At 46.5% G+C, this 144,179-nt stretch overlaps 1 protein-coding gene across 1 annotated transcript; it reads left to right on the forward strand.

Annotated features, from left to right (window-relative positions):
• Positions 1-1,543: 1,543 nt before the first annotated feature.
• On the forward strand, positions 1,544-86,918 carry ZNF346 (zinc finger protein 346). The gene is made up of 7 exons (XM_086931772.1): positions 1,544-1,955; positions 2,514-2,617; positions 6,085-6,183; positions 22,831-22,978; positions 52,416-52,652; positions 53,877-53,970; positions 83,686-86,918. The coding sequence occupies exons 1-7, from the start codon at positions 1,904-1,906 to the stop codon at positions 83,831-83,833; spliced, it is 882 nt and encodes a 293-aa protein (XP_086787898.1). The 5' UTR covers positions 1,544-1,903; the 3' UTR covers positions 83,834-86,918.
• The last annotated feature ends 57,261 nt before the right edge of the window (positions 86,919-144,179 follow it).

A 144,179-nucleotide genomic window follows, 5' to 3' on the forward strand; every position in this document is an offset into this window, starting at 1 on the left:
TCACCCAAAAGCCTCTTCCTACTGCTAAGACCTAAAAAAACAACAATCCTTCACTCTTTTATCCCTCCACTATCCTTTTCAATCAAAATTAACAGACTAACATGTTCACTACTCAAATTCCATATTCAACTATACTAATATACTGCCCAAATAACTGAATAACATATCTACTACTTAAATTATTTCATATTTATACTATACTAATTTTCAACTCTAATCCTTAATGGGTTCTGGAGTGGCGTGCTATTCGCCAGAAAAGTGCTTCAACACCCATCAGGGGTAACAAGTGCTATAAGAATGCAAATCTTTCTTCCTCTTTTATCCCTCCGCTAGCCTTCTCACTCCAAGTAACAGACTAATATCCACCACTGAAATTACCTCATATTTCACCACATTAATTCACCACTAATCCTTTATGGGCTTCCTGAATAGCGTGCTTCAACAAGCGATAAATAAATACAAACCTTTGTCCTCCTCTATCCTTCTGCTATCTTTCCAAATCCAAATAACTGACTAACCTATCCACCACTTAAAATGTACTTGCATGTTTCACTATACTAATTCAACACTAATCCTCTATGGGTCCCGGAGTAGCGTGCTACCCGCCGAAAAAGCGCTTGGATGCCTCGTCAGGGGTAGTAAGCGCTATATAAATGCAATTACAATACAATACAAAACAATCTACAGATGGATCCCAACAGATACAAGAAAGTCATCCAGGCCCTCGTCAGCAGCAGACTCGACTACGGAAACGCCCTCTACGCGGGAGCCCCGACCAAGCTCATCAAACGACTACAACGCATCCAAAACGCCTTGGCACGACTGATCCTCACCCACGCACACAAGGCACTCCACAAGACCGGCCCAGCCTACCTCAACAGAAGGCTCCCGCCAGCTACGTTCTGCCGACCTCTCACTCGCCACCGTCCCGCGCATTCGAAGAACAACCACCGGTGGGAGATCCTTCTCCCACCTCGCCGCCAAGACATGGAACACCCTCCCACTGAGCCTACGACAGACCCAAGACCTGCTGACCTTCAGGAGGATACTCAAGACCCCCCCCCCCCCAGAGCGCCATGAGACCCTCACGGGTATGTAGTGCGCTTTACAAATGATTGACTGATTGATTGATCTCAGTACACAGCCCAAGGGCCAGGCGCAGCCCTAGGGCATAAATACAGGCAAAGTGATCGCTCATGGTCACTCTGCGATACCCCAGTTGAACTGCCGAGTCTTTATCCATTCAGCACAAATATTTGCGTTGCGGCTTTACCTTGCACCTGGCCGAACACCACAGTAATATTAAAAATAGTTTTACATGAATGTTCTAGTTTGTGGTTGCTCCGTTTGCACAGTATTGGCTTACCTACCTTGCCATAAAATCCTTCCACTTTTTCGTCACAGAATGTTGCTACGGAAGTACAAGCACCACAATGCAAACAAAGCTACTGGCGTAAATGTTGAAAAAAAACTCTATCTACACGTCTTTTAATTTTCAAAAGTGGTGTGACTGTCATTAGGATCACCTAGGCAACGCATCTCCGGCTTTTTGTCCTTTGGCAGCCATGTTAGAAACAGGCAGTTAGCAGTCTCTTGTAATTGCCCTGGATAAAACTAGTACACGAGAGATGGGAAACGAACGACCGCTCTTGTAAAATCTGAATAACATCACGGCGGTCGCATTGAGTGCCTGAAAATATTCGCAAGAGGGATACGGCCGCGCATCCTACCTACGAGTAAACTCCGACCAACGCCAAAATGTGAAGGAAGTCTACAGTGCATGCGTTGCGTGCTTTACTTCCTTTTCACGTCAGGCAGTTCAGTCTCGCGAGAATTCGATTTGCGTCTCCTCTCCGTTCTCTGCTGCAGAGTGTAACGCAGACTCAAAGCACAGAGGGAGAAAATGGCGGAACAAGAGGAGCTTGACCCTTATATGGCGGTTGGCGAGGAAGAAGGTGAGACTAGGAAGGGAAAGGCCAACGACCTAGAGTCAAGGAAAGATGACATGGGTGTGTGCGAGCTTTAGAGGTGGTGACGTGAAGGAGTAGTAGAGGAATTATTGCATAGGTGGTGAGTCTTGGACTATGGTCCAATGGGATCGACTCAGGTAGGCGACCACTCGAGATGGTCATTTCCCAACAAAAACGGAGTTTTGATTAGAGATTGTGGCCTTCTTTAACCTACCAGAAGGTGAAAAGCTGCTTGATTCAGGGAATATGGGGGCTAGGGTGAGTGTGTGGGGGGTGTAATGTCCGTTTTTCGTGTCCTCGAGCATTTCTCAGTTAATAAGCCACACTTGCTGGCGAGCATCCATTTACCTTTGTGTTTCTCTTTCGTGTCTGAACCATTCTCTTTTAAGGACTACTGTTTTAATCCAAGTGACATGCTTTGGTATTTACCCTGCCTGCACTCTCAGATTTTTCTGTGCAGAAGCAAGGCTATTGCGTCTTTCATCAATGACTTTTGGTGGTCAAAGCCCTGTAATGTTCTATTGTTATCTCTTGTCTTTTTAGTGCATCGCCTCATCCGGGAGAACAGTCATATTTTCACCGATACCCAGTGTAAAGTTTGCAGTGCCGTTCTCATCTCTGAGTCGCAGAAACTTGCGCACTATCAGGTGCTGAAGATCAAATGTAAATTCTATAATCGTTATTTAATTCGTGTTTCTACATAAAGCTTGTTCGCCATGTGCCAATGGACAAGGCTTTAGTAGCACAAATACTTGCGAATTGACCTATTTTGCGAGCTCTTGTTTATCAGCACTACTCTAGTGGTAGGATTGGGATTGTTTTCTCAGTGCCCAGGGTTTGAATGCAATGTACTTTTTTACGATTTCTGTTTCATATTCTTCTGTGTTGCTTCGTGAAAGAGTGTAAATGGGTCTGGTGGCTCAGTGGACTAATGCATTCACTGCAAGGGCATGTGACCTCATAGTCACAGGTTCAAATCTCGGCAAGTCCCCTCAGTCTTTCATCCATCTGAGGTCGATAAAATGAGTACCATTGAGATGGGTTACAATAAACATCTTGCGCTTTACAAATCCACATGTGATGTTATTTCACATATCCATGTAGCCACTGGGCTTCCAGTTAGAACGGGAGAAACCACATATTTCCTGTAGAAACTGCAGGAACAGCAATGTTTGAAAACTTAGTGACGACAAAGCCCTTTCCCATATGTAGTGTTGCATAAGCCATATGTTTTAATCTGACTGGAACCTTGCTAATTACTTAATTGCGAACATTAACCTGTGTGGAACAATACACAATGGGTACAACTGAAAATTGATTGCATTGTAGGAATATGTTTGAATTGTAAGCAAAATTGCTTGGAATGTTTAAAGGTTGATTAAAAGTGAGTAGTACCTACAACCTAAATATTCAAGACGGGAAATAAAATAATTAAAGTAGTACCATACAGATCGAAATGCCACCATGGACAACCAGACCCGCTTCCAACTGAAAAATGACGCTAATTGGTCGAACTTCGAACCCATGTCGGAAATCGAAGTCTCCAATATAATTGCAAGCTTAAAACCTTCTTCCCACACTATGGATCCCCCTCCGATCCACAATAGTAAAAAAACTCAACCACATCATTGCCCCTGTCTGGACAAGAATCATCCACTCCTCTCTCCCTTCAGGTTGTGTCCCATACTCTCTTCAGCTGGGACAAATCACACCCTTACTCAAGAAACATGGGGCTGTCCCCAACTAGCTCAACAACCTCAGACCTATCTCCAACTTTCTGTTTCTAGCTAAAACTTTGGAGATGTGCGTTCTCCAACAACTTAACAAACATAGTGACAACTTCAACCTCCTCGACACCTCTCAGTTGGGTTTCAGGAAAGGTAGTAGCACCGAAACAGCGTTGCTCAATATTGCAGATGATATCCTCAGAGCCATAGATGAAGGTACTGCCTCCTCATCCTTATTGACTTAGCAGCATTTGGCACAGTAAACCATCAAGCTTTACTTGAGAGCCTGAAGACCCGATGTGGCATTAATGGCACAGTACAAGAATGATTCACTTCCTTCCTTCAGCACCGTTTGCAACAGATTAAAATCAACTCCTGCCTCTCTGTACCAACACGAGTCAAACTTGGAGTCCCACAAGAATCGATCCTATCACTATCGCTCTTCATGGAACCCCTTGCAATTATTTTGAAACAAGCAGGGATTCATTACCACCTATATGCTGATGACACACACATATACTACAAAATCAAATCGCCCAGTGACGTCCGACACCTCAATTCCACTCATACCAAGATCCAAACCTGGTTTAACGCAAACCACTTAAAACTGAACTCGGACAAAACGGAATTAATACTGTTCTCTCAGAAAAGTTACCACCAACAAATTCAGTCTGGCTCAAGGAGCTGGGTGTTCTAAACTGCTCCCTCGTCCTATCCGACTCAGTAAAGTCACTAGGCATTACCCTGGACAAGAACTTGTCAATGAAGGACCACATAAAGAACTCTGCAAAAAGTGCACTTTACTTCCTAAAACACCTCAAGATGATCTCAAGACTATTGTACAATCCCTAGTCCGTTCTAAACTGGACTATGGAAACGCCATCCTAACAGGGTCACCAAAAGCTCACCTAGCCCCACTAAGGTCAGTCCTTAACATGGCAGCCCGACTCATAACTGATGTAAAAAGATTTGCACACATCTCACCAACCCTCTACGAACTCAACTGGCTTCCCATGGAAGGTTTATGTATTTTCTGCATCACTCGCAAGACCGTTCACACCCAGTCCCCAAACTACCTAAACAGCAAACTAGTAGAAGCAGGGAAATCCAGAACTCTGAGAAGCACCAACGTACTTCTGCTCATCCCTCCGAAACTGAAAAAGAAAAGGTCCCAGTACCGGTCCTTCTCTGGCAACATACCCAGGATGTGGAATGCACTCGTGATCAACCTCAGATGCAACCCCTCCTTCTCTTGCTTCAAAAAGGACCTGAAACTCTTTCTTCTCAACCAATACTTTACCCACCAAGGCAGCCGTCTCAGGCATCAATAGCCTAGTAGACTCCCCGCTCACTTCGACCTTCAAGGATGGTAGTTTTGTGACTGTCAGCCACCTGCGTCCTTCTCCCCTCACTGGATACATAAGTATTGTGTCTTTGCTTTTGTCTTTATGCATACTCATGTTCAGCGATGTTATGCAATTCTTTTTCTTTTCCTTTGTGTATGTAAAGCGCTCTGATACCCATGGGTCTATAAATAAAAAAATAATACAGTAACCCTAACTCCACACCTGCCACATGACAACTTTGTAACCTCTCCCATACAGTGCTATATTGATTCAGTAATAATGTCGCTAACACAATCTGAGATTGTTGGTTTTATATTATTTTGCAATTATATTTAAGTGCTTCTAAAATGTGGCTCAGCTGTGAGGTGCCAAGACTATTGGGATGCTTGCTGTTTAGCTAGCTATCTGTTACTATTTCACGAAGTGCCTCTTTGTAATATCCGTGCCAGTTCCTGCCTGAGTAGGTTGATGCACACAATAAAACACTTCAGAAGATTAAAGACCTCGGTCTTTTGGAAGCAGGGTGTTCTAATTGAATCACATAGTCGTGCACCAACAATGCATTTCAACAGCAATTTGAGGTGGCCTGTTGTCAAACAACTGCTTTATGAAATGACTTTTGTAAGCCATTTGAGCACATGCAAACACTAAATTGCCAGTCCACTGTATACTGCTACATTCAGTCCTGAGATTTCATTGACAGCGGTTTCAAAAGTCATAACTATTGTAATTTGGAAACAATATATGGGTTGGTTACAACAGTGCCCTCTTCCTTGTGTGCAACACTTTATAAACCATAGCAGCAATATAGTTAACAGAATGTCCCCATGATTTGTACACCATATCTCCCTCCTCATATCAGCAATTTTCAACTTGCCTGCCAAAGCAAACAATCTTGATCCAAATAATGTTTGTGGGAAAATAATTTGCTGTTTTAGACTGTTCTTTTACGTGGGTTGAATCCTTCCTAGATGTAATAAAAATGATACTTTTTCCCTAACTGCTGTTTCTAATTAGCTGACTGTCGTCTTTTCTTTCTAGAGCAAGAAGCATGCAAACAAAACTCGAAGGTATATGGCCCAGCTCCAGGAGGGTGAATCATCGGCGAAAAAACTAAAAATTGATGGCTCACTTGATCTGGTAATTTTCTCTTGGGGGGGGGGGGGGGGGGGGGAGGAGGAGGGCAGGGATGGGTATTGTATATGCCAGTCACACAAAACTACTGAATATTTTGTTGATGCTTACATATAAAATGTTGCTGTTTCTTCAGTTGTAAAAGGAGATTGGCAACTTTTTCTTTCTCAAATTGAAATTTTGCACTTTTATCTAGTGAATGGGTGGCTGTTCTGCATAGCTATTGACTAACTTTCTTTGAGCGCATGCAGATGACTGGTTAACCTGTGCTGTGTCAAAGTAACCTCCTGGCAACTCAATAATTTAAATCCGTCAAACAAGATGACTTTTAGTTCAATACGCTATTTTAAATTAATTCTCAGAACAAACACGGACAGAGAACTTAAAATTCATTTATCCCCAAACACTGTGGTCTACACGTCCTGGGACTCGCAATTCTGACATGATCATTTTGAAGGTGCAAAAAAGTGAGTAGTGGGATGCTTCAGTTAATGCTGGCCACTAGTAATTACTTGGGATGTATTCCAAGCCGTTCTTTAGCTAGTTAGTGCCACCACAGACTGGCACCAACAATGTTATTAAATCTTGGCCCTGGTCCATCTAGAAATGACAGGCAAGGCCTCTTCTGAACAGATACACAATTCAAATCTTTATTTGCCCAATAAGTTAATACCATTGCGATGATAAAATAACAAGCAATGGCCACGCCAATAGGTCTCTTATATGCAAAAGCGATTTACTTTGCCATTGTATTTTACCTATGTTGTAAACCAGTGTGGCTGCTGTTCAGCATGGCTAAAAGTTAGTGCCGTAAAGGACAGTTGCGTGGAGTTGCAGAGAAGGTTGTGTATTGGAGTGGCATAGTGTGGAATGGTGTAGGGTGGGATTTGCTCAGACTGTTGCATAGAGCGCAGTGGCATTGAATTCCTCGGCATACAGTGCAGCGTGGTCGAGTGGAGCAGAGTGGCGAAGAGCGGAGTGGGCATGGTATGGTAGTGCACTGCCATTTCAGACAACACCTTTGCAATTGTAATGACCATTTAAATTTGCACAGACAAAGTTTTACTAATCAAACTATGCAAAGAGCCAATGAAAATCTGTGGAAATTGCATCACATAGTATAATGATTTGTTTTGATCATATTAAAGCATTTGTTTCGAACGCACTTCAGAAGTAACAAAAAAAGGTGCTTAATTTGTGTCCCTAATTCTGATATATTCTGAAATACATAGACATTTGATTTAAATGTTGTCAAGTGCTTAAAAACCCTCTTTCTTACCCCAAATATCCAGCAAGATTGTCACACACATCTTCTTGCTTTGTAGTCCGAAAATGAAAAGTAAACACCTGCCCTCAGAAGCCGGCGCCTGACATTTGACCTCGGTCTATGAACGCACAGCATATATGACAAGATAAGAACAAGATTTAAAGGCCTGTTTACAGAAAGCGAGATCGTGGGGGAATAGAGTAAACAACATTTACGCACTAGGAGGAACAAACTGGACCTGGCGAGCCTAAAGCAAATAAATCCCAAAAACATGAATTACAAACCAAAAGCTAATGGTGACCAACTGGTGGAATGCGTTCCTAGGCCACCTTTATGAAAGTCCCGAAGATGTCTTTAGCAAACCAGATAGCTGCACTTGCTGGTAGGCTGAAAGTTCTCCGGGAAGGTTTCTATGCCATATGCTAGCGAAGGCAGAACATTTGCTTTTATTGCTGTCACCAGAGGCTGCCTAGAGGGGCTCTGTAATTTAGTTGCCAGGATCTGCGGCAGCGGTTTAGTTGTATCCATCCTGCCCCTGGATTGATTGGTTTTGTCAAATCTCGTTATTCTTAACATGGTGATATGCCACATCTCCCTCTTACTATACATGGTTGCTGTAATTTCTTGGACTTCTAAAACCACTACATCTCCAGTTCACACGCATTTAAAAAAAAAATGAAGATATGTTTATACTGTATTTGGATTATCAGTTGTCCATTAATTGGAGAACACATTACTTTGTTTTTACAGTGCAAAGGACATGCTACATATGTAAATGCACTAATTCAATTGTTGCAAATTCTAATGAAATCAGGATTCATTTTTAATACTTAGACTAATATATACAGAGGCGTTGAAAAGCAAAACCGTGACAAGAATAAGAGTTCACAATTTTAGTATGCCTGAAATTGGTCGTGGACTCTAAAAGAGTTCTGGTCGATAGCATAACTTTTTGCGTTTGAACCAATAACCATGTTAAAGATGACATTCGCATAAAGTCGGATGGAGACTGTTTTCCTGCTCTGTATCCACAGGTTGCACTCGTTTTGTAACCACTGTGGGCTACATACCAGATTTTTAGGTCTCGCCTACCAATGCTCTTGCGCATTGCTGGTGAGAGATATAGAGGGGCACCAGAAAATCCTACCAAGAGGGCTTTGGAATGCGGATTATGGCCAGTGCATGTGCGACGGGGGCGCGCTCGCCATTTGCTCCACGCCCCCCCATCAAACTTGAAAGGAAGCCACTCGCACACCACCATTTGTCTGAGCCTCTGCTCTCCCGCCACAGCAATTCCGAGAGCTTGTTTCGCTTGTTTCAGAGCAGCGTGTCACCATCAGCTATTGATTTTTTTGGTCTCTTTGCTAAGTGCGCCCTCTACTAAGTGGCTCTCTGTTTAGTGCACGCTCTCATCAGCTCGTGTGATCTCCTGGCACTGCCCCAACGCTCTTTCACCTGCCTTGTTTTAAATGCGAAACACAAAAGTTGATGGACGGAATGTTGCACAATGGCAAAACATTCACCCCCAGTCACAGATCTGGGTTTAATCCATTGTTATTTTGCTCACCAAGCCACCCCAGTTCGGACATGGCCATATGCAAATCAGTTTTGGCCCTGTGCCTCAAGGGAACAGTCCAGCCCGAACTGCCAAGCCATGTCTTTCCTTGGCCGGAATCAAGCATCCTAGGACCGCTTTCTGGCTATCAGCCGTCTTCAGCCAGGATAGCTTGACTCCAGTGGCTTAGTGAGCAAGGGACCCACGTCTGGGCATACCCTTCCCACATAGGGTGAACAGCAAAACACACCAGTTGATGGACGGAATGTTGCACATTAGCAGACCATTCACCCCCAGTCACAGATCTGGGTTTTATCCATCATTATTTTGCTCACCAAGCCTCTCAGTAGGGCAGTCTCAAAAGGGCGCATCATTTCAAACCCCCCCCCCCTCCTGTAACCTTTTCTTTGTTTCATTGCAGCAGTGGCACGTTGTTCATGTTTTTCTTTTAGGCAACATCTCCCTTCCCTCCCCTCACTGAGTCTCTTGAACTAACAGCCAATCAGCCCCTTCCAGACACGAGTCCTATTTTTACTTTCTTCCCAGCAATATTATGCCCACTAGGTGTTAGTTTGAGAAAAGCCTACAATTGCCTTCTTTAAAACCTTTTTTTTTTTCACAGACGACCTGCTGGAAATGTTATGCAGCAGAATGAACTTGCTTGAGTGCAAAGTCTTCTTACTGTAGAACCTAATGTGTGTTTTCACCTCCCCTAAGTCCTTGATCAGGACACGGGGCTGCAACCATGCGATGTGTTTATCTTATTCACAAATGGCCGCTTGAGGCCAAAGTACGCACACCCTCCTCTATTAATGGGTTCTATTACACAGCCTGTAAAACGCGGCAAACAATGCCAGTGGGAAGGAATACAGTTGAGTCGGGAAACTGTTCCACATGCGGTTTTGGTATTCTGAAAATACAGCCTAAGTACGAGTGCTATTTATTAGTTTATAAGTTGCGACGAGCTTCATGGTGGAGAAAGTGTATGCATGTTTTCATTGAAAAGACAAACTCCTATATATTTTTGAAATACAAATATGGTCCCTGGATCGTTGGCCTCGTAGGAAATACTTTACATAGAAATGCACTGCAATTACATATTTGGATGCGAAAAGGACACATTTATAGCAAATAAGCAACGTTCTTAACTGGAGTGGACCTAAAGTATCAGGGTCATTTTGTACATTTTTTAGGTCTCGCCTGCCAATGCGCTTGCACATTGCTGACAAATTATAGTAAGTGGAAAAGAAAAGTCTACCAAAGCGGCTATGGATACCATACAGTTCATGTGAGACAGGCGCGTGCACGCCAGCCACATAACATGCCACCATTTGTCTGTGCCTCGCATCAGACTTCAAAGGCTGCCGCTCCCCCGCCCCGCATCAGACGTCAAAGGAATGCGCTCCCCCGCCACAGCAATGCCGAGAGCTTGTTTTTTTAATGTGCGCGGACCGATTTTTAATCCCCCTCCAACTTCACCCTCCATCACTCAGGGACGCCACCATATCACTCTGGGACACCACCACATCATCACTCAGCACCACAACAGCACTCAGCACCACAACAGCACTGTCCTTGCTTTCTACAAACAAGCATTGCCATAGCCAATAGGACTTGCATTAGGAAAGTGTAAGCTATTGGTTTTTGAATAACAATGCTATTAATTTGTATATTTTTAAATCCAACACATTAAAAAAAATGTGTCAATTACAATACCAATAGCTCACACTTTCATAATATGAGACCTATTGCATTGCAAATGCTTGTTTTATCTTGCGCCATGTCTCCTTTAGATAGGGCGGATGTAGTGGCGTTGTGCTTGCCTATCCCTCACTTCATAGAAGCGAAACCTAGTGATTTGGCTTAGATCTCTTTTTTTTTTTTTTTTTTCGTGAGCACAGCTTTTTTGGCTGGTTAAGGCTGATATCCGAGTCTTGCCCCAGGGTTTATGCGGGGGTCCCAACTGTATGTATCATTGCTGAGGCACAGCCACACTTTGAGGGTCTCTGCTTTGAAACAATGTTTGCACTTAAAGTATCCATTCACATTCAGTTGATAGTAATTCAATTGCACTTTAATTACTGTTTGCAACTGGATGGTGCTGTTTTAAGATTTGTGCATAGTTTAAAAGCAGTACCTGGTTGTTTACTGCATCTGATGTTTCAAATGAAGTTGTTTTCCGGAATAACCCTGGCTCCGGGATTAGTTGTAAGCAATTTAAGCTGAACTGGAATCCTCTTCTTTGTAATATTATTTTGTTGTCTTAAATAGAAGGCCAGTGTGATTGGCCTAGTTTGTATAAGGCCAGTGTGATTGGCCTAGTTTGTTTACATTAACCCCATAACTTCTAAGGCTTTTTATTTTCCACCACCTGTGCTGAGCCCTTATTAGGGTTGAGAACGGGTAAGGCAGCGCTCTCGCTTGCAAAACACAATTTATAAAAAACGCTTGGAGCCTGCCTAGCGTTTACCATTGGTTGATTTCAGTGTCACTACTTCTTTGCTGTCCCCTAATTGTACAGCGCAGGACAGACTTCTCTTCCCGTTTCTAAAGACGCATGGATCAAGAACAGCTTGATCCTTAATTTGTGGTTCGCCGCTGCGAGATTTGTGATTTAGGCCCTTTTTAGGTCTCGGCCTAGCAAAGGTTGCGCAGTCTCGCTGGCGAGAAATTTAGTTTTCAGTAGTGGGGCTTGAACCCGCCCCTCTTCTCCATTGGCTGGCTTCCTAAACGGAAGCCAGCCATTGGAGGAGAGGGGCGTCACTCCGTTCAAGCCCGGATTCGCGGGGTGTTTTTTTAGGTTCTTTCTCTCCTCTTCCCATTTGCTGGAATTTTACATTCCAGCCAATGGGAAGAGGAGAGAATGAAAACCACGCCCGAATCTGAAAATGACGGGGCTTTCTCCGAGGCATTCCTGCTAATGCCTCGGAGAAAGATGGTTGGTGTATGGCGTGCCCCCGACACCTCACCCCTCAACGCACAGGAACACAGGCATAATGAGGCCGGAACATACAACACAACAATAAACACCATACACACTTAAGTATTTTGAACTGTCTGTGGCTCACTGGTTAGAGGCGGCAGACCCGAGAGCAGAGGACGGCCCGGGACCAGGGTTCGATTCCCGGCGCGGCAGGTTTCTGGACCAGGGCCAGCGGACTTGATAATTCTCTCGCCTTGGTGCCCACTCTGATCAGCGATCACACTCGGCAACTCTGGGCATTAGCTTGCCTCATCTTCACTAACGGCCCCACCAGACCGCCGGGGATGCCTGGTCTCACCCTGGAGATACCCATTAAGGGACCATCTCTCAGGGAAGCCAGGAAGGGTTTCGCAGCGGTCGAAGCGCCTTGGGACCCTACGGGTAAGTAGTGCGCTATATAAATGCCTATACATACATACATACATAGCACCAACCATTGACAAGGGATTCCCAAACAGCCAGAAGTCCTCAATAGACCAGTGAAACGAAAATGAGCAGCAGAGAAATGAAATCTAGCGTTGCTCGGGTGGGTAGATAAATGAGGGAATCCTGTGTGTGTTGCTGGCCGCTGCAGTCACATGGCTGGGGAGAGTGGCGAGTAGTCTCCTTAACAAGACATCCACTCTCTCGCAACATCCACTGCTTTGCCGGCCCGCTCAGACCGGATCTACTCCCTCTACTGAGGCAAGTCGTTCGCCCTGCCACAAGACACCCACTTCAGCACTCTTGCCTGCCGCCGACAACGTACCCTGGCTGTCCTGCTTCGAGTCAGGCCACGCCTCACAGCTGGAACTGCACTATGCTATCTCCAAACTACAACCCTTATTCCCTTACCCAGTCATCCCATAAAGGGGGGACTGTAACGCACCACTTTTTTTTTCTTCTGCTACATAGACTCTAGCTAACGGTGATTGTATCGGTGCAAGGACTGTAAGGTCTTTTTTTTAAATTGTATTTTTCGGTGTCGTTTTCTGTGTGTTTAGGTTTGCTGTAGCAGCCTAACTCTATTGGTTCAGTCACGCCCTGCACTACCCAGCTAGGCCAGTTTTCTTGAACGCGCTGCTAGGAATCCGCTGTACCGTTCCTAGGGCGCTGTTGGTAACGTTTGGAATGGATCGTGCTACATTTTGGCAGTGTGTGTGGGGCTCTGTGTGTGGGGCTCTGTGTGTGTGTGTGTGGGGCTCTGTGTGTGTGTGTGTGGGGCTCTGTGTGTGTGTGTGTGTGTGGGGCTCTGTGTGTGGGGCTCTGTGTGTGTGTGTGGGGCTCTGTGTGTGTGGGGCTCTGTGTGTGTGGGGCTCTGTGTGTGTGTGTGGGGCTCTGTGTGTGTGTGGGGGGGCTCTGTGTGTGTGTGTGTGGGGGGGGGCTCTGTGTGTGTGTGGGGGGCTCTGTGTGTGTGTGGGGGGGCTCTGTGTGTGTGTTTGGGGCTCTGTGTGTGTGTGTGGGGGGCTCTGTGTGTGTGTGTGTGGGGGGCTCTGTGTGTGTGTGTGGGGGGCTCTGTGTGTGGGGGGCTCTGTGTGTGGGGGGCTCTGTGTGTGTGTGGGGCTCTGTGTGTGTGGGGCTCTGTGTGTGTGGGGCTCTGTGTGTGTGGGGCTCTGTGTGTGGGGGGCTCTGTGTGTGTGGGGCTCTGTGTGTGTGGGGCTCTGTGTGTGTGGGGCTCTGTGTGTGTGGGGCTCTGTGTGTGTGGGGCTCTGTGTGTGTGGGGCTCTGTGTGTGTGGGGCTCTGTGTGTGTGGGGCTCTGTGTGTGTGGGGCTCTGTGTGTGTGGGGCTCTGTGTGTGTGTGTGGGGCTGTGTGTGTGTGTGGGGGGGGCTCTGTGTGTGGGGGGCTCTGTGTGTGGGGGGCTCTGTGTGTGTGGGGCTCTGTGTGTGTGGGGCTCTGTGTGTGTGGGGCTCTGTGTGTGTGGGGCTCTGTGTGTGTGGGGCTCTGTGTGTGTGGGGCTCTGTGTGTGTGGGGCTCTGTGTGTGTGGGGCTCTGTGTGTGTGTGTGTGTGGGGCTCTGTGTGTGTGTGTGGGGGGGGGCTCTGTGTGTGGGGGGCTCTGTGTGTGTGGGGCTCTGTGTGTGTGGGGCTCTGTGTGTGTGGGGCTCTGTGTGTGTGGGGCTCTGTGTGTGTGGGGCTCTGTGTGTGTGTGTGGGGCTCTGTGTGTGTGTGGGGGGGGGGGCTCTGTGTGTGTGTGTGGGGGGGGGCTCTGTGTGTGGGGGGCTCTGTGTGTGTGGGGCTCTGTGTGTGTGGGGCTCTGTGTGTGTGGGGCTCTGTGTGTGTGGGGCTCTGTGTGTGTGGGGCTCTGTGTGTGTGGGGCTCTGTGTGTGTGGGGCTCTGTGTGTGTGGGGCTCTGTGTGTGTGGGGCTCTGTGTGTGTGGGGCTCTGTGTGTGTGCGTGGGGCTCTGTGTGTGTGCGTGGGGCTCTGTGTGTGTGCGTGGGGCTCTGTGTGTGTGCGTGGGGCTCTGTGTGTGTGCGTGGGGCTCTGTGTGTGTGCGTGGGGCTCTGTGTGTGTGTGGGGGGGGGGCTCTGTGTGTGTGTGCGTGGGGCTGTGTGTGTGTGCGTGGGGCTGTGTGTGTGTGCGTGGGGCTCTGTGTGTGCGTGGGGCTCTGTGTGTGCGTGGGGCTCTGTGTGTGCGTGGGGCTCTGTGTGTGCGTGGGGCTGTGTGTGTGTGTGTGTGTGGGGCTCTGTGTGTGTGTGTGGGGCTCTGTGTGTGTGTGTGGGGCTCTGTGTGTGTGTGTGTGGGGCTCTGTGTGTGTGTGTGGGGCTCTGTGTGTGTGTGTGGGGGGCTCTGTGTGTGTGTGTGTGTGTGTGGGGCTCTGTGTGTGTGTGTGGGGCTCTGTGTGTGCGTGTGGGGCTCTGTGTGTGCGTGGGGCTCTGTGTGTGCGTGGGGCTCTGTGTGCGTGGGGGGGCGCTCTGGTGTGGGGGGGGCTCTGTGTGTGGGGGGTTCTTTGTGTGTGTGGGGCTCTATGTGTGTGTGTGTGTGGGGGGGCTCTGTGTGGGGGGGGCTCTGTGTGTGGGGGGGCTCTGTGTGTGTGGGGGGGGGCTCGGGGGGCTCTATGTGTGTGGGGCTCTGTGTGGTGGGGGGCTGTGTGTGGTGGGGGGCTGTGTGTGGTGGGGGGCTGTGTGTGGTGGGGGGCTGTGTGTGGTGGGGGGCTGTGTGTGGTGGGGGGCTGTGTGTGGTGGGGGGCTGTGTGTGGTGGGGGGCTGTGTGTGGTGGGGGGCTCTGTGTGTGTGGGGCTCTGTGTGTGTGTGTGGGGCTCTGTGTGTGTGGGTGGCTTTGTGTGTGTGGCTCTGTGGGTGCAAATGCAATAGGTCTCGCATTTGCGAGCGATTAAGCTATTGGCATTGTAAATGACAATGCAATTTATTTATGTTTTAAAAACAAAAACATGTGGCGAAGAGAGATATTGCTCAGCGTTGGGGGGGCGGCAGAACTACCAACGAAGTCGCAGTGGTGCATGAATATGGACAAGATAATTATAACTGAGAGGGCGGTATACTTGAGCCGAGCGTGCCCAGGCAAATGGAATAAGGTGTGGTCCCCGTGGAATGTGTACCGTGGCGACATATGTGACCCTCTGCCGGAAGATGACCAGTTGGAATCGGATGATGAGGGGGGGGTGGAGTGAAGGGAGATGGGAGGGATAGGAATACCATACGGGTGAAAATGGGGGTGGGGGGATTGTCCTCCCTCACTTCGGATAGGGTCCTCAGACACTACATAGCAATATATACTGTCCTATGAATCTTTGTACAGCTAACCTGCACTATTACTTTTCATTGACCGCATTGTGATTTTCTGATTGTTCTTGTTATTTAAAAAAAAACATAAAACGAAACCTTACTTAATTTGCAATGTGATTTTGGCTAAATACCTTCAACTCTATTTCGTGATGTGCCTTTTTACAGTGGCAGCGTAATTACTGTGTGGACTTCATTTATGCAAGGCTATCACTGCTCTTTATTAGCGGCCGGCCCCTCTGGGTTGTAGGCGACTTGCTCTGTAACTATAAGAAGGTACAATAAAGGTTTAAAAAAAACATAAAAATGTCATGAGCAATGCCAATAGCTCTAACTTCAAGAATGCCGAGACCATTACATTGTAAATGCTTGTTCCTTTCGGACACTTTAGACCGTGTTACTTCTTTGCCCTCCCACTTCCGTGTTGCTAAACGCCACACCATCCCCACCATTTCTTTGCTGCTCACGCTGTGATTGAGGTACTTTAAAAAATGTTTTTATTGTTTACTGGAGTTGCCCCATCTCCTCCCTCCTTCAGTCCACTCCCTGCCCTCAAACAACACAATGTGGATTTGCACTATTGCTAAATATTTCGTTTTACATATGCCTATCCATCTCAGATTGCTAAATTTTACATTAAAAAAGAAAAAATCGTACTTTCAGACTTTCGCATGCATCATGACTCCTACGCACGCCTTCAAAATGATGTGGCTAGGTAGCTGCATTGCACTTTAAAAAATGGTTTGTATTAAAATGCTGTTCAGCATCAGCAACACATCATGAGCAAGGCCAATAGATCGCGAAGGTGAGACCTATTTGCTCTGCCAATGCTTTTTTTTGTGGTTCTTTTGCTTAGGCTGGCATAACATTTTTCCTCCATAATATATCCGTGATATATTTCCATCTTTCCTGGGGGTATTTTAAAGGTACACAAGGTTTGTAGATTCCCTGAAAGGGAGCGGAGAATATAGCTAAACATTTGGGGAGGGGGGCTGTGCAGAGACGTTTTTTTTTTGTCTCTGCTAAAAAATTGCATCAACAAAATGTTTGCAGTTCTAGGATCATCTATCCTCTAACGAGAACATGCTGACTTGTGTAAAAAAGGGAGCGAGCAATTTTTTAGGATCTTTTTAAGATTGTCATTTTTTTTTCTCCTACTTTTTGTGCTTGCAATCTGTTTGTGCTGGAAACTGGTGTGAAACCATGTGAGTGATCCAGAAAGCATTACATTAAAAAAATAGACCTCATTCTGAATTTAGCAAATAATTATTTGCTTAGAGCTCTTAAGGTTTTCCCAAAGAAACTAATTATTGAAATATGAAAATGAGCTGGAAAAAATAACGTTGGGGATGTTTTTTCATCTTTATATCATTTGTTACATGGTAAATTTACTAAAGTAATATCATTCTGTCCAATAGACACTTTGTGTCGATGCGTAGATTTTAGATTCTCCGAAAGCCTCTCTTGCAATAGATTGTTTTCTGCAAGGGACTTGGAGCTCGCCCATTGCTTACCATTCGTGGGCTTGTCACTTATATGCTACCTCCTAATTGGGCATAAAGTGCCGTCTTCCCTTCATCTTCTTTTGTCTAGAGCATGAACCAAGTCCTGATTGCTTCATCTTGATTAGGGTCCTTTCACTGCTGGTGCTGTGAATGATGTACTATTTTTCTTTCCAGCCAATGCATCATTAGTGTTCTCTTCAATTCTCTCTGTGCCACCACCCCCTCGTTGTCTGTGTTGCCCCGCCTGCTATAAGAATAAGAAGCACTATGACACTGGTTTCTATAACTAAGCCATGCTTCTGTAGAACATGGCTATAAGACATTGGCAAGCCAACAGCTCTTACATAGGCAGGACCTATTAGCTTTGCTAATGCTTGTACATCTATTCATAAGATAAAATCTAATGAATTAAAAACATATCCAGGAAACCAACGTATTTCTGAAATGTACACAATATACTGTTTAGGAATAGTGGTTATTGGTAAATCTAAATTTGGAGCAACCCATGCTATCGTAATTCAGAGGGCATTTTAGAAAACGTCTGATCTTGCACACAGGCCAAACAGTCAGAGAAATGGTGTTAGTGATAACAAAACAAATGTTCTACTGTTTCCAATTAGCGTGGCCGTGCGCACTTGTTGACATTCCTCTACTCTTGCTCCCCTGCCTGTCTCTCCCTCCCTTGTTTTTTAAAAAGCACAGCTCTTCTGCCGGGCTTCCCTTCCCTATTCCCTCTTGTCTCAGCCCACAGCAGGAGGCGCACACAGCATGTTTCTTTAAAGACTGCTTTCCATATCTTTTACATGTCCATGACCTGTCTTTTTGAAAGTTAAAGATAAATACATATAGTGTTTTAAACATGTTAGGAAAAGAGCGCCAATAAATAAATAAACCTAATTTGAACTGTCTATATTATAGCAAGTGGGTTAGTTTTAATTTTGTTTTATTTGGGAAGTGCACGACTTTCCAGACAAGCCCATTTACTTCGCAACCCCCGCAGCCCCTTCCTTCCCTCTCCCAGCCTGGAAGCTGTAGATTTATATGTGGCAGGGATGCATATTTGGTTAGGTCCCCGGTGCCCTGCAGCTCGCCTCATGGGTGCTGTTTTGCAAGCTCGGGCTCTCGCTATTGATCATCTTACTGATCAGATGGCTTTTTTTCCTTCTGTCCCTCTCTGGCAGTCAGCCACCCCCTTCAGCTAAAACCCAATCTCTGATAAAGTACTAATAGCTAAAGCACTTGCCCTATAAAACACAACAAATCAAAGGCAGCCACGGACCGCTCCTTCCTCCAGATGAGAGCTTTCTTCGTGAACTCTGCCTTCAGGGTGTCTGTCTGCTGTGCTGGAGTCTTTCCTGGGGCAGATCCCAGTCTACTCCTCCTCGGGCTATGGGGACCCCCTCAGGCAGTTCCCGGCCACCTAAGGGGCTGCCGGGGTGCAGGAGAAAGGCTTCATGAACCCTGTCTACTACCACTAGACAGCCGGTGCAAACCTACAGACATTCTGCCTGCAAGTACGGGCGGCCGGCTTCTACCGGGACCAGGAGACCTGCTGCCAGCTTGGACAAGCCCCCACCGCACTTCAAGCCGGACTGCGCCCAGGGCAAGAACGTCTTCGGGGAGCCAGAGGAGGACAAGTGCCCCATGCCCGTCTACCCCTGGATGCAGTGAATTAATTCATGCAACAATGAGTGTGGTCCCTTGCTCTCTGCCTGCTCACACTGAAGCATCCCTCAGGCTGCTCCGTGCTCACGCCCTCTGCCTGCTCAGGCTTCTGTCCTCTGCTGCCTGCTTCATCCACCCTTACATGTACTCTGCCTGCTCAGCCCTCTGACCCCTCTGCTTGCTCATGCGTCTGTCCTCTCTGCTGCCTGCTATATTCACCCTACTCTTTCTTCCGCATGGGCTCTCTGCCTACTCAGCCCCTCTGCCTTCTCAGTCATCCGTGCTCGCTGCTGCCTGCTTCAGCCACCCTGCTTATCCGTGTGGGCTCTCTCCTTGCTCATTGTTTTATCCTCCCCTGCTGCCTACTTCATCCACCCTGTTAATCCGTGTGGGTTCTCTGCCTGTACAGTTCTCTGGCCTCTCTTTCTTTAGTTTTCTGTCCTCTCTGCTGCCTGCTTCATCCACCCTGCTCTTCCGCATTGACTCTGCCCGCTCAGGCTTCTGTCTTCCCCGTGCAACCAAAGAGAAGTGGGTCGCCTGCTGCACCATGTGTTGTTGCGGCACACTGTTCTGCACATGAACATGAGTTATTTTAAAAGCAAATGTGATACATTATCTACTCAAACTGTGGTATGTCTCTTGATGTGAAGGGGCAAGCATGTTGCATGATTGTGTATGCAAATTGATGGTGCCTCTCTGTAAGGGGCAGATTAATACTATGAATTGGAATCTCACTTGAAATGCAGAGGTCCTTATCGACTACAACATCAGCACTTACTTCACCAAATATGATCTCTTTGCATACCAATTAGGGCACAAATTTACACAGAAGTCATGCAACTTAAAACACTTAAAGTTGCTGCACTGCGTAGCCTAAAAGGGAGAGCAGAACAATGCCATATCTGCTAAGATGTGATAGTATTCTGCTCTCTTCATGCATTGGCAATTTTTGGCTTCTGTGAGCCAAGGCAGACGCCCTTCGCCATAGTGCTAGGGTGTCTGCACTGTGGGAAGCCTAGGTTTTTGTACTGGAAGGGTCCCTTCCAGTACAAAAACTGTGATTTTCATGTGTTTCCCACTTTGAATGCGTGTTGTTCAATGTAGCAAACGTGCAGAGCGGGAAAAACAAGGGGAAATGAAAATATTTCCATTGGTACGCCCGCGTTCAGGAGGTACGGGATTTTTTGCAAATCCCTTTCTGCATTCCGTTGTAGATAGCGGTTCGCATCAAAACCCATAAGTGGTTGCATGGGAGCTCCCATGCGTACCCATGGAATGCCCTTTTGACTCAAAGTAACTCCTGGGAGCCTGTTGCACAGCTTTACGTTTCTTTGGATTGCAATTCAAAGCAAAGCGGGATTTGCTTTGCGTTGCAAGTTCCACCTTCAAAGGTTTGCGTCACATTTGTGTTTAAAACAAACCCAGCAAAAAGTGTTTGTATAGCTGGGTCGCATTTTGAATGCAAGGAATATACTTGCTTTTCATTATTGAAATACATAATGATTAGTATTATAAACTACTTATAATTTAGTTAGCCATAAATGATTTATTTAACATTATTTACCTAATTGAATTATCCCTATTTGCCATGTTCTTATTTCACTCGTATATGCAGCAACTCCTAAAGAAAAGAACATTCTATTTATACAGACATTCTGTAAACTTATTTTTTGTTGTTGCAGTCGTTTACTTTTTCATGTACATTTCTGCTCTCAAATGCCTTGGGCGGTGGAGGTATAGGAGAGTCAGCAGTTCTTTTTATTGCTCATGTCTTTGGGTTAACAAAATATAGCTTAGTTTAAGAGGCAGCCAGTGGTGACCAATCAAAATAGATCTCAAATTGATATCAACACCGCGTCACGGGTTTCAAGCGCTATATACATGTAACACTTTCTAACAGTCTAAATTTGGCTAAAGGTAATAACTTTCATAATAAACAGAGTGAAATAATGCTTCAAAGAAATTGTACCTAAAATTTCACAGTAGTTAAGGACTGCATCACCCAGTGTACAGTAACTATATAGCTCTTCAATTCATGGCGGCAGAGCACCAAGGATAATGTGCTTCATGGCTAAATACTTATAAGGTCCCAAAGGCGAGACCTATTGGCTATGCCAATGCTTGTTTTTCTTCTCCTTCCTTTAACCCAGACACCCCCTGCAAACCTCAAACCTTGGCTAAAGAAACACATTTTACTCCCATTTCTGCCAGGGAAAGTTCCAGAACCTACACATCTCTTACCACCAGCGTGCCTCCGTGCTCCCTCGGAAACCATTCGACATACAGATTTGTGATGCTCAATTTCCTCAAGAAAGCATTTATCCAAAAAAAAAGATGCTGTCAATCAGTACAAATTAGCAATATCGACCATACTTCCAGCAACTGCTGTGAATGGGGTAATTTGTAACTAACTAATTTAGGAGGCTGTCAAGTGGGCACTCTTTGCCTGAACTCAATGCGGTACATACCTGCTCTCTCTAATCTACTTAGCCACTGGCTCTCCACTGCACAGATTGCGCTTGCAAAGGCACATCACGACTACCATGGCCAAGGTACTCCGAATCACTGGAAGATGAGATGTCATTAGAAAGAACTTCGACTGAAAAAGCACTTAAAGTCTACTCACTGACCCTCTCCCTGAAATGCTGGCTCCGTATCAGTAAAGCTCTCTGATACCCAGGGGTCTAGCGAGTGCTATGTACAACTTTATAAATAAATAAGACCCTGCCTGAGACATACATGCCAATATTGTTAGAAAACCCTCCCCCACCCACAGCAGAATCCCTGTTCTTGGGTGGTCTTATGTGATTGAATAGCTTTAAAAAGCATTTCTGAGAAGGGAATTTAATGTGGCTCTCCTGCTGATGATCTTGAGTACAGGTCGTGATAGGGCAGACGTTGCAATTTTATTCGAGTATCCCTCATCTAAGGTGTCAGCAGCATTCATAGGAAAAGGCACTATGATTTGCTGAGAGGATCCAAGAAATGTGGCGGCAGGCTCAATCTTATTGGGTAGACCATGTCTTTACTCCTCACCTTAACTTCCCTGTGCCTACGGCTGAGTGCAGGTATTGAGTTTGTGTGACCAGGTTGAGGGAAGAGCCTAGGAGTACAGGGTGAGTGGTTTGCGTGGCTGCATGTTTATGAAGTATGTGCCTTCAAGACTGCAGGATGAGCAGTGTACATGAATTTAGGATGTTACTACATATGTCCAGGATGAAGCAATCGTCTGGATGAGTGAATTGAAGAGGAGTGTTAACAGGGGTTAAGTTTAAATAAGTCCCAACACTGCTTACAATGGCCTATTCTAATCAGCTACATAATAATGCACTCCTAGTTATTGCATCAGTGAAGTTCATGGCATTGTGGAGTGGAGGCAATTGTATTTACCATGGTTAATTTTTGTTGATTTTGGACATCTATTCTTACAGTCCTATTATCATGTATTGACATTTGAACGAGCAATAAAGCCAACTAGGCTACAAGTTTATAGCTCTTTAAGTTCTAGTTGAAATCTATAGCTAAGTTGGCTTAAAGTAGAATGTTTGATTAAATGTTGGCATTGTGCGCTGGATCTTTGCAACTATTACAGATTTTCAAGTTGCTAATGCCTTACCAAAACCCTTTGTTTCAGTTGGGGTGTGTAGGCCTGAACAATAAACTGATTGCTTTACACGTGGCTTGTGTGGCCTATAAAACATTCTCGATTACAAACATTTGTGTTTCACATTTGTGTATTCTGTGGCTATAGTGCTGAGCCCAGAGAAGTAGTGGGAGCGATGAGCCATGTTAAATCATGGTAGTACTTTGTATTAGATCTAGGAAAAATAAGCTCCATGTTTAGCAAAAAATATTATTTCCCAGCCTTTAGATGATCAGAGTCCTCTTAGTTTATTGCATTTTAAATCGTATTTTTGTGATAATAGCCACTCTTAACATATTCCATTTGCGTCTCCAGTCGACTAGCAATGGTGCAGAAGACCGGAACAAGTGTTGCCCTATCTGCAACATGTCCTTTTCTGCTCCTGTGGTGGCTGCTTCGCATTATGAAGGTAAAACGCATTCGAAGAATCTTCGGCTGAAGGAGCAAGGTCCTCCAGTGACAGGTATGTGGCCTTGGTCCTCCATGTACAGGCAAACTGGTATGCTCTAGGGCAGAGGTCTTCAAACTTTTGGTTCCCGAGACCCCCCCAGTCAAAATTTTCAGGCGTAAGGACCCCCTCCTGACAAACAATTCTAAACCTATAGGCAAAGCTACTGGAATTATGCGGCAGGCTCGACTAAATTGTATGGTAAGAAAAAATAAATAATACTATGTGATGCCGCATATTTTGGGATAGTATTGCTTCATTATTTTGACATTTCTACGCACTGTAACACTGAGGAAAAAAAATTTAATCTCAACAGTACCAGCTTATAATGAAAATACAGCAATAAACAACAGAAAGATGTCTAGTTAACCTTTGTGAAGGGCCTTCCACTCCGCAGGAATAAGTGCTGCCACATTAGAAGCTCACCTGGCACTGGCCGGGAGCAGCAAGGGTCCCTTAAAACCCTGGCAGCCTTATGCAGAGTTAAGCAGTTTACCCATGCCACTTTCTTCTCACTCCCTCCCTTCCATTCCTCTCTATTCTTCCAACCCTGGATCCCTCTCTTACTGTGCAAGCCATATTCTTTCACCCCTTTTTACAACTTCTGAACTCTCCCCATTCAACCTCTCAGTTCATGTTTAATCACCTCTTGCCATTCTGTCTTTTCACTGCCCTCCTCTCTTGAATTTATCTAATGGCCTCTTTAGACACATCACCTCTCTCTCCCCTCAGCAGCTCTCATTCACCTCAAGTCTCTTCCTTCAAATTTCTGTCTATTTGTATCTTACACCTCTCCAGTCCACCATTCATCTTTCACATCTCCCCTTTGTTCTTCCACACCTTCTTGAACCAACGTCCCTCTCCCCTATTACCTCAGCACCCACCTCCGTACTCCCTCTCTTCCCGCATTGCTGTTGTCCCTCACCCACATCGTACCAAATTCTCTTTTTATGTCACAGATCATCACTCAGCTATCTTCTCTCACCGTTTAACAGTATCCCTCCTGTGTGCCCTCACCTTTCGCTCACACTCACTTCTCCTCTTGCGTTTCTGCACTTCTTCAGCACTTCACATTTCTCCTCATCCCTGACCTCTTCAATCTAATTCTCTCGCTCCCATGCTGTCCCTTCTCATCCCATCTACTCTCCCCCTTTCATCTCTCCTCACTGGGCATACCTGTATGCTCCTCTCGGCTGGGGCCAATCTTCTTATTGTTCCCTACTGCAAAAAACATGAATAATCGGCCTCACTGTTTTTGTGAGGGCCACACAGCTGTGGAACTTTCACCCACCTTTGCTTCATTCCACCATCTATTATCCTTTATGAAGCTATAAAAACCTGGCCCTATACCCTGTGGGTTACCCCCTTTGGCTTGTTCTCCTTCCCCCTCTGTGTATTTCTTATTTGCCATTTCAGCCAGCAGATGGTTATTAGCCCCAGGACACCTTTTTGGAAATAATAATAATAGACAGAAGTGTGATCTGGAAGGTGGGACCCATTTTCCATCACTCTACGACCCCCCTGGGGGTCGGGCCCCACAGTTTGAAGACCCCTGCTCTAGGGGCTTATCCACAAGGCATGGGGAAAAGAAATATGGGAATGTTACATTAACAAATTGACCTTTCTTCATGGCATCAATTTCTTTTTTTTAAATTTTTTTTTTTAGTTTCTTTATTGAATTTTTTACATTTAATGCAAGCAGGGCAGAGCTCATAAATAACACAGAATCCATGAAATCAATAAATAAAGGAGAGACAAATCCAGAACCCAATAAGAGCAGAAAGGTCATTGTCCAATTAAAAAAAAGAACAGACATTACATGGTTACATCTGTAAAAATAACATAGGACAGAGATCAAAGACATTGCACGCAGGAAATATTAGTTACCCTGGAACCTACGCAGGATCAGTTTAAGGTCCCCTGAATCCATTGCCCTAAAGGCGCCCAGATCTTAGCACCCAAAACTCTTTTTTTCCGGCCCTTAGTCCTATAGATAGCCATTTCTATGTTGTAAGTGGCTAAGAGACTGGCTCTCCAGTAATAAAGGAAGGGGGATCTGGATTGATCCATTCTCTGGTGATCCATTCCTGCAAAATTGCCCTGGAAATGCATATGAACTTTCTCTTTCCTTCTGGGAGTTCATCAGAGGTTACCCCAATTAGCACTAATTCCCCCGTCAAAACAATTGTGGGGCCACACAGTAATATAAGAAAGGTCGGAATTGCAGATAAAAATGAAGACACTCGGGAAGAGGAAAAGAACATATGTAGTGCGTCGGCTGCAAACAGACCACATCTACAGCAATATGTCCCCACAGTGGTCCCCCATTTACAGATTTTTGAAGGAGTATAATAGAAGTCAAACAAGGCCATGTAGTGCTGCGTTCAGGCTCTACCAATGATTAATATAGTGTTGGCCAATACTATAGACTCCTGTAACTGAATGTCATCACTACCCAACTTTTCATTCTACCTCCCTTGGTGATCCTCAATATCGTCTGGAAGTGAAGATATGAATAAATTATAATAATATCCTATTTTTTTTTTTTTTTTACTAAACATGCTGTCGATATGCGGAATCCTCCGGAGCCCAGAACGATCCTGCGCGCGTATGGTATTAAAAAAGCTATGTATCTGGAGATACTTGAAGAAATCATTGCCGGTTAAATTATACTTATTCGATTACTCCGAAAAGGGAATGAACTGATCATTCTGCCATAGGTCACCTACACAAACAATTCCACAATTACGCCACCTGGTCATAACATGATCCTGAAAAACTGAGGGAAGAATTCTAGAGGAAGACCAAGGAGTATACCGCAAGATCTTCTCAATCCCCATTTGGCTCTTAATTATCCTCCAAACCCCATACGCAGCTTTTAGAATCTTAAACTTTGTTTTTTTTAAATAGCTAGGGTCTATAATTTTTAAAAGGCTGCTTTGACACTCCACCCCCATTGCAAAATCATAAATTTAAGGTGAATGACTCAATGGAATTCACGCCTTTACACCAATTATGAGCGGGGTAATGAATTGTAACACTGACGCGAGATAATAATACAGAAAGTGCGGGATACCCCAGCCGCCCCTTGTCTTTGGGAGCATCATTTTCTTATAAGATCTGCGCAGACGTTTGTAGCCCCACAAGAATCTAGCAGCCATCCTTTCTAGTTGTTTAAAACAGGTGAAAGGGAATTCTAGTGGAATTGTCCTAAACATTTATAGGAACTTTGGCAGGATCATCATTTTTAAAACGTTACAGCGACCAAACAAGGATAGATGAAAGTGATCGATACGTTCTAACGAGGAATTTGCTTTTTTCAGGTCTGGGTTCAGATTGAGTTCTGGATAGCCGAGACCGGGACCGTAATTTTGATACCCAAATAGGTCGCTACTGAGACTGTATTTAGTTGTGGTGGAGGATTCTGACCTACATACAAAATTTGGGTTTTCTGTATATTTAATTTGTAGCCTGAAAAGGCACCAAACTGGGTCGCTAGATCTTCTATTATTGGGATTGCCCCTTGGATATCTGTTGTCATGACTACTATGTCGTACGCGTGGGCTCTATAACTGGTACCGGCAACTTGTACTGGTGCTATATCCTCTGCCTGATTCAGTTTTAAAAAAATATCGATATATAGAGCGAACAGAAGCGGAGAGGACAGGCATCCCTGTCGGGTGCCTCGGTAAATACTGAAAGGAAGAGATTTTTTCGGTCCCATTTTAATACAGGAGGATGGGGACTCATAGAGTGCTCTTAAAGCTACTATCATCTTAGGAATGAAGCCCTTTAACCGAAGCAGATCACAGAGGTATAGCCAGGCCACTCTGTCTAATGCCTTTTCGGCATCCAACAGGGTGATTCCAAGATGCGTATTGGACCCTTGAGCCCAGTCCATTAACGCGATCACCCGTCTAACATGATCGGCCATATTCCGATTGGGGATAAAGCCATGTTGCCAATGCGAGACGATTGAAGAAATTGTACCTGAAAGTCGAGAGGCTAACATTTTTGAAAAAATCTTGCTGTCAGCGTTGATTAACGAAATAGGTCTATACGAGGCTGGGTGAAGAGGAGGTTTCTCTTTTTTGAGGAAAGCCATAATGGTAGATTGTCGCCAGGAAGATGGTGCTGACCCTTTCTGTGCTTCCAAACAAGAAGTAAATCCTGTTTTAGCACCTGGCGGAATGTTCTCTAGAACTCAAGAGGGATACCATCCAGTCCCATAGCCTTGCCGACAGCTAGAGAAAGAATAGCCAGGTCTATTTCTTCCCATGTAATATATTTGTCTAATACAGCCGCCTGTATAGGAGTTAGCTTAAGGATAGCGTCATCACCACAAAAATTTAAGATGGAATCGGATGAATAAGATATGGCCTCCTCAGTATATAATTTACTGTAGAACAATCGGAAAACCTCCAGGATTTCATCAGGTTGATCATGAATTTGTCCAATCTCATCCTGTATTTTAGTTATAGAATTAACTGCTTCTTTTTGTCAGATTTTTTTTTAGCCAGAAGACGGCCTGAATTTTCCCCAACCTCATAAAGCTGTGATCTAAAAGCTGCTACCTTCTCTGCAAGCTTAGAAGTAAAGATCTCATATAGCCTAGATTTATGTATGGACAGGCCATTTGCTCCCCGAGCTGCCTGCCTCCGAGAGCTTTACTTCAAAGTGATCCGCTCCCCCGCCCCCTGCTTCACACATTTCACGGCCGCCAGGCCGTGTCTCGCATCCCCCTCCCTCCCCTCCCCACAGCAATGCCAAGAGCTTGTTTTTTATAATCATTCCCCTTTGGCAAAGGCAGCCGCGTGTTTATAATTGCATCGGCTTTAACTTAAAGTGAAAGCGCGATGCAATTATAAACACGCGGCTGCCTTTGCCAAAGCTGAAAGCTTGTTTGTTTTCAGAGATTGAACCTCTGTATCCCGCAGTGTTTTGTGACCTGTTTTCCGGTGTAAGTGATTGTCGGGAACACTAGAGCATACGCGTGTGACTGCAGTCTGCCCTTGATGAGCTTCCGTGTTCATATTAAGCAGGGCCTTACATTGTACACATGTCATTGTTGCACCTTGGGATGTGTCTTTCAGCAGCAGTGATTCACAAGCTCTCGGTATCGCACTGCAGCCTGTTTCTCGTATCTTTCGGTGTTTATGATAACGCAGGCGCTTGTCATTTCACTGCAGTCTGTTTGTGTTGGGTGTTTTCCAGCGCTTGACATTTCCCAGCAGGAAACACTTACTCTGCAGCGATTTTCGCTGTCATTAATTTTGCAGCGTGAATCTTTCTGGATTCACTATGCTGTGCATTATTCCGCGGTCTTGTGGTTGGGTCCGGAATCGTAGTCTTTTCTTTGGGTTTTTTTTTGTTTTTTTTTTCCGTAGCCCAGGTGGGCGTCAACGTCCCACCTTTTGGTGTATTTCTGGTGACGTCGGCACGCTTCCTGCGGAAGCACCCCCTCTTGGGCGCCATCTTCAGATTCTTTTTTCCGCGGTTGGGTCTGGATCGTTCCCGAGAGGGCTCCAGACACTTTTGGAGAAAAAGAAAAAAACGCAGTTTTTGGACGAAAAACATTGGAGAAGACTTCAGGGGACTACATCATCGAGAAGATAGAGGAAAGAGAGTTCCAGAACTTCGATTTTCCATCGAGGAATGCGAGCGCAGGGGGGGCCCCCTGAACGCATGAGATGTACAATACTCCTTTCAAGTTCTGCGCGAATCGCAACCACAAGTACGCACAGATGGACCAGCACCCGGTTTGCAACCTCTGCCTACCAGTAGACCACAAGAGCAGCGACTGCTCCGCCTTTACGCCGAAAACTCTTAGTTCAAGCGAGACAGAGAGTAGCCAACGCCACGATGCCGGGCAAGGGCCAGCCTCCATCCCTTTGAGACCTGGGTCTATTTTCAGACGAAGAAGACCACAACGCCGCCGACGGCTACACGGGCGTAGAGACCGATATTACGAAGACTCCAAAGAAGGTAGGAAACTCATCGGCCCCTAAAGCCCCGAGAGACCAAGAGTCTCGAAAGATCGAGGGAAAATCCTCGAAGGCGCCGAAAGCTTCAGCGACGGCACCTAAACCCAGGCCCAGCGGATCCTCTGAGAAGGAGTCCCCGGCGCAGAGAGCTGAAGAACAGCTAAAGCCGTCGAAAAACGTCTCTGAAAAGGAACGTCCGACGCCGAGGGAGAAGGACCCAAAAAAGGCCCCAGCGCCGACGCCCAAGATGAGCTCTGCGCTGAAACCTTCGCGCCGAAAATTTGTTCTGCGCCGAAGAGATCGGCCGACCCATTAGACGCAGATCTGGCTGCCGAAATGGAGAAGAAGAGGCGTCTCGAAATGGAAAACCACCTGCAACGAAAAAAGGATTTAGACGCCAGGATGAAAGACTACATAATCCCGACCAAGCCCAAGCCACAGGTGCATGAGGAGGAAGAGGATGAAGTCGGGGAATGTCGAAACATTCGACGAACCGGACGAAGACGAGGCCTTAGACTACTTTGAGGAGGACGACGACCGTAGGACGCTCCTGGGTTCGGCGACCTCAGAAAGCCAGGAGATCGACTAGCAGGATGGCGACACAGAGTCCCGAAGAAAGCGTCAACACTTATCCTTCGAGGTCTTCGCCGCCAGATGACATTGGCGTGTACAACACGGTCATCAGGAATGCAGCGGCTGTATTCAAGGTGAAACTCGACGAAGAGCAGCAGAAGGCTGACTTTCTCCTGAAGACATTGCTCCCCACACAGACCAAGAGCCAGTACCTGCCAATGCTAGAAAGTGTCATGGCACAAGGGAAAGAAGCCTTCAGGGAGCCGGCTACTTGCAAGTTAGTTACCCCAAGGACTGAAAAGAAGTGCAAACATTCATCCAAGGACCCAGCCTATATCCAGGGCACGGTCTCGCAAGACTCGATCATTGCTGCCACAGCAAGGAAGAGGGCTAATGTGTCTACTACCTCAGGACCACCTCCAGACAAGGAGAGCAAGAGGATGGATTTTGTAGGGAGAAGAATTGAAAGGAATGCTGCGATGCACTGGCGAATGGCCAATTCCAACGCACTACTAAACAGACATCAGTACCAAATCATGGAGGAATTGGGAAGTTGATGAAAAACATGCCTCAGGAATTCAGAGAGAGCTGAAAACCTAGCCGAAGAGGGAAAGAATGTGACAAACTCTTGCATCAAGACAGCTCTGGCCGGAGCGGACACCTCCAGTAGGCTCATGATGATGGGCATCACTGAAAGAAGACAAGCCTGGCTCAGGGTGTCAGGCTTCAAGCCATAGGTACAACACAGCATACTGAACACCCCGTTCAACTGACAGACCTTGTTCGGGGCCCCAGTAGACGAAAAGCTCAGCCAACTAAAGAAGGACCATGAAACAGCAAGGTCCATGGGGGCATTGCAGTTCAGAGGGTCCAAAAGGGGCACCCCATCACGAAGGCCCAACGGCAGGTGTGAGAACCAGCCAGGAACATCGCACCAGACGTTCCAACAATCCCACCAGACGGAGAACCAAACACAGCAAGGTCAGCAAAAGCAGTCCTGGCAATACCAGCAGAGGGGCCAGCCCTTTCGCGGGAGAGGCAATGGACGGGGCTAGAATAGGAGGGGAGGTCAGCAACCCCCCACCAAGTGACTTGGTCAGGCAACATGTGCCCACCCAAATAAGAACTCCCAGGGTGAGGCACGAGAACAGCACGCAGGGGTCAGGCGCACTAAGTACCTGCGGGCATGTGAGACCAGTGGGAGGAAGACTAAAACATAACTTCCAGGAGTGGAAGAAAATACCTTCAGACAAATGGGTTCTAAACATCGTGCAGTTCGGATACTGCATAGAACTGGAAAATACACCAACAAGCAGAAAGCCAAAGAGAAGGCAACTAGCAAAGAAAGAGCTGCAGCTACTCCAAAAGGAAGTGGGAGAGCTCCTGCAAAAACAAGCCATAGAACCAGTACCTTACAGAGAAAGGAACAGAGGGGTGTATTCTACGTACTTCCTGGTGCCAAAGGTAAACGAAACAATGAGACCCATCCTGGACCTAAGGTTCTTGAACAAATTCATAAAAACGCAAAAGTTCAAAATGACATCCCTGCAAGAGGTGCTCCCTCAATTGCAAAAAGGAGACTTCATGGTCACCATAGACCTAAAGGATGCCTACCTGCACATACCAATGAACAGAAGTCTCAAACATCTGCTCAGATTCGCCGTAGGGGAACACCACTATCAGTTCACAACCCTATCGTTCGGTCTAAATTCGGCGCCAAGGGTCTTCACAAAGTGCCTAGCAACAGTCGCAGCACACCTAAGAAGGGAGGGAATACACGTATACCCTTACCTGGACGACTGGCTAATAAAAGCAAGGTCATACCAGATATGCAAGGAGCATGCACAGAGAGTGACAAGAACACTGATGGACCTGGGAATCTCCATACACTGGGGGAAATCCTCAATGGAACCAGAATAAATAAAGATGTTCCTGGGAGCTCAGATCGACACCGTACAGACCAGGGTGTTCCCAAGCGAGAAGAGGTCAGCTGCACTGGTGAAGGAGATGAAACACTACCAAAGGGGGCAAGCTCGGACAGTGAGAACAGTGAGCAAGATCATGGGCATTCACCTAGTGCCAAATGTGCGGCTGCACATGAGATCCTTGCAGGAGTGGTTACAAGGGCAATGGTCACAAGCAACAGGGCGTTGGGAGGATCTAGTGGTTGTAACGCACACAGTGCAGAAAGAAATGGCATGTTGGAACATGGAGAACCTGACAAGGGAAAAGCCTCTAACGCCGCCAACGGTGACCATCACCACAGATGCATCCCAGAAGGGATGGGGAGCTCACATGGAGAAACTCAAAGTGAGGGGTCTGTGGACACCAGCAGATGCGATAAAGCACATCAATTTCCTGGAGTTGAAGACCGTTTTCCTTGCTATAAAGGCCTTTCAGACAAAACTGTACAACCAGAGGGTGTTGATCCAGACGGACAACACTACAGCGATGTTCTACATCAACAAGCAGGGTGGAACACAAGATGGCACAGGAGATATGGACTTGGGCCATCCCTCTCAACATAGACCTGCTAGCCATTCATCTGCCAGGAAAGGACAACGTAGAAGCAGATTGGCTCACCAGACAGACATCGGCAACCCACGAATGGGAGCTCAATGCACAGGAGACAAAAAGGCTGTTCGACAGGTGGGGGACACCGTCGGTGGACCTATTTGCAACACGCCAAAATGCAAAATGCCGAAGCTTCATATCCAGGCGCCCGGGGAGGGGTCCCTGGAGAATGCCCTATGGATAGACTGGTCGAGGACATTTGCTTACGCTTTTCCCCCGATACCACTGATTCACAAGGTCCTCAGCAAGTGCAGAGAGAGCAACACAACACTTATACTGGTAGCACCACAGTGGGCCAGGCAGACATGGCATTCGCAGATCATGGAGATGGCACAGAGCGCACCCCACAGATTCGGAAGGAGAAAGGACCTGCTCGCCATGCAAAACGGGCAGGTGCTACACCCACAGCCAGGGAGCCTGAGCCTGGTAGCATGGCTCCTGAGGACATAGAATTTGCGCATCTGAAACTACCAGAGAACACCCTGAGGGTACTTCGGGAGGCACGGAGGCCCAGCTCGCGAAAGTGCTATGTATCAAAATGGAAGAGATTCACTCTATGGTGCAGGAGAGAGAAGCTGCACAATAAGATGCAAAGAGTCTCAACGGTGCTTAGATACCTCGCGCACCTACTAGATAAGAAACTAAGCTCATCCTCCTTCAGAGTTCCCTTAGCAGCAATAGTCGCTTACACAAGAGGGGAGACGTGTAAGAGTTTCTTCACCTCACAAGTGGTTAAAAGATTCCTAGAAGAAGCAAAAAGGATTGCGCCTCCAAAGAGGGTGCCACCACCTGCATGGAACCTTAACCTTGTGCTAACAGAACTGATGAAACATCCTTTCTAACCAATTCACAAAGCACCCCTAGAGAGGCTAACAATGAAAACGGCTTTTCTAGTAGCAATCACCTCGCTGCGCAGGGTAAGCGAACTGCAGGCATTAACGTTACAGGAACCCTACATCCAAATTCACAATGATAGGGTGGTAATGAGAACAGACCCACACTTCATGCCGAAGGTGGTGTCAGGGTTCCACATGAATCAAACTATACAAATACCAAGTTTCTTCCAGAAACCGACAATAAGTGCTGAACGAGCTCTTCACACCCAAGGCGCCAGAAGGGCTGTCATGCACTACATTGAAAGGACAAAGGATCATAGGAAAACAAAGCAATTCTTTGTTTCCTACGCAAAGAGCTTCATGGGAAAACCAGTAAATAAAGGAACAATTGCGAGATGGATCGCACAGACGATACAATTCTGCCACAAACCGGCAGGGGAAGAACTGGCAGGGGGGACACGGGCCCACTCTACCAGGAAAAAGGGAGCTACAATAGCTTTCCTGGCCAACACACCCATTCAGGACATATGCCTGGCGGCAACATGGGCTTCAATGCACACGTTCACGAAGCACTACTGCGTGGATATACAGATGAACAAGGAAGCACAAGTCGGACAAAAGGTGCTTCAACACATATTCAATAACCAACGCTCCTCTTTCACCCAGCCACCACAAAAATGAGAAACCGCTACAAAGTCTTTGCACAGCATAGTGAATCCAGAAAGATTCACGCTACAAAACTAATAGTTTCTTACCTGTTGGTGTCGTTTTGCAGCTTGAAGATCTTTCTGAATTCACTAGCGAACCCACCCATCTCCGCCAGAAAGATGAGGCTGGAGAGGAAGGGGGTTGAAAGCATGGACAACTACTTGAACAAACAAACCTTGAAGGTTAAAGCGGTGAATGACTTACTAGAACATTGCCATTACTTCGGTAACAGAACAAACACGAGAAAAAAGAATCCGAAGATGGCGCCCAAGAGTGGGTGCTTCCACAGGAAGCGTGCCGACGTCACCGGAAATACACCAAAAGGTGGGACGTCGACGCCAACCTGGGCTACAAAAAAAAAAAGAAAAGACTACGATTCCGGACCCAACCACAAGACCACAGAATAATGCACAGCATAGTGAATCCAGAAAGATCTTCAAGCTGCAAAACTACACCGACAGGTAAGAAACTATTTGTTATTCTTTAGCAATGATGATGCACCAGTATATCTGTCAGCCTGTCATTGAAAGAGCCTTGTTAGGAGGACTGCAGTATGTACGTCGCAAGATAAACTAAAGTGTTGATTAAAAACAGCAAAAAACATACACTGCAAACACATCAATTGAGCAGATTTGCATTCAAAGCAAACTAGCACTTAATGGCCCTTGTTGCATTGCTGTTAGAGGCTGATTTATGCCATTGTGCTGGTGAAGCGGCTCTACCAATCGCGGCACTCAGCGGAGGGGTGACGGGATAGTGCGCGGCTGGACCCCCCCAACCCCCCCGGATCCACGCACCCATGCACTGCTGATGTCTCCTTCCTTCATTCTCCTCCTCCTTATCTCCTCCAAGACGATGTGGCCTAAGGGCTAGAGCGCTCAACCTCGAAGCTGGAGAATAGGGCTGAGTCTCGGCAGGGACGCTCAACATCCTGTGATTCTGAGCAAATCACTTCATCTCCTGTGCCTAAAATGAATGTGTCCCTAGCAACCGGTGCTCATGTAAACCGCTCTCACAGTACTTTATTAAAAAAGACTGGCAAACCAAATAAGTTTTGTCTTTGCAAATTCTATTGGATTTGTTAGTCTTGTTTACTTAATCCTCTGACCATCTGGCTGTCTTGATTACATTCTTTTTCATTATTATACCACCCGGGTGCTGAAGGGTCCACGCTTCGCATTCTGAAATAAATGAGATTACGCCCTAATTTCTTCTCACACAGGTTCAAACTGCATTGTTAAATTTATTTATTTTATTTTTATTTAAAAAGTTTTATATAGCGCAAACAAGATCTTTACAGATATCAGAGCGCTTTACATAGACGGGTACATGAGGGAACAAAGTCAAACAGGTAAACAGGCTTTACATAGAAGGGTGCATGGGGGAGCATATTCAAACAAGTAAATCAATAAATCACAGTATAAATAGTACAACTAAGTGACAAAGCCAATCATGTGAATGATAAAAACAACTCTTACAAATAGGTCAAGGGTCAAACATGTAATACAGATCGGTGCAGGGTGTTAACAGGGTTCGAGATAGTAGCTCAAGTGTATTTAGCCATGAGGATAGCTTTTACTTCTTTTTTAAAGAGTGCAGTGGAGGAGATAAGCCTGGTTTCGGGAGGGAGAGAGTTCCAGATCCTAGGCGCCATTCCTGAGAAGGAGCGCTTGCATGTTTTTTCCTTCCGGAATCTTCGAGGTTTCAGCAGGAGATTGTTTGTGCCTCTCGTGTTTCTACTTCCCCCAGAGATTGTCAACTTCTGAGCGAGGTAGCCGGGTGAGTTTAGGTGTACCGCCTTGTGTGTCATGCAGGCGATTTTCAGATGTATTCTGGCTTCAAAAGGCAGCCAGTTCAGGGATTTCAAGTCAGGGGTAATGTGGGAGTACTTTTTTGACCCAGTGATGAGTCTCGCTGCAGCATTTAGAGAAGCTTTTAGTGGTGCGGTTGTAGTTAGGGGGAGTCCGCAGAGGGCGGTGCTGCCGTATTCAATTCGTGGGATGACTAGTGCTTGTACTGCAGTTTGGAAGTCTTTGGCTGGGAGGTAGGGTTTAAGTTTCCTCAGAGTATTGATCTGGAAGTTCGCTCCCTTTGTTGCCTTGCTGATATGTTGCTGCATGTTCAGATTAGTGTCGAGTGTTATGCCTAAAGATTTTGCTGAATCCACGATGGTGGGTTGGACATTAAGTGCGGTTAGGAGTTTAAGCCAATGTTGAGTGGTGGATATCTTCGCTGGAGGTGAGATCAGAAGGAACTCTGTTTTCAGGGCATTGAGTTTGAGGTGATTATCGGCAAGCCAGGATTGGGTGCAACTGATCGTTGAGTTCAGGAGCAGGATGTCATTGGGTGATTGTAGCTTGAGGTAAAGTTGGGTGTCATCAGCGTACATGTGAAAGTGTACATTGGATGCTTGTAGCAAGGTGGTGAGAGGTTCCATGACTAGGTTGAACAAAGTTGGGGATAGAGAAGATCCTTGGGGGACGCCTAGCGTTACAGGTATTGGCGAGGACATCAGGTTGTTGCTCTTAAATTTTTGCGACCTGTTGTGAAGAAAGGAAGTGAACCACTTGAGGACAGTTCCAGATAAGCCCATTCTTGTGTTTAGTAGTTCTAGTAGATTCTCATGTTTAACGGTGTCGAATGCTGAGGAGAGATCAAGAAGGATGAGGAGGCAGGTGTCGTTTTGGTCTAGCATTTGAAGTGCGTCGTCAATTATGTGAGTCATAGCAGTTTCTGTGCTGTGTCCTGCTCGGAAGCCTGACTGGTGAGGGTTGAGGAGATCGAATTGCTCAATGTGTTTAGACAATTGTAGTTGTGCGCATTTTTCCAGCAGTTTGGCGAGAGTGGGGATATTGGTGATGGGACGGTAATTGTTGAGATCCGAGGGGTCGGCTGTAGGTTTCTTTAGCAGAGGTGTGACCTGGCCAACTTTGAGGGAGTCAGGTATGATGCCTTGTTGGAGAGAGCTGTTGATAATTTTAGTCCAGAGAGGGAGAAGAAAAGGGGTAAAGTCTTTTACTGCGGAGGCAGGGAGGGGGTCCGTGAGGTGATTGGATGGTTTCAGGGTGCTGAGCAGTTTGCCAATTTCTTTTTCCGAGTATATGCCGAAGGTTGACCATGTAGCATTGTTTTTTGGTTCAGTGGGTGCTAGGCATTGGGGTTTGGAGTAGAGGCTTGCGTCAATAAGGAGATCGCTTTTTATTTTGTCGGTTTTTTGGATAAAGAAAGCAGCGAAGTCTTCACAGGAGGGTGCCTCACGCCCAGTGTTTAGTGGTTGTGGTTGCTCCTTTGATTGTGACTTGATTAGCTCAAACAGTTTTCTCGGGCGGTTTTTTGCTTGGTCGAGTTGGAGGCTGAAGAAGTCCGATTTTTGAGCGTTTTATTTTCCTGAAGTAGGCGTTTCTCTTTTTCTTCAGATCTTTTAGGTGCATTGCGGAGGGGGCTGATCTCCAGGTCCGTTCTGCCATTCGCATGTCTCGTCTGTCCTCGTTGAGACTCCCGTCGTACCATGGTTTGGAGATTTTAGTAGAGACTCTTTTTAGCTGCATAGATGCGACCTCATTAATTATAGAGGTCATAGCGTTGATATAGTGGTCAGTCAGAATTTGGACGTCCGTGGCGCCTGTAGGTGGGAGTAGGAGATTGCAACTGTTAGGGGGCAAAGAGCCTGGTTTGAGTTTTTTCAAGTCTCTTTTCCAGACTTTGGGCTTGGAGAGTTGAGCCGGGATGATTTTGACTTTTTCATTGATAAAGAATGTGATAATATAATCTGACCAGTCACAGGGTTGGATGGATTCGAGTTGGATAGACTCCTCTTTGGAGATGATCAGGTCGAGGGTAGAGCCTTTCTTGTGGGTTGGGCTGTTGCATATTTGGGTGAGGTTAAGGGCAACAAGGACATTTTTAAGACTATTTACCACTGCGTCGTTGCGGTCATTCCAGTGAAGGTTGAAGTCACCAAGGTATATTTGGGTGAGCTGCCGTCCGGAATTGGGTGTCTGTACTAAGTTATTTTTCCTAACCTGTTTCAGATAAAACACTCACTGACTCTTAATTAGGATAAATTTGCCAGAATGTCTTAAGGCAGAGCAGTTTTAGTGCGAAAGCCACACTTCCCTAGTTCATCAATTCACAAAAATGCCTCGGTAGGGTACACCTCGGATTAGAAGATAGATTAGCTGTGCTTGTCATCTGCCATGGCAGCAGCATACATTTAATAAAAGTAAAAAATGTGGATGTCGCTTTTTATTAATAGCTTCCATTTTCTTAAACTGTTAAAAAAAAAAAAGTGAAAATATAAAGGAATGCAGACAAAGCAATTCGAAAAAGAACAGCTTTTCCCCCCAACCATCATTGCAGGAGCAGACACTAACGAGTCAACTCAGGAACACCACAAACAATGATACCTTGGATCGAAATGCATTTTTTATTGACTCATCTGCCTTCTCGGTCCAGTACTTTCTTAATGAGGCCCATTCTCCCTCGCCTGGAGCCCTGGATCCAAGTGTTTCACTTGTCTTAGTGCCCTGAATACCCCTGCCATTAGCTCCATTTTTGCTTATTAGACATTTTCCTTTTAAGTTATGTTGATGTTAGTGAAGACATTTTGAATTTATTAAAAATATATATAATGTACTTTAGTCAGTCCTCTTTTTCCATTGAACTGTTGTGGTGTCATTCACATTTTCTTCCATCACTAAAGCATACACCATGGTTGGTCAGTGCACTTCAGCGATTGGCTGACTTCAAAACAATAAGAAAAGAAAATGAGTATTAACAAAGCCAAAAGGCTTGCAGCCAATGCAAGGCCGCTTGACTTTGTCAGTTTTTGTTTATATGTTTTGCCCTTGGTGGATGCTGGGGGCTCTGGCATGTTCGTAGTCATTGCTGAGTGGAGGGAATGTGTGGATGCCACATTAGCATATCTCTAGGTTGCCTTATGCTCCCTCCTCACCCCTTGTTCTACAGATTTTAAACACAATTTTGTTTCCATAGGCTTTAACTTGTGGGTCTGGCCTGCACTTTTACTGCATGACTTATAGCATCACAATGTGTAATTAACAATTACAATCTATTTGCATTGAAACTTTGCACCTGAATGATAGCTGGGTGCAAAAAGTGGTCATTAGTGCATGCATTTATTGTTTCTGTATACATTAATGCATTTTCTGCATGTGCTTTTATCATCAATTCAGAGGTAGTGGTGCCCAGTGTAAAACCGTAGCGAAGGGAAATGTAAATCACTCTTCCCTCTATAAGTTTCTGGCTATCAAAAAACGATTGTAAACCATTAGCAAAGCAGATGCTTCCACAGTACTAGTCGCTAAATGCCAAATTTATTTTTGAAAGGAGCAACAAACCCTTTAAGAGACATAATCTGGCTGCTTTACAAAAAAGTCAACATTCAATAAATGTGAATGCAGAGATAACATACATGGTCTGGACTATTTGAAAAAAAAGTCATCATGACAATGCCTTTTTATGTTTTAAAAACCTGCACACAGTGAGTAAACACGCATTTTGTACTTGTAGTCGTTGCTTACGAGAAGTATGGCTGGCAAAAATTTACCTCTTTTACTGCCAGACTTGCTTCTCCTAAGTAAGGACTTTAACCCGTTGCATGCTCATGACGGAGCCGCTCCGTCATGAGCCGCGGTTGCGCTGTGCTCATGACGGAGCGGTTCCGTCATGGCCCTGCCGCCGCGCCTGCGCGGCGCTGATTTCGCGCCTGCGCGGCGTGTTCTATTGAGCGGGCGGGGCCATGACGGAACCGCTCCGTCATGAGCACAGCGCAACCGCGGCTCGTGACGGAGCGGCTCAGTCACGAGCATGCGAGCGCCGCTCGCCCCCCCAACCCCCCGCGCTGCGGCGGAATTGCCGCCGCAGCGAAGGGGTTAATTACAACATGCATGTTTACGCACTGCTTGCAGGTTTTCAAAACACATTAATGAAAGGCATTTTAATTTACAATACCAATAGTTCACTCTTACAAATGCGAGACCTATTGCATTACAAATGCTTGTTTTAAGAAAACCAGCATCAGATAACCCAAATTCGGTTACTAAACCTCGAAGTGCTTTATAGGTCTTTTTTTTTTTTTAATCCAATATAAAGCGAGTCAGACCGGATATCAAAGTTTCCTTCCAGATGGATATTTAAATCTCCACAGAGTATTAGAGGAGCTGGCCAACCAGCTAATTCTATGCTGAGCAGGTTTAAAACACCTGGTTCGTCTGAGTCTTGTTTAATTGATTTTGCAGTTACCCCTGACGAAGGGCCCGTGGAGGCCCGAAATGCATTGGGTTGTTTAATAAACTGCTTTTGATGAAATATGCTCTAGTACGTATTCTTGAATGAAGAGGTTCGGATAGCCCATCACGAATATGAAATATATGAAAATTGGCACTTACTTGCATGCGGATGGAAAATGATTAAAAATGAGTGAAGAAGTAAAAATATGGATCACAAATGACTTAAATGGATGACAATGAACAATGATATTTGCAGATTCAGTAGCGATTGTGCCATGGTTCGGGGCACTTGTACAGTGTCCCAGCGTTGTGATTTAATGAATCGCGTGCTACCGGAGCTGGGCACGTCACCATTGAGCATGCTTTAAGCTCAGGATGAACCGGCGGGATTAGATGTAATTAAGGTGTGCAACCCACCTTCATACGTCGTCTGAGTTTGGACCATAATCGAACAGACGGTCCAAAAATTACCGTCTATAGAAATTTCGGTTATTACCCACCGACCACACTGATATGATTTGATATGTTTCAAACTACCCAGTCCTCTTCTGATAAGAATTACTACCCCCTTTGTAGTAGTGCCTTGACGGGTACATCCCAGTACTTGCATACCTAGATCGTTAAGCCAGCCTCTGTCATTCCATGTCAGTGTTGTTTCCTGTAGACATAGTAGGTCTATCCTCATACTCTGAATTATTTGTGCGCAAATCCCTCTTTTCTTCCTATTATTAAGTCCACAAACGTTCCAGGAACAAACCCTGAATTTCCCCATGATAATGTTAAGTAGTGCATGGACAATAACACAAAAACTGAAGTTTTGATCTAATTTCGGGTCTGGGATTTCAGTCCGATAAGGGAATTGAAAAAAAACATTAGTTACCGTCTCTCTTACAACTGAGAGATCTGCCCTTGTTTGCCCCACCACCATACCACCCCACCCTCCCTCTGGTGCCCCCCGAAACCCACCCACAAAAGGCACAGGGACTGAAAAGTCCCTGAAAATGATGGCCAGAGAAGCATTGTGCGTCTCGCCGTTCGCTTACCATCTCTTAATATATCAGCCTATAAACAAATTAATTAGGTTGAAAAACTGTACATCCAGCACCCTCAAGAACAAACGGAGGAAACAAAAGAGTAAAAGAAGGGGAAAAAATACGTGAGGCATATAAAACCTCATACATAGGTCAATGGAATTTTGAGACCTCAAAAATGCAGGCATTGAAATGTTTCAAAAGCAGGTCCTCTAAAAAAACAAAACATAGTTTTGAACAGATAAGGCTTTGTGCAGAAATCAGCCCAATCCATAATTCAATATAGATCAATGTTTGGTAGGCATTAAGATGTTCAGCAAAGAAAAAAAAAGGTAATGCTTTAGGCTAATAAAGCTTATTACAAATGACCAGGTTTCATGATTCAATATCGTGCATTAAAGGATAAAGTTAGAGAGACGCTAAGAGGTCCTTCGCAGCACTCTCCGTTGTCCGAAAATGTGTTCTTTCCTTATATATTCTTTGAGCTTTGAAGGGTTAAGGAGGAAGGCCTGGGCTCCTTTAGCTTGAAAGGATGGTATCAATTGACGAAACTGCCAGCGCTGTTGGACCGTGGCATGACAATAGTCCGGACGAACAAAGAATTCCAGTCCTTTCCCCCTTCGTTTACGGTCCGAGCGAGCCAAATCGTACAGTGCCTCTCTAGCCAGGAAATTATTTAAACTAATCAAAATAGCTCTAGGCTTGTTGTTCGAAGTGGCTCTAGCATTCTTTTGTTGGAAGGGAAACCTATGAGCCCTTTGGATCTCAGTATCCCACTGCCACTGGGAAAGCTCAGGAAAGGCTTCTGTAAAGAGCTCAACAACAAATTGCCTGACATTAGACCCCTCAGTCGCTTCTGGTATACCTAGGATTTGTAAGTTATTGCGCCTGGATCTATTTTCTAAGTCAATCAACTTCCAGTTGACATCGTCCCTTAATGTATCCAGAAAGGAGAGTTGGGATTTTTGTTCAGTTATAGCATCTTCGATTGCTGATATTCTGCCTTCCGCTTCCAGAACTCTGGCAGACGTTTCATTGCATGTTTTCACCACACGCCGGAGGGTATTTTGGAGCCTCCGTACTGCCCCTTGCGTGCGCAGGTTCTCCATTTTGGTTTCCTCCCGGTGCTGAAGCATAACCTGATAGAGCATGCTTAAAGTAACCTCAGGCAGTTGAGTGGTCATCCAGAGTTACTGCTGTAGTTACTGCTGTGGTACTCAATATTGGGAAGGCTTGGGTATTATCGTTACCTGCCTTTGAAGATACAGATCTCCCAGTGATAGCCGGAGCCTTACGAACAGTATTCTCTTCAGCCCCCCACTCCATTCTAGCCGAGGGAGGTATTTCATTATCACCGTCCTCTTCAGTTACTGAGTCCTGCCCCTCTTGCACTGAGCTGGGTGGACTTAAATCGTCCCTCCACTCCTCATCCCCATCCAAGCTCTCTAACTCTACAGCATTGGAGAGGTTTGACATTGAGTAGAAATTGCCTGCGGAATCGACAGACCCTGTATCCACAGTAGCCTCCAGTGGCATCTGATTATGACTGTGGCTAGAGACTGGAGGAACAGGGGGAGTAGACGGGTTGTCTTGAATGTTCGCCAGCTCACTACCATGGGAGGCACCCTCTGCCTGAGCCGCTAGCAAAGTCATCACAGGAGCCAGCGCAAGTAGGTCAGAACCGGGTAAGAGGGCTATGTCTTTATTAGTTCCCAAATTGTTGCTATTCCCAGTAACAGCCAAGTCAGCGTTAAGAACAACACTCTGGGAGGGCTTTAGAGCTATGGTGATGCCTTGCCCGTCAGTCACAGTACTTAACGTTTTTTTCTTAAACATACCCGGAATTTTTGAAATTGCTCCCGCACTACAAATCCCAGAATTCACCACTGAAGTCTGCTTAGTAGTAAGTAAATGCTCACCAGTCTCTGGCAACTCTGAAGTATCCGCAGTGATTGACGGTGATTAAGTTCGGAGCGGTGTTCCGAGTTGTCCCTGGTGTCACACTCCCCTCCATAGCCGCCGTTACTGTTACCGCTGTCACTGCTCTAGTCTTTGGTTTTGATACCTTGGACACCGGACCAGGTGCCAAAGGGCTCTGGACAAAGGGGGTGGGCATCCTCTCCTGTGGGGAAGCCAGGTTTGCATACCAAAGGCGTTGGACTCTTTGAAGTTCCCCTGCATTGGAATGCTAATAAACATGTCATCCTTTGGGAGGGGGTGCAAACACCCTCTGCCCAAACAGCTATTGTGTCTGACCTTCTGAGGGCAAAGGCCCTTACCCTTGGAGTCAGAAACTTGTCTCTGGTGGCAGGCTGGTGAAAACCAGTCAGTCAGCACGCCAGTAGATTGTAGGTTTTCAGGGGGCATTTCTAAGGTGTTCTCTGTGTGCATGTACTAATACATCCGACACTGGCATACAATACCAAACATCCCTGTTTTCAGTAAAGCCATTCTGTAGCCTGTGGAACTCGTTTTCATCGATGTCCAGCACATGTACTTAAAATGTCTTCCCGGTTCACTTGTACTGACAGCTAAAGAGCTAACCAGTACAGATGCCTATCTGCTCATGCAGATATGCCCTCACATGTAGTATAGTGCACTCTGTCATAGAGCTGTATGGCCTGCTGTTGGGGTGACTTAACTACACTGCATGCATTGTCTGTGTGCATAGCACACAGCACAGTGGTGTGTTCTAGGTTGTGTTGTCACACTTGTCTGGACCAAGACATGCAGTCTGCAGTGGTAGTCTGTATTTGCTTGGTGGGAGGTCCTTTAGGGTGACATAATTTGTGCTGCAGCCCTTAAGGACTCTCTAGCCTCCTTGCCCTAGGTACCAGGAGAACCATTTACTAAGAGATGCTGAAGGGATTGGCAATTGGGGATACAAAGACACAGTTTTGGGAAAGTGATCTGGCACTGGGGACCTGTTTAGCAGGAACCCAGTGCACCTCTAGTCGAAATCACATTGGATATCAAGCAAAAAGTAGGGGTTACCACATCAAAAGGGGCACTTTCCTACAAAGACTTGTTGTTACCAATTCTTTCAAATTCAGAGTGGGGTTGTCTTCACCCAGATCAGTATTCCTCTTGCCTCATGCTGGTGGCTGCTAGATAACATCCTTCCGCTTGCTATGAAGTGCTTTCATTGCAATATGATAGGCTTGGTTAAATTTCAAAACGACATTGCCTCATCACATTAAATCGTTATTCAAAACAAAAATTGGTTACCTATTAGCGACCCAAACCAATTTGTTTCCTTTACATACAAAATGACAACATATACAATCCCAATGCAAAAGGTATGTGCATTAAATCCTCAGCAACATCCCACCTGTTAGGGAAATACTTTTGCATCCTCCCAGGAGCAATGAAGTAAGCTGTGACCTCTATGTTGGTTCTGAACAGCTGTTTAAGCTTGTCCACGCAACGTCAGATTGGAAGCCTCTGCAGCTCGGCCAGCTTGTTGAAGTGAGAGAGTTTGATTTAGAAGTATATCCAAGTATGATATCTATGTAGTGCATACATTTGAATATTTCTCTTTTTATAGGATATTGAGGGAATCCATTGTATGTCATTTCTTCATTGAATGATGGGACAGCAGGTTGAAAACATTGAGGAAATTGTAAATCTCTTCTCTTTACCCCCAGCCAGCCACGAAACATACTCACCCATTGACTGGCACTCAAACCAATTCATGGCATTGCTAGTGTATGGGCAAAAAAGTCAAGGAAAGAGGGATTTGGAAGACTAGCTCAGCCCAGTGTGTAAAAAGCTGTGCACTGCATGTTGTGCACTGACAATAAACATCCTGGTGATTGGCACTTTGTTTTTCTTTTCCTAATTACGATTCCTCATAAAGCTTGGTTGTCACAGGATAATGCCCCAGTTATTGAGTATTTAGAGCCAGATAATTTAAAAAAATTCAGATGGCAGGATAGACAAAGGGGGAAATAATTGCTCATTCATACCCATTCAACTGTATTCTGTTTGCTCAAGCTCTGGTTGTGAATTTGTATCAATAGGTTTTAAGGTTGGGACTCTACAGGTGTTTTTTATTCGATTGAGCCTGAGCCAGCGCGCTTGCACTGCAAGACTTGTTGTAGACGAGTAGAAACTCCGCCCATGTTTCCCATTTGCTTGTCATGGTCTGTCCTAAATGCTGGATTCTTATTTATCAATAGGCTGGTTAGTCCCTCCTTAGTACCGCCTCCTTCATTTGTCACCTCCCATGACGACCAGCCCATTTGCTTCGAGTGCTACACAGTACGTGTTATTTAGACTGTGAGCACTATGTTCTTCAATGAGGTTCTTCTACTGCCTTTTCTTCACCCCCTCCTCCATCCCTCCCGTTCGAGCCTTCCCCGCCCGCATGTTGTCCGTGCCTTCTCCCCCCGTTGTCCGTGCCTTCTCCCCCCGTTGTCCGTGCCTTCTCCCCCCGTTGTCCGTGCCTTCTCCCCCCGTTGTCCGTGCCTTCTTCCCCCGTTGTCCGTGCCTTCTTCCCCCGTTGTCCGTGCCTTCTCCCCCGTTGTCCGTGCCTTCTCCCCCCGTTGTCCGTGCTTTCTCCCCCCCCGCCGCCCGTTGTCCGTGCCTTCTCCCCCCCCGCCGCCCGTTGTCCGTGCCTTCTCCCGCCAGTTGTCCGTGCCTTCTCCCCCCTTCCTGCCTGTTGTCCGTGCCTTCTCCCCCCTCCCGCAGTCGGTGCCCTCCCCCCCTCCCCCCTCCGTTGTCAATGCCTTCTCCCCCTTCGCTCCCTCTTGTTGTCCATGGTGACCACTGTTTGCAGTGCATTAGGTTCGCCTAAATGCTAGACCTATTGCATTGCAAATGCTTGTCTTCCCTCATTGCAGTGACCCGGAGACGGAGGAGGGTGTGTCGGGCCGAGGCAGGTAGAGCCACTATACTTTTTTTCTTATTTGATGTAGTGTAATAGCCAGAGCTGCCGACGATGGAACCAGGTATGTGTCTCGGGCGGCAAAACATCCTGTGATTCTAGGCAATTAACTTTATCTCCCCGAGCTCAACAAAAAAAATGAACGTGTAACAACTGATACTTATGTGAAAGGTGCCAATACCTTTTGGGTCGAGTTTACGCCATATAAAACGGCCAAAAAATAATTGTGCGTTAACTGTAGTCGGTAACATGGGCTGCTTCCAGGCTATGAGCTTTTCTCGCACTGTGATCCCTCAGAAGGTAGGCGAGCTGTCGAAGAGCAACTTTAGGGGTTATCGCTGCCCCCCCAAGAGCTCACAGGTCTTGTATGCCGCATTCAGACAGTTCTCGCTTTTAGTCAAGTACACATTGCATGCTGGAAATGTTATGTTCACTCAGTCATCTGGAACAGTAGAACTACAAGTTGTAATGTGCGACTTGCTGTTAAAAGAAGGCATTCCATGTGACTGTGTGTACCTGGCGGCCCTTGCAGCAAGTGCCCAGGTCCAGGGCTGGACTCTGAACCCAAGGCAGCCTTAGCTCATTTTGTCAGACCACCAGGCCCTCTACGGTGCAAGGCGAGAGCAGCAAGAGACCCTTACCAATTCAAGGGGGTTTTAGAGGCCATCCCAGAGCACTTAGACTGTCTCCTCCTCCTCGTGCAGATCGCAGGTACAGGCTTGTACTCCTCACAACCTGAGATAAATTTTAAAAAAGGCGATCATTTAAAACACTGCACTATAATTTAGCTAGGATTTTACTTTTTTCTTTTATTGTACCTTTTGTTGGGCATTCTGACACTATAGTGCGTGAACAATGAGGGTTATGTTGAGTTTTAGTATGTTTTTTGCAGTTACCCCCTGTATCACCAGTATTCCGTGTGAAGCCGCGGGTTTTCGATATAACCGCGGCTCCCTTTACTGCCGGCTTCGGGGGCATGCTAGCGGTTACAACTAAACTGCCGTGGGCCGCCAGAGAATCACTCCGATGAATCTGTCCGAGCGTGGACGAAGCCAAGTGAGGGCAGGAACGAGCTGTAGTACGCCACACCCAGAGCAGTTTGGCAGTAAGTCCTGCTCTCACAAATTCAAGTCTGGAAACCAACGCCATAGAGTAGCAAGAGATGAGGTTATGTTGAACGTGCAATAAACGCTTAGATTATTACATGACCCGGGATAGGGGGCTGCACGCCAACCGGGGTGAAAATAATGGTCCATGCGAACGCAGCACCAGCCTACTCGGCCGAGGTCTCGGCCGCCATCTTGCTCCCCTCCCAGCCAAACAGTTGATTTAGATTTCCCTGAACTTATTTTCGTTTGTTTCATACGTTTAGAGGCCCTCCAGTGGGCCATGAGTCAGTATGGTTCCCTTATTATATTTGTTATTATTGATCACTGCATTATTTTAAAACCAAGCTTTCTTTTCCAAATACCCACCACCAACCCAATAATGATTTTTTTTATATAAATCATTTTAAATACATCATTTTAACGATACTCTTGTTTACACCCACCAATGTGTCATATCGACATTGTTATTCAAACAAAAATGTGTCCATCATTGTTCCATTTTTAGATCCTAATATTGCAACACAGATCATAAGTTCAGGGAAATCTAAATCAATAGCCCTGGCATTATATTGCTTAATTAGTTCATATATAAAAAAAGAGAAAATGGGGTAGGTTTAACCTCCAAAAATTAGCAATATATGGTGTAGTCTGAGTGTCGCCGGACGGTCAGAGGGCGTCATAATATGATGAATGAAGGAGAGACGAAAAAAGGACATCGTACTTGCGTCTCTGCTAAAAGCTTGAGGAGTAACAATGTAATGATGAATTATTGGATCCAATAATAATGAAATTTGATATAGATCTGCTGAAAACTACAAATGTAAATAGAAATGTATCAGTTTAAAGTCACCACAACCTAGCTTGATGATTTGGGTAATCAAACAAGCGTAGAATTTTAAACATAAAATTGGTCAAAAATGGGATATACGCAAAACAAAAAATATATAAAAAATAATAAAACATGATTAATAAACAAAAAATCATTTCAAAAATAGCAAATAAACAACAAATGGAGAATATGACATATAAAAAACAAGAGGTTGTTTGGTAATGAAATGTATGATATTGTAAATCAAATACACCCCCTCCTTTTCTGTCGTTTTGTATATATATGTTAATGAACTACAAGTTCCATAATCCTGGCAAATGGGAATGATGACATCACTAGTCGCATAATGGAATGTGGTGAGTTTTTTAAATGGTTGGTTTCAAACAGAAAATGTAACCGTGAGCAAGTTAGCAGGGGTTAACGAAACGCGTCGTTTTTTTCCTTTGAGATGATCTGGAAGCTGTTTTGAAGCAATAAGGAACAAGCATTGACAATGCAATGGTTTTGCCTTTGTTAAAGTTAGAGCTATTGGCATTGCTCTTGACATTATTTTTATTTATGTTTTTTTTTAACATAAATGGCATTGTCATTTACAATAGCAAATTCAACCACTCATCTAACCCATTTGAACACCCAGCCACTGATCCACCCGCTCATCTATCTACGCATGCGCTTGCCAATCTCTTCATTCACCCACCCAGCTGCCCACTTGTCTATTCCGGTACCCACTCATCTATCAAAGCAGGCGCCCGCCGACCTCATCATACATCCGCTCCCTCGTCCCTCCCTCCAGCTGCCCACCTACTCATCCATCCACTCATCCTTCCACCTATTCATCCATCCGCTCACACATCCATCCGTCCACTCATCAATCTGCTCATCCTTCCACCCGCTCATCCATCCTCTCGCTCATCCATCCTCTCACTCATCCATCTGCTCATCCTTCCACCCACCCATCCGCCCGCTCATCCTTCCACCTACTCATCCATCCACTCATCCTTCCACCTACTCATCCATCCATGCACCCACTCATCCATCCGCCCACTCATCCATCCGCCCACTCATCCATCCGCCCACTCATCCATCCGCCCACTCATCCATCCGCCCACTCATCCATCCGCCCACTCATCCATCCGCCCACTCATCCATCCGCCCACTCATCCATCCGCCCACTCATCCATCCGCCCACTCATCCATCCGCCCACTCATCCATCCGCCCACTCATCCATCCGCCCACTCATCCATCCGCCCACTCATCCATCCGCCCACTCATACATCCGCCCACTCATACATCCGCTCATCCTTCCACATACTCATCCATCCGCTCATCCTTCCACCTACTCATCCATCCGCTCATCCTTCCACCTACTCATCCATCCGCTCATCCTTCCACCTACTCATCCATCCACTCATCCATCCGCTCATCCTTCCACCCACGCATCCATCCGCTCATCCTTCCACCCACTCATCCTTCCACCCACTCATCCTTCCACCCACTCATCCTTCCACCCACTCATCCTTCCACCCACTCATCCTTCCACCCACTCATCCTTCCACCCACTCATCCTTCCACCCACTCAGCTGCCAAGGTTTCAGATTGCTTTGTGTGACATTTTCAGAATTGTACTTTAATTATGAGTGACATTTATTGACTACGAGTGACACTTTCTCACGCGCAAAATCAAGCAATGAAAATGAGGGAAATAAGTATAGGCTGAATAAATAAGACTTTACGCAAATGAGTACAGCGTCTTGTTAACAAAACAGTAAATATCACAATCGAACTGCACTTTAACACTATTGAAATCATTAACCCCGAGCGGCCGCCCCTGTTAGCGCGCCGCTACCTGCCCAGCCCCGCAGGCATCGGCACACATCAACATGACCCACCTGCTATCACAGAGGCTTTGCTGACAGACTTTGGCGACACCACTGGCACAGAAAATAATTGGACGGGCAGCGGCACCACTCAGTCACAGAATCCATCAGTACTGTGACCCCGACCGTCTCAACAGGAGTTTGTGGGCTTAATGTCACTTAAGTCAGAGAGTAACTTCAGCTGTAACAGGGCACATGTACCAGGGCACACTGTACCCTCTCACCCCTTAGTTGAACCAACAGCACGCATTTTATGTGCAGACTTCTTTCTGGCATCCTGACGCCCGAAGACTCTACCCGCTAAACCCCGCAATGGAGCAGCACCGACAAAGGCAGCAGTTAGATTATAAGAAGCAACAATTTTTAAGTTAGGAGGGGCACAGTTTACTAGTAATCCATTAGAGTAAGACACAGTTACCGCTTTCTTTCTTTGCGATGTGTTCCGACCACCGGCCGCTGCAATCGCCGATCACTGTGACGTGCAGCTCAGCTGTAACTGAATTAGGCGCGGTGCTGGTCCATTAGATTTTGACTGCACGCAGCAGCCCGGACTGGTGCGGGAAGCAGAAGAAGGCAGCGCTGCATGCGCCATGATTAAAGCGCCATCGCAAATTTGCCCGTAACAAACACCCCGCCTTTGGAAGCAGGACGTGACGTCTCCCTCCTTCCGTCGTCACCCGTAGTCATTAAATGTCACTCATAATTAAAGTACAATTCTGAAAATGTCACACAAAGCAATCTCCCAGAGCGGCCAGACCCCCTGGGTCCGCAAAAGAGAAATCAACGCGACAGGCTACTGCCCGGGCGCCGCGTGAGACAGGAGCAGGAAGTCGGGTGCCCTCAATCCCGGACCAGATTCGGGGGCGTTGACGAGAAGAGGCTTTCGGCTGACGTAGCCAAAAGCCAAAAATTCTCGGGAACGCCCCCTAATCTGGTCCGAGATTGACGGACAGCGCCCTCTCCCAATGGCTAGCCTCCATTTATGGAGCTAGCCAATGGGAGGAGGGGGTGGATACCCGACCCCACACAGAAATCAAAACGTTTTTTGGCGCATGCGCACTACGTGCGCATCGCCAGTCAAAACCTAAAAACGAGGATAATAGACTCCTGCGAGTGCGTGATTATTCACCTACTTTTTGTAAGAAGGTTCCTATTATGTGTGTGTATATATATATATATATATATATATATATATGTGTGTGTAATCTGCATATCGATATAAATACATATATAAATGCATACATATATGCATACATATGCATGTTATGCACGTGAAAGCTTGAAAGACACTAATAAAATCAAAGCTAAAAAGCCACCTAATTACAAACAGAATTGCTTAAGCTTAACTACAGCAGAGACCGTTGCATTGCAAATGCTTGTTTTTTTGTTTTATAATCGCTTTCTTCTATACTTAATGCTAAGAAGCTTCAGCCTATGTTGTGCTTCATAAATAAACATGACCTAACTTCAGATACTCAAGGTGGATGCAAGATATTCCCTAGTATTCCTACCTCAAAGTCCCAATCACCCTACCCCTTTTAGCCCACGTCCTAACCCTGTTTCCCTCCACCAGTGTCTTCAGCTGGGGCACAGAAGTTCTCAATAATAATTAATAATGGATACCTCATTCTTGGGACTGAAGGGTCAGAATTACCTATTTGATGTTCATCTCATCTTCTTTACCCAGGGATTCTGGTAGATGTGGAGTTCAATGAAAGTTATTTAGTTTTTAAAAGTTATTGGTGGATGTGAAGATGCATTGACTGGCTACATCCTATGGTATTGTGTTTGTGGTGTTCATATTTTGCCATTGGTGTGGCCTAGTAGAGATGGCAGCGGACTGGTATCTTTCTGACTACATCAGAGGTGACCATGTCTGTGTGAGCATGTGGTGTTTCACAGGTATTGTTCTTGCAAATTTTTCAGTTCTATTTGAGCTGTGGGTTTTTGGTTTCAGTGTGGGATTTAAGTCCTTTGCTAGTTACTGGAATGTCTTACAGATCAGGCCTGCACATTGCTAGGACCGAACATTTTTGAGGCATTTTAATATCGAGTCCAGGAGTATTATTGCAGAAATGTAATATGATTTGTTTGAATTGAAGATGCAGCATTTCAGAGATCTAGTGCAAGTTGCACTACTAAGAACAGCCGTCTTTCGAATCTGTTACATTCTGGAATCCAAAGAGCTTTAATTGCCTTTCTTTCAAAAATGTTAACATGCACTTATTGTACTGCATTACATAAGGAGCTATGGGGACTGTTTGTGCTTTGTACATCACCTTCCCAGAACACATGGCTGATCTTGCGTAAATCCCTTGTCAGAAAGTCAAATATCCGCTTTATAAATTAGGCCTGAAAATCTAGGTTAGTCTAAGATACAATGTTGGAGGTTATACCAAGTCTTACGGTAACCATTGACTTGCAACACCATGTGAAAACCATTTTAGAGAAGAGTTTTTTTAAGTTACTTAGCCACGATAGCACTGTGATTAGTTGTTTCTCAGCTGAAGTATCCCATTACCATAATCCAGTAATGTGCAACCATAAATTCCTGATCCTCGTAATCCTTTAGCTAGAAGACACATTTCGCCATTGTGGGGCTTATACCAGGGGTGCCCTTTGATATTTGTGACCTAATTTGCTTTATTATGTACACAAGGCAGTTTGGCTTAACCCCAGTTTAAAAAAGAAAAAGTAATCTGACCATATTGTCATTCTACTTGTGTTCTATCTCAACTGTTTGCTTTACAGGAATGTCTGATCCTTCTTTACTATAATTCTGATTCCTTAGGCATGGCCCGAGTACCAACGACTCCAGTTCGTTCATCTAACAACCCTTTAGATCCGGAGAAGTATTGTACACTCTGCAGTGCTTCGTTCAATAACCCTCTGATGGCTCAACAGCATTACTCTGGCAAGAAGCATAAAAAGCAAGAGTCCAAAAACAAGCTGGCTGGGGGATTTCAGCTGCCACCCAGTGTGGCTGCTGCTATTGCCAGTCAAGTTCCTCCTCCTGTACAATCTGGAAGTAAGTGTGTGGTCAATTTAGATGCAAGTCTACTATGTCTTTTAGTTTGGGTTTTTAATACAGTTGACTGAAATGGCCTTCAATGTGGGTGAGGGCAGGGATTTGTTTTGGCTCCAAGAGCGCCTCTGTTTTGAGGCAGACATTAAATTATTTTTCACAATGCTTTTTGGTCTTTTGCCACACTGCGCTCATATGACCATGCTTTCCAAAGGATTATGTTTTGATTTTTGTGCGTCAACAACTTGACAGACCTGCTGCAGAAGGCAATGGGTCTACAGTGCCAGACTGGTAGACCATGCATGATTGAAACCTGCTGTTTTGCCATTTCCGTTTGAAGTTTTGGCACTTTCAATTTTCAGTTAACTCTACACAATAAATTGCCTAGGTACATAGTCCATTCTGTTCTCATTGAATGTCCGTGTCTACTGGGTCCACTCGAGGTAATGCTTTTGACTTTTTTTGTGTGGATGTGAAAATATGGAATCTCTCCTGCATGTCTCCATTCTGAGCTTCATCCGCTGGAGGCTAATATATATATATGCTATCAAAGATTTGTGTGAAAAGTTTCTGTAGTGATATGTAGCTCTTTGCAGTTGTCTAGGATGAGAAAAAAACTGGTATGTTCTATGTTCTTTGATATCAGTCCTCGATAGTGGGCAGTGTTATTCGTGAGGCTGTTGATTTCTGCTTTTACCGCTTGTTTGAGTATTTTGGGGGGGTTATATGAGTCACCTAATTCTCGAGCACGAAGGTTTTCCATGTTCTTTGCTGAGTGGAAAGTTGAATTCTATTGTATTTGGTTGGTGGTGCCCCATAGGGCACTCTGATTCAGTTGCAAAGGAATCGTGCACATGGTCATAGGTGCACATCTGTGAACAAATGTCCTTTTTTGAAAAACCTGCTTGGACAGTTAACTGTTGTCTCGTTTGACCTTTCTAGGCTCTTGGTAATCTGGCTCCCTGCTGATATTTATTCATGTGTGTTCTCATTTCTGGGGCAATCTCAGGGTCTGAGCATGTTCCATAGTGTCTCTTCTGAAAACAAGTGCTTTGGCCATGTTTGAACTAGTCACAGGCACACTCAGTACATTTCTGCAACAGGCTGTTTGGCACATTTCTTGCTGCCACAGCCTTCTGTGGCATGTGCCTTGGATGCTGTCCAGTTAACACATTGCTTGAGATGAGCAATCATTATGATTTCTTCTGATGAGTGACTGTTTTTCAGATCAGAAGACGTACCCTTGTGAAGACTGCAACATTACTCTCAACTCAACGGAGCAGTACCAGGCACATATTAGCGGAAGCAAGCACAAGGCAAAGTATGTGACACTTGTTTTATTTGCATTTTGTTTCAGTACTGGAATCACTGGTCCCAAGCAAACACTTATGTTTAAACAGGCCTACTACTCTCCTTCAATAGTCTAATGGAGACCATGGTACATGCACTACATAGACTTTTTCTCAAGCTTTCCCATACCTATGCATCTGCCAAATCAACTCACTTCTTTGAAATATGCGCCACATGCTGCCAGAGGGTGGGCACAAAACTACTCCTCATTTTATAGTACTAATAACCATCTGATTAACACTCCTCTTGATGGTATAATATTTAGATAACTAGAACACCAGTGACCTGTTTCACTGTAAGCTCCCCTCACACATTATTATACACATTTTCTCTGTACCGTACCAACTTTATTTTAGTGCCAGACAACTTCCGCCATGAATTGATGTGGCCATCTTCAATAAATAAAGAATCTAAGTTCTCCATCACGGAATTTTATTAAATGAAAAATTCTGCCTTGCAATATGTGCAGTATCCTAGCCCATATTTTGCATCATATAAAGTCTTGAACGTTTTATTTTTAAAAATAATCAATGGCTTGCAAAAGACTACACTTAATCTTTCAATAAAATAACTATATGTATACATAAAAAACCAACTGGGAGACTTGCTTCCCTTTCTCCAGTTATGTTTGTTATGTTACTATAAATTTATAAAGCGCATTATCACCCAGGGGTATCTAAGCGCTATCCGTGGATGTCCAATTACCAGTGAGGGAAGCACAGAAACCCTGCTCAAAGGGCCTCCAGGAACAGCACAGTCTTCAATTTCTTCCTGAAGGGAAGTATATTAGTTTTGCAGCGTGAATCTTTCTGGATTCACTATGCTGTGCTTTTCCGCTATCTGGTGGTTGGGTCCGTAATCGTAGTCCTTTTTTTTTTTTTTTTTTTTTTTCGTAGCCCAGGTGGGCGTCGACGTCCCACCATTTGGTGCACCTTCGGTGACGTCGGCATGCTTCCGGCGGAAGCTCCCACCCTTGGGCGCCATCTTCAGATTCTTTTTTCCGCCGTTGGGTCTGGATCGTCGCGTGAAGCTCCAGAAGTTTTGAAGTATAAAAGGAGAAAAATAAGCAATTTCTTCAGGAAAAAACTCGAAGACCAGGAGAAGATCATCAGAGCCGGGACGACGAAGGAGAGAAACCTCGAGATCTTCGACGTCCGACAGAATGCGCATACAGGGGACCCCCTGAGCGCAGTAATGGACAACACACCATTTAAATTCTGCCGTAATTGCCACCACAAGTACGTGCAGAGAGACCAGCACCCGGTCTGCAACCTCTGTCTGCCTATCGACCACGGGAGCAAGGACTGCAACGCCTGCTCAGTCTTCACGCCGAAGACGCTGAGGATTCGGGAAAAACGGAGAATAGCTCACCACACGATGCAGGGCAAGGCCCTGTCGCTGTACGACCTAAGCCTCTCCACCGGCGACGAGGACAACATCGCCGAAGGTCCAGATGTCTCCATGGTCGCAGAGACCGATAAGTTATCGTCAGACAAGGTAGGAGAGTCTACGACCCTGAAATCCTCGACAGGGCCTCGAAAACCTGAGGCTGACTCTCAAAATCAAATCAGAGTCTAGAACCTTGAAGGGAGCACCGGCGTCAATCTTCAACGACCGAAGCTGTGGTCCCCGAAAAACAGTCTAGCGGATCCTTCGAGAACGACTCAGAGACGGCAAAAAGCAAAGGTCGTCAAAGCAAGCTCCCGAAAAGGGATCCTCGACGAAGGAGAAGGAGCCGAGAACCGCTCCGACGTCGACGGGGCCGTTGAAGAGGGCTGCCGAAACGCTCCGCCGAGCAGGCCGCACAGATGGAGAGAAAGAAAAGAATGCTTGAGGCCGAGATGGAAAACATCATCCAGAGGAAGAAGGATTTCGAAGACAAAATTAAAAGGTTCAGGATCCCCTCGAAGCCCACAACGGTCCTCGAAGAGATAGAAGAACACGAGGAGTTCGACGCTGACGAGCCGCTGAAAACTCCGGAGCCCTCGGAGCAGGGAGAAGAGGAGGACCTCTATTACACAGAGGGTGATTATGGGGACCCGTGTTCGCGCTACGACTCTGGATCCTCGACGGCTCAGGACCAGGATTGGCAGGACATCGAGGCCGAAAACCCGTAGGAGGCTGTGGAGACATACCCCTCGAGGCCTCCGCCGCCAGATGACATTGGGGCCAACTATGAGGTCGTCAAGAAGGCTGCAGCAGCTTATGGAGTCAAATTGGAGGAGGGGCAGGCTAAGGCAGATTTCCGGCTGGAAACCTTGCTCCCCGCACAGACAAAAAGCCACATCCTGCCCATGCTGAAGAGTATTATGGCACAGGGCAAAGAAGCGTTCAGAGAACCAGCTACCTGCAGGTCAGTCACGCCAAGGACGGAGAAAAAGTACAAGTTCTCCTCCCAGGACCCCCCTTACATCCAGGGGACAGTTTCAGCAGACTCAATTATAGCTTTAACGGCCAGAAGAAGAGCCAACGTCCCAACAACATCTGGGCCACCATCCGACAAGGAAAGCAGGAGGATGGACCTAACGAGCAGAAAAATTGAGAGAAACGCAGCAATGCACTGGAGGATGGCAAACTTCAACGCCCTTCTCAACAGGCACCAGTACCAGCATTGGGACGAGATGAACCAATTGCTCAAGCACCTCCCAGAGGAACACCAGCAGAGAGCCACTCACCTCGTGGAAGAGGGAAAAAGAATCGCAAACTCTTGCTTGAAGACAGCCTTGGACGGGGCAGAAACATCCAGCAGGCTGATGGCTATAGGAATCACAGAGAGAAGGCAAGCCTGGCTCAGGATCTCAGGCTTCAAGACGGAGGTTCAAAACAACATCCTGAACACCCTTTTCAATGGAGAAACACTGTTCACAGTAGAGAAAGCTCTGCCACCCATGGACACAAGGTTAAACCGGGGGCAGATCAAGTTGCAGGCATCAGCTGACCGAAGAGTCATACTTGGTGTATAATTAATCAGTCGGTCCTTAATATAGCTAGGGACTGAGCCGTGAATGGCCTTATGTGCAATACAGAGGCTTTTGAATTTAGTTCTCTGAGTGATCGGAAGCCAATGTAGGTCCTGTAATAGGGGCGTGACATGAGTTTGCCTGGGTTTTTGGGAAATTATTCTGGCCGCGTCGTTCATTACAACCTGAAGCCTAGCCAGAAGGTTTTTTGGTAAAACATAGTATAGGGAGTTGCCATAATCGAAATGTAAATCCAGACCCATGCTTTTAACATTACATTCTTGGATTTTGAAGGCAAAAACTGATTTGTAATGCAGTGTAGAAGGGTTTGTTACAGAGGTAAACTATGGAAAACAAAGATGAACTATAGAAGGGGAGAGGAAGGCCAGTGATGGCATCCTTGGAGACATGGCAAGCCAGGGCTAAGGAACCACATTATCTGAAGCAATAAGTCTGATCTAATCAAAGAAAGAAAAAGGCTGCATATCCTTTAAACACTTTGGCAACAGATGTAGCAGAATTATGGATGGATTCACAAGAAATAAAGCTGTTTTTGTCTGGTACAGCTACAGGGAGAGGATCGTGCAAGCATGAGAAACTACAAATGACCAATTAGGAGACACTGAAAGTTTACAGGATTCCTTGGACACAATGTAGTACGAGATTTAGGGCATAACAGTGGGAAGTTGAAGTCCCATCCATTTTGCTGCTGTTGAGTAAGGACGTTAAGCCAGAAAAGTTTGTGGAGACCTTGCTCTCTGAGGTTTTTGGCTGGAAAGCGTGGCCAGATCTGGACTTATCCCACAGAATGCTGAGCCCAAGCAGATTAATCCACCTAGAGTTTTTGTTGCCGTTGCTAAGGTGGGAAGTCAAATCTTTTGATCCAGGCAAGGCAAATGGGGATAGTGCAGAGGGATGCAGCTGCAAAACTACCCAAACTTGACAAAAGCCACTTTCGGCCCCGGAGCATAAACTCGACGCAGCGAAGTCTAAAGTATAGGTTTGCTAAGTAGACCACCCACTTGTTGCTCTGTAAAGATAAGCTTCACAGGTTTGGTGACACCCAGAAAAAGCAGTTAAACAGAAGATAGCTAGTAGTTTGAAGGGCCATGGGGCTACCGGTTTGGAGACCAAGTAACAAAGAGCAGTCTAGCCTGAGACTACAATAGTTGTAGATGTTTATCGAGTGGTGGCGAGTTGGATCTGGGGATAGGGTTACCTCACTTGGTAGATGGTTGCCGTGTGCAAGCAGTAAGTAAAATGGCACAACTGGGGTATTCTGTGATGGAAGGTACCGCCATCTTCAGGTTGCAGCCGTAAATTGGTAGGTAGGTGCCAGGACGTGAGCTGGCACTCTGGAATGGAGGCTGCTGCTGATTGGTGCCAAGGGCAGGGTGAGGACTCTTGACTAGACAACCAGCCAGTGAGGCAGGACTCCATGGAACACTCTGGAAGGAAGGAAGTTGAGTAGGAAGATCGGATTTTCAGTGGACGAGCACCACAGTACCAAGTTGGGAAAAGAGGAGCGGCATTGACGGAGAAAATAACCAAATTGAGGACTTGCTGAAGAGTTAGTACACAGCAGAGGCGACATCATTTAGAATGAAGCATGGCATAGCAGGAATAGTAAAGGCAAATTATAGTGACGCTCTGAGGTGCCTGCAAAAAAAAGTGGTGGGGGACAATAAATAACTGAAAAACAATTATATGCCAGCAATCTGAGTGAAGAAGTAAAACTGGCAAGATTCTCATCTACGATGGATTGTGTGCTAAATTTAGACCCTGTAAATAGTGAACTCATTAAAAGGTGAGGGGCGGATAATTGTGAAAAACAGCAAAGTGACATAAGGAAAGGATTTAGTTGAAAATGTTTTTGTTAATTGTGAATTAACTGGGACGCTATATTAATGCTAAAAAAAAACGAGGTCAACTGCTCCCCCAAAAAACAGCCAGATTTGACATTCATTCAGGAGACCCCTAAAAACAAAATAAGCAGGCAAACTTGAGGGGTTTGTTTTGGAGGTGCGTCAATATTTGCCAATCAGTTGGTAGTTTGGGGGATGGCGCTGTTCATCAGCAAAAAAATTGACATGCCATGTAGTAAAGATCCAGAAGGATGCCAAAAGATTGCGATCGTAGTGCTGCAGGTTCAGGGCTCAGAAATAAGTTGGATCATGTTGTGCACCATGGCTGACGAGCCAGAATTGTATGCTGGACTACAAAGGGAGATTTAATAAGCTCTGCTGGACGTGATTTGATTGACTAACCCATAATTGTAGACCGATCAGGATGACCAAACCTGGGATGAATTGAAGACATGGAGGGTCTTAAAGCTTTGAAACACATTAGGCCTAGTGAAAGGACGAGGTTCGCTCATCCTAGCAACAGTAAGCACACCTTATAGTCCTGCAATTATGGAGCATTTCCTAGAATAAGTTTCAGCTTGCTACTCAATTCAGTTGCGTCGAAGAGCGCGTTATTTGTGTTTGAAAGTGGAGATTTAAACTAGCTTTGTCCAGTAACTTTGTAGTGGGAATGGCCGAAAGATTGTGAAGGCTTTGGAAGATGAATGTAGGTAGACATAAAAGGCCATGAAACTAATACCTTACAGCAGTTGCTGAGAGTTGATAGAGAGGAGCGCAGATGGAGTTCAGGAAACCGTTCTACTTTAGGTAGCGACCACGGTCAAAATCAGAATAAAGCTATGCGCAGAGGCCCATAGATGAACCTGAGAAAGACTGGTGGTACTGAGTTTAAAATTAAGAGTTTGATCAAGGAGACTGGACGCCAAAGTACTCTGACAGGATTGCGCTTTACGCTGCCAACGTCCTGTTCATGTCGGACCCTTGGGCCTCCAGGCCTCGTGTCCTCAAATCTTTTGAGTCTTCGGGGAGACCTCTGGCCTCTGCGCCAATCTGTCCAAATCTACACTGTTCCCTATTTATGGTGAACAGCGAAGTCCGACTTGTGCGTCACCACTGATCATTGCGGGCGAGGGCCTAGGGGTCCATATAAAGCCATCTCCCAGCGACGCCTGGGCGTTTAACATAGCACCGCTGCTCCCCGCCGTCCGGGATGAGATGACGATCTGGTCTCAACTGCCTCTATCGTTATTCAGCAAGTCCGCAATTTTTAAGATGGTGACTTTGCCGCACCTACTGCACATGCTCCAGAAACTGTCATGTCAGCAAAAATGTTTCCTTTGGAAAGAACTATGAGGCTAATACTGGTCACTGTATATCCTATTAAACTCCAAGCTCTCACTCATTCAAACTACCATCGTTCGTGGAGGGAGCAGTATAACTACACACCCAGAACCCTCACTTATAAGTCAAAAGCGATTGTTTCACAAAAATATATCACTTTACTCAACAATTTTATCCAGGGTTTTGTTAAAAAAAAAGCATAAGCTTGACAATGTATATTTAATCAATACTTCTGTTAGATCAGAACATCGTCTACATAAAAAACATCAATTGCATACAATTTCATATTAAAAACATGTAACATTTAAAAGGTAGAGTGCATACAATAGACAAAAACTGTCATTCAATGGCCCACATCCGTGATTACTTAATTCTAAGGCTGAGACTCGATACCATGCAAATAATGAGCATTCAAAGGTCCCAGTCTCTTCACAGATTGTGTTCCTTTGGTAAAGGGTCGACTCGTTTCTATGGGAACTTTATATAGCCCTCTTTATCAAGACTCAGTTTTTTGTAACTCTCACTAACATATAGGTTAAAACTGGAACAGTTAGGACCACCTGAACAATAAAACACACATCTGAAAGAGACACGTTAGTGATAGATTCCTTACCTTAGAATATCCCCAGGCGTCAGACTGGATCCGGAAACTTTTGCGTAGCAGTACCCTTGCTCGTCGGTAGGCGTCGTCTGCGGCTCCGCGTCAGTCTTCTGCGTCATGGGCGCCGTGATGACGTTGTCTGAGTACTTAAACGCCGCCTCCGCGTGCTGACATCGGTTCTTCTTTTTTCCGCGCCAGCCAGAGCAGATCTGGAAAGAGCAGTTACCCAAGTCAATTTTTAACTAACTTTTTGGGTACATTTTTGATCATTTCTCGTAGTCTAACGACTCCGATCGGTGCCATAGGGATGCCCGGATTTAAGCACTGTGAGGAGTGCAACCGCACGATGTCGGTCACGGATCCTCACCGCCTGTGCCTAACTTGTCTAGGCGTCGACGACGAGGCCTGCCCCGACTGTCGGGCCCTCTCGAGGAAAGCCAGGCGAGAGTGGTCCCGCAGGCGGCTCGAACTCCGGCAGTCGGCCCCGCGCCGAGTGAGGTCCCGGTCCCACGGGAGGTCGAGGGACATGTCGCGGGCACGGAGCCGTCACAGCTCCGGGAGTCGGCACCACTCCTCCGGGTCCAAGTCGTCAGGTAAGAAGCACAAGAAGTCGAAGAGACGTCATCGCTCTTCTGACTCTCCTCCCCGTCGCGGCCGTGAGGACTAACCTCCTCACAGAGGTCCTTAAACCGCAGTCATGCTCGGCTGAGCCTCTGCTGCCCTTTAATGAGGCCTTGACCAACGTTCTTTTGGGCACTTGGTCTAGGCCCGCTACGGGTTCGCCCGTAGATAGGAACGTGGCCAGAGGCCACCGCCCGGTACCGGGCGACCCATGTTTCCTGACCTCCCACCCCACCCCGAGAGTCTGGTCATCCAGGCCTCTAATTCCCAGACCGCATTCCCGACGGCTCCGCCGGACAGGGAATCCAAGAGGTATGAGAATTATGGTAAAAAGATATTCTCCTCCCTTAGTTTGGGACTGCGGTCTTCCTACACCGCATGCCTCTTGGGCCGCTACACCCACTCTCTGTGGGAGACGGTGGCGGAGGTGCTGCCAGAGTGCCCGTTGGAGGTACGGGCCAAACTCGGCCAAGTCCTTGTGGAGGGCCGGGATGCAGCCAAGTATTCGATCAGGTGTGGGCTGGATACCACCGACTCGCTAGGCAGAGCGATGACTAAGACGGTGGCGGTGAGACGTCACGCCTGGCTGAGATCCGCCAATTTTTCGGCAGATGTCCAGAACACTCTGATGGACATGCCGTTCGATGGCCGTCGCCTCTTTGGCGACAAAGCGGACCACGCGCTTGAGCGCTTTAAGGACTCCAGGGCTGCGGCCAAGTCCTTGGGCCTCTCGGGCCCGCGCCTGCAAACTGGTTCCTTTCGCTCCTTTCGTGGCCAAGGAAGGGGTGTCCCCACACGTGCCGCCAGCCACTCGCCGCAGACTACCATCCAGCGCGGCGGCGGCCGTGGAAACCGCCGTGGAGGCGGTCGGGGAAACAGGCGAGGTCAGTCCACACCTTCCCCTGCAGCATCTGCCACTAAACCCTCCTAGTCCATGCTTTTCAGCCCATGTGACGCCAGTGGGAGGCAGGGTTCGCCATCACCACTTTCACTGGCGCACTGTCACTTCGGACAGGTGGGTGCTGCAGATCGTCCGGAGGGGCTACTCCCTCCCCTTCGAGACGACTCCTCAAGCCATGCCACCGCAAAACCACCGCGTATCGGGGGATCACTTGCGGCTCCTGCAGGAGGAAGTTTCGGCCCTCTTGGCCAAGGGGGCCATCGAGCGCGTTCCTGGGCTAGAAGTAGGACGTGGTTGCTACTCCCACTACTTTCTGGTACCCAAGAAGGGCAAAGGGGCCTACGCCCTATCTTGGATCTGAGGAACGTCAACGGCTTCCTCCGGAAGGAGAAGTTCAAAATGCTGACTCTGGCTCAGGTTTTAGCGCCCTAGGCCCAGGAGACTGGATGGTAGCGTTGGACTTGCAGGACGCGTATTTCCACATCCCGGTCCTGCCGGCCCATCGGCGTTACCTGCGGTTCACGGTAGGCCACGAGCACTTTCAATTTACCATGCTCCCCTTCGGCCTTACCAGCGCCCTACGGGTGTTCACGAAGGTGATGGCGGTGGTCGCAGCTCATCTGCGCAGGTTGGGGCTTAGTCTTCCCTTACCTCGACGACTGGTTGTTGAAGGCGGGCTCGCCCCAGACAGTCGTCAGCCACCTCCAGACTACGGCGGATCTCCTGCACCAGCTGGGGTTCTCCATCAATGTGCCGAAGTCACACCTGTGTCCCTCTCAGAAGCTCCTTTTCATCGGAGCGGTTCTCGACTCGGCGCAGTTTCGGGTTTACCCGCCCGAACAGCGGGTTCGGGGTATACAGGCTCTGATTCCAATCTTCCGGCCTTTATCCCGAGTTTCGGTCAGGTTGACGCTGCGGCTTCTGGGGCTGATGGCCTCCTGCATCCTTCTGGTGCATCACGCACGGTGGCGGATGCGTGCTCTGCAGTGGGACCTGAAGTTTCAGTGGGCCCAGCATGAGGGCAACCTGTCCGACCATGTCCTGATCTCGGAGGGCACTGCGAGACAGCTGCAGTGGTGGCTCTCGGACCGCGATTGGGTCAACGGCAGATCCCTCTCCCTTCCCCAACCTGAGCATGTAGTTGTGACGGACGCGTCCCTCCAGGGCTGGGGAGCCCACATGGGAGAGGCGGAGATCAGAGGCCTCTGGTCTCCGGCGGAGTCCCGGCTCCATTTCAACCTTTTGGAGCTGCGGACGATTCGTCTAGCACTGAAGGCATTCCTCCAGTCTGTCCGAGGGAGTGTAGTGCAGGTGTTCACTGACAACACCACCGCCATGTGGTACTGCAACAAACAGGGCGGGGTGGGGTCGTGGACCCTCTGCCAGGAGGCTCTGCGCCTCTGGCAATGGCTGGAACATCAGGGCGTGACTCTGATGGTTCAACACCTGGCAGGTTTTCTGAACGCCAGGGCGGACGAACTCAGCCGCCGGTGCATGATGGATCACGAATGGCGTCTGAACTCGGACGTGGCGCAAGGTCTCTTTCAGCAGTGGGGCGAGCCCTGGTTAGATCTATTCGCCACCGAAGGGAACGCGCAATGTCATCAGTTTTGCGCGTTGGAATTTCCAAGGCGGCACTCGCTCGGAGACGCTTTTCGTCGCGAGTGGAGTTGCGGTCTGTTGTACGCCTTTCCGCCTATACCACTTCTGCCCAGAGTGCTGAAGAAGATCAAGCGCGACCGGGCACAAGTCATCCTTGTGGCCCCGGACTGGGCACGAAGGTAATGGTATCCCGAGCTACTCAGTATGTCAGTCGATCCCCCGGTTCGTCTGCCTCTTCAGGAGGACCTTCTGTCGCAGCAGCAGGGGACGGTCCTCCACCCGAACCTGTCCAGTCTCCACCTCCATGCTTGGAGATTGAGCGGCGACAGTTGAGGCCATTTGACTTGCCTCCTGAATTCTGTAACATCATTCTGGCAGCCAGGCGTCCCTCCACAAACTTGGTATACGCCTGCAGGTGGAATAGACTTGTGGCATGGTGCACAGCAAAGGCTGTGGATCCCCATAATGCCCCCCTTTCCGAGGTTCCCCTCTTTCTCCTCTTTCTTCTCTCTTGCCCAGCAGGGCTCTGCTCTGGGCACTGTCAAGGGCTATCTCTCAGCTCTTTCAGCCTTTCTGAGGCTGCCTGATCAACCTTCTTTATTCAAGTCCCCTATCGTTAATCGATTCCTGAAGGGCATCACTCATACGTTCCCTCCTGTTCCCTTCGTGATGCCTCAGTGGGACTTGAACCTGGTTCTTACGTTTCTGATGTGCGCTCCCTTTGAGCCACTTCACAACTGTCCTCTTCGCCTTCTTTCTTTGAAGACTGCCTTCCTGGTAGCCATCACCTCTGCCAGGAGAGTGAGTGAGCTCCAGGCTCTATCTTGTAAGCCTCCTTTCCTTTCAGTCCATCCGGACAAGGTTGTGTTACGAACAAGGCCCTCCTTCCTACCCAAGGTAGTCACGGCCTTCCACATTGGGCAATCCATCACCTTGCCCACCTTCTTTCCGCCTCCGCACCCCTCGAGAGAGGAAGAGAGGCTCCACCGTCTGGACCCAAAACGTGCACTCTCATTTTACTTGAATCGCACACAACAGTTCCGGGTGGATGATCAACTCTTTGTTGGATACGCGGGCGCTAAGAAAGGGAAAGCGGTGCACAAGCGGACCATCTCCCGGTGGATCATCTTGTGCATCCAGGCGTGTTACTCCTTGGCTAAGAAGGAACCCCCTGTTGGGCTGAGGGCTCATTCCACTCGAGCCACAGCCACTACAACTGCCTTGGGCCGAGGTGTGCCCTTGCAGGACATTTGCCAGGCGGCTACGTGGGCCTCGCTGCACACGTTTGCGCGATATTATTGCCTGGACAGTCAAGTCCGGAGGGATGGCTACTTTGGCCGTTCCGTCCTCCAGGACTTTCTGGTGTGATTATTGGTTCGCAGACCCACCACCACGGGGTTGGTATTGCTGGGGTATCTATTCTAAGGTAAGGAATCGATCACCAACGTGTCTCTTTCAGATGCACAAGTTACTACTTGTGTAACGATATATCTGTAAGAGATATTAGTTAGTGATAGATTCCTTACCGACCCACCCATCCTCCCCATTCTGCGAACCAATATCTCGGGTTAAGGTCCTCCCCTTTCAGGGCCCTAGTTTCATGGCACCAGTGTTGGTTTTGGGCATGGCTCTGCGCTTCTGGCGAGGGAAAGCTGTGTCTAAGAACTGGCTTGGTAGTTTAGTCTGCCCTGTTCCCATGATGCACTGGGCCAGGGACAGACTGATTTGCATATAGCCAGGTTCTGAGCTGGGATGGTGCAGTGAGATAAATAACGGTGATGGATCAAGCCCTGATCTTTGGACTGGGTAAGAGTGGTCTGCTTAATTCAGACACTCTGTTCATCACCACCCCCTTTTCTGAATCGTAAGAACTGACGTCAGCACGCGGAGGCGGCGTCTAAGTACTCCAACGTCATCACGGCGCCCACGACGCCGACGACGGACGCGGAGCCGCAGACGACGCCTACCGACGCGAAAGGGTACTGCTACGCAAAAGTTTCCGGATCCAGTCTGACGCCTGGGGATATTCTAAGGTAAGGAATCTATCACTAACTAATGTCTCTTACAGATATATCGTTACACAAGTAGTAACTTGTGCGTCAGTAAGTGTAGCTTGATATTACAGGGCCATACAATAGTTCAAAGCGCAACAATAATTCATTCGCAATGATTTGTAGAACGCTAAATGTCATCAAGCCCTTCATAGATTAATTCAAAACATAGGCCAGAGTTTTTGATCTAAGCCACCGTTTACAACCACATAAATCAGACCCCCCGGCTCTTAACTTTACTTACATGTGATCAAACACTATTTTTAGCAAGTAGCAGTTATACTGATCTCCCCTCGATCTTACCACATTACAAGTTACCACTACACATCTCTTCCATCTTTCAAACCTATATGTCTACATTACTCCTTAAATACTATTTATGAAATCAAAATAGTAATTCACCTCCTGCTGTGCAGGCAGGTGGAATCAAGGACATTTCGGGCATAAAGTTACACGTGGAAGTCCAGGCCATACACCTTAGTCTATCCTATTCAGGTCCAAGTGGGAAATGTGCAGAATATCTGGAAGTATAGTGATGACATACATGTGATTCTGACTCTACGATCAAGAGGTATACAGTGTAAATAGTATGGTTCACACAATTACAATTGTTGTTTCTTACCTTAGTATGGTCTGTAAGAACTACCTGTTCTCTATCCCCCCCCCCCCCTCCCCCCCCCTGTTATAGTTCTGCCAACTTAACACACTCAATAGATTCCTGTGGCAGGGGGACGCGATTCGTGTCGCACTTGTGACATACACTCAGTCCACATACTGTGGTGGAATTGCGGAAGCAGATGTCAGCGCATACTATTGGGCTTCGCATCTCCTGGTGATAAATGAGTGGTGGTATGGTTCTCAGACGGACTCAGCCTACACCGTCGAGCGGTAGGCCATGCCAGGTACACCATTGCTCTGTGTCCTAAACAGTAACTCTCTCCCCCCCCCCCCCCCCCCCCCCCCCTTCAAGGTGCTTCCTCCAGCTTGTCGGGTAGTTAATCTGGCATGGCGACTGGTGGTTAGGTGCACTGGTTGGTGGGGTAAGTTGACACGCGCCAATCCCCTCTGGCAAGGAACGTATCTTCGTCTCGTCGCTGGTGGGGTTTCATAGATCGGGTGATATCGTTATATCCACGCTCTGAGATTTATGCAGGGGACCATCCTCCAATCCTTTCAAAGGCTGCAGGTGGATTTTGACCTTCATAAATCACAGTTCCATCGCTATCTGCATCTTCATCACGCACTGACCCCACCCTATTCGGCAAATAGAATTGCTTCTGGAGGTCCACCCGCTAGAATGTCGCTTACTGATGGGAGACTTGGGGGGCCCACAAGATCCAACCAAAGTTACCAACCTCTCACTACACTCTCAAAGACAACTTCACCGTTCCCGGATGGCTTTGGAGGCTGACCTGCCAGCTCTGACGATGATTGGGCTGAGGCGCTAGCTAGCCCTCTGTACGCTGCCTTCTCCACCAGATACAGACTAATTCAATTTAAATACCTCCACAGGGTATATTACACGCGTCTCCGCCTTTGGAAAATGGGGGCAATTCAGTCCCCTATTTGTCTCCGAAATGGCGCAGACGAGAGGGGTCTCTCGTTCCTGCACACGGTGTGGAGCTGTGGGGCATTGCAGCACTTTTGGTCTGGTGTGTTGTCGTGCATGGGGTGGGATGTTTCAACAGACCCTAGATTGGCGCTCCTACACAGTACAGAAAGCATCGGGGTGAACAGGTATAAACAACACCTGTTGTTTTTGGGGCTCACTCTGGCTAAGCGGGACATAGCACAGCACTTGGATACGTCTCCACCCTGTATAACCAATTGGAAAAAGTCCCTGGATAAGTGTATGTTAGTGGAGGTTGCTGTGTTCCAGGCGAGGGAGTGTCCCCAGAAGCATGGGAAGATCTGGTCTAGGTGTGCCAAGTATAGGGGTATTGACTTGTCCTTCATGTCTGTTACCAGGGACCCTATTGAACGAATGGTGAATTACCTGTGTAAAGTTTTGGTGCTAAGAGGACGTGGACGGGAATTCCTTTGGTTTATGTATAAAATGCTATCAAAGTATGTATGGTGCGCTCTCAGGGTGGTGGGGGGGGGATGGGTGTTTCTCGTGGCCTGATGTTCTGCAGACTTTCGGGGTGGGAGTTATACAGTACCCGAGGAGACTATTCTGCACTCCGATTGAATTTTGCTCGTTGGGCTCTGCCCTTGTGGTATGTTGAAAAACCAATAAAATCTGTCATAGTAAAAAAAAAATTTTGATCAAGGACTGTAACAGAAGTCCTAAAGTCAAGATACCACAGGAGTTAACAGTAACTACTCTTGATCTGAATACACTTAGTAGTAATTTAGAATGTGCACTCTGTAAGATTAAGCAAATGACGTTCCAGTTTGCGGCGAAGATGGCAAGGTTTCTAGAGGACAACTGAAGGCCAGGAAGACAGCAATGGGGATCCCACTGAGAAAGAAAGTTGTGAAATAGTAATTTGCAGGACACCATACGGGGGTAGTTGTCATGGTTTAATGAGACACTATGTCCGAACATAATGCCCAGACGATAATCTTGAATACTTGGAAAAAAGAAGAAAAGAACGATACCCAAGGTCTGCTAGGAGGTTCAGCAAGAACATAGGAGAAGGGATGACTCTATAAAATAAAGGAGGCTGCCATAGACTGGGGTGTGCAGGCAGGGTTTCGAGGGTGGATGGCTTCCTTTGCTAATTTTATTAAATATGTGGAGACATGGGGCAAATGCTGGCCAAGATGTTTAAAAGGCACCAGATGGCGCAGACTTAAAAATGAATTAAAGAGGGCAATTATATCTGCCTTCCCTTAGCTGGATTGGGCAGAACCAAATGTACCTTAATAAATGCTGAAGTTAAGTGTTGGAAAATAGGCTTACGTACAGAAAGCCAGGTATTTTTGATTTTAGGAATGGTCCTAAAGACAACTAGCTTATGTTATGGATGCTTAGGAATAGGGGTTTCTAGAGTAACTGTGTCATTGGACACAGACAAATCTTTTGATGGGAATTGAATGGGACCATATCTAAAGTTGAGCTATTGTGCCAGACCCAGTAGCATGTTGTTGAATGTTAAGGCAGATTGTCTGATTCTTTCCAGCAGGCAGGGGCACATGACATGGTTGTTCTCGGTACCCGCTGCTACTACTCCCAGCCTTGGACATGTTTGCCTTCAATATAAGGAACAATATCACCATAAGTGTTAAGACTTAAAGGGTGGGAAGGTAAGCCTAAATCTTCGCAGATGACATCCTGATGTTTTTGGAGGAACAAGAGGCATTGATGCTTTAACGGGGACAAGCGGAAAGCCTGTGTTTCGGATAATCAAGTCAGTTAGATAAAGTGTAAAGTGCTGCCACTAATGGGCACACTGGATAAATAGGCGATTGTACGCAGATGAGGTTGGTGGGTCACATGGAGCAATCAGTACTTGGGACCAAAACGGGTGGATACTGTGCGCACCAGAGTGCACCAGAGAGCACCGTAGGAGAGCACCGCTCTTGCAGTGACATGTGGCCACTGAATGTATACCGCTCGTGTCTGTTTCTATGCCACTCCTGTCCGAGTCTCTACTGCGTGAGGCGTTCAGGTGCTTGAGATACAATCTACTAATCTGAGTTCTACCGCAGTACTTCCACATCGGAGTCTCTAAATTACCTACTGTACCTAATCTACGGCTCTTGCGGTGTCCCTGTACAACGCTTTTACATCGGTTCGACGGTCTCTGCCTATTAATTCTCAGTGCTCCTTTTACACGAACATACACTGATCTACCTGTCCTGACTGGCATCCCTACCAGCTTCAACGATGGTGGACTGAGTCCAAGCCCAAAAAGGTCCTCCCGGAATCCTCTATCTCTGACTCACCCATCAAGGCAAAGGCTGACCTCTCTGGCACATTGGACATGATACTAAAAAAGTTGGCGGACGTGCATGACTTAGCTAAGTCCACGAAGTGCAACACCGATTCTATGCAACTCTAACTCTCCGCAATCAGGGCGGATAAGAGTAACATGAACCTGCGTCTGAGTGAAGCTGAACGGATTAGCGACACCGAAGATAAAATCGCCAGCTGCGATAAAATAATCCAACACCTACACTCCACTACCAGAGACCTCAGACGCCAGACTGCTGAGTTGGAAGATCGCAACAGGAGGGGCAATATACGAATTTTTGGAGTGCTGGAAAATTCAGAAAAGGATGCGCATCATCTTTACGCAGGACTACTCCAGAGACACCGTGGAGATCCGGAAAGGGTTCCTGTTGCTACGCGACAAATTGCGTGCGAGAAGCATCCAGTTTTCCTTTGCAGGCCCTGCAAAATTCAAGATTGTCGACAATGGGAAGACTCGTTTCTTCTCCAACCCACAGGACCTGTCATGCTACCTAGACATCTCCCCGCGACAAGACATGGACATCTCTGGTGGTTACTCTAATAAAATGAAAACAGTGACTCGTCACTTGGAAAATCAGGACCAATAAAGGTGTTGTATATACAGGGCCAGTCGACATTTACCATGTAAGTTAGGGATTCTGTGTGTTGCCATGCTTTATATTACCCTTCTTGCCTATTATATTTCCCTAGAAATGTTATAGCTAGGAATGCTGTATCTTACTAGGAAGGTTCCTCTTAGTCGGCAACACAGATGGGGACGATTACAACACGTTGATTGGTTAACTGTCAGTCCTCAAACATGTGTCCTTGCTGGAAGGGCCAATGGGCAGGCTCTTCATAGTTTGCTTGTATGGCTATCTTACTTGCTCAAGCTACCTTGTCATTAGGCCACTTGTGCTGGTCTCTTCGTGTTAAAAGGTCGGTTGTTTGGGGTTAAACCTACGACCCAGAAGATACACTATAGCTTGTTATGAATAGTTATATTCTGGTTAGCGCTATCTTATGCGGGTATACCCGGTCGCCTAAAAGAGAGTTGATTAACAGTCACGCTGTTCAGTTATTATGCATTTTCCTGTGTTGAGCTTAGACAGTACTGCCGTCGCAGCTCTTAAATTCGAGTTTTGGAGGGGAGGGTGGGAGAGGGGCTGGAGAGGAGGGGTGGGGGATGGTGGGGGGAGGGATCAGGTTGGTTGCTCGATAAAGGAATGATATACTTGGATGTTTTAGTATTGCTTAGTTCTGTTTTTTTTTTTTTTGCTTTCCTCCTTTTTCTGTTCTTCTTTCCTTGCGCTACTTTTTCTGCTGCCATCATGGGCTGTCATCCCATACAGTTTTCAATCCACACACTCTCCCAACTACATGGACAACCACACTTGAGACAGGCTTCACTAGGTGATTTCTCCAATCCAGTTGCACGAGAGGCAACATTAACGCACTTTGGGGGGTTCTGTACCTACATCATTGGGAGACACACCAACCACGCTGATCCCCACCATACTTATATCTGTTATGGCTTCAGATAAAACCTTAGCAGCTAGTCTGAACATAGTCTCATTGAACGTTAAAGGACTCAACCATCCCGTTAAACGCAAGAAAATATTAGACTATCTGGTTAAAACCAAAGGCGATATACGTCTCCTACAGGAGACTAAGCTTTCTAAAGAGGATGCGGACCTACTTAAGCAACACTGGACCTCACACACGCTGTGCTCCCCGGCAGTCCATAAAAAAAGGGGTGTGATTACACTTATATCGAAGAAATCAAATCTAGCATTGATCTCCCACACCACGGATGAGGATGGCAGGCTAAGCATAGCTCACTTGCAAAGGGATGAGGACCATATTCACTTAGTGAATATTTATGGTCCGAAATACAAATTCCCCCGAATTCTGGGAATACGTAGCAAAAGAATTGGAGAACATTCCCAAGGATGATCTAATAGTAGTGGGCGGAGACTTCAACCTTCCCCTTGATCCCCTATTGGACAGGCAATCTAAATGTGAGTACCACCCATCACGCTCCCATGAGGCACTGTTGCGATTATGCTCCAAATTCCACCTACACGACTCATGGCGACTCCAGCACCCAGATGGGCGCGGCTACACCTTCTATTCGCCACCACACAATTCTTACTCGCGAATCGATTATTAAGCTCTAACCCTTTCACGCACCTCATTGATTAAACTGGAATAGCCCCAAAATTGGTTTCAGACCACTCTTGCATCCACATGAAGTTGGCAGGCTCTCACATCCTCATCCCTCCAAAACGTTGGTGGCTCAACGAGGAGATTCTGCTAATACCCGAAAATAAACAGATAAAGCTTGCCATTCGTGAGTACTTTGAACTAAATATGCAGTCAGATTTAGACATCCCAACAATTTGGGACACCTTCAAGGCAACAATAAAAGGCACATTAATAGGGATCAAGGCTCGCATGAATAACGAGTTAAACTCTGAAATAGAATCTCTAGAAGGAGAAATCAAAAAATTGGAGATTTCTCATGCTACCAACTTAACTGACAAACCTACATTGGACCGCCTGACCGATCTGAAATATAAATACAACGCCATACTAAGTAAACGGGCAGGAGTATGGATTAATACATTTAAGACACAGAAGCGGTGTGAGGGCAATATGGCGTCCTATCTTAAACACAACAGGAAACAATTTCACATCACATCTATTAAAGACCAGTCCAATACTACCCATACCAAGCAGAAGGATATCCTTCGCACCTTCCATTCCTTCTACGAGGATCTATATAAAAACAAATTACATACAATTTAACACGGAGGAATGCTCACAGTATTTAAAGTCAATCCACCGTCCCCAAATCTCGGAAGAAGACAAAACTAAACTAGGGGCCCCGTTTACAATTCAAGAAATCTCCTCTGCGATCAAAACACTAAAAAACAATAAAGCACCAGGCCCAGATGGCGTTACAGCTAATTTCTATAAAACCTTTGAGGACCCTCTTAAACCCGTACTCCTCTACCTGTTCCAATCCTTTTCACTAATTGGCAGTGTCTCCCCACGATGAGTGAGGCAACCATAATAGTAATACCAAAGGAAGGGAAAGACCCGTTGCGGACTAAAAATTATGGACTGATTTCGCAAATAAACTTAGATTGTAAAATTCACGCAAAAACATTAGCCGGTAGATTAAACTTTACCGTCCCTGATAAGTAGTTCCCAGGTAGATTTCTTAAAAAAACGGTTGTCCAATGACAACACAAGACTCCTATACCATGTCCTAGAAAAATCAAAAATTTCAAACTCTCCCGCGGTGGCAATCACGCTTGACGCGGATAAGGCGTTCGATAGGGTGTCGTGGCCTTTTCTGCGTCAATGCATCCACGTATTTAATCTGGGAGATGAATACACAAACATGGTTATGGGGCTATATTCCCGCCCATCCGCAAGAATTGCCATAAGCAGTTCCCTCTCTGAACCCTTTCAACTTGAGCAAGGGACTAGACAGGGTTGCCCCCTTTCGCCTGCCCTCTTTCTACTGGCCTTAGAACCTCTCCTTCGGGACAATATTAGTGGGATCTCGTTCGGTGACACGAAAGTGAAACTTGCGGCCTATGCGGACGATAACTTGATAGTCACTGAAAAGCCAAATACTTCTATAGCGGCCCTAATGGACTCCATTGACTCCTACTCTTTACACTCAGGCTATAAATTAAACCGAGACAAATCTGAAGTTAAGCCCCTAAATATCTTCACCAGTAGAGAAGTGTTGGGCACCTCGGGATTATGTTGGCAAACTGGCTATATAAAATACTTAGGGATTGAATTTGGTAGTTCCAATATTGAAACCCTTCAACACAATGAATCTGTGTTCCTTGAGAAAATCAGAACACAACTAGAGGGTTGGTCTCCCCGCTTCGTTACTTGGTGGGGAAGAATTGAGACTATCAAAATGATGGTTACGCCCCAGATCAATTATTTGGTCACTATGCTTCCTCTAATGCTATCCCACGAATTCCATAATAAATTGGACAAGGCACTCACAAATTTCATTTGGAAAGGTAAAAAGGCAAGAATCAGCCTACAGAAGCTTCGATTAGATAAATCAATTGGTGGCGTCAACCTCCCTGACTTTAAAAGATACCAATTGGCATTTCTGGCCAAACAAGGCTCCTATTGGCTATCTCCCCCCGTGGGCTATTCACCTGTGTGGCTGGATATAGAGAAGGCCCTCTTGGGAAATATCCAACCCATTTCAATCCTGTCGATGATATCGAATCCAATACCTTGCTCGAAATCAATATTTATCAATACCAAGCTGGCCCTATTTAAAATTGACAAACTGATGAGCACTTCGATACGACAGTCTAGGTGGGAATCGATTTGGAAGAACCCTAGGATTACATATAAAGTCAAGCCATTGCACAACCATACCTGGATTGAGAAGGGCATCCTCTTCCCTCACCAACTTTGACGGTGCCTACCCTCTTCCTTTTTCAGCGATTCAATCGAAATTTGGGATTAACTCCTCCGAATTTTATACCTTCTTGAACATAAAAACAGCCATTACAAAAGCAGGTTTGTCATCCACCCCCCCCAGCTCTCCCTTCGTACTTTTCCAGTTTGAATAAAATAGTCCACCAAGTCTCAAAGATATATAAAATACTGAGCACACAGTCCTCCAAGCTGACCGAACGCTCTACGCAATTCTGGTCCTCTCTCGCTTCCTTTACAAGCTCTGACTCTGACTGGTCCTTGGTGTGGAAATCCTGCATGAGCCATAAAATTAGTCCTACTCTTTCACAAACCAAATTCTGGCTCATCCACAGAGTCTTCTGGACGCCAGCTCACCTCTATGCTCACAAAATCAACCCAGATGCGTTCTGCTGGAACTGTAAATGTGCTGAGGGGGACCTAGACCATCTCATCCTCCAATGCGAGTGCGTTTCGACTAATTGGGGTAGGGTCTTTGACTTCATTCACAAAGTATTTGGCGTCTTACCCCCCAAAGAACTCCCTTACCTAGTTTTTGGCTTTGTTAAGGCGGCACAACTCCCTCAGCCGGATAGAGATTTGCTAGACCTCCTACTCATGGCAGCAGTTAAGGTTGTCCTCAACAACTGGAAGGACACAAAAAAGGCCAGTTATGCATGCTGGTTGAACTGGGTAATTAACCTCCGTGGGGCAGATATCACTCTGCAAAACTCTCCCTGGCACCCGCACGTAGGAAAATGTGGTATGCACTGGATAACTACTTTAGCATCCATAAGCCACCGTGAATACCCCAGAATATTGGGTCTTCTGCTCGCTGCATATATGTATTGAGTCGTGCAGTATTATCCAGATCCACACTACTCTGTGGTGCACCTCCCCCCACCGCTTTCTCTATTCCTCCTTCTGTTTCTCTCTTTCCCCTCCTTCTCTGACCTTTTTCTTAAGACCTTATGTTTTTAGATGTGGTACTCAGTTACTACCCGGACCGTCCTGTATTGGTCTAGGACCATCATGCATGTCCTGTAATATTGTACTATCACTTGTGTTTCTTTCAGGACCATAACATTGTAATCTCACGTCATCTTGATTTGAATGCTTTTTTATCTATACGCTGATTGTACGCACATCGCACTTTGTTTTTACTGAAATGTCCAATAAAAACTTGTGAAATTAAAAAAAAAACTGAATAGGGGATTGTACATGGAACTACAGAACTGAAGCAACATATAGTTATTAATATCGGTGAAAGAATCCCAATTGTTAATGTGGTGCTGATGCCACGAACCATCTGCCATGTTACCGTAAAAGATACCACTGCGTGCCATCAAAAAGATAATTTGCGATGGGGTGGAGGGGGTTAAAAATTTGTAAGGGTTTATGTCGAGCCATGGCTTGTAAGGTTGAAGTTATGTGAAAGTGCATGCAGGGGTCATGCAAGTGTGCTATTTTGTGCATCACCTAGCTCCCTGTCCCCCAATCTTAACACTAAAGAGCCTACCACAATGCTTTCAGATGGAGAAAGCTCTACTGGGAGCCAGAGCAGCAGTAGATGCAAAGTTTGGCACTAATCTAATGTAAGGCACTGGGGTAAGCCTGAATACCCCAATGATCGCATTTGGCAAGTGCGTGAAGAGGACATAAGTTTTTTTTGTTGTTGTTTTTTTTTAAACCTTTATTAGTCTTGCAATCAATTACAGGTACGGGCCTACAACCTTCTCGGCCGGCCGCGAAGCAGAGTAAAAGTATAGCAATCAATGTGGAGAGTCAAAACAGTTCAAAAGCCATGGCGAAACGTAGACCAGGAGACAACTCGTGGACAAACGATCAGGTCCGAAGTCAGGATTACAGAGGTTCATTTTTAAATTTATAAGAGCAGAAAAAGTGCCATGCAATCACATGTGGTCCTGCAACACAGCACGCAATCAGGATATCAAGAATTAGTATAAACCCAAACGAAGTAGTGGGGTAAGGAACACAAAGCAGGAGATACGTAGGCACAAATCCAATGGATAGCAAACCCTAACCCCACCTCTCGGCACAATACATGTTACAGGAACAATGAATGAAGACGACACTGTAGAAAAGAAAAAAGACTAAAGGGCCATGGAAACCAAGAACAAGAAAACCCCACCCTGCACACCCGCGGAAGGTCAAGGCCTACCCCCCCAACCGCGTGCCTGTCGCCTTAATGGAACCCGAAATTTAGAAAGAAAAAGAGAAAAGACAAGAAACATATGTGGAGGAGGGCCCTCAAAGTCGCCGCCCGGCCCCGCCCATCACCCCTGCACTTGGGGAAGAGTCAGAAGCAGAATAGAGTATCATGGAGAACATCAAGTACCAATTACATCAGTAATACAATCCCCATGTAACACATCCGAAGCACCGTCAGTTAACGTGAGGGCCACCGAAACCTAAAATGCATCATCCCTGGCCTCGCCTAGCAACAAAACCACCAAATGACCCATTGACAATCGATATACAGTACTTTTTGAAGGATCTGGAGGATCCGAGCAAATCGAGCCCGGACAACACCAAGAAAAAGTTCAGCAGTTCGAGTCCATCAGGACGCACGTAGCTGAAATCCAAGGGCGTCGGTACCAAGCCTGCGAGTGTCACAAAGTTCAAGCACAGTAATACCATCCATGAAGGGGAAATCTCACAGTCCGGCAAGTGCCGCAGTGTTGTCTGGACGGCCCGAGAAGAAGAACAGCATCGCGTCTCTAGATTCAGGCCAAGCACGCGTCCCAAAGAGTCATTCATGCACACAGCCGCACTGTCCAGGGAGGAGGAAGGAATCGGGGCCCTCGGCAGTTCCCAAGACATGGGCAAGGCCAAAGTCCTCCCCAAGGAAGTAGATACGGGCACGCCAGCACTCATTTGGAATCGGACCACGTCCCCACAGGGCGGTGAAACAGCAATGGCGGCCATTCTTCGATCCAGTTCACAGGCATTGCAAATAAGGGTCTTGCGTAGATCCGTTAGGGCGGCCAAGACATCTTTGGGTGTGGGCTCCATAGTGCGCTGCCAGCACCCCAGCTCCGCGCCTACGGCAGCCGTCCGACCGGGACAGGATCCATGAGGGAGGGTGTCAGCCGCCATCTTTGTCAGTTCGGCCCCGTCCCTCTACACCTCACTGTAGGGACCGGCCTCGGCACAGGGCGCCACCAAATGTACGCCCGGAGCACAAAGTGGTGAGGTGGGTTCCCCAGGGAGAGTCACCAAAAGGCTAAACAAAAGACCCTACCACTCCCTGGGGGCCGCCCGCCTGTCTCGGGGGCGATCTTTGGTTATGTCCGGGCGCGGAGTCCGAAGAGGGGGGCCAAGAGCCACACACCCCCCTCGACTCCAGTATGCCTCGCAGGCCCCCAAGGCTCTTCGAGAAGGGACGGGCCGATACTGCCGTCAGCGGCACTTCAAGACAACGGCACCCTCCGACCGACTGACCACCACCAGAGGCGGCCGCTGTTCTTGCATTCGCGGCCGGCTGCCAGTGGCAATCGACGCCCCGGCTTCTTCACCGCACGGGCCGCAGAGCAATGGATGGGAAATTCTCCGGATTCACAGCACACAGGAGTCTCAGGTGCAGGTGGTAAGTGAACGCTCTCCTTCTTTTATCCAAATACACCTTCTTAGTTCAGAACAGACAGCAGGATGGGCGTGCAGGGCGAGAGGGCTCACGGAGCCGAGCGGCTATGCGACCATTTCGGATGCTGACTTGGCTCCTCCCCCGGACATAAGTTTTTAAAGCTGAATCTATACCTACATGCTCACCCAAATGGAGAAACAATGCAGTTAAGCTGGTTTCGTTGGTGATGAGAATATCAGGACGTTTTTAGCAGGTTAGAGAGCAGTTTGGATTGAGCAAGAACAAAGCCTGTTGCGGTTTTAAGCTAATGTGTTGTGTGAAGCTGTGATTCATTTGTTGCAAATGTTATGAGGAAAGGGCAGACATATTATATGTAATGTGGGAATGAGTGGTAGGAGGATATTTTGAGCATGTTGATTGAACCATTCCAAAGAAGCCTAAAGTGGCCCGAATGCAAGCCTTTAAGGTTGTTTCAGAGATTAAACCACCTGTGGCAAGGTGGCTTTATGAAAATCTTTGCCTTCATCAAAACTGTCACCAAAGACTGTGTGAACAAAGGGATCCACCAAAGATTGATAGAATGGGGAAAATGACATGGGTGGCATTGTATGAAAAATGTAATGTATGTACCTACTGAATGACTTGCAGAACATCTATCAAGCAGTATGTGGAATCTGACTCAAAAGTTAAAAATGGAAATACGTGGACAATGCAGAAGATTATTACCCAATGCTATTGCCATACGCTCACCACAAAGACCTTCCAGGGGTACCGTTTGTGCTTTAGCTGAAACAGGCCGATCAATGTTATGTATAAATCAGAATTTTGTTTATGGTGTCCTGGATACTTGCAAACTAAATTGGATTTGTATATTATGCTGTATGTAACGTTTAAGAGAAGGTAAATAAGTTGTTCATGTAAGCATATTCTCACAGAAGCAATAATGCACAGTCTGATTAATACCCCGTAGGAGTTCTACACCGCTTAGATCTTCTTTTTGGCTTTTTGTAGGATCTTCAAACATAGGCATATGCACCAACCTGTTTTTTTTCCCTCAAAATATTTTTGTAAACTATTTTTTTGTTATACCAAAACTGCTTTCTGATGGGTAGTTTCTGGGTTATGTTCCGTTTTTATTTACGTGCTTTGCGTCCCTGCCTCCAAACCCCCCACCAAAAAAGGCATTTGATAGATTTGTGTGTGCCAATGTAGTGTAGAAAAGACTGTTTCCAGAGCACATGCCATCATATCCTGCATGCAAAAACAACAATTGATGGACAGAATGCAGAACAATGTCATACATTCACCCCAGTACAAAGATCTGGACCTAAATCCATCATTTTTTTTTTGCACTCCACACCACCCCAGTTCAGACATGGCCATATGCAAATCAGCCTTGACCCTGTGCCTCATGGGAACAGTCCAGCCCGAACTGCCAAGCCATGTCTTTCCTGGACCGGAATCAAGCATCCTAGGACCGGTTTCTGGCTATCAGCCGTCTTCAGCCAGGATAGCTTGACTCCAGTGGTGTGGAGAGCATGGGACTGAGCATACCCATCCCACTCGGGGTGACAAATGCAGCACATATTCAAAGGTGATATTGAGTGAACACCGTTGCTGTTTGCTCCTTCAGTAAGACATAATCAGGGACACCAGGAGCTTTATCTTTACCTTAATTCTATTATTGGCTTCCTTGCCCCGTGCAGTTTGCAGCGTGAAAACTGGTTTGATTAGAAATGGAAATAATCTTTGGTTACCCTTCAAGGAGCGGCCCCGATTCTGGTTTCTACAGGAAGGAGAGTTCTCAGTGACATTGGCCTTGCGCGACCACATCTCCAGAATTGCCAAGTTTCTGTGGCTGGTGGTTACTTATAGTCATTAATTCAGTTACTACCCTTTGTACTGAAACCTGCACCAAGAAATCTCTCAAAGTGCTGCAACAAACTTTCTGAGACATCAAGTGTTCTATAACTTTTGACGGACTCCTCATATGCAAGTCTGATCTAGGCAGAGAGCCACAGATGCTATCTGTCGGTATCTTGCAAAGTGGGACTGACTCTGAGCAGTGATACATCTTCTGTCACGTGGTCTACTTATATCAGGAGTCTCCATGCTTTTCTTTAATAAGACCTACGTGTGCTCAATGTAAATCACCCCGAGCTAATAATGTCATTAATGTTGTAACAATGACCACATCCAACAAGATTCAATTGGTGCCGCCCCATGCATAATTACCGGCTTTTTCACCTCAGTGCAGGGATGCCAAAAATGATCACTTCAGTACATCAGGTACGTTTGGTATAAGCAGTGTAAAAAAGACTTTGTCAATTTGGAATTCCTTTACATGGGTAATGCTTAGCTATAACCTGTTGCACCAAGGTCAAGTTAATAATATTAGCAATAAGTTTCACGCAGCGCCACATGATTCATCACATAAATATCCATGTTAAATACATTTTGAAATCCAACAACTTTGCTCCAAACACGCTTATGAGGTCTGAAAATACACACATTTTGTCTCCGATGGAAGCATTTTAATTTAGGGATTCTTCTATTAATCAGCCAAGCAAAAGTCTCAAATTTCGGAAACTGAACTGCACACAGGAGAGTTACTTGCAGGTAGCTGGAGAGCTACCATTAGCTTCGGTGGAGAAGCCTGACTTCATTTTCTTCAATTAGACTGACAGCCTTGTCTCCTGATGAGTGCCTCTCATCCTTCAAAAAATAGTTTGGCAATTCTAAAAGTATGTTTAGCACTTCCGTATGGCTCTTCGCGCCATATATGGAGATGTCCTCTGCATTCCACTCGCCTACAACATTCGTCACTGTGCTGCCTGCCACTGCTGAGCAAATTGCACAGTCAGAAGGGGCAAAACTTGGATATTTTGATGACCAGACAGCATTACCTCAATCCATCTCCTCTGGTGGGCCTTGAGGTGCACTTTCTCAAACTATTCAGTTCCTCAGGAGATCAAAAGGAGAATGTCAAGAAGGTATATTCAAACATTTTACTGTCTTCATGAACAATTCCTAACCACAGAATTTCTAGTGACTCTAAAAATTATCAATTTTCCACCACAATATTCATATGCATAATTTGAAATTACAGAGATGAAAGATTTTTCGAAAGCACGTTTTCTAGTTTCCAACATAAACTTCTTTTTTTCCAATTTAAAACGATACTAACTGCACTGATTTTGATTAGCTAAAGCAATCGGCACAAAGAATTAAGCTCAGCTGACCATGCATTATGCCACTGATGCAAGAGGAATGGGGAAAGCTCCAAACCTCCAAAGCGAACAAGAGATGCCTGTTCTATACCAGCAGGTATGGCAACAGAGGGTGGCATTTTCTGATGGCTTGGTAAAGGTGGGTGGCATTTTCTGATGGCTTGGTATTGGGAATTTGCGTGTGCCTTTCTGCCACCTCCCCTCATTCGAAGGATCACCACCAAGATCAGGAAAAAAATATGACTCATCATCCTCCAATTTAGTTAAGAAATGGCAACCCAAAAACCGCTTGAGAAGTTGGGTAAATACAGAGAACAAAATTCTGTGTTGCCAAGAAGATGGTTTATGAACTCCGTTCTATATAATCATTAGAATAAGTTGTTCAGAGAGGTGAAAAATTCACAGCTTAATACAACAGTAAATGCAGATGTGAGGTAGTGGAAGAAGGCAACCCAAGCGTACATGTAAAATTGACCTTGTAGGTTCAATGCTTACAGTACTTGAAAGGGGGTCATTTATAATATAAAAAAAAGAATAGTATATGACCAACAATTATTAGTCTTTCAGTGTCCAATGTTGAAATGAACAAATGCGAGTCTACTCTTGAATATTGTTGTGTACATGTCAATAATCCTTCATTTTACTTGGCGTTTTTTGGTGATTAGCCATGTAATGTTGAGCTAAGCAAAAAGTGGCAATTGCGCTGTTTCCGTCTCTAAGCTAAAAAAAAAAAAAGAAAAATCGACAAGACCATACTCAGGAGTGGTATGCTTTCGGGCAAAATGGTAGGCTCGGTTTAAAGGTCAATATGAAGCCATAAAGATCTGATATGTAAGCGCTGTGAACTTAAGCCGATGGTGTCAATTTAAGAATGAAGTTTGCATGTCTATCCCAGGATCAAATGTTGCTGTTCTCTTCCATGGAAGTTTCTTTGCCTGCAATCCCAAACCAGCCACCCTACCAGCCCAAGCCCTTCCTAATGTCCTGAGGGCTAATGCCCCCATCACCTTTTGGCCATTATCAAGCATGTCTGTCAGGCAGCGAAAAGCTCAGCCTGACACACACACACTTTATTTTCAGGTCAGGCACCCAAGAGCTAAAAATGTGCTAAATGTACAGACTCCTGGCTGCCTGAGCTGAACTTTGCCAGGATGAAGAAGTGTCATCTCCTCTGGGCGTGACCTATTCAGCCTGACAAAGCACCTCGAGGCCCACCCCCTCGTGACGAGGGAGAGTGTAACTGATTGCCTTGGACCTGGGCGCTTCAGTTCTAAGCCCTTGAGTGCCCAGGGCTGAGTGTCAATCTGACACCTCGTCACAGATTTGGGTGGGGGGCTCGTCCGTCTCAGTGACCTGATCCCACTCTGTTACATGTGAGGGACTGCTGCCTTCCCTAATTGGCTGATCTAAAGTCAGCCAATAAGGGAAGGCAGCAGTCCCAACCCTCGTAGGATCTTTGAGGAAGAGCTGCACTGGCAAATGTGATTTTTTTTTGTTTGTGTTTGTTTTTGTTTTTTTGTTTCATGCTTGAATATATGGAAGTGAGTTTACTGAATTGATGCATGTGTGAATGCATGAGTGTTAATGTGTGCTTTTGTGCCCAGACCGCCCCCCTCCCTGCTAATAGTACAGACCACCACCGCGCCTCACACCCAAATCATTAAGATTCCCTGGTGCCTAGTGGTGTATTCCTGCTCAAACACATTGAAACCCTCCACTTTTTGTTCCCCCAAATTCAGAAGGTTCAAGGGAACATAGATGTGGGACCCAAACCTTTACAGGCATGTTCTTATTGAGTAAGACCTCAAGGAGTTAACCATGTTTTGGGTAAAAATGCCTGAAAATCTGGTTTGGATCATGTTCCATGCATTCTCTTGAGGGATGTCTGGCATCCAGCGACCAGAATCCTTAGAATTTAGATGTTCAAAATATATGGAAGTCCCACATATTTTCGGTGTTTGAAGACTAATGTTTATAGCCACATATCCTTTCGTTAGCGTTCCAGGGCTAGTGTGACCATGTGAGAAATATGAAGCAAATTTATTGGGGAAAAAAAATCTATTTATCACATCAGCTGCAAGCAGATATTGAAGCAGAGGTTGCACAGAAACATATCCCTGGGGGTGCTAGGGGAAAATAGTTTGCATGAGTGCACAAACGCACCAAGCGGTGTACATGTTTGAACATCCACCACCGATTCTTTGCTGACACATGAGTGTTCAAACACCTTGGAAGTGAAATGTTTAGCCCTCTGCTTCCTGTAAGCAAGTATCTTTGTTCTAGGCTCTTTATAGTAAAGAAGGTATGGAAAAAAATGTCTTACTCGTTAGTGCCACTTGGAAAGCACATCAAATGTAGCTGATTTTGCATTTTGGAGGGGGGGGGGGGGGGGATATTTATGGCAAACCTTAATGAATTTGCAGCTCCTTTGTACCATTTACTTAACAGTACTTCACAAACCTTCCTATAATAGTTATAAAAGAAGGTTCTAGTTAAATCACAGGCCTTTGTTAATGCTATTCCTATCTTTCCACAGTGTAAAAGCCAAGAGGTCTGGTGGAGCTCCTTACGTGGAGCACGGGGATCCAGTTCAAAGAGTGAGACCTCCGGATAAATGGTATCCGAACCCCTATCAACCAGAAAACATCCGTGGGGATGATGGCTACTACAGTCGTGATTACTAGAGCAAGTCCTACAGAGATGTCGGAGGCACAACCCTGACTTACCATCGTTGGCCTACAATGGACCGTTCCTGTTGAGAGCTGCTCCCTCTCCCAACCCCCACCCTCTCTGGTTACATTGATCAGATAGGTCTGAATATCTCCTTCATATCCGGGCTCCAATAGTGCTGGATTGTCCCACCCTAAGTAATCTTTTCATACATATGCTTACCCCTTATTATCGGTTTATGGCTTTCTCGTTCTTTATAACATTTGGCTACCACATGTCTGCCTGACAAGGGTAACCTTTTGGCCTGAAGATTCTAGCTTCTTCCTGTCAAACAAGCCAGCACCAGAGTTACATTGCTGTTATTGAGGCTGTTGATTTCAAATAGCACTTGGATGAGGCATTTTAGAATAGTGCTCTGGTGTAACATGGGTAAAGCTTGATTGTGCTTGTATGAGAAGCCAGAATTTGGTATATTACAGTCCAACTATGTGAGCAGTTCTGCCTAAGATGATGTGGTTTTGAATTCCTTGTGTATTGTAGTGCTGTTTTAACATTACAGAGGCACTGGTGGTGAACAATACCTTTTTGAGGTATAAACAGTGTACTTCTTTTCACTTCCATTGATTTTCTTGTACCGTAGTTGGCATATAATAATGTTGCATTGTGTTAACATTTGTAGCTGTTAATAGACATTAGTTTTGTCATCTAGTCCTGATGCTCATTTCAAAATGTCAGGTCCATATGACCACTGTTGTCACTTGATTGCAGAATTTCAAATTTCTATTCAGGCATGGATCAGGGCTTAATGTCCAGCACCAGATACAGAAAATGTGAAAATCTCACGCAAAGTGGAAAAAACATGACGTTTACTGGTGCTCCTCTGGGTGAAGCACATGCCCGTTTATTGTATAAAAAAAGTTTGCATTACTTTGCAAACCTACATTTTATTGAAAGACTTCAGGAATACAGAATTATCAAAAAAAGGAAGCTCATTAAAACATGAATGAAATGTAATCTCACTTAATGCCAACTATTGAAACGGTATTGAAATCAAGAAGTTGCCCATTGTGCGCTTCTGGAGTAACAACTATTTATAAAAAAAATAAAGTGCTCGGTATAGCCCAGCTCAGCATAAGCACCATTTACAATTGATGGCCCAGATTGTTAAACTATAAAGGAACACTTGTCGCCACCAGCATGGACATAAGGACCCCAACAAAAGAAATATTGAAACACATGCCGGCAATGTTGCCCTTTTAAATGGTAGGGCTGAGAAAGGTACAGCAGAGTGCAGACAGCAGCAAAAGGTTCCATTTGAACTTGCTATCTTCTGCCTGTAGAAGTTGTGGGTGTAAACACTTGTCTATGCTTACTGCCTCTGTTTCATGGATTACATGGCAGTCTGTTTGTGGAGGGTGCCTCATGCTTCCTTGCTGAAGGAAGTGATGTTAGGCTCTTGTGTTCGAAAGGCACTAACTTTGCATCCAGTAACTTCCAGGATTAGACCATGACCTTGTTATAAAGTGTGTTGGTGATGAACTGAGGAAAACCCCAGGGAGTAGGGCCTCGTATAGATTGAAGCTAGTACAAGCTGTAGTCTGGTAGCGCAGTTAGGAGCGCACGCCTGTAACTTACCAGCTTCAGCTCCGACTTCTTGAGGTTAAGCTGACTTCCACTCAGTGGAAGTTTTAAATAAAGTTCCTGTTTCTAAACAAGCGGTTGTACAAAGATGGAAAATAATTGGTTTTGGGGAGAACATTTTGGGTGTTTGACAAGCGTGTGCCTCCAAACTATGTAGACTTCCAATTCATTGTACTTTATGGAAAATGCTGAGTATAGTGGTCAGTTTAGTTGGGACTGTGAAGACAGCATGCTTCTGTTTTCGATGTGTTTTGGTTAGAAGCTATGTGCTGGAGATTAAATAGCAACATATTTTTTTTTCTGAATTTTCTGTTGGCTGAGCTTGATATTGAATTTTAAAGAAAATGTTCACTAATGACAATGATCCTTGGTTTAGTAGTTTGAAGAGGGCTGGCAGGTACAGTTTGTTTTTGGTTGTTCTAGGTTTTTTTATCCACTTAGTGTCCTTCCATAAGATTGAAACCATTCCAGCATCAACTAATGCAAACAGATGTCTGTGTATATTAGGCAAATGACTTTTATTTTTGTGGGAGGGGAAGCAAGGACCAGGTACTGGATGTTTCACGTGCTCCCTCAGGCTCTAGCTCTTTTATTGTGATTTTGTTCAGGCATAGACAGGGGTTATGATTACAACCTTTGAAAACCATGCTTATGGGTATTTGTCATACAGTTGGGGCCGGTGAGCAATATGAATGTCCACTTCCTTCATAGTGTAGTAAGAGTACTGTGGATTTACATGGATCATTATGCAATGGATTGTACATCTTTAACTATGGTATGATAGTCTGACATCAGCACGAATTGCTCAGTTGAGATTCCAGTTTGGGAGGTAGTGTAAACAGCTTTCTTGTTCTCTGCTTCTATAGACTAATGTTTAGCTTTACCTCAGGCTCTACTCAAAGGCTGATGAGAAAAAAGGGTATTCACTTTTTTGTAGTGTTGCTCGCTGAACCAGCGTACGTTGAGTGGGCAACGCTGTCATGGGATCCATGGCCACCACATACAAAGGATAGTCTAAAATTGTTCATTATTGTAAGGCGGATTGCTTTCCCATCTTTGTCATTCAAGGGAAATTAGGCATTGATTTGAGAGAACCTGCCTGGGTTTTGTTCTGGTGGTCTATTTTCTCCTGCTCCAAAGTTGTACCTTGGTTTCTAAGAAAGTTAAGAGCCCTAAATAATTTTTGTAGTCTTTGGCAGTCTTGGCAAGAATTTCTGTCTCCTGGTAAGGATAAAAACATTATTCCTGTTAACAGAGTTGTGGTGCAGAGGCAAGCCCTGACCTGTAAGGCTGTTTGTGTTTTCTCCCCTCTCGCCTATCACATGCACTATTTGATTCGCTGTATTGGTTCCTTTCTGTATGCCTGCTATGATGCTGTTTACCTTTCCCATGTGTTGCAAATGTATAAACAGTTTGCTTTGTTTTAGAGAATAAAAGAGCATTTTGTTTTCTTAGAAACTTCTTGGTTTGTATATTTTTGGGGGGGTAAATGTGCCGACCGATTGCGAGGTTTGGCGGTGTACGACTGCTTACATGACTGTCTATTGAGAGTACTGTACATATTAAAGCATGTTAGAATGATAAAGGAAAATCCTGGTATGCAGTCTACTTAGGACACTTAAACTGAACTTTGAATCAAGGTGGGGCTATTTGAAATCAGTTGACAAAAATAAATTCCAGTGCAACAATACGGAGCTTACAGGTAATGCAGAGGTCTGCTAGGACATCTATAGTGGCACTGTTCAAAACTGTTGCACATATTTTTTGGAAGAAAAATCGTGTCTCTTACTTTCCCACAGATTTTGGAAATTTCTTAAAATTCCACAGCACTCAATTGTTCATAGATTCACATGCCTGAATTACTCAAAGTTGTTACTTAGAATTATCGGACTGCTGCTTGACAAATACTCCTGCAATTTTGTTTTTGGACTCTGTGACACATTTATTTGTAAAATAAAGCCGAAACATTGCTGAGCCATTATGTAAGGGACACTGGTATTCTCAGGATTGGACCCTGTCTTTTTACACGCCACTAACCAATGACCAGAAAAAGCAGGTGTCCTACTAGGCCTACAATTAACAGATAGCCCTGTTTAAAATGGTGTGCAGCAACATAAAGGTTGTGAGAAAGTGCCTCTTTCATCATGGTTAACCCCCCGCTTTTTGCCTGGAAAATGATGTAGTTTTGATTGTAGTGCACAGGGTCCTTGCCAACCAGGTCCACTGTGCCAGTGCTTCCCTAAAACTGTTCCACTATTGGCCTTTCAGGTCTCCTATTAGGCCCTAGTAAATGGTACTTAGGGCATTGGTCCTGAAGAGGGTCCCCTAGGGATCCCTCGCCTAAGCCACGCAGACTACCTCTGCAGCATGCATGGCTTGGTCCAAACAAAACGACAAAGTCGACATGGCACAATGCCTGTGTGCCATGCCTACTGGCACTGTCTATGCTATAGGTATGTCAGCCCTGTAGCCTTAAGGCTGGGCGCACTATAGCTCGGGTGTGGGCATATCATGGGCAAACTACTACTACTCAAAAAACTCACACTGATGTCAGTGTGGAATTTAATGAAATGTACTCAGAGGTGCCCCTGAAAACCTACTGACCCTGGTGTGGTCACAGACTGGCTTTAGGCAGCCTGCCACCACCAGACATGTTTGTGGACAGCTGGGTCGAGAGCCCACACTCTGGGACCAGAAACAGCACATCCTGGGCAGAGGTTTCACACCTCCTCCCCACAGGATGGGCACAGTGCTCGACAGGCAAGCTTCAATGGCCTGCTGCCTTTTTAATGTGACCCCCCAGGCTCTGCTCTTAGCAGCAGATGGCAGCCCCTGGTGTAGACCCCCACTTTGGGTGAGGAAAACTTAGACGAATGTGTACCCACCTCTGCCAACTCTACCCCTATGGTGAAGGAAGAGAGGTGAAGCGCATCTTTCAGTCCTGCCATCTTGAAGATGGGGGTTCTGGGAGCTGATCCACTCAGGACTAGGACAATGACTGACCCCTTCCACAGGAGGGTGGCATAATCCTCTTCAAACTCCTCACCCACGCACACAAGGCACTCCACGACACCGGACCAGCATACCTCAACAGATGACTCACCTTCTACACCCTGAACCGCCAGCTCTGCTCCGCCGACCGCGCCCCCGCTACAGTCTCCCGCATCCGAAGAGCGACCCCCGGCGGCAGGTCGTTCTCTTACGTCGCCGACAACACCCTCCCCATCCTCCTATGGCAGACCCAAGACCTACTTACCTTCAGGGGACTACTCAAGACCTGGCTCTTCGAGCAGTAGCAGCACCCCCCCCCCCCCGCCCCCCACTAAGCGCCTTGAGACCCTCACAGGTAAGTAGTGCGCTTTACAAATTTCCTGATTGATTGACCCAGGTAATGTGCCCATTGGTCCAACCTTGCACTCCCTTTAAAATGCTCCCAAATCTAGTATTGAGGTGGCTTCCCTAGACCCTGAAACTAGTTCCTGCTGACCTAAGAAAGACTAAGAAGATGCAGTTTAGGGAAGACTACTGGCGCCCACTGACTTGGCCCAAGCCCTACCTGCCTGGCTGCAGCCCTCGAAGAACCTGTGCCTGTCCTGCAGTCAGCGACCTCCACAACCCCTGGGAGAACTGGCTGCTTTTGAAGAAGACCAGAACTCCCAAGGACAGCGGCTCTGTCCAAAAGAAACCACCCAAAGGACTCTTGTGCCCTTCGGATCCGCAATCCCTGACTACTCTGCACCCGACACTTCCAGCCTGTGTCCAGGTGCCCCCCTTGATCCAGCAAAGGTTCCCTAGAGATCCTGAGTCAAGAGTCCAGCATTGGTTGACCTCTCCTGGACTCCACAACTACGCCTGCAGTGTGACTCCAAAGGCTCCCCCACCCAAATGAGATTGTCAAGAAAAAAACTGACATTAAAGGACAACCCTGCACTCAAAGCCATTGGACCTTGAGGACCTCGATTGACGGTGTCCCTAGGACCTACAGCATCCCAACTTAACCCTGCTGTGACTGGTTTCATTTGTGCAGCCTCCAGTTTATCATCTGCAGCCTGTTTTCCCAAACTGAGTTTCCCCCATTGAATTGCATTAGGGGCCCCACACCAGGTTTGCACCCGGCCACCGCTGGTGGTGTATGCTTTGTGCTGCCTTGTGCACCCCAGCCCGTGCTTGCTTAAACCTCTGAAGCTTGAGCCCCGCAGCCGCTGTACTTGCCTGTAGGCAATGTCTTCAAGCATCCCCAGTCTCTGTTGTGTAACATTGGGCCTGATTTTCAACATTTACCTCGTCACTTGGCCACCCATGTGCTGTTGGTGGTGCAGTGTTTGTGTGTAACTGAACCTTGCCCTCTGCTGACCCTGCAACCTAAAGACTGAATTTGTAAGTTGTTTACGTACTTGTAAAACCACATTATTTTCCTCCATAGGTTAACATTGCAAAGACTGAAAATTGTATCCACTTTTGAAACTGAAAAGAATTCCTATTTAAAAACATAGTTACCTTTTTGCGAAGACCTTGGTCTTAAAATAAATCTTGAGCAAAGCTTATTTGGATCTCCATTTTGAGTCTTGTCATTTATTGGTCATTGTGTGCACAATAAATGTCTTAAAATCCTATATGTTCAGATAACCACAGTAGGGGTTAGGTACCTGGGGGTTTTCTTATCGTACTCTTTGGAAGTATTGTGGGAACATAATATTCTACCAGTGAGGGCACGGGTGCGTGAAGAGCTGAGGGCCTGGTCGCATATGCCCATCTCTCCCTGGTCGTTCTGCCATCTTCAAGATGGTCAGCTACATAATTATCCCTTCCCTGTCCTCCCCAACCACCCCCCCACCCTAGCGGGGGGTTGTGGCTTGTCTGGCGGAGGTCTTGGGTTGGGATCTCACCTAAATTAGGGGTGTTGCAAATAATGGAAGGTGTGGGGGGGAAACATACTATAAGTGCCACCTGATGTTATTGGGATTTACATTAGTCAAACGAGACATTGCACGGAAGTGGAAGGCAGAGGCGCCGCCTTCATTAGCCGCATGGAAGAATGGGCTGGACTTTAACATGGGACTGGAGCTCCCTATCTTTAAGGCACGGGGTGGCCACAAAAGCATGTAAAGATCTGGAAGAGGTGAGTGGATTATGGGGGCCTACCCCTGGAGCCTGTCTATACTGGTGACGCGGCGATTCGGGGATAAGGGAGCCGGTCTGCGGTGCAGTAAATCACTGGTGCAGAGGGATTTGTCACTGATGTGGTGGGAGTGAAGGTGATGGATAAGATATGGTGCAATGACAGTGCATTGGGCCGGGGTGGGGTTCTTGTTGCATATTGTTATATTCTTTTGCAAATTATATATATTAAAAGTCAACGCAATTTTTGTATTGTACAATTTAGCAGTTGGCTTCTGGTTTACAGAGCTCTGCATTATATTTGACGATTGACGCAATAAAAATTGTCTAAAACAATTCCTTGTGTTGGGCCTAAGGCTGCTCACCCGCACTACAAATAGAGCACTTTGGGTTTGCATTGAGCCCTGTACATTTCTGGGTGCATCTCTGGATTCTGTGCACAGTATAACCACCTAGTGGTATACCATATCCATGTCGGCTTCCTACAAAGGTAGAGAAGTCAAATGAAAATAAATCACCAGGAAGAAACTATTGAAGGCATAGGTATTGTAGTCTTCAACACAAGGTATCCATGACAAAGTAAGGGGTGGTTTAAATCTGTTCCAAAATGGGAGTGTTGGTTATAGATAGTTTTCTCTACATGATTAAGGTGACATTTTCACCAATTACGCAGGTGCGAGGTGAGGTAGAGTTTTTAAAATTGAGAATCCTTTGGTGCACTCGTATTGTGTATTTTTTATCAATTATTTCTCCAGGATCATTGTGTGCTACTTCATCCTTGCGCTTTGTCTTGAAGCGCTAATCAGACTATCTTCACTATGAGGCAGAGAACTCGGTCACATTAGATGTGTGCACTTTTTCCAAAAACAATAAAGTTTCATCAATTGTTCACTATAATAATCAGTTCATGCAAATTTTTCTTCTTTTTCCAAGTGAATATTTATTTCATATTCCAATTGTCATTTTATTCCATTATGTTTTCAATTATTGCTTTTTACTTCATCAATGGTTTAACATTTTACCCAATGCATTTCAGATCTAAAAGTTGACCCTTCTTCAGGGGTCTATAAAGGAAAGAGATGGAAACTTGGTGAGGTAGTCTCTACAAAAAATCACAACATTAACTATTTGTCGGTCAAGATATACATTTCATAAGTAACAAACTGTATTCATTCGTATATTTTCGTAGTTACGAGTCTTAGCTGATGGGCGAGGGGCATGCAGTCAAGTTGTACGCTAAACTAATCATGAAAATGATATTACCTAAAGAAAATCATATGGGGACGGGTGTAAAACTTACTTCTAATGTAAACTGTAGCAAATTCCAGCATTCCTCGTGTCTGCGTGTATTCGAGTTCGTGAGGCAAATGTATGCCATAACCGAAAAGATAAAACTAAGTACGGGATTGGTGTATTGTCGGTCACGTGATCGCTTTGTCTTTTACAGTAAAAGTGATGTTAGTGGGAGAAGAAAACCGATTTGTGATTGGTTAAATAAGGGACACGTGATCGCGTCTTTAAAGGTCACTGAAAGTGTATAAGAATGAAAAATTGTCTAGCAGACGCGACAAAGAATTTTCAATTCTATTAAGGACACGGAGGCGAGGATTATGCTTCTCTAATCTTTACTGACAATAACAGCAGCCAAAAAAACTTTAAACTGGCATGACCCTGGAAGGACAACCCCCTCCACTGTTCAGCACCAATCACTGTCTAGTCCCATACATAACAGTCTCTGTAAACAGGAAGACCTCCTCTTTCTTTGCGATTTCTTCATCAGTCCAAACCAAGACCGGAACCCAACGTGGTAACTCTCGCATCCAGTTCCGAAGGGAATCAACTTCTCATAAACAGCACACCAATTCAGCTCGCAGGTTGTTCTTCTCAAGTCTGCGTATGCTGATCACCTGAAACGAAAATATATACCATAATGGCCATTCCAACACTCGGGAATACAAGAAGCCATAAACATCATTCGGGTGGGTAAGATACATCACATTTCCAAACAATAATGCAAGAATACATCTCTGCTAGCCTGGGTGGGATAATCCTCGCCTCCGTGTCCTTAATAGAATTGAAAATTCTTTGTCGCGTCTACTAGACAATTTTTCATTCTACGTCAGTCCACGGAGGCTCTGATTATGCTAGTTTAAAGTTTCTCCACCACCACCGAGGCCACATCCACAATAGGTTTATGATAAAACGTTTTAAAAGTGGAGTCAGATGACCAATCTGCCGCAGTCATGATATCCTGAAGCCGAGAACCGGCACCAAAGGATTTTGAGGCCATAGCCCCTCTAACAGAATGTGCTTCAAATTTGGAAGTATCAATACCCGCTAGACTCAGCAACCAGGAAACCCACCTGGCCAGAGTCGCAGTGGCGACTGGGCGGAAAGGTCACTGCAATGAAATCAACAATTGACCAAAATCATTCCTAAATTCCCTAGTACAATCCTCATATACTTTTAAACACTTTACCACACATAATTTACTGTGGTGAGGAAATGCAGGGTAGGAGATACATTTTGAATGTGTTTTAGTTCGCTTTGAAATAGTAAAGGAAACTCCCGTAGGAGTGAATACTCTACCTGCCAAATCCAATGCTCGACTGTCCGATACTTGCCTGCATGAAATCAAACAGAGTAAAATCGTAAGTTTTGCTGAGAGTTGTTTCCAAGACAGACCCTCATTAGCCGGCCAAGCCGATAAAAAAACGCAAGACCACTGAAACGTCCCAAAGTTCAGTATACTTGGGTTGAGGGGGATTCACTAAACAGATCCCCCTGACTACCTTACACACCAGGGGATGTTCCCCGACCGGTTTGCCATCTACATGCGGATGTCCCACCGAAATAGCTGACCGAAAATTATTCACCGATCTATATGCCATGCCCCACCGAGCCAGTTCTGACAAGAAATTCACTATCATATGGATATCGGATCCCATCGGATCTCCCTGTCGTTCGTTACACCAACCAACCCATCGTCTCCAAGCTGACTCATAGCGCTTGTGAGTGGAAGGTGCCCATGCCTGTGACTAGAAAAAGAGTGTCCTGTGAAACCCCCGGCACTTGCCAACGGCGCCGGAAAGTCTCCATGCCATGAGGGACAACTGATCCTGTAGAACCAACGGGTGGCGAAGACCCACCGGGTCTGTAAGAAGGTCTGGAAACGATGAGATTCGCACTGGCGATGCACACGCGAGACTCATTGCGACTGGAAACCACGCTTGTGCTTTCCAACACGGGGAGATCAAGATCACCTCCGCCTTCTGCCAGAACTCTCGGAATCATGATAAACGGAGGAAACGCATATAGAATGCCAGTCGTCCATGACTGAAGAAAAAATCTCAAGTCTTTATTTTGTGTGCTTATCTTAATGTCCCTTCTCTGAGAGATTCATCCTGCAGGATTGCACTTGTCATTTTATAATTTCTTCAGGTAGTTGTGTAGGTAGATCATACCCTCTTTAACCTCTTATTGAAGGCTGTCTTCACATTCTCCAAATTCGTCAGTCCAACTTGTTTTTGCACCACTGGTACAATGGATATTTGTTAATTCTCCCCTGAGGCGGAAGCCAGGGGCTCTCTGCTCTATCTCTGTTCACGGCCAATTGCACGACCTCTGATTAGCGAAGTACGTGTTTTTAAAACTGTATATATTTTAATAGCTCACTTTTAATTCGTACTCCTCTGTAATTCGGTGCCAGATTTGCGTCGCACCGAAGCCGCCAACACTTCCTCGCAGGGCGCAGCCGTTTTCAGGCGCTGACACCGTGACTTGACCTACCTCAGCCGCCATCTTGGTGGGAGGAAAGGGTTGCGGTCCAGTTGTTGACGCCTCCCGCCCTGCCAGGATACTTAAGGGGCGTAATATAAAACTGTGGTGATATTTGCTAATTCTCCCCTGAGGCGAAAGCCGGGGGCTCTCTGCTCTATCTCTGTTCACGGCTAATTGCACGACCTCTGATTAGCGAAGTACGTGTTTTTAAAACTGTATATATTTTAATAGCTCACTTTTAATTCGTACTCCTCTGTACTTCGGTGCGAGATTTGCGTCGCACCGAAGCCGCCAACACTCTTTTCCTCGCACGGCGCAACCGATTTCAGGCGCTGACACCGTGACTTGACCCACCTCAGCCGCCATCTTGCTGGGAGGAAAGGGTTGCGGTCCAGTTGTTGGATGCCTCCCACCCTCCTCTAAACCCTCCTCTACACATGTATAAAAACACCAGGCCTCCCCATCCGCGCAGCGGGCGGGCGCGCCTAAGGCGCACCAAAGGCAAGCCCGTCTGCGCCCGTCCGCGCCTGGACCGGGCCCAGGGCCGCCACCCCTGGTCCAATAGACCCAGCCACTCGTGTACATTACTCAAACACCACGCTGCTCGAGTTGCGCCCACCTGATAACAGTAACTGCCTAAAGCTCGATCCTGCATTCCTCCCCGGTCCTTCCGTCCAGTCCTGCCCCCATTGTACGGCCTCTATCCCCCTTGCAAATAACACAACTTTCATTGCCAAGAAAAAAAAAACATCGAGCATACTGATAGCACTTACCAACGTTCGTTCTCTTGGTAAACATCGACAGGACATAGCAGACCTGATAGAGGATAGGAAACTAGACATATTATTTATGACCGAGACTTGGATGGACAACACATCTGACCCAGACCTAGTCATCGCAGTCCCAAGAGGTTTCACAGTTCACAGACACGATAGACAGCGCAAAAAAGGGGGCGGACTAGCCATCATCGCCCGCGACACACTTAACGTGAGGACCACTGCTATCCCTTCATCCTCTTGTGAAGCCATGCAATTCACCATTAAGCTATCCCCTTCTAACAATTTTAGAGGGATTCTTGTATACAGACCACCACGACCACGGTCAGACTTCCTTACGGATTTAAGCTCAATCCTGGAATCTCTGGCATTGGAAGATTCTCTAACAGTTTTGGGCGACTTTAACTTCCATTTAGACAAATTAGAGGACCGGGATACCTTATCCCTTCTCTCGGACATGAAGACACTTGGTCTCCCTCTTCTGTTCAACTCCCCTACCCACGACTGCGGCCATACTCTGGATGGCATTTTCTCCAACCTGGAGGATATTCATATAAATCACATCCTCCCACTCACATGGTCGGATCATCACGCCATTCTGGGTTCAATCACCATCTATGAAACACCCACGCCCAAAGTATTCACTACCTCTCGTCAACCGTTCAAAGCTTGGAACGACATAGACAGCTCTAGCCTAAAAATTCTACTCGGTAATTCCCATCCCATTTTTTCCACCGACCCCAACATGGCTACCAAGCAATTCCACGATTGGCTGGGCACCGCCACTAATTCATTGGTTCCCCTCAAACAGGTGACCAGAAATAGACTGGCCACCTCTGCACCTTGGTTTACCGGAGAACTAAGGACCCAGAAACAACTCTGCAGGAACAAAAAGAGGCACTGGCGGAAGTCCTATAGCGAAGATAACAAAATCCGCTATAAGGAGACGTTGGTCAAATATAAAGCCATGATCACTGAGGCCAAGAAGAAGTACTTTAGCGAACGGATCGAGCTAGCCAAAAATTCCTCCAAAGAACTTTGATACCACTAAGCAGCTAGCAGGTTACCCCCCTGATCTGAACCCACCTCCCTCTCAATCCCTCCCCCACCTTCTTTACGAAGGTCAATGACATCTTTTCAGCTTTTTCGAATAATATCAATATCCCCTCAAGTACCAATACCCCTATACACCCTGTACCCAAGTTTACCCACTTCAAAGACATCACCGACGCCCAAACTGCGGAAATCATAACCACAATCAAAACGGGTTCGGCACTAGACCCATGCCCCTTTGAAATTCTCCCACCTATCATGGACGTCCTGATACCCAAATCTGTAATACCATGTTTAGATCAGGAATTTATCCAGACGCCCTCAAAAAAACTCTCCTTAAACCATTACTAAAAATGCCACATCTCGATAAGGATGAACTGAAAAATTACCGGCCAATAGCAAGCCTCCCATTTCTGGCAAGTCGCCGAAAAAGCTATGAATTTACAATTATCTGCTTTCATAGAGGAACACCATCTACTCGATAATACTCAATTTGGGTTCTGTAGGTTCCATGGTACTGAGACCGCATTGATCAAAGCTGCAGATGATATTAGATCCATCCGAGATCATGGCGGAACAGCAGTATTAGTACTGCTAGACTTATCCGCAGCTTTCAACACGGTCGATCACTCGATCTTGGTCGACCGCGTCGAATACATGGGCATTCAACATACAGCTAAAGAACTTCTGGCATCCTTTTTGTCTGAATGAACTCAGGCTGTCACACTGGGATCGTTCCAATCGCCCAACTTGTCTCTGCCATGTGGGGTCCCACAAGGCTCATCCCTGAGTCCGACACTCTTTAACATCTATGTGTCGGACCTAGCTAACCTCATTCGAGCACATGGGATGAGCCTTACCTCCTATGCGGATGACACGCAGCTAGTCTTGGCCATCAAAAACAACGGCGACAAGGTGGCAGAGAGCTTTAAAGAAGGTATGTTGGCAATTGGGGACTGGATGGCCTCCAATTGTCTAAAACTAAATTCCGAAAAGACGGAAGTTGTCATATTTGGACAACTTACCCCAGGTTGGTCCTCTGTATGGTGGCCCATGGCCTTCGGAACCCCGCCCAAACCCGCCATTAAGGTGAGGAACCTGGGAGTGGTCTTTGACGACCACCTCAATTTCGGCTCTCATGCCAACCAAATTGCATCTTCTGCCTTCCATAAAGTACGTTTAATAAAGAAAATCATCCCCTTCCTCCCTGAAACTGACGGGAAAACCTTGGTGACTTCTCTAGTGCTGTCCACTCTGGACTATTTTAACGGTCTTTTTGCAAATGCCCAGGTCGGGGTCATCAAAAAAAATGCAGACCGTCCAAAACTCAGCAGCAAGACTTCTGGCCAGAATTCCTAAACACAAATCTGCGATCGACACCATCAGAAACTTACATTGGCTTCCCATCAGAAGCAGGATCAAGTTTAAAACTCTCTGCATTGTATACAAGTCTCTGCATAATCAAGGACCCATGTTTCTTAAAGAACAACTGATCCCCTATTGTCCATCCAGATCGCTTCGATCTACCACTCTAAACGATCTAGTGGTTCCCCGTACCAAAACTGTTTCTTGGGGAGATCGGAGGTTCTTGGTCTCAGCACCGAAACTATGGAACACCTTACCCCATTCAATCAAAACCAGCCCCACTCTTTGGTCCTTTCGCAAACAGCTAAAGACCTGGCTTTTCAACCAGTAACATCAGACTACACTTCCGCAGCAGGAGAATTATTCGCAGATTTCTTAGCGCCGAGACGCCCACGGGCATTTGTTCGCGCTTAATCAAATGTCATTAAATAAATAAATCCCAAAAGTCAGCTTTTGTTTGTGTCCACCCCATTGCAGAGCGTTCTGCCACAATCTGCTGTTACTTAGTGTAGCTGATTAATTTGCTGATATTTTCACCACATTGATTCTGCAGCTACCTGCTTGGATTATATACTGCCCTATTTTTAATGTAGCTTTTCCAGGGAGCCCCTATTTCCATATCACCAGTTCACCTGCGATAACAGCCGCAAAAAACATCGCCACAGATGACCCCTGCAACTATCGCTAATGAGATGCTGAGTAGGTGTTCCCGTGCAAAAAGCTGCGACAACACCACTCCGCAACATTCCCAACGACCAGCTAGATCTGGCAATAAGGCACTTTAGCAGCAGCAAATTAACACCTGCTCTGACCTAGTGTAAAGTCGGACGACAGCCTGCACCAGAAAAGGGAGCCCAGGCCAGAGCCATACCTGAAGGGCAGCAGATGCCATGAAGCCACTGATCATGCAGCTGGGAGCCCCAAAAGTGCCAACACCCACCGCCCCCAGGAACCCCCCCCCCCCCTCCCGGGCACAAAGACATGTCACATCACCTTCACGAAATCCTGTACAAAAAAATCAGCATGATGTCGCACAATCACAACAGGTGACATGTGTTGTCACAAAAATGAGCATCAAACATTCACCTTCAAATTACCAAACAAATTTATTTTTTTTAAACTCAAAACCACATTAATGATTACTCATGGCGGGTCTCCACGTGACAATCTGTAGGTCACAGCCTGCACGACAAAAATCCAGATAGGGTGTCATGCGCTCATCAAAGGATGGAGCGAAAGATACAGAGGGAGAGAAAGAGGGAGAAAGACGGAAAGAGAGCAAGACAAAGAGAGGGAGAGACAGGGAGAGGGAGAGACAGAAAGAGAAGGAGAGAGAAAGACTGAAGGAGAGGGAGAGAGAAAGAAAGACGGAAAGAGCAAGACCAAGAGGGACAGACAGGGAGAGGGAGAAAGACGGAAAGAGAGGGAGAGAAAGAAAGAGGGAGAGAGAAAGACAGAGGGAGAGAGAAAAAGATGGAAAGAGAGGGGGAGAGACACAGAGAAAGAGAGTGACAGGGAGAGAGAGTGCTGACACTGTGCACCCAGGCCTCACTGCTCACTTGCTGCCACCGGTGGCTCCAACCACGTGCCGGTGTGTGTGAGAAGTTGGCCTGGTATATGATCACTATTCTAGTGAGCACCTTGCACCAGTCCAAACAACCCTTTTGGTGATGGTTGTAAAGTCAACCTTATAGACCAGCTATCCTAGGGGTAGCATGGACTAAGCAGTCTTAGGCTAAACTCAAGAGGGCATGTGAAGCCAGCTGTTTTACCATATGAAATCCCTTTAATACCCAATGAAAGGACACCACACAGGATATATATTCAAAATATATATGTATTTATTTCTAAACAAACCCCTGAACTCTTTATGAGCACAGAAGCACAAGTGCAAAACAATTAACTTAATAGAATAGACAAAAGTTGCACAATTATGGATAGGGCCGGGTGGCCCGCTAAACCATATATTAAAAAAAGTGGTACAAGTACCACGTCATGAACAATGGTAAGGCCTAGGGCCTTGGAAATCGCTGGGGCTACACTGGACTAACTGGTTAGGGAGCAGGAGGCCCACGGGATGTGTGTGCAGTGTCTAAAAGCACACAAGTGTACACATTGAAGTCAATGGGTGCGTAAAAGTTATAAAGTTAAAGATTTAGGAACCTTCCGACTGGAATAGAACTTAACCACTTGAAACTAGGACACTAGGAGTGTAAACCTCTACAGGAGCACTGTAGTACTCTTGTTACCTAACCCACAGGAAGCGGGTGCATAGGTCCAAAAGTGTCGGGTTTCGTCGTGGAGATCTATGGAGCCTTGGAGTAAAGAAGCTGCAGCCAGCCAGAAGAGAAGAGTCCGGGTGGATCCAAGGGTGAATCGAAGATGTAGAGGACCTGAAAGCAGAGGGGACAGAGTCTGGGTCACTAGCCAGTGACCAGGATGGAACCAGGACTGAACCAGGCGATGGCGGGATGCGATAAGGTGCTGATGGGAAGCTTGTCTCTGCAGCCACGTAAACCAGGAGGCGTCGACGACGACCAAGATGGAGGCACGGACTGTCCCACGAAGGCTCTCGCTGTCGGCGGTGTCGGCTTCAAGATTGGAGGCTACAAGCCTTGGCAAAAGCAGCCCATGCAGGAATCGAAGTAGGCTTCTTACTCAGACCAGCAAGGTCTGAGGGGCTGCTTCTTTTGAGGGAAGCAAGGGCCAGTCTGGAGCAACCAGACCAGCGGTGTAGTTTCTCGGATTCATCGCCAAGATGGCCACTAGCCAACGGGCAAGTGACCGGGCAGACGCGTTGAGCAGGTAAATGCAAAAGGGCCCCACGCAGAACTCTTGAAGTGTGCAGGGCTGATCTTTGGTGCAGATGCTGCTCGGGCTGGGGCTTCTCAATCCCCAATGCACAGCTTCGAGGAGGCCTCGGGGGCTGCACATTTAGCAGGTCGCAGACTTTTCAAGATGGCCGGTCCCACGTCTCTCGTCGCCTCCACGGGTCTCAGCTTTGCAGGGACTGTGGATCGGGCTGTTGGATGTCTGGGAATCCGGTTCTTGTCAGGCTCTGGGCTCGGGCTCCGACGGGAGGCGGCGACAAAGCAAGTTGTTGATCGCTGTATGGTGCCTGCTTGTGCAGGGTGGTCACTCCTTGACCACAAGGGAGATTCGTCAGTCGTCTTCTTCCAAAGTAGAGTGATGAAGGTCCAGAGTTTCGTTTCAAAGTTTCAGTCAGGATAATCTCAAGTCCTGTGACTCAGCTCCTACCTATATACGAATCTTAAAAGCTGGATTACCTGCTAGGTCCCTCCGATGGGTGGGACCAGGGAAGGGGGTGGTTACACCCCTTTCCTTTTGTCCAGTTTCGTGCCAGAGCTGGGGCAGGGAAGCCCCAGCACCGGTTTGAACTGGACTATGCGTGGAACACCTTGTGTGCCCCAGGCAGTGTCTCAATCCTTTCAGCCCTCCATGTCCCAATACACAAAGTCCTGTCTGGGGTGGTGCTAGCACCTCCCAAGGCAGGAAACCTATTGTCCAAGCCTCCCTCGCTGGAAGGACTCCCAGCAGCAGGAGGTCAGACTTGTGTCTGTGGCAGCAGCATCCATTTTGTGATGCTGATGCTCTGGTACTAAGGAACAAGCTACGAAATTATTTCTTGACTGCAAGTCGGGCTCTCCTCTAGACCCTGCTCCAGCCTCAATCCTGAATGACATTGCTCCTTTAATTATCGACTCTCTTCTCGAAATTTGGAATTCCTCCCTTTCCACCAGTGTGGTCCCTGCTGCCTGGAAACATGCACTCCTTATCCCTATCCAAAAGAAAGTAGGTATGGACCCTCTTTGTCTGAGTAACTACCGCCTGATTTCACTTTTGCCCAAACCCGCCAAAGTACTAGAGAAAGCAGTCCAGCTCCAACTTTCAGACTATCTGGAATCTAACTCCCTGTTTCATGACACCCAGTCAGGCTTCAGACCGGACTTTAGTTCTGAGTCTGCACTACTCGAAGTCTCTGAGTCAATTAGAGAATGCACGGACAGGGGAGAGGAGGCCATGTTGGTACTCCTCGACCTGTCCGCTGCATTCGACACCATCTCACACAACACACTAATGACTCGCCTACAAGAGACAGGGATTGGCGGCCCTCCCCTCCTGTGGATAAAATCTTTTTTAAATAACAGAACCCAACAAGTGATGCTAGGATCGTTTCTCTCTGACAAAAAACCACTGACCTGGGGAGTCCCACAGGGCTCTGCCCTGAGCCCTCTCCTCTTCAATGTGTACCTTAAACCTCTAGCAAAAATTGTGGAATCATGTGGAGTCAAGGTGACTTTCTACGCCGACGACACACAACTGGTGTTCTCCTTTAAAGACCATAATGAAAAATCATTTGACAACTTCCGCAACTGCATGGTAAAGATCGCCTCATGGATGGCCGAGAACAATTTAAAACTCAACACTGATAAGACGGAAGTCTTATTTTTTAATCAAAAATCTCCTCTACCCCCCAATATCTGGTGGCCATCCGAACTAAACCCTCCCCCTCTGCCGGTCCCAGCGGCCCGAAACCTAGGATTCCAATTCGACACTGCTCTCTCCTGCAAAACCCAAATCAGTAAAGTAACCTCTGCCTGCTTTGGAAAGCTACGTATGTTAAAAAAAATCATTCCCTACCTACCACTTGACTCCCGGAAAACAGTAGTCCATGCCCTGATAACCTCCCACCTGGACTACGCAAATAGCCTGTATTTGGGGGCACCCGCCTATCTCATCAACCAGCTACAGAGAGTCCAGAACGCAGCGGCCAGATTAATCAACAATATTCCTTTTCGACACTCCATCTCCCCCCACCTTATCAAACTCCACTGGCTCCCAATAAAAATGCGTATACAATTCAAAGCCCCGACCCTGTCCTTCAGAGCCCTCAATGACCGTGGTCCTGCATACCTCCGATGCAGACTGAGAGACTCTCATTCACAGCGTAACCTTAGATCCAACAATCTACGCCTAATCACAACCCCCCCGTTTCCGCCTCACACGCACGGGTGGAAGGGCCTTCGCCGTTGTCACCTCTAAACTCTGGAATCAGTTACCCACAGAGTTAAGATTCGCCTCCTCAGAACCCCTTTTCCGAAAAAAATTAAAGACCTGGTTCTTCTCCCAGATCTAAACTCTCATTCCTTCCCCATTCCCTCCTCTGAGATAAGGTCTTCAGCGCCGGGACACCTCCGTCGGAGGTAGCTGTGCGCTCTATGAAACACTAAATAAATAAAAATAAATAAATAAATAACCGGGAATAGTAGGAACAACATGTCTTGTCCCTCTAGAAGGGTGGAATGCTACCCCTGTCGCCAGGACTGGCGAGGGGGTAGTATTCCAAATCGTATGACACCTTACTCTACATGTTCTGATAAAGCCAAACCATAGTTAGCATCTAACCGCGAGGATTATAATGCACTTAAGAGTATATGGTATGGCAATATCCCAGAACAGCTAAAGGACATGGTTCCGAAAGCTGCAGACAGGCTCAGCTTATGCTAGAGCACCATCTCACTTAAAACCAAGCACTCTGCCTCCAGGATTGTTAAGGCCTGCCATAGGAGTGACTTATAGGTGTATATGTGTCCAGACATAAGGTTAGATATAGGTATACTATATCTAAGCAAGGGGTGATTACACCACCTTGCCCCAGCTGAGTGATCAGCCAGTTGTGTCGATTTGAATGGCCAGCCAGGGGTGGCAAAAGATATGCTGCAGCCCCTGGTAGGCCTTGGATGCACCTATGCCCTGGGTACCTATGGTACACTGTACAGGGGCTCATAAGGTGACCCAGTATCCAATTGATGTACCTAAAGTACATTGTAGTGAATTTAGAGAGAGCAGCTGGGCTGTGGGTCTGATTAGCAGGCCCACAGCCACATTAAGTCGAAAACCAGTGAAGCAAAAAGCAAAAAGTGGGGTGACCATAGGAAAGCAGACACTACTCTCCTACACCCACCCCCCCGCCCCCCCCCCCCCCCCCAAGCAGGGACATTAGACTAACCTTGACCAGTTGTGTCTAAGTGGAAGTACCTGGAAAGACCATCTGCATTACCATGGTCAGTCCCTGGGCGATGCTCCACTGTAAAGTCCATCCCCTGTAGGGAAATGGACCACCTGAGCAGTTTGGGGTTTTCACCCTTCATCTGATTTAGCCACAAGAGGGGCTTATGGTCGGTCTGAATCTTAAAATGAGTGCCAAACAAGTATGGTCTCAACTTCTTTAGGGCCCACACCACAGCAAAGGCCTCCCTCTCAATGGCTGACCAATGTTTCTCTCTAGGGGTCAGCCTTCTGCTAATAAAAGCAATGGGCTGGTCTTGACCATCTACATTAAGTTGTGAAAGCACAGCTCCTACCTCCAACTCAGAAGCATCTGTTTGGACAATAAACTCTTTGGAGTAGTCAGGACTCTTTAAGATAGGTGCAGAGCACATGGCCTTCTTCAGGTCATCAAATGCCTTTTGACAGCTTACTGTCCACTGAACCTTCTTTGGCATCTTCTTTGAAGTCAAGTCATTAAGAGGGGTCACAATGGACCCATAGTTCTTAAACGTTCTGTAGTACCCAGACAGGCCCAAGAAAGCTCTGACCTGTGTCTGGGTGGTTGGAGGAGCCCAGTCCTTGATGGTCTGGATCTTACTCTCCAGTGGTTGAACCTGACCCCCCACCTACCAGGTGGCCCAGGTACACAACCTTACTCTGCCCTTTCTGGCACTTTGTTGCCTTGATAGTTAGGCCTGCCTATTGCAGGGCCTCCAAAACCTTCTTCAGGTGATCCTCCCAGGTGGAGCTGAAGACAGCAATATGATCTAGATATGCTGCGCCAAAGTCATCCAACCCAGTGAGGACTTGGTTCACCAACCTTTGGAAAGTGGCAGGTGCATTCTTCAAGCCAAAGGGCATTGCCACAAAATGATAATGACCTCCTGGGATTGAGAAAGCAGTTTTGGCCTTAGCCTCATCAGCTAACCTGATTTGCCAATAGCCAGGTGTCAAGTCAAATGTGCTCAAAAACTTGGCAGAAGCCAATCTGTCAATGAGCTCATCTGCCCTTGGGATTGGGTGAGCATCTGTCCTAGTGACAGCATTTAGACCCCTGTAGTCCACACAGAACCTCATCTCTCTCTTACCATCTTGGGTGTGAGGTTTTGGCACAAGGACTACTGGGCTGGCCCATGGGCTCTCTGATGGCCCAATCACTATCATTTCCAGCATTTTCTGCACCTCAGTCTTTATACAATCCCTGACATGGTCAGGTTGCCTGTAGATCTTATTCTTCACAGGCAGACTGTCACCAGTGTCAACCTCATGGGTGCACTAGTTAGTCTGACTAGGTGTCAATGAAAACATATGCCTAAATGACTGTAGAACTTGTCTGCAGGAGTGTTTCTGCGAGTCAGTGAGGCTGCCAGCTAAGGCCACACCATCAACTGAACCTTCATCAGGGTTCTGAGATAACAGGTCTGGGAGAGGGTCACTCTCTTCCTCCCTACCCTCATCTGTAGCCATGAGCAAGCCCATGTCTGCCCTGTCAACATATACTTTCAGTCTGTTGACATGGAGTACCCTGTGGGGGCTCCTGGGAGTGCCTAGCTCCACCAAGTAGGTGACCTCTCCCTTTTTCTCAACAATGGTTTGGGGTCCAGACCCTTTGTCCTTGAGTGCTGCTGGGGCCACTGGCTCCAACACCCACACCTTACGTCCTGGCTGGTACTCAGTCAGCACAGCTTTTTGGTCATGCCAAGCTTTTTGAAGTTCTTGGCTAGCCTCAAGGTTTTTGGATGCCTTCTTCATGTATTCAGCCATCCTGGAGCGGAGACCAAGTGCATAGTCCACTATGTCTTGTTTAGGCTTTTTTTAGAGGTAACTCCCATCCTTCCTTCACTAGACAATAGGTGGCCCCCTTACAGGATGTCCAAACTAAAGTTCAAAAGGGCTGTTGCCAACCCTCTTCTGTGGGACCTCTCTGTAAGCAAACCAAAGGCAGGGTAGAAGGATGTCCCATCTTCGCCTAAGCTTTTCTGGTAAACCCTTAATCATACCCTTTAAGGTCTTGTTGAATCTTTCAACAAGCCCATTGCACTGAGGATGGTAGGGTGTAGTGAACTTATAGTTTACACCACACTCTTTCCACATTGCAGTTAGGTATCCTGACATAAAGTTTGCAACTCTGTCAGATACAACCTCCTTTGGAAAGCCCACTCTTGAGAATACTCCCAGGAGGGCTCTTGCCACAACAGGAGCTGTTGTGGTCCTTAGGGGAATAGCCTCTGGATACCTGTTGGCATGATCCACTACCACCAGTATAAATCGGTGTCCAGATGCTGTTTGGGGATCCATTGGTCCAACAATGTCTATCCCAACTCTCTCAAAGGGTACCCCCACCACAGATAGTGGTATCAGGGGGGCCTTTGTAGTGTCACCTGCTTTGCCACTGGCTTGGCAGGTTACACAGGAGCGACAACATTCCTTTGTATCTTCTGACATATGGGGCCAGTGAAAGTGAGGGACAAGCCTGTCCCAAGTCTTGTTCTGGCCCAAGTGTCCTGCAAGGGGAATATCATGGGCTAAGGCAAGAAGGAAACCCCTAAAGGACTGAGGTATGACCAACCTCCTGGAAGTTCCAGGCTTGGGGTCTCTAGCCTCAGAATAAAGGAGTCCTTCATCCCAGTACACTTTGTGGGTACCTGTACCATTCCCTGCAGCCTCAGAAGCAGCTTGCTGTCTGAGGGGTTCAAGAGATGGACAGTCTAACTGTGCCTGCCTCAAGTCTGCCCTGGAGGGTCCCCCTGTCCCAAGAAACTCAACCTGGTCAGGTTCAAGCTCTTCTAGGACAGTTCCCTCAGAGGCCTCAAAATCCGCTTCCTGTGAAGGCTGATCTTCACTTGAAGGCAGGGGGAAGGCGCTGCCTTTACCCTACTGCTCTTTCTCTTGGAAGGTACTTGGTCCATTGTTCCAGGATCCAAGACCTGTTCAGTGAGGCACCTTTTGGCCTGTGACCTGGTCACAGCAAGGACATGTGGTGATATACCTAACATCTCAGCATGAGTCCTGTACTCCACCTCTGACCACTGAGTTTTCAAGGTCATTGCCCAAAAGACATTCAACTGGGAGGTCTGCACTTACCACAGCCCTTTTTAGGCAAGTTACCCCTCCCCAGGAGAAATTAACAACTGCCACACTGTGTAGTGGTTACATTGCTGGCATTGGTCACTAGGTAATTGTCACCCAGTATAACCTGACCAGGGTCCACAAAGTTAGGTGTCACCATTGTGACACTGGCACATGTGTCCCTGTATACTTGAGACACTTTATCATTTATCAAAGGTGTCTGTCTGTACTTGCCAGGAGTATTGAGACTCACAGTAGAGGTTATAGCCATGTCCACTTCACAAACTAGAACAGCCTGGGTTGGTATTCTGACTAGGCCAGAATCCACCGCAGTTCCCAGTGTTAACCCTACTATACCCTTGGATTGATTACTACCACTGCCAGCTGTACTAGGGGGTGCAGCTGCCTTAGGGGCAGCAGTGGTAGGGGCTGAATCGTTCTTGGTGCAATCACTGGTCCAGAGACTAGTGGATTTACATACATTACACCAAGGTTTCCTTTGGCCATCTTTCTTCTTTTTCTTGGAAGTTTGGGACCCCCCTCATTGGTCTTTTGGGGCCCTGGAGAAGACTTCTGGTCTGCCTTTTTCTGATCACCACCTTGGCCCGTGTTTTTCTGCTTAACCCTGGTTCTGACCCACTTATCTGAGCTCTTTCCAAATTCTTGGGGAGAGGTCAGATCTGAGTCAATCAGGTGTTGGTGCAACAACTGGTTCTGACAATTATTAAGGATTTGCTCTCTCATGATCAAATGTTACAATCCTGTATAGTCCTTACCTTTACTTCCCAACAACCAGCCTTCCAGAGCCTTAGTGGCACAATCAACAAAATCAGTCCAGTTCTGAGTCTGTGTCTTCTGGGTGTCTCTGAACATCAACTTGTACTGTTCAGTGGTTAAGCCAAACCCATCAATCGGAGCACTCTTCAGGACAGTGTAATTGTTAGCATCATCATCACTAACTGTGAGGAGCGTATCTCTACCTTTTTCGGAAAAGGAGAGCCACAAGATTGCTGTGGACTTTGGGGTACCTGCTGTACTTTGCAGGCCCTCTCCAAAGCAGTTATCCATTTGTCGATGTCATTCCCTATCTTGTAGGGGGGCACAATCTTACTCCGGTGTCTATTGTCATAGGACCTGTCTTTATCCTTAGGTATACTGCTGCCACCAGTGGGTTCTACCCCACCTAACTTCCTTTCTCTGTCAAAGCAAGTTTCTCTTTGGCTAGGGCAAGTTCTTCTCTCTCAATTCTGAGATTGACTTCCCTCATCCTAGCCTGGTGTTCTCTCCTCTGAGGAGATGTCATTCCCCTCTGAGAACCCCTAGAAGCATTGGAGTAATGAGAATCTCCTCGGTGAGATCTCCCTCTCCTATACCTCTGGTTAAACCCACTTGGAGGCCTGAATAGGGCTGTCCCATTCTCCGCTCCAAACTGGCTTAAGTTAGCCTGGCTAAGTCTCCTGACTACCATCATATTCCTCACTCATCCCCAACCTCATCCTCATCTTCTTCTACAACAGGGGGGTCAGTGGCATCTTCTGAAGAGGGTAGGCCCTCCGCTGCATTCCCAGTAGGGTCTGCACCAGATGCCTTTAGAGCTTCAGACTCATCTAAGAGCTCAAGGAGGTGCTGAAGTGTAGGGTTAGACCCTTGTTTCAGCTTTCTTGTTCTACACAAGTGCCTCAGTTCCTTGAAACTGAGGATAGAAACTCTGGAGGGTACCTTGGGAGGGTTACCTTCCACAGGTTGGAGTCCACTGGGCTCTCCTGTGCCAGACATTCTCTAGTGAGGTGGATGTGATGCAATTACCTACACTAAGTGTTTACCTACTAAACCTCTCTAGTAGTTGTAGTCAGGGTGTGCTAGGCCCTTTGCTCTACAACAACTAAGTTCAGTAGAACTTAAGTATTCTAGACTTATTTTATATGTACCTATAGGTACCTGTATGATCTTTCAAATGATATTGCAAAGATTCCAATTGGTAAAACAACAAGCTCAAATCTCAACCGCTGCACATCAATGTGAGAAGTTGGCCTGGTATATGATGTTCACTATTCTAGTGAGCACCTTGCACCAGTCCAAACAACCCTTTTGGTGATGGTTGTAAAGTCAACCTTATAGACCAGCTATCCTAGGGGTAGCATGGACAAAGCAGTCTTAGGCTAAACTCGAAGGCATGTGAAGCCAACTGTTTTACCATATGAAATCCCTTTAATACCAAATGAAAGAACACCACACAGGATATATATTCAAAATATATATGTATTTATTTCAAAACAAACCCCAGAACTCTTTATGAGCACAGAAGCACAAGCGCAAAACAAGTAACTTAATAGAATAGACAAAAGTTGCACAAGTATGGATAGGGCTGGGTGGCCCACTAAACCATATATTAAAAAAGTGGTATAAGTACCACGTCACGAACTAAGGTAAGGCCTAGGGCCTTGGGAATCGCTGGGGCTACACTGGACTAACAATGCTTAGGGAGCAGGAGGCCCACGGGATGCGTGTGCAGAGTCTAAAAGCACACAAGTGTACACATTGAAGTCTATGGGTGCGTAAAAGTTATAAAGTTAAAGATTTAGGAACCTTCCGACTGGAATAGAACTTAACCACTTGAAACTAGGACACTAGGGGCCAGATGTAGGTAATTCATATTTACCGACTCTTAAATACCGAATTTTACCGATTCGGTATTTAAGAGTCGGTAAATATGAAGGGGGGAGATGTAGGTAATTCCAAATTGAGAATTACCGAATCGGTAGGATTCGGTATTTACCGATTCGGTAAATACCGAATCGGTATTGCCCATTGATTCCTATGGGCCATGAAGCTCATAGGAATCAATGGGCAATACCAATTCGGTATTTACCGAATCGGTAAATACCGAATCCTGCAAGGGTGCAGGGGGTGTCACTTTGACACCCTCTAGCAACCCAATTCTGGACTTGTGTGCCATGTGGCACACAGACATGCCCTTAGGGCATGTCTGTGTGTCACATTGCACAGGTGTGCATGCACACCAGGATTCGGTATTTTACCACCCAATTGGATTGGGTGGTAAAATACCGAATCTGAAAGGCCTTTGGGACTTTGGGAAGAGTCCCACCTACATCTGGGTTTTACCAAATCGGTAAAATTACTGATTCAGTATTTTACAGAATCGGTAAAATGACTGATTCAGTAAATTTACCGAATCTGTAAAATGATGCCCCTACATCCCAATCACCAAATACCAGTCGGTAACGGCCGAATTCGTCCGTTACCGACCGGTATTTGGGCTCCGACATCTTGCCCTAGGAGTGTAAACCTCTACAGGAGCACCATAGTACTCGCATTACCTAACCCACAGGAAGCGGGTGCATAGGTCCAAAAGTGTGTCGGGTTTCGTCGTGGAGATCTATGAAACCTTGGAGTAAAGATGCTGAAGGCGGCCAGAAGAGGAGAGTCCGGGTGGATCCAAGGGTGGATCGAAGATGTAGAGGACCTGAAAGCAGAGGGGACAGAGTCTGGGTCACTAGCCAGTGACCAGGATGGAGCCAGGACGGAACCAGGCGATGTCGGGATGCGATCAGGTGCTGATGGGAAGCTTGTCTCTGCAGCCACGTGAACCAGGAGGCGTCGACGACTACCAGGATGGAGGCACGGTCTGTCCCACGAAGGCTCTCGCTGTCGGCTTCAAGATTGGAGGCAACATGCCTTGACAAAGGCAACCCATGCAGGAATCGAAGTAGGCTTCTTACTCAGACCAGCAAGGTCTGAGGAGCTGCTTCTTTTGAGGGAAGCAAGGGCCAGTCTGGAGCAACCAGACCAGCGGTGTAGTTTCTCGGATTCGTCGCCAAGATGGCCACTAGCCAATGGGCAAGTGACTGGGCAGGCGCGTCGAGCAGGAAAATGCAAAAGGGCCCCACGCAGAACTCGTGGAGTGTGTAGGGCTGATCTTTGGTGCAGATGCTGCTCGGGGCTGGGGCTTCTCAATCTCCAATGCACAGCTTCGAGGAGGCCTTGGGGGCTGCACAGTTAGCAGGTCGCAGACTTTTCAAGATGGCCGGTCCCACGTCTCTCGTCGCCTCCACGGGTCTCCGCTTTGCAGGGACTGTGGATCGGGCTGTTGGATGTCTGGGAATCCGGTTCTTGTCAGGCTCTTGGCTCCGGCGGAGGCAAAGCAAGTCGTCGATCGCTGGATGGTGCCTGCTTGTGCAGGGTGGTCACTCCTTGACCACAAGGGAAATTCTTCAGTCGTCTTCTTCCAAAGTAGAGTGATGAAGGTCCAGAGTTTCGTTTCAAAGTTTGTCAGGATAATCTCAAGTCCTGTGACTCAGCTCCTACCTATATACAAACCTTAGGGGCTGGATTACCTGCTAGGTCCCTCCTATTGGTGGGATCAGGGAAGCGGGTGGTTACACCCCTTTCCTTCTGTCCAGTTTCGAGCCAGAGCTGGGGCACGGAAGCCCCAGCACCGGTTTGAACTGGATTATGCGTGGGACACCTTGTGTGCCCCAGGCATTGTCTCAATCCTTTCAGCCCTACCTGTCCCAATACACAAAGTCCTGTCAGGGGTGGTGCTAGCACCTCCCAAGGCAGGAAACCTATTGTCCAAGCCTCCCTCACTGGAAGGACTCCCAGCAGCAGGAGGTCAGACTTGTGTCTGTGGCAGCAGCATCCATTTTGTGATGCTGAGGCTCTGGTTAACTTTAACCGGGAATAGTAGGAACAGCATGTCTTCTCCCTCTAGAAGGGTGGAATGATACCCCCGTCGCCAGGACTGGCTAGGGGGTAGTATTCCAAATCGTATGACCCCTTACTCGACATGTTTTGATAAAGCCAAACCATAGTTAGCATCTAACCGCGAGGATTATAATGCACTTAAGAGTATATGGTATGGCAATATCCCAGAACAGCTAAAGGACATGGTTCTGAAAGCTGCAGACAGGCTCAGCTCATGCTAGACCACCATCTCACAAAAAAACCAAGCACTCTGCCTCCAGGATTGTTAAGGCCTGCCATAGGAGTGACTTATAGGTGTATATGTGTCCAGACATAAGGTTAGATATAGGTATACTATATCTAAGCAAGGGGTGATTACACCACCTTGCCCCAGCTGAGTGATCAGCCAGTTGTGTCGATTTGAATGGCCAGCCAGGGGTGGCAAAAGATATGCTGCAGCCCCTGGTATGCCTTGGATGCACCTATGCCCTTGGTACCTATGGTACACTGTACAGGGGCTCATAAGGTGACTCAGTATCCAATTGGTAATGTACCTAAGGTACATTGTAGTGAATTTAGAGAGAGAGCAGCTGGGCTGTGGGTCAGATTAGCAGGCCCACAGCCACATTAAGTCGAAAACCAGTGAAGCAAAAAGCAAAAAGTGGGGTGACCATAGGAAAGCAGACACTACTCTCCTACAGTATGTACTCAAGTTCACCTGGTCCCTCATCTGAAACAGATCCCTCATCTGAAATAGACTCCAGATACATGAATGGCAAAGTACATACAATTGCACATGCCATCATCGCCTGTCCACCCCTCGCACCCAGGCAGCTGCAACCCAGCCCCTCCCACATCCCAGCAGTGCATGCCCGCCCCTGCGCCCCCAGGCCTCACTGCTCACCTTCCGCTACTGGCATGTCTCAAAGAGGGCCCACCATGTGCCGGTGCAAGCCCGGGGCTCATGAACATGGCACCCTCCTCATCATGCAGCCCGCCTGCGGGCCACCAGGTCTCACACTTGATTCTGGGTCTTGATCACACCCGCTCAGCCCTTTAGGTGCCACTAACTCTGTGACCCACGTGGCAATGTCATGTGGCGTTAGGCACGCACTGCCCGCTGGCTCAGGCCTACACTGCAGTCCAGCAGAGCTCATAACGATCGTCACCAGTTCGGACCACCAGGACGGGGCATCATCGGAGGCTGCACACTCGCTCAGCACTTAAGGTGCCCCTACCTCAGTGCACCGAAAGTCCCCATCCCGTGGCGGTGTGCCTGTGCCGGCTGCTGTGTATCTTGTGCCACCAAGTCTGTTCCCGCAAATCTTGGACCCTCTATGATTATGGTGGTGCGGATACCATCATGTCACCTCTGGCCCTGGGAAATGTGATGTTGCAGGACCCTAGGCCCTCATGCCTACATTAACACCACAAAGATACACCCAAATAGAGAGTGGAAATGGCGTCGAGCACGTGGGCCCGGCCCATTTTATTGGCCGGGTCACATGTGCTGTGACGCGTGTACTGCATGGGTGTAAACCAGACGTGAGGTAGTGGCTGTGGCATGCTGACAACTAAACCTGTGATCAGCAGATCACTACAGGGAAGACCTGGGACATGTAGGGTTGTTGTCCCCCCCTTTGAGTGTGAGCGGAGTGGGCAGCCGTAGCTGCCGCTCTTTCCGCCTGCGCCCGCTCCATGGTCTCCATTAACCTCCGCATGTGTCCTAACTCCTGTGTGACATTGCTAGAGCCACTCTGACTGGACAGTTGTTCTAGTCTCTGAGTCAGGACTCCAGCGATGTCAGCCATGGTCCGTTGGAGAGCATGGAGCGGACTGTGGGTGTCCGTTAGGGACCGTAAGTGGTCCCTGTTGGGACTTGGACACCCATGTATTGCATCTAGTTTGGCTGCCCTGCGGTCGAAGCCCACCCGCACCTTTTCAGCCAGATTCTCCTGGCACCCCAACACCTGGCGTTGGAAGGCCATGTGTTGTTAGTGGCGGTCCTGGGAGGCAGCCATGGTGGTGGGTGATGCCTGCTGTGTGGTCTGTGCAGGGGGTGGGGTCTCCTCGTAGCAGCTGGGCTGCCGTGCTCCTGGAGGTGGCCTGCAGAGGCTCTTCACGAGCTGTTGGAGGGCATCAGAGTCGAAGGTGTGGTGGTCCTCTGTCATCAGAGAAGAGGGGTTCGGGCTGGTCTGCAGGAGGTATTGATTCTCCCTCTGCAATGTGGAGGGGAGATGCAGTTTACCAATGTGTTCGCATGTATGTTGTTGCTTTGTATATGTTCACATATAGACTGCATGACTGTATACATTGTATCTGTTTGGGAGGAGCTGCCTATTTGATGGGGGACAGTGCACATTTCGACAACATCACAGATGTGTGTTTGTACTTGTACATTAACAACTCACATTTCCCTGCTATGCCAAATGTGATTGGCCAGTTTCTACACACATGCGGCACCAATTGTGTCCTGTGTTCTGTTGTGGACATGTTGCAGTATGTACAACATTGTTGTCCATGTTGATGTGCTCTGCATGTTGTGTGTGCCGCATTATGGGGGAGTCGCCCCCGCAGCTCTGATTTTGCTTCCCCTTATCTCTTTCATACGGTGTGCTTTTGACTTCTGTGCTTATACAGTGCTGAGATGTTGCATACATTGGTCTCTTGGTGGGAGTTGGGGGCTGGGGCATGGTTTGTCCTCAGTTGTGCTCTACTTAATTGTGCACGTGCCATTGTGCCCATCTCCTTCCAGTCCCTGGTCGTTACTCACCCTGGTGCTGTTGTGTCCGGTCATGTTGAGCAGTGTCCGGTCCCCCATCTCCTGCCACTGTCTCCCCACTGATGACTGTGGACACTATTTCCTTCATATCGTCCAACTCCTCCTGTGGCGCAGGACTCCCACCTCCAGCCTGCATTGCTGCCTTCCGGTTGTTGGCGAGTTTCAGCTTGGTTTTGCGCTTCACATCATTCCAGCGCCTCTTGACCTCTTCAATTGTCCTCTTCAGCATTTTGACTGCATTCACCTTGTCCACGATGGACTGCCATATTCCATTTTTTGTTGCCAGTGACACAGTGGAGGTGGTGAACAGTTGTTGATGGTTTTCTACCACCTTTGTTATCGGGATCCTGTTTTTCTGCGGACTGAAATTCTTCTTCTGTAGTAGGGGATCTCTGTGTATAGTCCTAATCTAGTGAATAGTCCCGTCCATGTGCGTGGACCCCGGAGCAATCAAAAATAATCTCTTAAGTTGTCAAAAAATGCTGAACTGCAAAGACACTTAAGAGAGAATTTAAAGACCGATAATGCAGCCTATATCCACAGGCTACACTGTCCAGTACTTCAACTAGAAATTCCACCAAAAAAAACACACAAACAGCACAGCCTGCCCAGTTTCCACCATAGAGAAACTTGCCTCTACCAGCAAAAGCCTCTGGAATGATAGAGAGGAAGGTATGGACAGACAAGCCCCATAGGCTGCCATTATGTGGCTTAAACAGGATACTGTGCCTTTAAGAGAATTTTCCAGAACTTCTCCCAGTATCCCAGAATGCACAGCAGGTCCCTTTTACTTTTAGTTCTTTTTTCCGGCTCCTGCTAACAGGACCCTGGTGCATTGAGCTCTCCCTTTTTCAAGGGTTTATTGGAATTTTGTGCACTTTTGGTTTTAAAAGTGTTTTCAGTTTGTGTACTTGGTGTTTCTCTTCACTCCTGTGTATTTGTTCAGGCTTTTTAGGGCTCTAAAATGCCTGCTCTCTTCGACAAGTGCCCAGCATGTGGAAGGAAGAAGTCCAAGTCTGACCCACACGACGTCTGCATACTCGGTCTCCCTGCTGCACGTGTCCTTGAAGAATGTGACATCTGCCAGAACTTTTCAGCAAGGACCCTGAGGAAAAGGCTGAAGATCAGGCTTCAAGGCCTAGAGGAGAGACGACTGCAGGCTGCAGGTGGGTCTGGGCAGGCTGGGGAGGCTCCCTCTGCCTCTGCTGAGGCCTCTGGGGGGCTCCCCAGAGGCAGGAAGCCCAGCAAAAAAGGTCCCAGTCTCCGTCGGCGTCGATTGCATCGACGACGACGTCGAGAGGGATGACGACGGTGTGTTCCCCATCTCCCCGGGGCTCCGGGTCGAGATGGCGTGAAGGATCGACGTCGAATGGCCTCGGTAGGCCGCCGCCGAGATCAGTCGTCTGATTCGTCGTCGTTGTCGTCAGCGTCGAGCCATCGACGTCGAAGGAGCGACAGGCGTCGGGGCTCGCTGTCGAGGCGACACCGCCGGTCGCCGTCGAGAAGACGGTCGGCGTCGAGGGGATCCTCGACGTCGAGGACCTCAAGAAAGCGGTCGGCGTCGAGAAGGAGTCGACGCCCATCGTCGAGGACTGAACGTTTGACGTCGCGGAGGCGGCATTTGGCGTCGAGGAAGAAGCGATCGATGTCGCGGAGGCGGCAGTCGACGCCGGAGTCACGGAGACAGCATTCGACGCCGGAGAAGCGACGCTCGGCGTCGAGAAGAAAGAGATCAGCTTCTCTGGGACTTTCCAACTCCCCTAAACGGCGCAGAAGGAGTTCTGGCACCAGAAGTCACGCTGGATCTGGAGGAGAACGCCGGAGACGGCGATCGCCAACTGGAAGGGCTGGTTCACAGTCCCCTCCCCCGAAGAAGTCACCGGGCTCGGTGTACTCATGGTTTATACACCACCTTGGCCGAAGACGCCCCCACCTCCTATACCTAAGGAGGATCCTCCCAGCCACCCTCCTCTTCCACCGCTTCCACCTTTAGGACCCCCACCACCACCACCTCTGCCTCATTGGCCCCCCCCTCGGCCGGAGGTACCTCCTGTTCCTCCTCCAAGGTTGGTGTCGCTGCCTCCCCTCACTACTCCGCCTAAGGGGATGCCTAAACCGAAACCCAAGGATAGGCCACGGAAGACTCCTCCACGGAGACCTGCGGAGCGTCCACGAACTGGGAGATCGCAATCTCGTTCCAGGAGGAGGGAGCGATCGCGGAGTCACAACAGGTCATCCACGCGGTCGAGACGACGCCACAGGAGGCGCAGGTCTCGTTCCCATACGGGGTCTTCAGAGACCAGGGACTATTCACCGACTTTGTCGGGGTCACCGGAGACAAGGGTGTCACCTGTTGACGATCTTGTGTCCTTCCATGATGTCCTGTTAAGAGGTGCAGCAAAATTGGGCATCTTGTTGTGACGGTGCCCACGCCCAAGACATCGGTGATCTTAAAGACGCTGCACCAGAAACATCTTTCTCGGCCATTACTACCACTGGTACCGGACCTGGAGGATCCGGCCATGGACCTCTTTCTCACCCCGGCGGTGACTAAGGCGGCCCCCTCGAGACTACAGAAGAAATACCGGGCTCCCGACTCGGATCCGGCTTTTGATGTTTGATGTTTGTTGGTTTTTGTATAGCGCACATACACTCCATGGAGCATCTTGGCGCTGCTGATTTCACTGCAAAGATGAAATATTTGGGGATGGTAGCTGAGCTGTAGATGTCCTTAGATTAGAGTCTTACATTTTGCATCAGATAATCCGTAAATCCATGTTTTTAGAAGTTTTTTATAGATTTTTTCTGATGGTGATGCTCTACGTTTAGCTGGAAGGGCATTCCAGGCCTTGGCGCCTAGGACTGCTAGGGATTTGCCACCCTTGGTGGTCAGTCGAAACTTGGGTATGGTCATTAGATTAGCAGTGGCTGATCTAAGTTCCCTATTTGGGAGGTATCTGTGAAATTTGGTTGACAGATATTTGGCTCCGCATTTATGAAAGCCTCTGTATGTGATCAGAAGGACTTTGAATAGTATCCGTTTTTGGATGGGGAGCCAGTGCAACGCATTCAGAGCAGCTGATGCGGATGATCTCCTAGGCCATCTTAAGACAAGCCGGGCCGCCGCATTTTGAATCATTTGCAGTTTGTGCAGGGTAGATTTAGCTGCTCCTGCATACAAATTGTTGCAGTAATCGATTCTCGATGTTATAAGAGCGATTGCAACCGTACGGCGGGCGGCCAGTGGGAGGTAGTCAAAAAATGTTCTGAGGCCCTTGATTATGTTGAAACAGATACCGGCCACTTCTTTGGATTGCTGTTTAAAGGACAGCATATCGTCAAATTTTATACCTAAGTTGCGTGTGGCACTGATGGTATTGGGAGGGGCTTCTGCGTCTGATGGCCAGCATGTAAGAGGGGAAAAGATGTTATTTTTCCCGAAGGGCAGGATCTCTGTTTTCGCAGAGTTGCACTTTAGATGGTTATTGTGCATCCATCCAAAAGTCGCAGTTAGGCAGGCTTTCAGTATCTGTTCAGCCTTTCCTGTATCTTCATCTAAGACCAGGACCAATTGGGTATCGTCTGCATATGCAACCGTGGTTACATTATGCGTGGCAATTAGGTTGATCAGGGGTGCCATGTACAGATTGAACAAGGTTGGGCTCAAGCTAGAGCCCTGGGGCACCCCTGACCTAACCTCCTTCTCCTCTGAGTAGAAGTGTCCCAATTTGGTTATTTGTTTTCTGTGGAGCAGAAAATTTGTAAACCATTTCAACACGGTGCCCCCAATGCCTGCCTCAGCTAGGCGATGTAGTAATATGGTGTGGGACACCGTGTCGAATGCTGCAGATAAATCCAGGAGAATCAGGACTGCCTTCTTCCCCTGGTCAAGAGCCGCTCTAATGGTTTCTGTCGTTGACAGGAGTGCTGTTTCTGTAGAGTGATTGGCTCTGAAACCTGCCTGGTTTGGGTGTAATATATTGTTTGTTTCCAGAAATGATGAGAGTTGTTTATTTACCAGGGTTTCGGCACATTTACACAACGCGGGGAGTTGTGAGATGGGTCTCAGATTAGTTAAGACGGATGGATCGTGTAGTGGTTTTTTTTGTAGGGGTTTTACTATCGCCGTCTTCCATGTGCTGGGGATTTCCCCCGACTGGAGTGAGGCGTTTATGATGGAATTAATCATGGGGTTGACCTCATTTTTGATTTCATGGACTAGTGCCGGAGGGCAGGGATCCAGTGGTGATCCTGATTTAATTTTTGACATAGTATGGGATGTCTCATGCAGATCGATTGTAGTAAAAGAATTCCATCTAATTTTATCTGGGCTGGTTTCTACAGCTGGATTGTCGGTGTTTTCAATCACTTCAGGAAAGTGTTTTATGATAACTATTTTTTGTTCAAAATAATCTGCGATTTCTTTGCAGAAACTCTGTGATGGAGGTATTTCCTGTGACAAAAACCCTGGATCTCGGAAACTCTTTACCACATGAAAGATCTCTTTTTGGTTATTCTGAGATGTATCTATTTTGTTAGTGAAATAGTTTATTTTATTTTGTTTGATTTGAGCATGATATTTTCGTCTGGCTGTTTTATATTTGTCTTGGTCCTCTTTTTTATAATATTTATGCCATGTACGTTCTAGCTTGCGTACTGCGCGTAGTGTCTCTTTGAGGTCTTTAGTATACCAGGGGGCAGAGACTTTCCGTTGTTTAGGTTTTGATTTGGTTGCTCCTCCCGAGGTTATTTTCTCCCCTATTTTTCTCATCCATTTTTCATAGTTGAGATTATCCGAAAACACATTCTCAGTGGTCAAAGGTTTGTTTTCTTTAACCCATATGGGTAGATCCGGATGTTCGATTATTTTTGTCCAACAGGGAGTTGGTTTCTGAGGTCTGGGTCCATTTGGTTGGGTTCTGTTGGCTTCCCTTGTTGTAAGGTGAAATGGTATAAAGCTATGGTCAGTCCACGTCTGAGGCAAAGGGGTAGATACCTTGATAGTCTCAAGGTTAGAGCAGACACAGTCTAAGGTATGGCCAGCTATATGTGTGGGATCTTTCGTAAGAATCTTCAGTCCAAGCACCTGCATGATATCTTTAAAGCATTGTGCATTTGGGTCTGTCATATTATCAAGGTGAATGTTTATGTCTCCCAGTAGTGTGAAATTAGCTGCTTTAAGCGTCAAAGCAGTAATTACCTCCCCCATGCTATTCAGAAAATTGTCCATTGGTCCTGGGGGGCGGTAGATTAGTGCTCCAGAGAACATGAAGGAGTCATGGGCCTGTATATTGAAGGCTAAACTTTCTGCACCTTTAATATCCTGTAACTCGGAGATGCTGCATGTGAGTGTCTCACGGTGTATTATAGCAATTCCCCCTCCTCTATGTATCGGTCTGTCGAGTCTTTGTATGTTATAACCAGGTGGTAGTGCGCAGGTAATATCAGGATTTGACCATTCTCTTAACCATGTTTCTGTGATCGTAAGGCAATCCAGATTGTTCTCTGCGAGTAGGTCATATATGTGCAGGGCGTTTTTGCACATGGATCGTGCATTTATTAGTCCACCTGTAATAGTTTTATATATACTTTTAGGTGCGGTCTTAACATAAGGTTGTAATGTGAGTTTACAACCTTATGTTATGTTATTCTAAGGGTGGAACCTCCTCCAGACTCTGTGATAGTGACGGCGGCTCGAAAGCAGCATGCCACCACTCAGTCATCCACAGTCCCACCAGATAAGGAATCTAGATGGCTGGATTCGGCGGGGAGTTGAATGAGGGGATGTTGGTGGCGAATCAGGTCATCAGTGCTGCAGCCGATTCTTCCCTCCTGGCGGCGCATGGTTTCTGCCATGGGATTAACCAGCGAAGACACGGTTGGCTCCGCCTCACGTGGCTGAAACCTGACGCACAACAAAGGGTTGCCAATTTACCATTCTCTGGCAAAACCCTGTTTGGAAAACATGCAGATGACGAAATGGCCCGCATGAAGGCGGAGGCCAAAACACTCACGGCTGTGGGTCTGGAAAAGCCCAAGGACACCAAGAAATCTTACCGCCCGTTCCAGAGACGGTTCGGTGGACAGGACAGAGGGCGTGGCCAGGCTTCGGGACAGCAGCAGCAACAACAGCAGCAGTTTCGAAGACCGTTCCAGAAGCGCCAGAAAGGCAGAGGCGGCCAACAATCGACAACAGCGACCAAACGCCCGGCCGGGTCTAGGCCCTGAGCGCTTACTTCCCCTGCATCCGTTACCCACTCCGGTGGGGGGGGAAGCGTTCAATTTTTTCTGGCAGAGTGGAGAAAAATTACCCGTACCTGGACAATTGGTTGATCAAGGCCTCCTCCTTCTCGGAAGCTCAAGCACACTTTCAGAAGACGTGCGTTCTCTTGAACAAGCTGGGGTTGCACATCAACATGTCCAAGTCTGTCCCGACGCCGGTCCAGTGCATTCAGTACTTGGGAGCCTCCATCAATACGCTGTCAGCAAGCGTGTCTCCTTCGAAGGAGCGACGATTATCACTCCTTCGGAAGGCTCAGGCTCTTATGACCACTCCATCTACAATAGTGAGGACGGTGTCTTCTCTACTGGGATCGATGGCCTCTTGTATCTTCCTAACGCCACACGCACGTCTACACATGAGACCGTTGCAGGAGTGCTTGGAGGATCTGTGGTAAATATTTGATTTACCGTCCTAATTTCTATGCAGGTAAGTACTTAATCAATAATAACTCAATCGGAAAGAAAGAGGCAGAGTCCGTGGTGTTAGAGTTCTTAGGGGTTTTATTCCTTAAAAAGGAATGGTCAGACCGGATATCATGTTCCTACCACCACTGGGGTGTAGGAAGGGATAGAGCAATATTTTATTGACAATACATAGCTTATATACTTAAGTCACATTATAGAAACCAATACAGTAGGCGTAACAGCTGAGAGAAACAAGATAACAGCATCCACGTGTTAGTAATACGTAATTAGAGGGCGTGAACTGGGCGTGAACACAGAGGTGTGTGCTAGAAACGTCACAGGTAGGTGTCACAAGTGGGTGGCAACAAAGCAGAATCTTGTAATGTCAGCAGAAATCTGAGGCCTGGATGCGCGCGCAGCTGCATGACGTATGATTGACGTGAAACTGGAGGGTGCAGGGGACTTGACATTTACACTGGCGGAAAGAGACAGAAGTCTGGCATGTCAGATCAACTCGTACCTCTATCATATCTGATATCTGATGTTTGGGAACCATATTATCTAGAGGGAAAGGTCTCTGGGGCAGAAGCTATTCTATACTGACTGTGAGTGCGTGTATAAGCGCCTAAGTGTCTGCATGAGAGGCGAGGGGCATGGGCCTACCATGGTAACAGAGGCTATGAATTACTTGCACGGAGACAGTGAGGCCGGGCCCTTTGCTCTGCAGCTGAGGGGATGTTTACTTAAACTAGTAGGCAGGAATGCATTTTCGAGGAGCGGAACAGATAATTCGAAGGTTGAATACAGTCTTGGCAGGCAGCAGGCTGAGCTAAGCGCCGTTAGCCGCACAGGGAGTAAGGCAGAGGTCACGGGTACAGAGACAGCCTGGGCTGAGGCTTTCAGAGTCAGAAGGCAGGAAAAAGGCTCGATGGCAGAATTCAGGGCCTACTTCGCCAGAGCTGAAAAACGTGTAAAGTACACCATAAAAAGACGTTGGCATAGCATACTTGGAAACGGAATATTCAACCCATTCAGGGTGGGTCTGAAAGAGGACATGTTAACGTTGGACGCAAATGTATTTGCGTCTTCATAGCTGGCACAGGAGGGAAGTTACATGCACTTTAAGCTGGTACATGGAGACGGTGGGGTACACGTTAGGGAACATTACTTGACCATAAAATTTATATTTCCTCATTCCCTCCTTGTTCCCTACGGACCCTTCATGATATATCGATCCTCATGAACCGATCAGTCTGTTCTTGTAACATTATTTGCTCTTCTTTCTTCTTTTCGCGTTTTAAGTGAAAACTGGAATGTTCAATGCACGATGTGGCACACAGTCCACAAATCGCTGGCCCACACTGTAGGCACAGGCAGCAACTGAATACTATGACAAGGGCAGTGCCTAGGAAGGATAGGATCTTCCATCCCCAAGCGGCCAACGTTGTCCAGAACCAACCGGACCAAGTCCAGGTGCCTGGATTCTGATGTATCAGATTTGCAATTTTATGAAGACGTGTAATAGCTTGGTATACTGTTGGCGCGTTTTCTGGAATGAAAACACAGCAACTTGACCCGATGACCTTACAAGCTCCGCCTCTATCTGCCAAGATGACGTCAATAACAAGACGATTCTGAAGAACAACAACCCGCATGGCGGACTGCTCCTCTGTTAAGTTACCTAGGGCGGAGGCCGTTTCATTCACTACAGCTTCAAGTGTTCTAGTTAATCTGCGGATTAGTTTACTATTTTGGACGGGGCCTGTGAAGAAAAAGAATCCTTTATTGAAATCTGTGTATTGCTCCCATGCCGTTTCAGTATAGTCGACAATCGGGAGATCTCTTCGGAGTCTATTCTTTACTAGATTTGTATTTGTGATAATCAGGAGGAGCTAGAAAAACAGGTGGCAGAAGGAATGCAATGTAACAGGTACCATCCCAATCTGGAGGTAAGCGTATGTATGCGGTATGGCCACAAACAAAGTAGGAATGACGGGTAGCTCTAAAGGAAGACTTGCCTTGATCACTGAATTCGACCACAGTAGTACATTTACTATGACCTAAGTGTACTGAACCCTTCTTACTGACACATAATTCACCAGTGACTGGTAATACTGACATAGCAGGGAGAACTGGTGCAGCTTCGGATTCGACAGTAAGAATCATAAGGTTAATTGTATAATTACCTAATCCATAAACTTCATTTTCTAGATCAGTTCCTATTCTAATGGGGAGTCCCTTCTTGTCAGGGTAACAGGCATTAAGCAGAACTAAGTTCAAGTTTCCCCAAACCCAGCTCCCTTTAAAAACAGCGACATCAGGATCTAAGGAATTAATTATTCTAAACCATGCACCACAGGAGCCATTGTGAGTGAACGGGTACGGAAAGAGAGGCAGAACTCCCTTGTATTTCTGATAGGGGGGGAGTCGGCCACATATCCAGCAATTTGTAGCGTTGTTAGTCTGATGGGAGTGATGTAACATACTAATGAATGTGTTGTTGCGCAGCGCGAGTCTGTAAGATAGTTTGTGGGGAGGTAATTCACTAAAAGAATGTTCGGCAGTGACATTGTAAGCAGATTGTTCACGTTTGAAGATAGGGTAATATAGGGGAAGCAATATACTTGCAACAATAATCAGAAGACTTAGAAAAAACATAATCAATAATGTCACTATACAGTGACTGCGTAGTGATTTACAATATGCATGTTTCTTGAGTTGTCTCTCTCTCTCTCTATCTCGATCTAGGGGATACATGTCAAACTATTTAACCGATTCACCTAAGGGAGGACTTAAACAATTAAACTGTCTGACTTGCTAGATCGAAGTTTCATGCGGTACTCCTCTTGGGGAGTTTTCTCTTGTTTCGTAACTTTAAAGTCTTTAGTATCAAGGCAGTCCTTGGAGGGGGTGGACGAGTCAGTTTCTGGCAGCAGTTCGTTAAATTTTTTTATATGACTCGTATGGATCCACCCCTTTCGGCCTTCCACCTTGATAGCGGTCCGCGTTGTAAGAAGGACGGTCTTCGGCTCTTTCCAGCGGGGCTCCAGCGGACTTTTCCTGTCGAAGTTCCTAATTAGCACTGTATCACCGGGACGGACATCATGCGGCTTTACATCAGTGTTGTCAGGAAAGGCTGCAGCAACCTGTGAACGACATGATTGGAGTGCAGACATCAAGGAGGCAAGGTAATCTGTCAGCATATTACAATCAACATCGGTAATTTTCTTAGGCATGGGCGTCCCCCACATATTCGGTGGTCTGCCAAAGACCACTTCATACGGGGATAGTCCTGATCTCAAATGGGCGACCATTCTCATGTAGAACAGTGCAACGGGCAGGGCGACTATCCAGTCGACCCCTTTCTCTTTACAAACTTTAGCAAGGCGGGTCTTTAGTGTCTGATTATGCCTTTCTACAAGGCCAGCGGCTTCGGGATGTCGGACACAATGGAATCTCCACTGATACCCTAGCAGCAGGGAAACCTGTTTCATGAGTTCGGATGAGAATGGCTGTCCGTTATCTGAGTACACGACACGAGGCAAGCCGTATCGTGGGAAGAATTCTCGAACCAGCTGCCTGGCAGTGGTCGGAGCAGTGTAATCTGGGACTGGATATGCTTCGGTCCAACGGGAAAGTGCACAAACAATTACGAGGACGTATTTGAATCCTCGACAACGGTCCATCTGAATATAATCCATCTGGAGGACTTCAAAAGGATGATCGGGAGGATGAAATCCACCTTGCTCTACAGGGACGCTTTTACCTGGATTGAACTGACAACAGATCATGCAAGTACGCACTTTCTGTTTTGCTGCTGCTCGTAAGTGTTTGTTGTACCAGAGATTCTGTAAACTGTCTAACATAGCTTTCTCTCCTAGGTGTGCTGGACTATGTGCTGTATTTATTATGACTTGAACCATAGAGTCGGGGAGAAACCATGTAGATTTTCCCTTCGTCATCCAACCTTGATCTGTCTGGATCCCTCCTAGTTCAGTCCATTTCTTTATTTCATCTGTAGTAGCATGTGTCTGAATATCGATTACATCTAGTGTGGGATCCCTAACTGTCATACAATGTGTCGGTACTATTGTCTTTGTCACGTCAGTTGTCTGGGTGTGAGTCAATGCTGTATGTTTTGCTGTCTGGTCTGCCAGGTCGTTACCCTGGGAAACGGAGTCTGTAACTTTAGTATGTGCTTTACACTTCATGACGGATATGCCTGAAGGCAGATGTATTGCTTCTAACAGAGCTTGAATGAGGGGACCGTGTTGGATCTTGGCACCGTGAGAGGTCAAGAAACCTCGTTCTTGCCATAACATTCCGAAGTCGTGTACGACTCCGAACGCATAACGGGAATCAGTGTATATGTTAACATTTCTGTTCTTGGCTAGTATACAGGCTCGGGTCAGAGCGATGAGCTCTGCCGCTTGAGCAGACAGTGTATCAATACGATATGTTTCTTTCACTTCAGTTTCAGTGGTCACGGCATACGCGGCCACTAATTCTCCTGTACTTGTTCTCATACATGAACCATCCACGTAAAGTGTCGGGTCTGGATTTGTCAATGGAACATCTGTTAAGTCTCGTCGGGGCTTTGTTACTGCATTAATGATCTCTATACAATCATGCGGGGCTGGATCTGTCATAATCGAAGGTAACAATGTTGCGGGGTTCAGGATGTTACAGCGTCTGATTTCTATGTGTGGCTGGAATAGTGTCAGTTCATAACCTGTCAGTCGTGCTATAGTTAAGTGTTGAGTCTGAGTTCGGTTTAGAAGAACCTCTACAGAATGTGGAACTTGTACTGTTAATTGATGTCCTAAAACAATTGAGTCGCTCTGTCTGATTGCTAGGGCTGTCGCTGCGACTGACTTTAAGCACGCAGGGAGCGCCTGGGCTACTGAATCCAATGTACTTGAAAAATAAGCGCAAGGCTTATGTGAACCTGCCTGATCTTGAGTGAGGACAGACAACGCTGTACCATCACGTTCTGTAACAAAAAGTATAAAAGGTTTGCTGTAACATGGTGTCGCTAAAACTGGTGCTTGACATAAAGCTTTCTTTAATTCCTCAAAGGCCTGTGTATGTTCCTGAGTCCAAGGAAGGGCAGTCGAAGTCGCTGCCTCCTGTGTTGTCAACTGAATGAGTGGTTTAGCTAGAAATGCATACTGGGGAATCCATTGTCTGCAGTACGAGGTGAGGCCTATAAAGGCCCGCACTTCCTTTTGTGTCTGGGGTTGTGGCATATTTACAATTAACTGGATACGGTCAGGAGTGAGCTGTCTCCCCACTTTGGACAGCAAGTGACCCAAGTACACAACTTGCTGAACACAGACTTGTAGCTTCGAAGGAGACACCTTGTGTCCCTTGTCGGCCAGAAAATGTAGAACTGTCAGTGATGCTTGTTCACATTCAGGTTCACTTCGTGCGGTGATCAACAGATCATCGACGTATTGCAGTAAAGCGGTGTTAACTGGCATTTGAATACAATCAAGTTGTCTTTTCAGTGCTTGACTATAGATGCTGGGGCTCTCTGTGAATCCTTGAGGTGCGCGTGAAAATTTGAAACTTCGTCCATTTAAACTGAATCCGAAGAGGTATTGGCTCTCTGGATCAATAGGCACACTAAAGAAGGCGTTCTTGAGGTCAATTACAGTAAAGAACGCTGCTTCTGAATCAATGGCAGTCAATAGAGATGAGATGTCGGGAACCACAGGGTACTGTGGAACGATGCATTTATTCAGTTCTCGTAAATCAATCACCAGCCGATATACTGGCGGCGCATTGGGATCAGTACGTTTAAGAATCGGAATGATAGGGGAATTACAGATATTGGAGTCGGTCTCTACGACCACTCCTTGGGCAATGAGCTCTTCAATGATTTCCAGTAAAGCCACTACAGCATCGGGTGGTAACTTGTATTGTCTGATTCGTGGCAAAACAACACCTGGCTTCAGTGTAACACGGTATGGTGTAATGTGCATGCAGCCTACATCGGTTGGGCCTTGTGCCCACAAGTGATCCGGTACATTTTTCAATCTGACATCAAACTCTCGTAATACATAGTGACCCTTGAAATCTCGCAAAAAGAGTCTAACTCCTTCCGGAGAACAACATATCACTGCTCCTAGAGCCTTCAGTGTCTTTATTCCTAACAAGTTTTCTGGACATGATTTCGTAAGTAACAGGTCTGTAACACGTGATAATGGACCCACAGCCAGGGGGACGGGTTTCGATACCTCATTTATAATAGGTTGTCCTGAAAAACCAAGGGAAACATTCTGTGAGCCTGAGAGGGGTGCCCCTGGAACTTCATCATGGCTGATTGTTGTGCGACTTGCCCCTGTGTCAATTAAAAACTTTCTGTCTTTTCCCAATACTCGACTGTGTACATAAGGACCCTCTTGATCTACAGGAATCTCAATAAGAGGCAAGCCAACCTCCCTCTCTAGGCTGTTTCATGTGTATCGTGGGTAATCGGGGTAATCAGATTGGGCATACTGGTACATCTGTTGTGAAACTTGCTGAGTCGCGGCAATGGGCTGTGGCTGTGACTGTGCCTGTGATACCGTTGCGTTTTGTCTCGTATGTGGTGGAGCATGCATAGGCTGTGTATTCTGCATGGGCTGTATATTCTGTGAAGTCTGTTGCTGGACCTGGTCTTGTCTAGGCGGATGCGGTCTTTCCTTAGTTTTACCTGTTGCTATATTATGTTTCAGGACTGGGCATTCATGTACGTAGTGACCTGGCTGCTTGCAATAGTTGCATGTCCCTTTAACGGGAGCTGCTGCATTTCCTGTCTGGGCCGTACCCTTTCTCTGGCCGTCGGCTGGAACCGACTGGGCCACTAACATTTTCATTTTCGTGTCTTTCATGCGTTTCTGTTCATGATCCTGTTCCTCTCTGATTCTGTTTTGATGGTATTGTAACATCTGTAACATCTGGGATGGCGTATTTGCTTGCCATGTACTTTCAACTTTATATACACGGTTCTTAACTGCTATCAGAGAATTCTCGACTAACTTTGATACAAAAAGATGCGGGTACGACTCGCTACTTGGTTTAAGACCACTATTAATAATGAAACATTTCTCGAATCTTGAATAGAAGTCACTAGTATCTTCGTCGTGTTTCTGTTTACAGGCTGATATTGCATCCCAGTCTTCCTTTCTAGTTGTCAGTAATCTTGGCAGAACCTGTACTATTAAACCTGGTAATGCTTTAGTTTTCTCCCCAAGGCCTAGCCCTGGGGTACGAAGTTTCTCTTCGTCTTCTATTTCTGCCCATATAATCTTTTTGTCTCCCACCTCCCATTCTCGTTCCTTAAGTTTCTCGTAGATGCCGGTGGGCAGTAGTACCTTTAACATTTTCATGATATCTGCATATGTGTAATCTCCCATCAGTAACATGTCTTTAAGTTCTCTGTGAAAACCTGCAGGGTCTTTGTCATGACAGGGTACTAGTTTCTTCATTTCCAATAGTTCTAACTTGGTCAGAGGTGTGTGTACATACACGCGTTTCAAGTTATTATCGGTACCCATAACTGGATGTACTTCTCGTAAAGGGTTCTGTCTTTCAAGACGCTCCATATGATACATTTTTCTTTCTGGGGGCGGAGCGGAAACATATTGTGAGCTTAAGAAAGTGTTATATCTGTGCCGTTGTTCTAGAATTATTTGTATTAACTTGGTACTTAAGCCTCTCCATCTATCCATGAGTAGTGCTTCTAATGTATCGTGTAAGGGACCTGGATCAGAATGTTGATTTCTGTATAACGTGAGGAGGTGCTGAATCATATATGTACCTGCTAATTTCTTCTCGTCTGGGGATAGGTTCAGAAATGTCTGCGCTACTGTGTCATCATTGTATATGTTAGGATTGTCAGCCCATAGTACTGCTGACCGGGCTAGTTCTTGTTCATCCATAGAATTGAGTACATGGTACCCCATTCGTTCTCGAAGCATTTTATCAGTCTCTTGGAACTGATGTTCAGGAGAATTCGGTTTTGATATGCCAGAGAGAAAAACTCTCTTGCTTTCTGGACGAATGCCTTTCCTAAGGTAAGTTCCCTTACCTACATACGCTATCGTATCTGTAGTCTTTTCTGGTTCTTCAGGTGCTTCCTCCTCCTCGGAGGAACCATTTTCTTTTTCTTTTTCGTGTATTTCTATTACTGCTTTTCTGATTTTCTTGTACATGCTTGATATACAATTCACTTTATCATGCTTTCCCTCGGATATATTTTGGCCCCACTTGTTTAGTGCTTCCATTTCATCCTGTTCTGTCTCAGGCCTGTCTCGTTCTCTTATTAAGCAATTTATGAAAAAACGTAATATATATGCTTGAGTGTCAACTTTCTGATGTGCCAGGGCCTCCTTAATACTTTCAGGATCAAAATGATATATTCTATCTAGGTGCTCTTTCATTCCTGAGAATAATACTAGGTAATCTGTAGCTTGTCGCAAGCGTATTGATGCTATCAACATTCTATCGTCTTTGCCGGGTACTGGATCGTATCTGCAAACTGGAAGCTGTTCTTTGAGTATGTCGAGACGGGGTGATTGGAGCGTAGGGTGGTTCTGCATGTCTCTAAGGTGTAATCTGTGTGTTGCTGGCGGGGTCTGGAGACCCCCTGTCGCACCTCCTGAGCCAGAGGCTTGAGCATTATTTCTCTGTGGAGTCTGTATATGTACTTGAACCTGTCTCTTAGTGGGATCAGGCAGAAACGGATTTGGTATCTTAACCTTAGGTGTGAGAAGTGGTGGAGCTGGAGGAGGAACGACAGGCTGTCGGATGGGGGAACTTTGTTGCGGTAATGGCGGGATATGGTCTGGAGGCGGGTTGCCATTTCCGTCACCGTCAGTAGGCGGGACGTGGGCACGTGGATTGGTGTAAGCGGGTGCTACATCGTTTAGATAGGAATTCAGAAATATGTCCTTAGTAGTCCTGTGATTTACTTTAGTTGGAACCAATGGTGGCGGCAGATCTTTCGGTATTTCGGAAGTGGCTTCAGGCGAACCCTCAGCCACTAAGTACATGCCATTTACAAGATTGTTTCGTGCGCGGTCTACTTGTTCTGATTTTACTCGAATCCCTTCAGTAACTAATTCATTTTCTCGGGCTTTATCTGACTCTTCTCTATGTCTGTCTTCTCTACGGAGTGCTTTTTCAGCACGTTTATGTGATTCTTTACGCCAGAATTCTATGGCGTCTTTCTGAGATTGTCTGGCTTTCTTTTTCCATAGTGCTTCTTCTACCTTCATGATGCACTCGGCATCCCATGTTCCGGTAACAGGCCATCTGTGTCTCTCGTCTAGATGCTTAGTATAATCGGCCCATAAATCTAGATACAATATGGCATCCAAGCCATGCTTATGGTACATGAAATTTCCAGGAGTGTCCCTAGGGGGGATAGGAATTTCTTCCTCTAGTATCCCTTTCCTAGTTCCTATCTGCTTTAACTTATTGAAAAACGGCATCTTGTTTACTCAGTACTGAATGCTCAATCCTTGCTACTTAATTCTGAACACAGCTAGTTACACAAAAACACAATAATGCACATTAAAAACAGCCACTCATACCACGACATTTATCACATGAAAGACATTTGAGACATATATGACTACCCCCTTATACTGGATGTACTGCTAAACAGTACAGATACACTGTCTAAAACAGTGCAGACCGAATTTGTGTACCCAAACCCGTCTTTACCGGATACATAATAATGCACCCGTATAGATACGTCCCAGCAATGGTACTCACCGGGAAGCACGGAAACAGAAGGCCTCGGAAAACTCGACTGGACTGGACCGGACTGGACTCAACTCGACTCGACACGTGGATACTTCGGAAACTGGTGGGCCTCTTGACACCTCGGACCTTGCTTCTTTCGGCTAGGCTCTGGTCGGGATCCTCCGCACTCCTCACCGCCTCGTCTGGGTGCTGATCGCAGTCTTCGTCACCTCCGTGGGCCAGAGGGAGATACAGGAAATCCTGCCAGTACGCGTAGTTCCGTCTAACTGATGGCAGGGGACAGAGCTTGCAACGCACCAACCGGCGCGTGGGGTGGGGGAGGGGTCCCTATTCGGGCGCCAGAATAATGTGGTAAATATTTGATTTACCGTCCTAATTTCTATGCAGGTAAGTACTTAATCAATAATAACTCAATCGGAAAGAAAGAGGCAGAGTCCGTGGTGTTAGAGTTCTTAGGGGTTTTATTCCTTAAAAAGGAATGGTCAGACCGGATATCATGTTCCTACCACCACTGGGGTGTAGGAAGGGATAGAGAAATATTTTATTGACAATACATAGCTTATATACTTAAGTCACATTATAGAAACCAATACAGTAGGCGTAACAGCTGAGAGAAACAAGATAACAGCATCCACGTGTTAGTAATACGTAATTAGAGGGCGTGAACTGGGCGTGAACACAGAGGTGTGTGCTAGAAACGTCACAGGTAGGTGTCACAAGTGGGTGGCAACAAAGCAGAATCTTGTAATGTCAGCAGAAATCTGAGGCCTGGATGCGCGCGCAGCTGCATGACGTATGATTGACGTGAAACTGGAGGGTGCAGGGGACTTGACATTTACACTGGCGGAAAGAGACAGAAGTCTGGCATGTCAGATCAACTCGTACCTCTATCATATCTGATATCTGATGTTTGGGAACCATATTATCTAGAGGGAAAGGTCTCTGGGGCAGAAGCTATTCTATACTGACTGTGAGTGCGTGTATAAGCGCCTAAGTGTCTGCATGAGAGGCGAGGGGCATGGGCCTACCATGGTAACAGAGGCTATGAATTACTTGCACGGAGACAGTGAGGCCGGGCCCTTTGCTCTGCAGCTGAGGGGATGTTTACTTAAACTAGTAGGCAGGAATGCATTTTCGAGGAGCGGAACAGATAATTCGAAGGTTGAATACAGTCTTGGCAGGCAGCAGGCTGAGCTAAGCGCCGTTAGCCGCACAGGGAGTAAGGCAGAGGTCACGGGTACAGAGACAGCCTGGGCTGAGGCTTTCAGAGTCAGAAGGCAGGAAAAAGGCTCGATGGCAGAATTCAGGGCCTACTTCGCCAGAGCTGAAAAACGTGTAAAGTACACCATAAAAAGACGTTGGCATAGCATACTTGGAAACGGAATATTCAACCCATTCAGGGTGGGTCTGAAAGAGGACATGTTAACGTTGGACGCAAATGTATTTGCGTCTTCATAGCTGGCACAGGAGGGAAGTTACATGCACTTTAAGCTGGTACATGGAGACGGTGGGGTACACGTTAGGGAACATTACTTGACCATAAAATTTATATTTCCTCAGATCAGTGGGATCAGAGGAAAGGGTCTTGGGACGACAAGATACGACTGTCTATGCATGCTCTTCAGTCTCTGAAGTGTTGGTGTTCAGCGGAGAATCTCCTCAGAGAGGTTCCCTTCCACAAGGACATTCCCACTCAGACGATCGTGACGGATGCTTCTCTCCACGGTTGGGGGCGCACTCCGGAGACTTACAGATTCAAGGAACGTGGTCCCCGATGGAGTCCACGTATCACATCAATTTCCTGGAACTCCGAGCTGTTCTCTTGGCACTGAAGGCCTTTCATCCGTCCTTTCAGACCAACTCTCTGCTTGTACAGACGGACAATACGACCACGATGTATTACCTCAACAAGCAGGGGGGCTCGAGATCACGCACTCTGTCGCAGGAGGCGCAGGCGATCTGGCTTCTGGCCAGAGGACTGACGATAATGGCTACCCATCTGCCAGGTGTGCAGAATGTTCAGGCGGACGCACTGAGCAGACTGATTCAGGAAAACCACGAATAGGTCATAAACTACGAAGTACTAGGAGAAGTCTTCGCAAGGTGGGGGACTCCAGACGTAGATCTGTTCGCCACCGCGGAAAACAGCAAATGCCGAGACTTCGCCTCCAGGTACTACCAGCAGGGGATGCTGGGGAATGCGCTATGGATCAACTGGTCGAACAGCTTTCTGTACGCTTTTCCACCCATTCCCCTGATTCCGGCGGTGCTCATCAAGCTGGCCCGGTCCAGGGCGCGGATGATCCTTATTGCCCCGGAATGGCCCAGGCAGTGGTGGTTCATGGACCTGCTTCACCGGTCTCTCCTTCCTCACATACGGCTGCCGTGCAGGTCGGACCTTCTCACGAAGTTCGGGGGGCAGATGTTGCACCCCAACCTCTCGTCTTTGAGTTTGGCGGCATGGCTCCTGAGATAGTGCAATATGGCCATTTGAATCTGCCCGAAGATTGTATGGACATACTGAAGGAGTCTAAGCGACCTTCCACTCGGACTTCCTATGCTTACAAGTGGAAGAAGTTCTGTATCTGGTGCAAGTCCAAGAACTATGACCCGACGATGTGCAAGGAAGACGTCATCCTTCCTTACCTTCTACATTTGGCACAGTCTGGCCTTAATGTTCATTCCATTAAGGTTCATCTTGCTGCATTGACTGCCTACAGGAAATGCCCTTCACAGACTTCCTTCTTCCAGATCCCTGTGATCAAAGATTTTTTAGAAGGCTTGAAGAAAGTATTCCCTCCTGTCCGGCTTCCTTCGCCTTCATGGGAATTGAATGTGGTGCTGTCCAGATTGATGAAGGAGCCTTTTGAACCTATTCATAAGGCTTCGTTGCAGCACCTGTCCTGGAAGGCGGTGTTCCTCGTGGCCATTACATCGGCCCGCCGGGTGAGTGAAATTCAGGCGTTGTGTTGCCAAGAACCTTATACTGCTACTATTTCATGCTGCTAAGGTTGTTATGCGTACTAATTTCTTCCCAAGGTTATTTCTGATTTTCATGTCAACCAGACCATAACTTTGCCTACGTTTTTTCAGAATCCTTCATCTCCAGCGGAAAGGTCTTTACATTCCCTGGATGTTAGGAGGGTGTCAATTGGAGACAGAACTGTCTCCAATTGAACACAAAGAAGACAGAGGTTATGGTGGTCGGAAAGCAACCTGGATGGTGGAATGACAACTGGTGGCCTCCCGAGTTAGGAATGGTCCCTTCTCCTGCTATGGAGATAAAAAATCTCGGGGTCTGGCTGGACCCTACGCTTAGTTTCACCTGCCAGACTAAGAGGGTGGCTGCCTCCTGTTTTGGCATCATCAGGGGTGTCAGACCGGTGCTTAAATTTTTCAATGCCCCGACTAGACAGCTTGTGGTCCAGGCCTCTGTATTGTCTAGGATAGATTATGCCAGCGCTCTGCTAGCAGGTACGAACAAGGCAGAACTTATGCGGCTGCAACGAGTGCAGAATGCCGCCGCAAGAGCGGTATTAGGGTTGCCTAGACGTTGTTCAGTGTCCAGAGCATTGCAAGCGCTCCATTGGCTGATCCCCGGGACTTATACGCAAGTAGCTACTGGCTGCCCTTATTGTGTTGCTGTTTTAATTTCCTATAGGAGTCATCACAATGTCTTGGTTATACATTTTTATAACTCATTTGACAGGGACAGTCCAGTTAGTAATTTGATGATGCTAAGTACTTTTCTGGCTGACTTTAAAGAGTCTGCAGAGCATGACTGCACCATTCTGTTGATGGGAGATTTTAATATTCACGGATGTCAGGATAAATGCCCCCCCAATGTGTTATTTGGTACCCCGGACGAAGAAAATGCCCACTTTGAACATTCGGAGCAGGGCATTTTCTTGGAAATAATGTTGGCTGAACATGGGCTTATCTTGCCAAAGGGGTGTGATGGGGATATCCCTACTTTCATAGGCCATGGCAGTGGCTCCGTGATTGATTACATATTCCTCAGCAGCACTAATGGAGTCCAAATTAGCAGCTATTCAGTTTTATGGTCCCATTTTAGTGGTCACAACCCTGTGGTTCTAAAAGTAAAGAACATATTTGTCATCAAGGATAGTTGTGAAAACCTGGCAGGTAAATATGATTTGCGGTTAACAGATCAAGCACGTAGAATCAAATGGTACAGGGTAATTTCAGAAGAGTTTTTTTGTAACCTGTGTAATAGTAGCAGGGATGATTTGACGTTGTGTATGGATGATCGGGCTGGGGATGGTGAAGTAATGGAGGCATACAAAAAGGTTTGCATTGATATTCTCTCCAATCTGACTGGTCATGGCAAAGGCAGAACACAAGGGAAGGTAGGTTGGTTCGACAAAAATTGTTCAGCGGCAAACCGCAAACTCAAGGCTGCCCTTAAGTCGGACCCAGTTGATAGACGGCTTGTAGCTACCCTTAGGAGAGAATACAAGGCTATAATTGAAAAAAGGCGGTGTGAAATCAGAGAGGACGCTTGGGCTGATCTGACTTCTACAGATGTATTAAAAAGTAGCGCCAAGTTCTGGGCGGTGGTAAACCAACCTTTCTTCTCGGAGTCTAGTAATAATGAACTGGATTGTGGTATCCAAGAAGAGCGATGGCACACGCACTTTAGTTCTGTTTACGAAGAAGAGACCCAGGCGGTAGAACGTATGATCGCCTTCCCTCAATCACCTTATATTTTAACTGTGAACGAGGAGGAGGTGGCAGTGGCCATTGGTATGATGACCAGTAACAAAGCTCCTGGGCCAGATGGCGTCCCCTCTGATCTTTTTAAAGTTGATATTTTATTTTGGTCCAAAGTTTTAACCAATGTTTTTAACAGAGTTTCTAAGACAGGCATTCCTGAGTCATGGACACAGTCGGTAATTGTACCCATTTATAAAAAAGGGGACCGGGGGGACCCTGGTAACTACCGACCCATATCCCTCATTGATTCTGCAGTCAAGGTTTTAGGGAGGGTGGTTTTAGGCAAACTGACTACTTGGTTAGAGGAAACCAATACACTCTCCCCCCTACAGTATGGATTCCGAAAGGGACGCAGCACTATCGACCAAAGTCTAAACTTACAGCTGCTCATCAGGAAGTACACCTTAGCTAAGCCAGGGTCATTGTTTATTGCTTTTATGGATCTGTCCTCGGCATTCGACCGGGTAAACAGATCCAAATTGTGGGGTCAGCTCCTTAACATCGGAATAGACCCTAACATAGTATATTTTCTAGCAGACCTCCATAGGGACCTTAATGCAACGGTCCGTTATGACAGAAAGGGGAATTGCACGGAAAAAATTAGTATTATTAATGGAGTGAGACAGGGGTGCATTCTTGCTCCCCTGCTCTTTACATTATATATCAACGACTTAGGTAAAGCTTTGGGTGTAGTTTGTAAGGATATCCCGAAGGCTGGGAAATATTTACTGCCTGCCCTATTGTATGCGGATGACGCTGCCCTCCTAGCTAGAACCGCAGTAGGACTCCAATGCCTGCTGAACTCTTTTTATGTCTTTATGGATAATCTTGACCTAAGCGTTAACTTTGGCAAGTCTCATGTCATGGTAGTAGGTCACAAAGCTAAGTCCAAAAAAAACATGATGTCACTATTTTGTAATAAACACAAGTTGTCACGAGTTTCTAGATTTCCCTATCTGGGGGTGGTCTTCGATGAGGGCTCCACGTGGTATCCCCAACTGGTGGAGAAAAAAACATCTCTGGCACGTTCAATTTCGGCAGTGCTAAGATTCTCACGTAAACTAGGGGTGAAACCCATTGAGGCAGTACTTAAAGTATACGCTTCCAAATGCACTGCCATCGCCATGTATGGGGCCGATCTGTGGGGCTTCAAACAGGTCTCATCGCTCCAGGTCACAGAGGACAATTTCTTAAAAACACTTCTTTCCCTCCCAAAATCCGCCGCAAACTACATAGTTCATCAGGAGTGCGGTGTGGGTTATTTGGAGGATAAAATTGCCATGGCCCCTTTACTAAAATGGTTGGCAGTTTGGTTAAACCCAGAGCTTGAGGTAAACCATGAAATTTTAAAAGACTGTTTAATGCTGGACCACTGGGAGAAGATCCCCTGGTTGAAATACGTGCAACAAATGTGTGAAAAACTGGGACGGCCAGAATTGTTCAATAAACCTTTAAGTTTGGTGAGAGGGGATTTGAAGTGGGTCAAAAATATTTTTTTGCTGAACAGAGAAATGGACAGAGAGGGCAGGGAGCTGCTTAAATCCTCTGTTAGGACCCATCAGCTGATTGTTTCATCTGACCCCGAACCGGAAATGTATCTTAAAGTTGTGAATAATGCCAATCATAGGTATTTGCTAACGAGGTTCCGATTGAACAAAATTCATCTTTTAATTTCTGGCCGCCCTGTCTGGACCAGGAGTTCGGACTTAGGTCTATGCAAATGTGATGGCTGCTCAATTATGGACACGGCTCACTTTTTGTTCTTTTGTGATCATTTTAAAGGTATTAGACTCAAATTTATCATACCACTGTTAAAAGGAAAGGGTTTTAGGCAAGTGAAGCCAGCTTTATTGTACCTCCAACTGTTGACAGACATATGGGTTATTTTTAATGTGGCAACATTTTTAACTATAGCAGTGAGACTAAGCAAAAAGATCGCTTGGTCCTAGAGGACTTTTTATAAATATCAACTACTATATGAAATCCTCAATAAGGTCACTAATGTGTATGCTGTTGTCTTTAAACTCTTGCCATCATGTACCGTATATCTCAGGGGCTATCCCCTGTTTTGTATCTTTGTTATATTTTATCATGGGTGGCTTGTGGACTTTTTTAATGCTTGTACACTTTTATGGTTTTTGTGATTTAAACCGAATAAAGTATCTTTTGAACTTTGGCTGCCTGTTGCTCGGCGAATCGAGTTTAAGGTGCTTTGCCTGGCTTTTAAAATTCTGAAAGGCACGGCCCCACCTATTCTGATGAACTTACTGACCCCATATGTTCCTTCTCGATCCTTGATATCGATGGGCCAGAATTTGTCTGTTGTTCCACGCTTTTCGCTGAGCAGGATTGGAGGCCGCTCCTTCCGAGTAGTAGCCGCAAAATTATGGAACTCCCTTCCCAGTGAAATTCGAGCTCTGGAAGATTTATTCCAGTTCAGACGCGCCATCAAAACCTTTCTTTTTCATAAAAATTCCTGATTCTGTTGCATTTTGTGATGTTGTGTATACCTTCCTTGGCGCCAGGACGCCCCTTTGCTGGGGCAGCTGTGCGCGGTACAAAAACCATTAACATAACATAACATAACATCTAGATAAGACCAAAGATATTCGTAGGTCAGACCAATTGTTTATCAATTATGCATCGGTCAGGACGGGTCTTGCTACCTCTAAGCAGTCCATCTCTAGGTGGATTGTGTCCTTCATACAGCAGTGTTACCAAAAAGCTAATAAGACCTTAGGGGGTAAACCTAAGGCTCATTCCACCAGGGGCAAAGCTGCCATGACTGCTTTGCTCCGTAATGTTCCAATTGCAGAAATCTGCAAGGCGGCCACTTGGAAGCGGTCCATACCTTTGCTAAGCATTACTGCCTGGACACTGATGCCAGGGCAGACGCTCAGGTTGGGCAGGCTTCGCTGCGAAATCTGTTCACACAATAGTGGTGTTAATTCTCGTTCTCCACCGCCGCTTTGGTGTGGGGATAGGCTTGCCATTGTATTCAATAGATTATGACTATACACAGAGATCCCCTACTACAGAAGGAGTAGTTTCTGTCCTGTAACTCCAGTTCTGTAGTAGGGGTGTCTCTGTGTTATAGTTATAAGCGCCCTCCCTCCTCCCCGGTGGAGAAAGATCTTCATGTAAGGAATGCTACAGGTTTGGTGTGTTATGCCTTCAAAAAGAACTGAAAGTAAAAGGGACCTGCTGTGCCTTCTGGGATACTGGGAGAAGTTCTGGAAAGTTCTCTTAAAGGCACAGTATCCTGTTTAAGCCACATAATGGCAGCCTATGGGGCTTGTCTGTCCATACCTTCCTCTCTATCATTCCAGAGGCTTTTGCTGGTAGAGGCAAGTTTCTCTATGGTGGAAACTGGGCAGGCTGTGCTGTTTGTGTGTTTTTTTTGGTGGAATTTCTAGTTGAAGTACTGGACAGTGTAGCCTGTGGATATAGGCTGCATTATCTGTCTTTAAATTCTCTCTTAAGTGTCTTTGCAGTTCTGCATTTTTTGACAATTTAAGAGATTATTTTTGATTGCTCCGGGGTCCACGCACATGGGCGGGACTATTCACTAGATTATGACTATAACAGAGATACCCCTACTACAGAACTGGAGTTACAGGACAGAAACTACTCCTTCCTACTCTTCTCCTTGCCCTTCCCTGACCCCAAGATCCCAGGCTGGTTCTCCGGGGGGCTTGTGGGGTTCTGGTTGTCCTCCATACTTGCTCCAACAACATCCTTTGTGCTTCGCTGTTGTTTGGCATTTGTTTGTCTGTTTTTTTTCTACTTTTATGGTGATTTTTCCCGCCTGACGTGTGTGTATTGCAGGCCTGTCACTGGTTTTCACTAGTTTTTGTATTGCGATTGGCCTCATCGCAACTTTTTGTGTGTTCGTGTTTCGCATTTTTGCAGCGTCACGTTGACTTTCACAGATGTTTGACATGTTATTGTGGGGCTATCGCATGGTACCGCTGTGTTGTGATGCTACGTTAACACAGCGTTATTTTCCCGCGATAGACCGAGATAAGAAGAGTTGCGTAAAGCTAATTTTGCTGTAATTATCACACGTTCTTGTGAATATCACCCTAAATTTTTTTATGGAGTGCTGAACTTTATTGGGGTGCTCGGGTAGCAAGTTGTAGCTATGTAATGGAACTTGTGGATTAAATATTATAGATTCTTAGGAAGTTCTTTTAAAAGTATCTATTCATTTTTAAACTTATAGCTTTAACTGTTTTAGAGTTTTATCCCAAATATAATTTGAATTGTAATTAGAAATTCGCTTTTTTCCAGATTATATGCGTTTCTCGATGCAGCAGAAAAGAGTTAAAGGATGATATTACCAGTGACTTAAAGCACCTCTTTCAGCTAGCGGACCCGCTTTTGAGATTTTTGCTGTCAGGTTACTGTTTGAGTGAACGCCATGATTGCACATTGTGACCATCATCTTAGCTGTACCTTGACTTTGTTCGCATACTGTATTGTAATATGAAATATTTGTTGATATTTCATTAATTTTAATCTATTTTCATTGCTGGTGCACTTTTGTGGTTTAATTTAGCCTAATAAAGAAATATTTTGCTACTTCAAGTCGGGGAATCTGTTTCCATCAAGAAATTCTCCCTTACAGGTAGCTAGCTAGCTGAACACAGATAGCATGGCAGTCCAATCCCCAATCCATATGTAAACCTGCGTAATGTAAAGAACTAGTTCAAAGCTCGAGAATCTCTGATGCAGCAGAACAATGCTGTTCCTAAATGCGCCTTAGACGTCTCTGTTCCTGAAGAGGGCGACAGAGACCATCATTCGCGAGTCAGACCAGTAAGGTGCAGCAGTACATTGACCCGCTTGCCTATTGTTAGCAGAATGGATGCACCTCGGTAGACACACAAAAGTAGTTGACGCTTGCTGTGTGCTATCCGAGTCCGAGGGTTAGCCAGGCAGCGTGCATGTGCTGGTGTCAGTTCTGATGTTTTAGTTCTACACAAAGCAGAGAATAACCCCAGCTGTTTAACACCCAGTATTGTAACATCACAAACTCCCTGAATCTCATTGTTCATCACGGAGGAACTATTGCCCAGCTCGGTGTCTGAAGTGGAACCTATGGAATCAGGTTACACAACGGTTGTAGTTGCATGGGCATGAACCCTTTCCACTATCACGGTGATATCGTTAATATTGAAAAAGCTGATGTCACTAAGAATAACGATACGTCGATGTATCAAAACGAAGTTGCATTTTTATTGACAAATTCGCCCGTTGTGAACTCCATTTCAAGTCAACCCTGACTCAGAAATGCGTAGTCAAGCAGGCACTTAGGCCCAGGCCCAAGGTCGCTGATTGACAGGTCACAGGTGGAATGGCACGTAGACAAATTCGCGAACAGGAAACCCCAGATCAATCCCACGATAGGTGCAGCAAAACCAAAATGGGTTAAGGAGATTGGCCCCAATAAAGGACACAAGGCCGGAGGGGTACGCATGTTCTCAAAACACCATGAAGTCAGATGCTACATGAAGTTAGGAACACCTAGCCAATCGGGACACAGCACATACAGTACACGCAGTGATCCCACGTTCCCCATACTGCACATTTGGACACATTACCCACTGGCGCATTGCGATCACGCAAAGTCGAGGCCCACTTGGATTCCTCATTGAATACATTAATTTATGACTCCAAAGACAGAGGTTCACCTTCCTTACCTAACATTTTTGCACTGTAATATGTCTCGCATTTGCGAGCGTTTGAGCTATTTGCATTGTAAATGACCGTGCCTTTTATTTATGTTTTGAAAACCTGCAAGTGGTGCCTAAATACACACTTTGTACTTATAATCGTTGCTTATGAGAAGTAAGGCTGGCAGCACAAAGGCACGGTTACTGCCAGCCTTGCTTCTTGTAAGTAACAACTATAAGTACAAAGTGCGTGTTTAGGCACCGCTTGCACGTTTTTAAAACATAAATAAAAGGCACTGTCATTTACAATGCCAATAGCTCAAACTCTCACAAATGCAAGACCTATTGCATTGCAAATGCTGGTTTCATTACATGTTTCATGGTAAAGGAGAAGCCAGTAGGACATGCTTGAATGCAATAAACTGCATTTTGGCCATGCAATGCAAGTAAGCAACTTTTGCAAATGCCTGTGTATTTTACTTATGTTGGAACATTAGAGCCAGATATTTTGGCTTTTCCTGTGCTTATTTTTTGTTGCAAATGAAGCACGGAAGCCTGGGAGGGATTAGCCAAACTCAAAAGTATGTGCAGGTTGGGCCAAGACGAAACCATCTCTGTGCAGGCTCTGTTGCAACTTTAAATGTTTTAACTTTTTAAAAGATGCTTTAGCTTAGACATTGTTCATTTGTCAGTATCTTTGCCACATGAATTCTGATTCTATAGATCTACCTTCCGATTCATTAACATTTTTAAGTTGCTAGTCAGTCAATAATTATATAATCGTGGTTTGTTTTTAAAACATTAAACAATATGTATGAATAAAAATATTAATTTTTAGCATATGCGGATGGTGGGGGTGTCTCCCTGCTAATCTGAGAGGCTTGTCTTCAATGCTGTCATTTTTTTGTGTTTTAGGGGTCCCAGTGGTTGGGGCAGGTGTGATTCTTCTACTTGCAAAGTATCATTGCTACCATTGTATTACTGCTAAAGGTTTGGAAACGAGACAGTCTCCGAGATCACTGTGCGAACTTGCTACTCCAAGAAGTTTTGTGTTTGTTGATGGTGTGTGTCTGCTAGTTTATTTCGTGTCTGAGCATGGCTTTGGGTGCGTGTTTGTGACAGTTTAGAGTTACGAGTGTTTGATATCGGTCTGTCTGTATATGTGTGTTGTTAATGAGGGGTGTCGGTGCTTGCGCGGAAGTGTCCGTGTTCTGGGTGGCTGCTCTTTTGCTGGGGCATTACAGGGACAGAGTCCGTCATTAATTTTGTTGTGCACTTTAATTACAATAAAAACCTCCCTCGCACAAGATAAATCCGCAAACGCGTCCTCCGTGTACATGTATTGTGCCCTACCCTGAGTAGGTCCCTCAGGGTCAGGAGAAGGAGTGAACCCCCCAGAGAATGAGAACACCCCCCCAGATGTAGAAGATGTGGAGGTGGACCCTGAATCAGAAGGTGAAGAGTCAGATTATAATCAAGGGGACAACCAGGTACCAATTGGGAGGCTTAGCCAGACCAACTTGTACCTACATGGGAATGGAGAGGGCCAGCACCTCCCCAGATTCCATAACATAGCTTTTACAGGGAATAGAAGAGTGAGATCCCCCTCAAGGGATTCTCACATTTCTAGTGCCTCAAGGGAATCTCAAAGGGGAATGACTCCCCCCCTCCCCCCCCCCCCCCCGCGAGAAAAGAGCATAGGGCTAGAATGAGGGCTGTCCAACTCCAGAGAGAGAGGGAAGAGGTAGCCTTGGCCCAAGCTAAACTTGCTTTGGCAAGGGAGCAAATCGTGTGTGGATTAGATTCCACTGGTGGCAGCAACATTATTCCTAGAGAGAAAGACAGGTCCTATGATACTAGAAACCTGAGCAAGATTGTACCCCTCCCCCCCCTTGCAAGGAAGGGGATGACATCCACAAGTGGATAACTGCTCTTGAGAGAGCCTGCATGGTACAGCAGGTTCCTCAGGAACAGTGGGCTGCAATCTTATGGCTCTCCTTTTCTGAGAAAGGGAGAGATAAGCTCCTCACTGTTAGACAGGAGGATGCTAAAAACGACACTGTCCTGAAGAGTGCTCTAATAGATGGGTTTGGCTTAACCACTGAACAGTACAGGTTACTGTTCAGAGATACCCAGAAGACACAGACTCAGGACTGGACTGATTTTGTAGATTAGGCCTAAGAATCAGGGTAATAACCAAAAGAAGGACACTTCCAAGACTCCAGAGGAGGGTGGGGATAAATCAAAAGACAAGTCTCCCACAGGGCCCCAAAACTCCAAGGATGGGGGTGGGTCCCAGAACAATTCCTCTACTCAGAAGAAACCTTACTGCCATGCCTGTAAACAGACTGGCCACTGGAAAACAGACAGCTGTTGTCCAAAGAATAGCAATAAAGAAAATATACCTCCAAGTAAAGCTCCAACACCTCCTGTTACTGTCAGCAGTAATCCCCCAGGTGGTGGGAGCACCCCCAGGAATTTGGGTGGGTTTACTTTTGGAGCCCAGGTGACTCTGGCCTATCCAGGTCCCCTACCACAGATACTCTTGTCTATGAAAATGACATGGGGTTTGCCAACTTCAGTGATTTGCCAAACACTTTGAGCAAGTACAGACAGGAGCCCCTCATCAATGGTCTGAAAGTTGAGGCCTTTAGAGACACAGGGGCTAGCATCACCATGGTGGCTGAATGTCTAGTCCCTTCAAGGCAACTTTTACCTAGAGCCACATACCAGGTGACCAATATTTATGGAATACAAACCAATCATCCCATGGCAGTAGTAAATCTCAGCTTGGGAGGTGTCACTGGCCCAAAGAGAGTGGCAGTGTCACCAAACTTGCCTGTGGATTGTCTACTTGGAAATGATTTGGAAATCTCAGCCTGGGCTGAGGTTGAACAGGAAATCCATTCTAGAATGGTAAATGTCCATGGAAAGGTTAGATGGGCTGGGATGGCTACAGCCCCAAACCAAGATGTCCTTCCTGAAAAGGTTGGTAGGGCTGTGCAAGGCTCAGCCCCATCGTTAGCAGAAGCCCTTCCTGAACAAGACAGCAGAGCTGTTATGATAACAGCCCATACCCAAACTGAGTCTCCTCCTGAAAAGGTTGGTGGGGCTGTGATGCCCACAGCCCAAACTCAAA

Source organism: Lissotriton vulgaris, chromosome 7 (assembly GCF_964263255.1).
Source record: "Lissotriton vulgaris chromosome 7, aLisVul1.2, whole genome shotgun sequence".
Taxonomy (NCBI): Eukaryota; Metazoa; Chordata; class Amphibia; order Caudata; family Salamandridae; genus Lissotriton; species Lissotriton vulgaris.

Bases quoted from the DNA above. Each gene is read 5' to 3' on its own strand.
- ZNF346 (XM_086931772.1), top strand. From the start codon at position 1,904: ATGGCGGAACAAGAGGAGCTTGACCCTTATATGGCGGTTGGCGAGGAA. The intron at 1,956-2,513 runs GTGAGACTAGGA...TTGTCTTTTTAG, and splicing joins GGCGGTTGGCGAGGAAGAAG to TGCATCGCCTCATCCGGGAG. The intron at 22,979-52,415 runs GTATGTGGCCTT...CTGATTCCTTAG, and splicing joins GCAAGGTCCTCCAGTGACAG to GCATGGCCCGAGTACCAACG.